Genomic DNA, 121,896 nt, shown 5'->3' with positions numbered 1-121,896 from the left:
GGTCGTCCGTAGACTGCGCCCAAAGTCTTTTACTGGCTGGCTAGAGCTGTGGCTGGTGTGGATGAGCCTTGGAGCACTCTGTGCTGGGGCTTCCCTAGGGTGATGGCTAGAGCTGAAGTGGGCATGGGATGAACTGCTCCTGACACTCTCTGCTTAGTGAATTCTCTGGCAGGACAGCTGAAGCTTAAATGTGTCTAAGTTAGGGAGTTCTAGGGCTCTCTGCACAAAAGTTCCCTGGGCAGGACAGGTAAAGCTGAAAAGTGGGTACTAGCCGAGGGGCCCAAGGCTCTATGTGCGGAAGGCACATTGGCAGGCTAGCTGTAACTGAAGTGGGTGTAAACCAGAGTGTTCTGGGGCTCTCTGTGCAGAGGGTGCCTTTGCAGTGTAGCTGGAAGGGGCTTTGGGGTCATCTGTAGAGGGGGCACCCTGGCATGATGTAGCTAAAATGGGCATGAGTAATGGTGATCATGGGACTCTGTGTAGAGGATGACTTGGAAAGACAGCTGAAGCTGAAGTGGGTGCATGCTGGCATGTCCTGGGACCCTCCTGGGATCCTCAGTGCAAGGAGTGCCATGGTGGGGCCGCTGAGCTGAGGCTGTTATGGGCCCAGGTTTCCTGGGATGTTCTGCACAGGGAGCACCCTGGCAGGGTGGCTGGAATCAAGGTGGGCATGGGCTGGGAGTTCCTGAGGTGCTCTGCACAGAGGGTAATCTGGTAAGGCAGCTGCAGTGACTGGGAGGTCCCAGAGTGCTCTTTGCTGGGGCTTCCCGAGAAGGGGCCTGAATCCAAAGTTGTGATCAGGAGTATCCTCATGTGTGCCACCTGGGTGTGTTGGTGAGATGGCTGGGGTTGGTATAGACTAGGGGGCTCCACTCACGGAGGTGGCTGAGCTGGCTAGGGCACCCAGACCCTACCTCCTAACCACCCTATCAAAGTGTAGGGCAAATGTAAACCATGGAACCATGGTACTTGCCAATTTAACTTCAGTTACAGCAGCTCCCCTGCTGTTCAGTGGAGTTTTAGAGCTGTTTTTTTTTGTTCTTTTTTTTTTTTTTTTAAAGATTTATTTATTTGAGAGAGTAAACAGAAGAAGCAGAGTCCCTGCTGAGCAGGGAGCCGGATGCAGGACTTGACCCCAGGACACCAGGATCATGACCTGAGCTAAAGGCAGAGAGAGGCTTAACCAAATGAGTGACCCAGATATTTATTATATCATAAGCATAAAGTCTTAGGGTCTTAAGGCTCATGGTTTGGAGAAGGATAAGGCTTAAAGGCCCAGGAAGGTACATTCTCAGTTGCTCAATGCCCCAGCTTGCAGTAGACTTTGCAGACCCAGAATTTCCAGTACATGCTCACTGGCTACACTGACAGGCACGTCATAATTTGTGGGTACTTGGCAGTTACAGGGATAGGTCTGTACCCCCAAGATTCCTCAGGACCAGCCATTTGTTACTTCCATTTTAATATTAGATATGTAACTTTGATGATGTGTTATTAGAACATTCTATCAAAGTTTCAGATCACGTGGCTTTTCTTTAAAAGACATACCAGTCTTTTTTTTAACCTAAGACTTCTTGAAAAATTCACTTACTATCTGTATGGACAATTACTCTAGATATGGCAAATAACAGATGACGCCTAACATTTTCCTGGGGGAACACCATCAACCAACTACTCAACAGTGCAAAATTTACAGCTTATACCACAACTTTTATTAGAAAAGTTATACATAACATAGCATCAACTATTTTCAAGAACAATATTAAACCCGATAAGCAACAAAACCAGACTAACAAAATGTGTTAACAAGAAACTAATGACCTTTCTATAATCAAACATTCAATTATCTACAAATAACTTTTTACAAAGGGAGAAAAATCCATGGTTTACAGGCACATATTGAAAATAAAGCTGCAATAGTAATTTTATACACTTACCATTCTCAAGAAACTGAATCACCAAAACAGTAATTACGAGTTCACTAATTTAAAACATTTCACATAATTTAAAATTACTGGGTATACACTGAAGTCTGAGTTTCAAAAGTGATTTTTTTTTTTTTCCCACAAAAGTGCCAACACTTAAGCTAGAACTTTCAGTGTGTGAGTAATTTTGCCCTAAAAAGTTAAGACATGTTCTGATAATCATAACAGTCACATAATTTCTGGTGCTACCTGGTCTGTTAATAATGAAGCCTTTATTTGGATGCTTTTCTTAAATTATAGGAAACTGGATATAGGATTGCTGTTGCAAAGCCATTAAAATAAAGTTTCAAACACAGGAGTGTGCAGCACTGGGAAAAGATCAGTACTAAAACTTATAATAAATATCAGAGAAGCCATTAGTTATTAACAGCATTGTCTGCTTAAGGGTTAAGTCAACCAGGTGTCTCATTTCCCATCAGTCTGTCCTTTTAGTTGGCATAGCAATTTCCATTTTCATGATCCGAGTACTCAAATATATCCAAACATCTTTTTAAAACTTTGATTTAGAGCTTCTGAAAAGTTATAAACATTTTTATATTCTACTCTAAAAAGTCTACTTCTGCTCATTTTAGAGCCTCCTAAAACAAAACAACAGATTTTAGGATAGTCAGGTTCATTAAAAAGTTTCAAATGGAATGACTTACCAAAGAATATTTTAAACCGAGGCCTATCATTCTGTAGCTGAAGGGGTTTAGTTGACAGCACAGCTTCACACACACCCTCTTGGTCATTACGGAATGACACTTTAAAATAGTACTCCAGAGGACAGTCTGTTTTGGGCACCGCCCCCCAAACAGCTGCTAACAAGACCGCCAGTATTACTATTGGGAAGAGACGACTTACTTCTCTCAAAGACTCACACTTAATTGTCAGACTTTCTTCCCTGACATGTTTTCCTTTCCAATGCGGTGATGGGGAACTATGATAAAAATCCTGATTTTCAACTGCTACTCGACATTTACCTGCGCCAATATTGCACACATCTGTTCTCAACTGTTAAAATGATCTTCCGGGTCCTTGGGTGTGCCTGTTTTCTCCATCAGAACACAAACACATCCATATAAGCAGTTTCCCTCAAAGATGAAATTGATAAAATACTGGAAAAAAATGAAGAAAAAGGCAGAGACTTTGTACAGACAAAAATCTAAATCTCCTCAAAGGGTTTTGTGTGCCCTACACATGGGGGCGATTCGTATACACTAGTGAAATGCACACTAGCTACAATGCTTCTAGCTGCTCAAATAATGTGGAACCTTGGTCCAGGGGTTGCGATGATGTCACTGTATGGTTCTTCCTGCGTCAGCTCAATAGCTTGCTGCTTTTTAAGAACCAAGAAGCTGTAGAACTTCGCTGCAGCTTGCTTTCTGTTTGTGTTTCGACATAACTCAAGCAAACTGATGGATTCAGCTCCAGTTTTAGCAAGAGCTCGCTGAAATAAAACCAAAGGAAGAATGAAATCAAAGTAATCTCACAGTAGTAAAGTGGTAATTTTAAAAAGGTGCCAATTTTGTATACCAGAAAAAGTACACTGTATATTCTGCTGGGAGTGGACTTTTTGAACAGTCTGAAGGTAATGGGGCAAAGTATATTATGGCTTATCTAAAATCAAAGATCCAAGGAACAACATTCCTACAAAAGTGATAATAATAGTAAAACTGAACACATACAGTTCCTAAAATTTCAACTTATTTTAAAAATCCAACTATCCTTTGACTCTATTTTGGGAAACCCTGAACAATTTGCCTGGTATATATCAGATGCTCAAAATATTTCATCTGTATCTGACTTGACAAATTTAATGATTCAACGTATTAATAGTATGTTCAATGAAAACCAAGATGTAGACACACAAAGGTGTCCTATAAACCACCACCACAACTTCCCTTTGCAGCATAACCACAGCAAAGCTTTCACCTGGATGCTCTCCAGGCTTACTCTGGGCCTACCAATTTATGTATACCCAGTGCTGGGAAAGTAGGCTTTCTGGTCTCAGCATGTTGCTGTTTTTTTTAAGGGAGCAATGCTAAGTCCTTGCCGAAGTCTCAGGCAGGACTGGTACACCTACCTGAAGCCCATGAAGCATCTGCTGAGTCCTTTTGTTCCATCTTCTTTCTTCTTGATCCTGATCACCTCCGGAAGCATCTTCATCCTGAAAATGGCCCCAACACATAAAAAAGCTGACAAAAGTGGTCTACTGCAACAGGAACTATTGCCATACGTCCTAAAACTTAAATTGTGTACTCTGAATAACAGAAAACTGTAAATCTCTTAGCACCCAGTACTAACTCTGAAGCTTGTCTTTTTTAAATTACAGAAGAAAGTCTTCTGTATCGGCAAGCAAACATTTGGATGAATATAGGATTCTATACTGTTCTATAAAGGATGTGTGTGGTCTATACCACGTGGGCCCTGGACTACTGCTGGGTGGTGAGCTATTGGTTACTGACTGGCCCCTGTTAAGGTAATTATGTTGGATATAAATCAACTTATGTCACTAAGCACACTACTTATTTCCACTGTATGTATTTTTATTTTTTCCAGGAGCATGATTTTCTAGATGATTTATATTCTGGCAGATCCCAATCACTGAAGAGCACAGATTAGCAGACAAGTATTAAGAGAAATGGGGTATAGGGGTGCTTGGGTAACTCAGCTGGTTAAGCACCTGCCTTTGGCCCTGGTCATGGTCCCAGAGTTCTGGGATCGAGTACCACTGGGGCTCCCTGCTCAGCAGACTGTTGTCTTCTCCCTCACTCTCTGTTGTCCCCTCTACCTCTTTCTCTGTCAAATAAATAAAATCTTTTAAAGGGGGGGGGGGGCTATAATCCATAACACTTGATTTTACTGAGCTGCCCAGCTCCCAGTGCCCTACAGGACTTGCCTTCTAAATGACTTTCTAAACTCTGAAGCTGGCATAGAGCAAGAGCTGAGATGTTTCCATACCGTGCTGGCAGTACATGCTGTATTTCAAAGAGCCAGGAGTTAAGGGATTCATACATAATAGAAAGCTTAACAACTTTAAATACTGATTCAACACTAAGTCTGAGATAATGGCATACCTTAGACTAGAGTAGCTCTGGGGCTAAATTTTGACTTTAAAAAAACCCACAGTATTCCAGTACTAAATGGCTGTAAAATCTATGGCTGCCATAATAAATTACAAATACAAATGGATACTAATGAAAATATGTACCCAGTCCGCAACCTTTAGTCTTAGAAGAATTTTAAATAGATTCAATGCTTCCTGGAAAATATTTTAATGTTTTATTTTACATTTAAATAAAGATCTTGAAAAAAGGAGGGTGGGGGAAGACCTTGAACAGCGAAATAAGGGCCCTGAAAAGGAAATCCACTGGAAAAATGCCTTTATTTAAAAAAAATAAAAGTCATTCAAACCTTTACTCAATCTATTTTAGCCAAGTCACATCTCACCCCAGTCTAATGAAAACAAACCTCCTACCAATGGAAAATGGTGATCAGATTTCCAGGCACACAGTGAGATGTCAGACCAGAGGCAGATGCTAAAAAAGCAGTAAAAATTGGCCACCAAATAATAAAGTAAGCTACAGTCAAGAAGTCAACTAAGAAATCAGTTAAAAGGGCAGTCAATCCTATGTCCTTCAAAAGCCCAGAAGGAAGCCAATGAGTTACAGCACAGCAGAAAATTTGATGTTAATTATGATCTAGATTATTAAGAATTTGGTTAAATTTTCTGTTTGAACATCTTTTATCATTGTGATGCTCAACATCAATTACCTTGGCTCCACTATGAACATAAAAGAGAACAGGCTGAAGATCAGCATTAAATCTGGGGTGGCATTTACTCCTCAAGTCTCCTTGATAGTGTCTCCTTACCTCCTCCTCTTCATCATCTTCTTTCTCCTTCTCTTTCTCCTTCTCTTTCTCTGGCAGAAGTTCTAACTCCGGAATTAACTGACAGATGTTTGGAGGCTCCTCAGGGGGCAGCTCTACAGGGGGCATTTCCACCTGCTCTACCTGCTGGGGCTTAAAGCAAGGGGAAGAAATGCTGGGGTCATGCGGCTGTACCTTCTCACAATCAAAACTTGATTATATCTTGTTCTTACAGAAGAATTTAATTAACAGAAGTGTTTTGTTCTTATACTTGAAGAAACCAAAGGGTTATAAAGTGTATGTGAGAAATTTGTAAATGACAAGACAAAGTACAAACAGAAAAAAAAACACCCAAACTTTCTGTAGCAGCATTTTAGGAAAAACCACAGAACAGAACCAACCACTAACACAATGCAAAAAGGCTTTAACATTAAATAGCTTGTACTGTCAACCATTACTGCATGAAACTGTCTTAAGGCTATCACAACTAAGCTTGGGCTCTAAATCAGAGCCTCGGAGTTCTTATGGCAGCAAATAATAGGAATGAGGAGACCATTTTTCTGAGTCCATTTCTTGAATTCTTCCTCTCAGGCTTAATATAAACAGCTGAGAATGTTAAAAAACAAGTTCTTCCAGGACTGTGATACTAGAGTAACCTACTCGTTACCTCTCACCACCCCCATTCCTGAGCGCATACAAAAAGATGCTCTTTTGGACAATTCTACCACCCGAGGGCACAGAAAAAATAGTTCTTAAAATTACAGAGGAATCTTCAGCCTATACTTCTTGATGGAGGCTGAACCGAGAACCCAAGGTTATTCTAGAAATTGAAGATTTGGGAAGCCTTACACTAGACCTTACTTCCTTTGTAGTTTAGTTTTCCGATCCTAAATGAACTTCATGGTAGAAAGTCTGCATGAAGTAGCCAGATGTTGCTTTACTTTTTTTTTTTTTTTTTTAAGCAATTTGACAAGTATATTCTGCTTAGTCAGTAAGGTAGCCTAAAACTGTCTCATGTTGCAGGAACCTGCAACAGAATAGAGAGCTGGGGAATCGACCCATGCAATGGGGAAATCTTATTTCAATAATAGTTCTGGGAAAACTGGACCACTATCTTACACCACACATGAGAATCAACCCAAAGTGGATTAAAAACTTAAATGTAAGACCTGAAACCATAAAACAACTAGGACAGGTAAGCTCCTCAAAATAAGTGTTGGTAATGATTTTTGGATTTGACAGCGAAGGCAAGAAGAGTAAAAAATAATAAGCAAGTGGGACAACACAGATAGACTTGGAAGGCAGTACAGGTGAAACAGGAGACAAATATATATGGTACCACTTACACAGAATCTAAAAAGAAAAAAGCAAAACTCACAAAAGCAGAGTGCAGAAGTGGTTACTAGGGGTTAGAAAGATACTTCCATTTCTAAATTCTGGGGATCTAATACATGGTACGGTGATTATAGTTAATACTATATCATATACTTGAAAGCTGCTAAGAATAGTTCTTGAAAGTTCTCAACACAAGAAAAAAAATGTTATACACATACACATGTTGTGAAATGATGCCACAATATCACATCACTATGTTGTACACCATAAACTAGTATGATGTTATATTTCAATTTTATCTCATTAAGACTGGAGAAAAAATGTTCAATCTTGCTGACAAGGAAAACCAGTATTTTTAAAAAAAGGAACTAGGTGGGGGTGCCTGGGTGGCTCTGTGGGTTAAAGCCTCTGCCTTCAGCTCAGGTCATGATCCCAGGTCCTGGGACGGAGCCCCGCATCAGGCTCTCTGCTCGGCAGGGAGCCTGCTTCCCTTCCTCTCTCCTCTCTCTCTGCCTACTTGTAGTCCCTTGTCTGTCAAATAAATAAATAAAATCTTTAAAAAAAAAAAAAAAAAAAAAAAAGAACTAGGTGTTAATTAGAAAGTTTGATAATCTATGTTCATATTTAACTCATGACATGCTTGAAGAAATTAACAGGTTCCTTATATTGTTTTTCATCTTTATCTAAAATTGTCAGATTCACCTTGCGCTAAAATGGAACCAAGTTTAGACTCAAAGATTCCAAATTAGACAAGGATGGTCACATTATGAGGCCACCCTGAAACAAGACTAAGAAGTCTCAAACTCCTGGAATATGTTTTCTCCCCCAGGGCACAACTGTGTTCACATCCTTGGCTGCCATTCTTTCTCTCCGGACCTATTCCTTGTCAATTTTTTTCCTCAACCAAAATATTTCAGAAGGGCTCCTTAAGATAATACTATTACAAGGGATGTAAAATTCTTGATGACTGATGTGCTTACTTACAGGGATCACAGGCTCTGGATCAATTTGTCCTGCTTTTCGCTTGACTCCCTGAGGAGGTGGTGGAGGCATGGCTGACTCATCCACGTTGGTCCTACTGGTCTCCATCACGGACTCCTGGAGGCGGCTTGGCTCTTCCAAAATGGGCTCATCTGCAATTAGTCATATGAAGAGATGTGAATTATATGGTCTTTAACAGTATTTCAGAATTTAATACTAATGCATTAAGACAAAAGTACTTTCTCTAATGAAGGAGGCCAAATAAAAATTTTACCTCTGCAAAGATTACTCAATTTGTAATAAAACACATAAAAGATGGAAAAGGGCAAAATTCTACCACCTGTAATCTAATGCAGGATAATCCTCTTAGCAGATTACTCAGCCAGTCCTAATCTTTAAACCTTTCCAAAAACAGAAAGCTTTCTATTTAACAAAGCAGTCAAATTACTTCCCTGTCTGAAAATTTGAATATACTCCTTTGTTCCTGATTTCTCTTACTCTGGCAATATACAGGTAAATCTTAGCCAAATGCTCATTTAAACTTCCTCGGGGAACTCTTCCAATAGAACACACCGATAACATCACGCTGCTGGTGCTGCTGCTGCTGGTCCTCTCTGGGAACCTCTGGATTTTCAAATTCTTTGAGAAATTCATCCAAATTATCAGCCTCTCCTCCTTTCCGTCTTTTTCTAAGATCTTCTGGTACTAGTGGTGTAAGACAGCGTGTAAAGAGCTATTAAAAAAAAAAAAAAAAAAAAACTCAATTATAAAAGTAAATCACACTGAAGTCAAAAGTAAAAGAAATTATCCACTGTCTTGTAACCTGAAGAGAACATGAAAATTTTAAATTTTCTTGCAGTTTATTTTCATCTTCACACACTTAAAACTCCATCTAATGGAATCGTATGAAATAGTTTTACATGTTTTTTCACTTAATAGTATGGAAATCTTGTTAACTATCACTTTTAATAATTAATGACTGCATAATATTCCAGAGTGGAGATCCACTTACCTATATGGGTGTATATTTCCATCTGAAACATTTTTCAATTTTTTTAATTGCAAGCAATGTAATGAAAGTCTTCACAGAAATGGTTTTTTCCACATTTTGATTTACTTCCAATGAGATCAGTGAGTCAAAGAAATAGTTTAAGGAATTTCTTCCAAATGATTACTATTTATTAGAAGAACAATCATATAAAGTCTACAGCAGAATCCTGTTTCTATGCATATTTCAACTTCAGAATAAAAGTTTCATAGACTGCTTCGCTCAGTTTTTCACTTCAGAACCTTGTTTTGAAATAGTCTGGAACTTAAAGTGAGCAGAAGAGGGCTTATGGGTGAAAAATGATTCTCATAAAGCCAGAGAATTCTTTATTGTGGAAAAAAGGAGAAGCACTTCACAGTTTAGCGTTCTAGAAAGCAAGATCTAAAGACTGCAGACCTGAAGCACAGTATACACTAAGGCAATGGTAGAGTAAATCATTATAGAGAAGCTGAAAAGGGAGAGTAAGTATTAAAAACTTCAATGGTTTTTTAGTATAGAAAAAAAAATCCTTCAACATCATTTAAAAATACAAGTATCAGCAGGATCTTATACTGTGATTTAATTTAAAAAACGTGCCACACATAGTTGAGAATACCTGATCAAAAATGTCAAATATATTTTAAAGGTTTAGTTTTAAAAAATGGCCAAACGTATATAGAAAAAAAAAATCTGCAAACTGTATTACCTTCAGTAGTCTGTTATTCCATAAAGGCTGAGCAGGTAAGGAGAAGAGTTTTTCCACTCCCCCCGTCTCTTTCCACATCATCAATTTCTTGGTGGGTGGTGCCAGATCCAAAGTAGTAACAATATCAGAATAATCACTAAGTTGAGCTCTAATTGTCTTACTATCCAACTCTTTGACACTGTCAACAATCAGCTTCCTCTTCCTCTTGGCTTTTGTTTCTTTGACTGGAATGACAGAAGAAAGTAAGGTCATTTTCCCATGGGCCATCATGAAATCTAGAGACCTGGTCTCATTGTATCCCTGCTTTTCTGTATACCTGGTAGAAAAGCTTTAAGAGGGGAGAGTCCGTTTTAACTAATGTTCCTGCAGTTCCATGTAGACTACAGGCTGGCATATAAAAATCTGCCGAATTAATGAATATATACAAACTTTGGGCAAAAATGAGTAAAATAATGTAAAAGCCAGTATGTTTTGCCCATGTAAGTTTATACTGTAAATACAAAACATGTCACACTTGATTCAGATTTGGGCGTAAAAGTCCTGGGTTTTATGACTTCTTACACCTGAGTGTAAGAAGTGAGAAAAATTAACTTCATCTTGCTTATTTCTTTATTTCTTCTTTACAAAGAAGTTGTAAAATACTAAGTTCTCCATAAACAGCTGCAGTTACCATGATTTTTAGTGGAAAAGTTACAATTCATATATGACAGTTGGACAAGCAGATTAAGTGATAAGAAAAAAAGTCCACAGCCCCTTAGACAGATGGGGAACTCCATCCGAGTTACTTCCTGTATACTCATTTCTAATCCTTACTAAAACTGCTAAGTAGGTAGCATTATCTCAATTTCTTCAGATACAAGAGAGTTCCTCAAGATTTCATCCTGTCAGAAATGTTACGCCCAAAGATTTTTCTGCATAAAATATTCAGGTAAAGACGTTATTCAGTGACAGCCTCTGCCCAACCTCTATCCTCCAGCTTCTGAGTTCCCATCCTTCTCTGAAAGTCAACGTTCTTAAAACGGCCACCAAAGTCTGATCATCCTATTTTAAACAGTGCAATGTATCCACCATCCTGCCTCATTTACCGTTCTCTGTAATATCTGTTACATAATATGGTACATATTTACTTATCCATGCTTCACTAATTAGTACTTAAGTTCCAGGAGGGTAAAGACTTGTTCATTGTTATTTAGTTTCTAAATAGGGTAGGTAGTCTTGTTCTACTTAAAAGTATTAACTATATCTTGAATTACACTCTAATTTCAAATATAACTGAAATAGAAGTATTCTGTACCCATAAACCATCTAGAAATTTGTTTCACATCTAAATTACATATCTTGCTTCTTTCAATGAGAAGCAGCACCCCAGTATGTTTTGCTATGTCTAAAAGAATTATAACACTGATTTTAAAATCTATCAAATTTCCAGTTAGAAAAATATTCTTAGGCTTTCCCAGATTGTAGCCCAACTATTAGACAAAATCTAGAACTTCGGAACAAATAGTCCATCTCGTACTTCACTGTAAAATGTTCTGTAATGTTTTCTAATTTTTACACATGGGACCTGTTATTTTGGGAATTCCAAAAGACTAAGATAAAGGTCAGCAAAAAACCTAGTTCTATACTTCTGTATTTCAGAGCAACTTCTACAGGTATTCTCTAAGATACTTAGATTGTAACTGAAGACTCTATAACATATGACTGACAAAGGAGAAAGAAGCTTGGCGATCTATCTAAAACAAGAGTAGAGAATAGAGAAGAGCCAGAATTAAGACCTTTTGTTCTGAATTTTACAAGTCAAAAAGTATGCTTGCTCACCAGTGATATCAATAGGTTCCAGAGCAAAGGCTTCTTCCTCATTTGGAACAAGTGTTGTCTGATCAGTCATAGTTGGCATCGGTTCAACAGGATCCACTGAATCAGGACTATCAGGCCCACCCACTATAAAAACAGAAATTTGGTTAAAAAAGGCATGTATACTTAATACATATCCTACAAATGGGGAAAAACCCTCTGAGAAATAAAGAAAACACAGTGGTACCAGTAACAAACATTTTCTAATTATGAAGGAGGCCCTTAAAAGGTGAACCTATTGGCTAAAAAAGGGGGAGCGGTGCAGGGTTAAACATCGAAAAGAATCAGAATGTTCCTAAGCGCTGTATTTAAGGAGATTTATAATTCACTAAGAGCTGAACTTTCAGTTTTGGTCTTCTACACTCAGTACCTTTCTAGTTGCACACAATCATGCTTACATCACCGAACAAGGAGGCGCTTACTTGATACATTATCATCCTCGTCCATATCATCATGCGCCGGCTGTTCTGGCAACATCACACCTGCCTCAGACAGGGCAGGGGGATCGTCAAAGATACCACCATCATTATTACTTATAAGCTTGTCATCTGAAATAGGAAATAAAATTTAGTTAGAACTTTGAAGAAGAAATGCTAAAAATTTGTATTCAGCTTGTGTTTTCCTTCAAGGTAGCATACAAAAGTATAATGGTATAGGAAAAAAAATTCTATTTTCTAGCTCACATCTCTATTTAAAATATTTAATATATGGTATCAAACACAAATGGAGCAGTTTAAGAACTAGTAAAACTTAAAACTCTGAGACAAGCACCTTTACCAAAATGCAATAATGTCGTAACATTTTTAGGCTCCAGCTGCATGAGAACTTGAATGAAATCAACCAGTCACAATCCACACATGTATACCTGAACAGCTGCTTACAACCCAGAATTCATGACTTCTCTTAAACACCACAAATGAACAAAGAAATGTTAGAATAATCACCTTGTTGTCACCTACCTAATATACCACCATCATTTCCTTCTCCAAAATTGTCATCTTTATATTGGTCTTCATATTCTAAATGATTAATTTTCTCGTTCAGATTGCTGGTGCTCTGCTCAGGCTCTAACAGAAGGTTAGAAGCGCTAGTGCTCACTAACATGTCATCATCCTCAAAAGCACTTCCTTCTCTCATGATCTCACGATCATCCATTCCAAAGTCACCTGAACAAATTTTAGTTGTTAGTGAAAAAACATGTCATGAAAGAAAACAGCTAATGATTATAATTGGAATGTCACATTTGCTAACTGAAACCTTATTTACCTTTGAGTATTAAAACATCCAGTTCAAAACTCTAAACTCATGGCATCTGTGTTTTATAAACTGATTCTGGGGCATGACTAGCCCATTCAAACATAGGACTAAAATTTAGGCTATCCTAAATATATTAAGTAAATTTAAATATGTCTATAAGTTACATTGCATAAACATTCAGACTTAAACCTCGTTATGTGTTTTCATCAAGAAAACAATTTGGCTACCTGTTTTAAACACTGTTCAAGAAGTAGATGGGGCACTTGGGTAGCTCAGTCAAGCATCTGCCTTCGGCTCAGGTCGTGATCCCAGAGTCCTGGGATCAGCCCTGTGTGAGGCACCCTCTGCACCCCAACCCACCCCACCTCATCCCAGCCCACTCTCACAAATAAAATCTTAAAAAAACAAAAAAAGAGGTAGGTACATACTAAAATTGTTGCCAAGTGATTAGTTTAAAAATGGGCATTACTGGGGCGCCTGAGTGGCTCAATGGGTTAAGCCACTGCCTTCGGCTCAGGTCATGATCTCAGGGTCCTGGGATCGAGCCCCATGTCGGGCTCTCTGCTCAGCGGGGAGCCTGCTTTCCCCTCTCTCTCTGCCTGCCTCTCTGCCTACTTGTGATCTCTCTCTTTGTGTCAAATAAATAAAATCTTTAAAAAAAAAGGGGGGGGGCATTACTTCAGACTTGGGACTTTTCACACAGATCCATATATAGGATCTATTTATAAACAGGAATAGGCAAAGAATAAACTCAAGTTTGGTGCATCAACGGAAATGACTGATGCTTAATATACTGGTAGGAAGGCAAATTCTTTTCTTGATGAAAAAGCATGAGATGAAATTTTGTCCTTCTGTCATCAATGAATGTAACATATGTCTGGGTTTTCTTTTTCAAATCACTAGTTGTGCTGCAACATAATTCTAACATTACTAGCTAGTGGCTAGTAATCTGTTTCTCTATTACCAAAATCATTTTCTTGTAGAATACTGATGTTCCCAACTTCTTCTCGCATGGTTATTTCTTCCACTCTACTCTGGTTCAGGCTGAACTGCTGGGCCACATCGATGTCACTTTAAAAGAATTTCAAATACATTTTCATCTCAAATTTCACTGCAATGTATATAGAAAAAAAAATCCTAATTCTCTCTACAAGGAAAAAACATACATACAAAAGTCATCATGGTTTATAAGCCTTAATATTTGAAATCACTACCTAGGTAATATGGTATACACAGGAAAAACTTAAAAATGCACTGTCTAGGTAGGTATGGGTTTTCATCAGGGTCGTGGTGTAAACGCTGGTTACCCAGCTTTTCTGAGACAGTTTCTTCCTCTAACAAATTAATCTCATACTGTTTAAAAATATTAAATACAAGTCATGTAATATTAAGCAACAATGTGGAATTATCATTGGCCAAATTGAGAACATAAATGGCAAGTGAAAGTATGAGAGACTTCTGAGACATATCAACCAAATACAGTTTGGAGAATTTATAGAGATTCTAATTTAAACAAACTGAAGAAAAAAAAGGCTTGTGTGTCAACTGGGGATATCTGAATGCTGACTGAATAGTACATTAAGGAATTATTGTAACTTATTTTAAAGATGGGCTGTTATTATGGATAGATTTAGAAAATTCTTTCAAAATAGATACCGAAGTATTTACAACGAAAGTAAGATATCTATTCTTTAAGATAATCCAGTGGGAGTTGGAAGGTGAGTTGTGGAAATACGTATGAAATAAAACTGGCAACATATTGGTAATTAAACAAATTGGGTGATCAGTACATGGGGTTCCTAACACTAATCTACTTTTTAGCTGTTAAATTTCCATGATGAAAACTTTTAAAAACTGTATTGGGGGCGGGGGGGGGGGGGAGGAAAGCAGCTAGATAGCACCTACAATAACACACACACGTATCAAAATAAATAATAAATAGGAGTCATAGATCATTTTAAGAAGCAGAGAAATTTCTCGAAAAAAAAAAGGGGGGGGGGAGCCTGGTATAGAGGGTTTCTTAGTTGTCAGATGTGCTACTAAATCACAGGAAATTACAGGCACATTCCCTGTCATACAAAGACAGCTGAGTTTTGAAGACTTAAGAAAAGGGAAACACACTATTCTGCTATAATGGCCTTCTCTGTACAACTTTCCCCTCTTAAATTTATGTGGTGACAATGACCTTTTCTTGCTCTTCAAAGAGTTATCTCTTATGTTTACTTAAAAAAAAAAAAACAAAAAACGAGAAATTATGGCTGAGTATAACCTGGGAAAATGATAACCAGTAGTTAGTTCATGTTCGCTGATTTCATTATATAAAGCACATACCTGGAAAACTGTTTAGTTTATACAAGCTTTGGCCTAAGAATATCAGAATTCTCCTATCTTAGCTTTGTTAAAGTTGCTATCGACACAACTTTCTTACAGAAAAAACAATTCTAAGTTATATGTTCCATATGAATACACTATCCTATTTGAAAGTTTATGCATTTTAACCTGTTAACTTGATGCTAAAATATTTCAAGGAAAACTATATGTTTGATGCAAGTAACGTTATTTGTAGACCAAGTCAACAATTAAAAGAGGGAGGAGGAACATACTCTAAGTCAGGCAGTGGCTGATCAAAGTCATGAAATTCTTCAGGTAAGGTAATAGCATTGTAAGCAGCTTCTCGATTTTCCTCAGGCAGGTCAACAACACCTGGAAAAGAAATGGTAAGCTTGAAGGTCTAGCAGTTAGAGCAGAGATTATCCAGAGATCAAAGGAAGGTAAAGTCAGTACATTTATAGTCTAGAAAGACTGATAATATATATACACAACGTACCACTGAAAGACAAGTACTTCTGTTTTTCTATAATCATAAGCCAAACTATCTGCTTTTCAACAACAAAGTCAAAGCACTACCTAGGCATTAAAGTGATGTCTTTAAAAGGATGTATCAACAAAAAAATATTAATGACCGTTTTCTCAATAACATGAAATCTGTAAGACGACGAATGACTGCAAAGGAGCACTCTCCATGTTAAAGAGGAGTTGTTTACTTTAGGATAAGCAGGACTGCACTGTTTTATTTCTCTATATTCTTCAAGTGGTCTATACTAAAAATGCTTTGCTTTAAAAGACAAAAAGCATGGTTATTTAAGCAAAATGGAGTTAGTAGCCACAGGTCAGAAATCATTGGAGTACCACAGCTGCCTAAACATCTTTGGTTTTTGTTTTCTTTCAAGTTTTTATTTAAATCCTGGTTAGTTAATATATAGTTTAGTATTAGTTTTAGGAGTAGAATTTAGTGATTCATCACTTATATTTAACACTTACATCTAAACGAGTGCCCACCTTAATAACCATCACCCATTTAGCCTACCCCCACCCCCACCTCCCATCCAGCAAGCCTCACTTCGTTCTCTATAATTAAGAGTCTCTTACGGTTTGCCTCCCTCTTTTTTTTCCTTTCCCCTCTGTTCATCTGTTTTATTTAAATTTCACATGAGTGACACATACGGTATTTGCCCTTCTCTGACTTACTTTGCTGAGCGTAAGCTAACACTCTAGCACCATCCACATCACTGCAAATGGCAAGATTTCATTCTTTTTGATGGCTGAGTAATACTTCATCGTGTACGTACACATATGTATATGTGTGTACGTATACACACACCTCACGTCATCCTCATCCATTCATCAGTCAATGGACTTGGGCTCTTTCCATAATTGGCTATTATAGATGATGCCGCTATAAATACTGGGGTGCATGTGCCCCTCTGAATTAGTGTTTTAGTATCCTTTTGGTAAATTCCTAGTAGTGCAATTGCTGGATCATAAGATAGTTCTAGTTTTAATTTTTTTGAGGAACCTCCACACTGTTCTTCAAAGTGGCTGCACCAGTTTGCATTCCCACCAACAGTGTACGAGGGTTCCCCTTTCTCCACATCCTCACTAACATCTGTTATTTCCCATGTTAATTCTAGCCATTCTGACATGTGTGAAGTGATATCTCATTGTAGTTTTGATCTGTATTTCCCTGATGAGTGATATTGACCATCTTTTCATGTGTCTGTTAGCCATCTGTACAACTATTATTTTAAATAAGATCTTAGATCTCAAAGGATTCACTGTTCACATATTATAGTACTAAAATACAACCGCAGCAGGAACTACCTTAAAAGGCATCTCTCCTATACACTGATTAACTACAATAAAATCTCATCAGTGCTTATTAAAAAATTATGAAGTGAAACATGAATTCAAATAAAAACCATAGTTACTATCTATGGAAATCTGGCTCTTAAAGAGTTCAGCTTTAGAATCAATCATGACCTACGATAAAACAGCAAAAAACTACAGAGAACATTTAATAAAACTCTCAGGTTGAAAGTGAATTTTAAGAATATGCTAAAATTATCCAGGAAAAAAATTTAAATCCCAAGATTTTTCTTTTTGGAGCTACATTTTTAAAAAATCATGTAACAATTAGTTTTCAATATTTCAACTCTGTTCTGCAAAAACTAACGAAAAGGGGTTAAAAAAGAGTAGAGTGTCATAATTCCAAATGCATGAAAAATGTGCACTTCTTCCCTTGACCCACTGCCTCTCCAAGCCTTGCCCTATTTTTGAAGGGTTCCTTGTTCTACAATTAAAATGAATGTATCTAGAACATACGCTTTGCAGGTTTTCACACTACATAAAACTCCAAAGTTAAAAAAAAAAAAAAAGTCAACAATACCTGGCCGAAAAGCCATTTTTATTTTGATGAATGCTTCATTACAGTCTGCGAGGAGGTATTTGGCTTTTCTGTGATAGATTCGAACTACTCCCAGTAAGAGATGTCCTGATGTTCGGAGTGCCATCTTCACCTATGAGTAAAACATTAATATTAATCTAATTTATAAAGTTTTTTCTTGGTTTTATAGATATCATACTTCAAAAGCTTGTACTCTGAGCATTTATAGGTAGCTTTTACTTTCTCTCTTTACACTTTTAATCATTTATTTGACATTTCCTTATAATCACTTGTATTTTATTTTATTTATGCCTTCACCAGTAAATCTTCAATATCCACAAAGAACAGACTGGTAGTAATTCACCAGTTAACACAGACATGAAGGCAGCTATGAAGCAGGTTGTAAGGTACTCCACAGACTGCTGTCATAAGCACATGAAGGAACATGGAACACTCTGGTTGCTACCCCATAACTGTTGCTCCTTGCTGGCTAACTGAACTCTGATTTTGTTGGGAAATGATTGTCCCCAGCATTGAAGAACTGACTCATTCTTCTTTGCTAATGCTTCTTGAGCGGGCACAAAGCCCAGTTCTCAACCAACGAGAAAGAAGAGCGAAGTAGGTCAGTTTCTGGGAAAGATTTTCCCAATAAAAGAATGCCTGCCTCTTTCTTCTCCCTTTTTGTGTTGTGAGCAGGTGGGGTTTGAAGCCGCTTGTAGTCGTGAGGCCTAAGTACAAGGACAAGAAACCAACATAAGATTAGTGAGTCTGAGGGTGCCTGGGTGGCTCAGTCAGCTGGGTACCCAACTTCTGGTTTCAGCTCAAGTCACGATCTCAGTCATGAGACTGAGCCCTGCATTGGGCTCTGTGCTCAGTGTGGAGTCTGCTTGGCACTCTCTCCCTCTTCCTCTGCCCCCACCTCCTGAGCAAAATAAATAAATGAATCTTTAAAAAGAAAAAAAACACAAAACTGGTTGAGTCCTTAGATGAATGACATCATTGAACTGCTCGAATAATCCTAAATCTCCCTATTTCTACACTTCTAGTTAAGTAAGACTGTTAATTTCCTTATTGCTTAAGCCATTTTTCACCGAGTTTTATTAGTTGACAGGAAGGCAAACTAATAAGGGGTAATGGTAGCCCATCTTTTTTCACAAGAAAATATACTCTTCAGCCTGTTTTTTCCTTTTTTTTTTTTTAAGGTAGATTTCATTCAGCACTTATGTGAGAGCCACTGTGTGGGATGAGATATAGTAGTTGGAAAAAGAAAGAAAAGTAAATACAGAATCTAAACAGAATGATTCAAAAATCAAAAAACAGAATGATTCACTCCTCAACACAATGAATTCAAAGTTCAGAATGATTCAAAATTATATATCCAAAATATAACTCAAAAAATTTTTTGAGAACAAGACAACATGAACTCAAACTTCCCTAGATCATTTACCACAGAGTCCTCAATTTCTGAAGTAGCAAATAAAGCTGTTAATCGTTTGCTTAAGTTATGATTAATACATTATGTGACTTAAAAAATGAAACAGTATATTTTTAAGTTATATGTCTGTCTACAGCAGCCTAGGATTCTATCTGTAATGACTCTCAGGTTCTACATTTATGGAAAAATTCACATGACTTAAAAAACAAATTATGAAATTTACTGCTATAAATTCTTAGGTATCTAAAATTACAAACTTGTGACCAAATCTAGGACTTATCATATGAAAAATCCTTGATATGAAAATACCCAATTAAAATACTGCACCTCATGGAAAAAGAGAATCTACGTTTATGATGTGGTCTTAGGAAATTTAAAATACTGACACCTTCACTTAAGAAAGAATGGGGGTGGTTCAAAACCCTTTGCATGCAATTATCTTGTAAAGGATTAACAACTATAAGAAAAGGTGGAGTATGGGTAAAAACTTACCCTGTATATTAGTTTGGTTCAGAATTGAGTAGGTAAAATGAAGTATGCCATATCTGTTGAGCTAGCTCATGTTAAGAGTGTAGATGTAATAAGGAACACGGGCTATATATATGCAGAGAAAGCTCTACAGAGGTAACCAGTGGCTGTTCCAGCAGAGGGGTGGGGGTAGAAGGGGCAGAACACAAGCAGCTGCAACTGAGCTATGTATCTGACACTTGCTGGAAACAACTAAACCGATATTCACCCACAACAAGAACTGCATATCAAGAACAAACAATAGAAATTTTCAAGTCCGTTCACTCTGTGGAGGTTATCTTTATAGTCTACTAAAATAAAACAAGATCAATCAAATAACCCACTTAGAAATTTTTTTTTTTAAAGATTTTATTTATTTATTTGACAGAGAGAAATCACAAGTAGATGGAGAGGCAGGCAGAGAGAGACAGAGAGGGAAGCAGGCTCCCTGCCGAGCAGAGAGCCCGATGCAGGACTCGATCCCAGGACCCTGAGATCATGACCTGAGCTGAAGGCAGCGGCTTAACCCACTGAGCCACCCAGGCGCCCCTAGAAATGGTTTTTAAAACGTAAGTTATTCTTTCTCTCTCACACAGTCCAGTCTTTTACGTTATTCCAGAACTGCATGCCGTGCTTTGTGGCTATTCATACATACCTTATTATCAGATTGTCTTGTACTCTTTTATAGCCTCCCTGACAGAGTACAAAATACTCTGCACATACTAAAAAAATCTGTTATCCTTTTAAGCCAAATCACCCTCAATATGTTTATAGATGTTAAAGATTAGTTGCACATATTAATTTCAAGAAAACAGCTCAACCTCTCCTTTTTCCATTTACTTACCTCAGTAAGCATACCTATAAAAAGTAGAAAACCTCATACTCTCATACAATTTGACGAGCAGTGCAAACTGGCACTATCTCCCTATGCAGCAAACTACGAATGATTATGTTCCTAAACATCAACATTAAGAGAAAACTTACAGATATGAACAAAAGATCACTGAACATGAAGCTTCTCTATACAATACTGGTTTTGATGTATTCTAATCTCACATAAAGATTAAGTCAAGAAAGACACAGATGTGAACAAAATATTTGCAAGCAGTATTTACTCAATGGTTATTTTTTAAGAAGACAAAAATAAACCTGTTGTTCTACTACCTAAAGAAATCTTTTGTATGTATTTTTTCTTTTGTATATTTTAATACACTGTAGAGGGTCAGAGGAATGAAAATTCAAGAAATTATGAAAAAAAAAAAAAAAAAAAAAAAAAAGATTATCCAAAGAAGAGACTGGTAAAATAAATCATGTACAATCAGAACAATGAATTACAGATCCATAATCCTTTATCTTAAATCTTAGGTGTTTTGGAATTCAGAGTCTCTTGGTCATAAAGATAACGCAGCACATATAATATATATTAAGACACTACAGGTAGCATCTATTTAAAGCAGTTTCTAATAATCATATCCACTAGTGGTTCTATACTGAATATATGAATATACAAGTGACCTCACTTCAATTTTTGTCAAGTTTGTTCCCGTTTTGTTTTCTGCATTTAAATTCTGTGGATAAGAGACGAGGACACTGTATAATGCAATATCAAAAATGATGATAAAGCTATGAGCAGAAGTTTTCCTGAACAGAGACTTGTTATAAAATGTATAATGGAGTTGTGTATACATAGAATAAGGAGAAAAATTACGTGTAAAAAACATGGACACGTTTTAGAAGCCATACCAAAACCCTAAAGGTTTCTCTAAGTTGTAGGAGTAGAGATTACCTATTTTCTGGTTTGTAAAGATTTTAATATTGTCTTAGAAATTTTAACATGATAGAAATGTCTTTAGTAACAAATTCCATCAACTCTAACTCTAAAACCAGCCAAAATTCCAGAGAGATGGAAATTTTATAATTCAGCTCTAATTAAAAATACAAACTTTCACTTTTTCACTTAAAACATCTCCTTTCCCACATGACTTTCTGAAAAAGTCTTGTCTAGATCCCAGCTTTATTCCTTTGAGATCCTCTTGCTCTTTCAGCAATCAAGAATTACTCTTATTTAACACACTATGGCAACCGGCAGCATCCAAACTGCCAAATCTAAGAGTAGCTCACAATGCTGGTCCAGACAGCTGTGATCTGGAACATTTTCTCAAAAGGACAATGGGTGTGATTGTGTGTTAATACAAAGTCCAAGAAAGGACCATTAAAACACAGATATTTCTATAAAATCATATTTAAGGACTTTTCCTTTGAGATTAGTCCTTACACATTTTTGAAGTCAATTTATCTGCTTTTCAATGAAGTGCTAATGATGTTAATAGATGTAATTGTGTGTTCTAAAGTCCCTTCTTGGCAATACAAAAACCCTGGTTTACTTAGTTACACTATTTGTGAAATTCAAGGGTGAAAAAACCACCGCTTCAGAAGAGTTTCAGAGGATGTCAGTAAAAGCTCCTCTAGGTACAAAGCAGTAAGAAAGGTAGATAAGGTAAGGTCGTTCATGAGGCCTCCATTCTAGTGGGAGACAGTAATTAAATATTTAGGAGAAGAGCACAGCAAGTATAAAAGTTCTGAGACAGGGAAACGTTGGATTATCTTCAAGAAACAGAAAAAATCTGGGTATTTTTGAGCAAGCAGGCCTATGGAGCTGAGGAAGAACAAGCATTATGGACACTATTTACCAGATGGATAAGATAATTAGATCTTGATCCCTACAACCTTTCCCAATTAATGGATCCTTTCTTTGAATATTTTTTAAATTCCCAAATTAGAAACACTTACATACATATTTTAGTACGAAAACATCTAGAAAGACAAATATAAAATATCTGGGTACTGCCTGACCTCATACTTAGCTACCATGAAAACTGGCAAATGAAAGTATCAGTGCACTTACAGAATTTTTAAAGGGAACAGAGTATCAAACTGGAACTATGGATAATCTACAAATTTTTCTTTGCCTCCAATATACACAGATGTTAACCTAATTTTACAGAATTCTATTTTACATATCAGTAAACAATCAACAAACTGAATAAAAAGTATCAATATCAAACATACCTTTGGTGAGATGATACTCTCCACACTGCTCTCTAAATTACACTCAAACACATGGGCTTTGGTTAGCTTCTTATCCCAATGGGCCGCTAGCCAAATTTTGGCCAGAGGCCCTCTCTTACTCAGGACAAAATGTGCGTAGAACATTGTTCCGGCTGATTATGAAACAGGAGGAAACCTGAAAGGGAAAAAGAGTTAATATAAATACCATGTGAAAACAAAGATTTATCAAGACATGTAAGAAATCTGAAAATAAAAGTTTCCAATTCTTTTAAATATAAGAACTTTGAAAGGTTTGAGTAAAGTACAATACACATTTAAAAGAACCGACTGCTTAGTTTTGAGAGGGGAAGGAAAAAAACCTCAAAATATAAAGAGCTGAAGGGAAAAGGGGCACAGGAGCCAAACCATTTCTATACTCCAAATAAAAGTGCCAGGATTTTGTTTAGTTTTTTAGTAAAAATTGTCACCAGACAATTCTTGCTCATTCTGAAGTTCCATCAAGTGTTCATTCCATTCCTATCTTGATTACTGACTGTGGAGTCTGACTGTGGCCAAAAGCTAGATAATACATTGTTCATGGCAAGAAAACTATGTCAAAGAAGAAAAACACTCAGGAACAGATATTAATGTGTAAATTTCCATTTTTTTAAGAACCCCATTAACAACTGATACTCACCTAGATGCTTTATACAGTAACTACTATCTCATGACAAGCACTGTGATAATACACATTCATATTGTACCAAATAAAGATAAGAAGGCGGGTTGCCTCCATTTTACAGGTGACTAGTTAGAAAAACTGAGGCTTAAAAGCTATTTTATGTATAGTTTTCCCAACTCAGAAACTTGAAAAGCACTTGTCCAGTTATAATTTAAATACTATATTCAGGACAATGACACACTGTAATATTTATCTTATGACTAAAATAGCCTTAGTAGAAATATAATTGTTATTCACATATTATTTTTCTTTCAGTAAGCTATGTTATAAATACATAAAGGAAAAAAAAAAGCAGCTTAAAAACTCCAGCTTTAACTGTGCATGTTTCCTATATTTCCCGTGTTGATAATTCCCTTATATCATTATTATTATTATTTTTTAAGATTTTATTTATTTACTTGACAGAGATCACAAGCAGGCAGAGAGACAAGCAGACAGAGAGAAGGAAGCAGGCTCCCCGCCGAGCAGAGCCCCCAATGCGGGGCTCGATTCCAGGACCCTGAGAATATGACCCCAGTAGAAGGCAGAGGCTTTAACCCACTGAGCCACCCAGGCGCCCCAACAGTTCCCTTATATTATTTATTTTCCCTCTTTCACAGAAGATTAAAAAAATCTATTCTGCCAGATGAATTTCTTTCTAAAATGCCCAGAACTAGAAGATGTATGTCATATTTTTACATAAATAAACTCAAGCACATCCATACCACATGAGAAGTACTTAAACATTTTTAAAACATTTTTGACCTTGATATAATTATAGATTTGCAGGAGTCCCAGAAATAGTACAGAGAGGTCCCACTTACCCTTTAACTACTTTCCCCCCGATGGTGACATCTTACATACAGTATCAAAACCAGGCCAGTGACGTTGGTACAATGTGTATACATAATTCTACGCCATTTTATCACATGTGCATATTTGTGTAACCAACATCGTAAGCAAATAAAATGCAAAACTAATTTATCAATACAAAGCTCTCCCTCTCCCATCCTTTTAAATTGTCACACCCATTCCTTCCTCTCTACCATTCCTAAGCCTCACCAACCAACACTCTGTTTTTATCTCTAATTTTGTCATTTTGAAAATGTTATATAAATGGAATCATAGAGTATGTGACCTTTTGGATCCAACCATCTAACACTCTTTGAGATCCACCCAAATGATTTCAAGCATCAGTAGTATGCTCCTTTTTATCACAGAGTAGCATTCCATGAGATGGGTATACCACCATTTGCTTTGTCAATCATTTACTAAAGGATATTTGGTTACTTCTAGTTTGAGGAGGTTTCAAATAAAGCTGCTATAAATATCTGTGTATACAGAATTTTAGTGAACAGAGTTTTCATTTCTCTGGGACGAATGTCCTGACCTTTGACTGCTGGGTAGTATGATAAGTGTATGTTTAGTTTTAAAAGAAACTTTAACACCTATCAAAATCCTAGTGAGTTTTCTTACAGCTATTCACAAGATGTTTCTAAAATTTATATGAAAAAGCAAAGGAATAAGAATAGCTTTTTTTTTTTTTTAAAGAATTGGGATGAATTTGTCTAACCAATTTCAAGATTTACATAGCTACAATAGCCAACACTGTATGGCAGACAGAAAAAGAAACAGATCAATACAATAGGATAGGGAACCCAGAAATCCACTTAAGTCCAACTGATTTTTCACGAAGATGAAGAAGCTTGACAAAGGGGAAAGGATAGTTTTTTCAACAAATAATGCTTGGGTGACTGGACATCAGTCACCCCAACTGGGGAAAAAAAAAGGAATCCTGATCCAAACCTCACACATTATATAAAAAGTAACTCAAAATAAATCACAGACTTAAATGTAAAAGTTTATAATTTTCAGAAAAAAACAGAGGGAAAAACCTTTGGTATACCTAAAGCTTGGTGTATATATATACACACACACTTTTTTTTGAGAGAGAGAGAATTAGAGAGTGAGAGCACTAGAGCGAGCGCATGTGCTCGAACAGGGAGGGGAGCAGACTCCTTGCTGGGTAGCCCCCTCCCCCCCCATCAAGACCTAGGCGGAGGCTTAACTGACTGAGCTAGCCAGCCATCCCAGTAAGTTTTTTCAGATGAGCACTAAAAACATGTCCCATAAAGGAAAAAAAACACCCAAATAAGGAAATTTTGTTATAGGAAAGCGCTGAAAATGTAAAGATAAGGTACAAAATGGGGGAAAAATTAAAAATGATGTATCTGACAGGGACTTGGATCCAGAACAAAGAATGCTAAAAACTCAAGTAAAAAAGTCTAATTAGGAAACAGGCAAAAGAAATTTCACAGAAAAGGATTTAACAATGGCAAATAAGAACAAGAAAAGATGCTCATCATCACCAGTCATTAAGAAAATGCAAATTTAGACCCATGAGAAATCACTGCACATCTATCATAAGACCTGAAATAAAAAGTAATGGCAACACCAAAGTCCAATGAGGATATACAGAAGTATCAACGTTTATACACTGCTAGTTAGAATAAAAATTCCTTTTTGAATTAGCTTAAAAAAAATCCAAAGTAAATAAATGGTAATTTTCATGTTTTTATAGAGACTTTAAATTTTAAAATGAGACTTTGCTTACTTTACTGTGAATTAAGAACTGTGTCCATTCTTTCCAGTGATGTATATAGAAAATATTTATTAGTTAAACATATCATAGGCAAGAGACTTCATGTCTGTCAAAAAAGTCTGAAAGGGTGGAGGGTGGTGGTGCAAAAGTAATTCAATCAGGTTTGCCTCCTCTCCCTTAATGGCAAAGGGTCCTGAAATTCTCATTTGCTGAACCAGATGCTCCCAGGAGATCTCTAATTTACACAAGAAAAATTGTCTCCAAAGGGGGGAAAAAAACCCAGACTTCATCAATTGTTCAATGTTGTGAACTCTTTCTCTCAAATGTGAAGTGAAGAAAAGAACTAAGGAATATGAAACTAGGAAGAATTCATATCAAATACTCTAAGGTAGAAGAATTAAATAACACTTCAAGTGTATCTTATATCCTGCTCAGCAGTATTTTATAGTTCAAAATATGCTTCCCATAACCAAAGAATCTATGTTGCAAAGCAGTGCTTTTACTTTAAGCCTAAACATTTATTAGTATGAAAATTAAGCTCCATCTACAGCCCTATAAAGTCTACAGGATTTTGTAGAAATTCAAAATGGCAGTCTGTTCTTAGAAACACAGCCACTGTCATACACAAGATGTCCTAAGTTTCACTGCAGAAGATAGCTGTATTAAAAAAAAAATCTCCTTAATATTTAGCTCTTAGAATATTGCCCACTGCATGTCAACTACTAAATACGTACTTAATGAATAAGGAAATGAGATACACCAAGTGATCTCATAATTGACACATGTAAAAAATTCTAGAGATTTTAGAAATTAATACTGGCTCTTTTCAACAGGTGTTAGTAGCTCATGGCCAGGACTTAAGCTCCTAGTCAAAGTACCATGCCTAAAATATCCCAGCTATGTGGAGGCAGAGATTCCTAAATAGATGCTTTCTTGGCATGGGATGGGGGTAACTAAAGTAGAGTGGTGCTAAAATTATTCTGGGAAACAATTAGCAAGAGGAAATCACCCTAATAACTAAAGGAAGCCTGAAGAACAGTGGTGGCTCAAGTACTGCCTTATATCTAAATATGGAGAAAGTGTAATCATTGCTTCAAAACAATCTTTTTCCTTAGTATCACTATCCTTTAACCAATCTTAGGAAAAGAAGTTGATTAATATCTGTAGATTTTGAATTTCTGTATATCTCTGTTAATCCTTTGCAAAAGATCTTAGCATAACGCCGGCATTTGGTACCAGAGCATAGTTGAGCAATTTCATGATTTCTCTTTTTTTTTCCCCTAAAGCAGCAAACTTTTCTCAATATCCCCAAAAGTAATTTCATGTTTTTACAGTATGAATTATGATATTTCACTGTTAGAAAACAAGGCAGGACAATGGTTGTATAAATTGGTATGACCTCTTTGAAGGACAATTTGCCAACATCTTATGAAAACCTCAAACACTGATACCTTTAAACCAGAAAATGTACTTCAAGTACAATGCCAAAGATATACTTGGGAGGTGTAAAATATTTATAAGAACAAAAAAATCTTAAAAATCTCACCCAGACCGGAAAAGGGAGAAAAGGAGAGGACAATGTGCCAAAGGTTGCTAGCATAGAATTCAAGTGGGAACTTAAATTTCAGAGCCCACATCTCTAACTGCAATACTGTGTTGCCCTGCCAGCATGAATTTTAACAGCAAAATATTAGAAATAACTTACCTAGCTGCTACTTAGCGACTTTTAACAAAATACAGCCATATAACAGAATTTTGTGTGGCCTTAAACAATGATATACATATATGTTTTTGTATTTTTTTTAAAGGAGGGCTCTAATATATGTTTAATGCTCTTGCATAAAGTATCTGTGGCATACAAATGAAAACTGATGACAGTGGTTACCTTTGGAAGGTGAGTCCACTGGGAACCTTTTTTACTGTTAACTGAGAACATACACAAATACCATGCACTCAAAGTTAATACCGATATACTGAATGTCAAGACACAATCCTGCTTTGCCATTAACTGGAAAGTTAAGCTGCTTAGTCTGTGTGGTTCATTTTTCACAAACCATAAACACCTTGAAGACTGAAATTCAGGGATTTACTAACTTCGGAGAACTATACCTAACACATGTAAGAATGTAATTACCTCTGAGGGATTGGGGAGTGTCTCAGGAACAGAAGTTATTTCCAACACTGCACACTAACACTGGTACTAACGTTCTTTGAACAAGAATTTTTATAATCAGAAGGTCCTAGATTCAAATTCGGCTCCCTCCTTAGTTCTTCAGTAAGGGTTAAAAGTTACTTAACATTTGAGTCTTAGCTTACACATCTATAAATTGAAGCTATTTACCAAGCAGGGTTATGAGAACGAAACGGAACAGCAAACACAATCCCACTAGATGTAAGTAAACAGTAACTTTGAAAAAAAAAATCACACAGCAGAGCATATACAGGTCAGCATGATCATGCCTAACAACCTGACATCACATTTAAACAAATAACACAAAACCTTTATTTCTCAAAAATCAGAAATTTCCCTTCTATACAAAACTATAAAAGATAAAACTTCTCAGAATATGTGTCTCAGTAAATAGAAATTCATCAGGAAAGAAATAATCAACTTTAAAAAGACTTTAAACATATGCGACTCTAAGTGGAAAACTTAATTCTTGAGTGTTCTAATGTACTATCTTTATAAACAACACAAAAATTAAATTAGGTTACACTTCACCAATGTAATTCTCACTTTGTATAAAACGCACGATGTTCATTAGTTATGCACTGCTGTCACTTCTGCTGTCGTCACCTCAACCATTTACGAACTGTTAATAATTTAATCACTGGATATGGTATATGTCATCAGTGTCTTTTTAAAAAATAATTATGAGTTGCCTCCAACATTAAAAAAGGAAATTTAATGACTACAACTTAGGAAAGCTTCTCCAGTCCCCGTCTCCAAGATTCTGCCGACTCACACAAGTCACTGGCATTTGCATTCATTTTATGAAAGTAAGAATTTTTTTTTTTCTGGAATTCAGCGATGATTCTAAACAGCATTAGGAGAGCAAATATGAATCTTCGCTTGCAAAGAGAGCCGATCAACGCAAAGCCTTTACCAGAAAACCTTAAAAAAAGCACCAGCGCGTTTTTGAACGCTTAAGACAGCCTAACGAATCACAGGGTGGGCAGACAAGCCCTCCAGCGTTTTCTTCTTTCAAATTTGAAGGAGGCTGCTAGGTCTGGCAGCACAACTAGACAGTGTCACCCCGCAGATCCATCTTTCCCGGCCAGCAAAAAGACGTCAAGTATTTGTCAGAAACACACACCTTCCCAAAGCGTCCCCTGTATCAGCATCAAAACACTCAATATCCTAATCATTAAAAAAGTCGGGGGGGGAACCAATTAGGTTAATTCCCTAGGAATCAAAAGCAACTTCCCCTGGTCGGGTTTTCTATAGGTCTGTCCAATATGCAATATTCCCAACAAAATCTTCCTTTAAAAAGGGGGAGGGGGAGCAGCAGCAGCAGTCCCTGGAGAGGGGCCCGCGGCGGTGTTGAGGCCCCACAGCGCCCGCGAAGGCTGCGCCCGCACATCTCCGACCGCCGAACCCAAGCTCGGCGCACGGTTGCTGCCTCCCCTGGAGCTGCCAACGCGGGCGCCGACCCGCCGCCGCCTCCCGCCCCGCGTCTTCCGAGACAGCCATTTTTACCGGAGTAGGCGGCCCAGTCCCCAGAGCGGGCTCGTTCAAACCTCCGCCTCTCCCTCCGCGCCCCGGGGTTTCCTCCACCTCCTCCAGGAGATGCGGCTCCCGGCGGGGAACTGGTGGAGTAACGGCTTTTTCCGCCTTGGAACGGACCAGAACCATTTGTTACCCAGCAAGCGAGAATGCGGGCCCAGGCTGCGCGGGTCCCGGTCGAGGGCGGGCCCAGGGGAAGAGGCCTGGGCGGGAGGCGCTGCCGTTCCGGAGCCCAGAGGGGGGGCAGCACGGCCACCGTCCTGGGGCGCGGCGAGTGCTCTTCTCCCTCCGTTTGCCCCCCGGCCTCCCCAGTCCAGCTCCTAGACAGCCAGGTGGCAGGGAAGGGGTAGGCGGAGGGAGCCCTAGGATTAGAGGGGCTGGCCCCGTATCTTACCTTGCTCTCCGCCGGGGAGCTGGGCGGGCTGGGTGGCCTGGGGAGGGGAAAAGGGTCGGGGGAGGGGGCGGGGAAAGGGGGGGAAGCCCCTGTGAGGTGTAGCCTCGGAGCAGCTCCCGCCGCGGCAACAGCCACCGCCTCCTTTCCGATTCACTCAAACAAACAAGATGGCTGCCGTTACGCCGCGGCTCTTCCTGCCGCCCAAATCCTCGGTTCAAATCGGCAGGATGTTTACGGTCAAAATGGTTTCTATGCGCCTGCGCAGCCAGCCTGAGCCCTAGAAGGAGCGACGCAGGCGCAGTGACCATTTCCTTTTCGTCGGATTTTCCCCCCCTCCCGCCCCCCGCCCTCTGGTTGTGCGGCCCCAAACTGAGCAAGCGCAAAAGTGATTCTCTCACCAGAGGGTCTTCAAGTGTTGCAGGCCTGGCAGATAGCGCACGCGCAGTGCTTGCCAGTGGAGTGAATATCCACTGGCAAGGTAGGAATAAACGCTTGTTTTAGAGGGAGTATCTGTTGTACAGATTTGCCAGGACACAAAAATTAATTTTAATGGTTCCATAGTGACGAAGATAACATAAAACCCTTAAAATCCACAAATCTGGGGGATTCATTGAGTCAATCTATATTTATAGATGGTCTTCTCCGAACCATGTATTGTGACAGATAGGGTCTAGGGCCTAATCATGAAATTGAAGGAGATAGTACGTGCCTTCATGAAGGTTCCGGTATAGCTAGGGAGGAATTTTTAGAAATACTTGTGCCACAAAAAACCAAATGTACAAGGAGACCCCAAAGTGGGGAATTTGGGAATGGAAGAGAAGGTCTTCCTTGAGCAATTGAGGAGCTGGGATATGGAGGTTGAGTTCCCAAGAAGAGAGAACAAACATCATGTCATCATGTGCAAAAGTCTCATGGCAGAATTTTAGCGTCTGGGCACTAATGGAGGCTTCTTCATTTTAGAAAGACCATTCAAGCATATTGGAGAGGGCTAGAGTAAATGTCTAGGTGTAATTTATGTTCGTTTGTGGAGTTTTTTTAAAGGCAATAAAACCAGCAGGAATTGGTCAACAGAGTCCTTATGGTGTTGTAGTAGAGGGAGTTCCAAAGATGATGCCTCTAGTTTGGGACTTACTTGCAAGGATGAAATGGACTGGACTGGGAAGCCATACACCGAGACAGAACAGATGGAGGAAGGTTATATGAAGATTAGTTTTGTTTTGTTCAGTTTGTTGTCTATCCACCCTCAAGTCTCCATTCTCTCCGTGGCCTCCTTAACTGGTCTCTCCACTTCCACTCTTGTCTTCCTTCAATTAATCACTTCCCTGCAAAGAACCTTTGCGGCCTAAAGAACCTTTCTCAACCTAAAGAGCCTTTGCAAAACACAAGTCTAATCACTCCCCTCCCCTTCTAAAAACTCTTTCATAGCTTTCAGGTTATTACCCAGAATACTTAATGTAGCCCCAGCCTCCTTCTCTAGCTTCCTCCCCCCCCCCCTTTCTCACTACTCCAGACACTCCACTTTCTAAATCATTAAATGCACTATGAGCACTTCTGCCTCAAGATTTTTGCACTGGCTGTTTGCTGTGCTTAAAACAGTCTTGCATTTCCATCCCTTCCCCTTGGTCTAATTCTTCATCTTCCACATCTTAATTCCACAGTCACTTCCTCAAGAGAGTCTTCCTCCGTATTATTTAGGGTAATGCTATTACTATAAAATAGATCCCCTCCTTGCCCCAAATTTCAGGGCTCTGCAAGATGGCCCTGCCATTTACTACCTGTATGAGAATAATAATTTTCATGATTTCTGAAAGAATTAAATGAGATAATATGTACAAAGTACATGGCATAATGCTGGAAACTGAGTAATTACTCAGTAAATTGTGGCTATTATTCTTGTTCCTTCTATTTTCTGAACAATGAAAGAGCCAGCAAGGTAGGGTAAATCTTTATCAGATACCCAACTTTTAAGAACATTGAAAATACTTGGATACTCTAAATGTCTCTCTTAACTATACTTGCTCTAGGCCCATTTTGTAATCCTTATTTGAAAATTTATCTCCCTCTCCACTTTACCCTCCTTTTCTCTCTCTCCCTCTTTCTCTCTTCCCCACTGTTTCTCCTCCCCCTTCCTCTCTCCCTCCAGTACTGACTTCTCAAGGTACTATCACTTCTTCTCTCTGGAACTATTTTTTATTCTTATCCATTAGATCTCCACCCAAGCCCACCTTCTTCCCCTTCGTGGATTTTATATAATTTCTTCATATACATCCCTAGGCCCCTAAATCTGCTTGATTTAATTCTTTTGAACCAGGTATATGTTCTGTTTTGGCGCAGAGTCCCATCCTATCAACATATTCATTCATTTCTGTGTATTAAAATGTCAAGTTAACTTTTCTTGTTACAGAAGTTCGCTGCAGTCAGCATCTCCTTTACCTGGAAAAGACTTACCTGGAAAGACTTATTTGATGAATCTGCATAAGTTCATTTTAATAATTGTGAATTTGTTTGACTGAAACCATGATGGGGCTGATTTAACTTACAGCTTTAATCTTCCTTTAGTTGAAAACAGTCAGCTTTTCTTTTCTGATTACTTAGTTGATGACTTGTCTGATTTGGGACAATCACTGAAAGATGATGCCATCAACCCGATCATCATATACATAAACATCATCATATGTTTATGAAAGCAACTGTGCTCTTTGTCTTACTTCACAATGACATACACACCCATACCTGAGACTTAATGGGAAATAAAAACTGTTACAGAAAAAGACATGTTACAGAAAAAGACAACCAACTGATAGCAGAGTTATTTAAGAATTAGACACCATTCTGTAGACTTATTCCTCTGAATTGCCAAATTTCAAAAACAGAATTAATTATATATTATTTGTATATATATTAAGTAGGAGGTATAGCATTAGAAGAGAAATAAGGAAAATGGAGAGATTTTTAGGAGTATTTCAATGATAGTAATGGGTGAGTAGTGAACATTGTGCCCCAGAATTTTAAGTCTTCTTTAAACAAAGAAAAATCAAAGTATAAAATATTTGTTGCATGAGACTCTTAAACCTCATTAAAGAAAATCCAGAAAGACTGAATAACTTCTTTCAGATTTGGGGCTAGGCAGAGAAATGGATAGAAAGTAACTGAAAAAAACAATAGTAGATTCTGGCTTTTCTTGTCAATATTCTTTTTATCTCTAAAAGAGAATGTACTATTTTTTATCAAAAAGGAAATGCATTTTAAGGACAACAGTCCTAGTCAAAAATGTTATAATCAGACAAAGAAGTTATATAAGAAGCAGACAGATTAAGGACAAAACATTGAAATATCAATTCTTACTATGCTTAGATATTAAGAAAATGATTGGTAATGGGGTGTGAGGGAAGGTTTTGTAAGAAATGGTAGACCCTATTCATAGCCACATGCTCAGCGTGGGGCACGGGGGTTTGAGTCAGTATTGTGCTCTCTAGGGTGGCTGCAAATATCTCTGTCTGGGTTTACTAAAGGTCTGCTTGGGCAAATAGGTTTCAGCAAAGAATCGCAAAGGGCCAGAGCAGGTCCTGGGATCTGCAGGTGCATGGGTCAGGTGCGACTGGGGGTTTGTCAAGGTTAAGGTTGAGACCAGGGAATGCTGCAGACACAGAAGCAGGGTCAGGGTCTATGCTAATTACTTAGACTTCTCTCAGAAAATATCTTCCTGCTAACTGCATTTCAACGCTGAGATCAGTTTTAACTCTTAAGCTGGGAGTTTTTATCTGTGACCGTTTGGATTCATTCCTTCTGTTTTTAAGCCCATCATCTCTCCTGTGCGTCCTACAGCACCTTTGAGACGGGGTGTTTATTCAAAAGCAGATGGATAGTGTTTCCTCCGAACCCGTCCAGCCATTGCAGAATGCAGACATTTTTATTGTTGTAACATGATTCACTCTGTTCCTTTCATTCTGCGAAACTGCTTACTAAAAATAGTAGGACAATTTGGAAGCAAATAAGGTTGGGTAGATCTCTTAAATCCTATATGACTAACAAGCTAACATCTTAATGAAAAGTCCTTGCCAACTTAAAAAAGACACGTTAAATTACCATTAATAAAGAAGTCATGCGGTAAATATAGTACTTTTCCTAAGTAGAAGGTGACGGTGGTTTGTTGGAAGAGGTGGAAAGGAAGGTAGAAGCTGCCGAGTTATGAGACAGGGGCAGAGATAGATGAAACTCTAGCAGTAAGCACTTCAGAGACACAGCTTGTGGCTAAACCGAGCCAAGAGCTGACTTGAAGTGAATAGGCATCATGTACAGTCCTCTGTCCTCCGTGGCCTCAGCTGTGTTAATGTGCTTTGCTTTAACTTGATGGGGTCAAAATGTTAATGGGCTGGGGAAAGGAATCATACCTGAACTATGTAATTTGGAAATTATTTCCCTATCTGCTAATCCTATGTGAGGAATTAACACTATTAAATAAACTCACAATGAAAAAGAATGGACCAAAATTATTTCCCTAAGACTAAAGGCAAACTTTATTATCAATGAGGTCTGATATATTCAAGGTAGAATGGCAGAGAATGATGCTTGGCCAACTTTAATAGGCTTATAACTTGGGAACTTGTGAAATTGCTAATTTGCATTTGGCAGTTTGGGGTGGGGCCCCAAATTCTCTTTTTTTGGTGGTGGGGGGGACAAGCTTCCCCATGCTAGTACATGGACCACATCAAGCAACAAAGATTTTTTACAGAACAGACTTTGGAACGAAGTAGACCTGAGTTTATATCATGGCTCTTTCATTTAGTAGCTGTTGCTACTAAACAACAAGTTGCTCAGCTTCTCTGAGACTCAGTTTTCTCATCTGTAAAATCAGGCTAATTATATCTATACCCTCTTGGTTGTGGTGTTCACTACTCAAGATGATCTAAAGTATCTAGCATAGTGCTTGGCACATTATTTAAACCCAATAAATAACAGTTACTATTCTAATATCATTGTAGTTGGATCTGATAATTTTCTCCTTCACTATTCCCATAGAATAAAGATCTATATTGACTTCCAAGACAAAATCTGAGATTTGCTTCCCAACATTTTCTTCTTTTCCTTTGGTTTGGCATATGGCTCCAGGTAAAACATTACATTTCCCAACCTCTCTTGCATATAGAGGTGGTGAAATAACTATGTTCTATTCAGTGATATGTGAGTGTTCATAAAAGATTTAAGAAGGAGCAGCCCAGACTTATTTTTCCTTCATCTTGCTGGATGAAGGAATGTGGAATGTGGATGTGATGGCTGGTGCTCCAGCAGCCAGTCAGAACCATGAGCCACAAGGGTTATGCTAAGGGTAGTAGAGCAGTGAGATGGACATGTTTGGATCCATGATAACTTTGTGGAGCTCTCATGTGACCTCTCGAGTGCCCACCTTCAGACTTCTTTCTTATAAAATAAGAGAAATAAAGTCATGCCTTGCTTGATATTCAGCTGTATTCAGTCCTCCACTGATACAAACACTTACCTGGTTCAAGTGCTTTATAAGATACAAGGGATATAAAAATGAATGTCTAGTCTCTACCTTCAAGTACCTCAGTCTTCTATGTTATATCATTTAGTGGTCTTTCATAGAGTATTTTATATTTTTAATATGTTTTATAATTTTATACATTTATATATTTTATAATATATTTTTATATTTTGTATTTTATAATTTCATTGCAAGAATTTTGTCACCTATAAACGTCACTTTCAAGCACCCTGTCTCATTATTATTTTATTATTTTTGATGATGCACACTAAATGTGTGTGTGTGTGTGTGTTTTAAGATATTATTTATTTGACAGACAGAGATCACAAGTAGGCAGACAGGCAGGCAGAGGTAGAGAGGAAGGGACGTAGACTCCCCGCTGAGCAGAGAGCCCTATTCAGGGCTCAATCCCAGGACCCTGGGATCATGACCTGAGCCAAAGGCAGAGGCTTTAACCCACTGAGCCACCCAGGTGCCCCCGACTAAATGTGTTCTTTCAAATCTTTGTCATACATTCCATTTCTTCTTTTAAAACCACTTTTAAATCATAGAGGAGAAAACCAGGACCTGTGAATCAATAGTCATGGTCAGTTTCTCCAGCATTTTTCTTTAGCTTTCACAGTCCCTAGCTTCATGGTAAAGAAATAAATTTACGTGTTTAATCCCAAGACTTGGCAGTTCCTATTCTAGATTTTAGGTTCACTGGCAATACTTCACAAGTTTCCTTTGAAGGCAGCATTTCATGTTATCTGAAATTGTTACGAGATGATGAATATGTTGAGCCCAGAAAGCTTTTTATTACATTTCTCTCCAAGATGCTGTCTCCTAAACCAAACAGCATTTCTCTTTGCCCATGTCAAGTCCATATAGGAGAGTCTCTGTAAATGTTGTAAAATTATCAAGGTGCAACAGTCATGGATTATTCCTGGGACAGAGTTTTCTCATTAGCATCTTTTCTTTCTTAGGATTATATTGAATGTAGGTAACTATAGCTGTTTCTCAGGATGGTCCAGAATCAATCATCCTTTATTAGCAAAGGTGCATCTGGTATAAAACTTTTCTTGTACACTACTTTTTCTCTATGGAATCTGTTGGATTTAATTTATGTTAATGTTTTGCTTCAACTGTTGACAGGATCTTAAGTTACAGAATAAAATTTTTAAAACAGGGCAGATTCTTTGTCTACTAGCTCAGGAAGGTCAGGTTCAAAAAGAGGATAGTAGGCGCACCTGGGTGGCTCAGTCGGTTAAGCGTCTGGCTTTTGATTTTGTCTCAGGTCATGATCTCAGGGTCATGAGTCTGAGGGCCACCTTGGGTTCCAAGCTCAGCACGGCGGAGTCTGCTTGTCTTGTTCCGCCCCCTCTGCCCCTCCCTCCGCTCTTACAGGCATGCTCACTCTCTTTCTAAAATGAAATCCTTTTAAAAAAGGATGATAGTAAAAAATTACTTAGTTTATGTGTGAAATAGTATATGGTTTTATTTATTTTTTAATGTTCTGATACTTTACATCTTTATTGTTTTTATCTAGTTCTAGTAGTTTCTAAGGAAGACATTAAAATCTCAAATTATAATTATGGAATTGACTATCGCTCCCTTTATTTCTATCAATTCTTAATGTATTTTAAAACTCTGTTATTAGGCTTACATACATTTATGACTGTTATCACTTCCTAATAAAGATTCCTTTTATTATTATAAAAATGTCTCTATCATTAATAATGATCTTTGTCTTGAATTCTGTTTTATCTGCTATTAATTTCACCACACTCTTCTTATTGTTACTATTCACATGGTATGTATTTTTCTGTCCATTTACTTTTTTTTTTAAAAGATTTTATTTATTTGACAGAGACAGAGACAGCAAGAAAGGGAACACAAGCAGGGGGAGTGGGAGAGGGAGAAGCAGGCTTCCCGCTGAGCAGGGAGTCTGATGCTGGGCTCATCCCAGGACCCTGGGATCATGACATGAGCCAAAGGCAGATGCTTAATGACTGAGCCACCTAGATGCCCCCTGTCATTTACATTTTAAAAAACTAAAAAAAGTTTTGGGGCGCCTGGGTGGCTCAGTGGATTAGATTAAAGCCTCTGCCTTCAGACCATGTCATGATCCCCACATCCGGGGATCAAGCCCCACATCAGGCTCTCTGCTCTTTTAATTCTAATATAGTTAACATGCATTGTTATATTAGTTTCAGATGTACAATATGATGATTCCACAATTCTATACATCTTTATTCATGCTTATCATGGTGAGTGTACTCTCAATCCCCTTCACTTATTTCAGCCATCCGTCCACCCACTTTCCCTCTGATATGCTTTATTTATTTTAAGTGAGTACCCTCAGTTAAAGTTTCTTTTTCAACATTTTTTACTTGAAGCATACTTCAGAATACATGTTTCTCAAAGATACATATAAAACATCCTATCCAAGAAAAATAGAATGCACATTTTCTTCAAATATACACAGAAGAATCCCCTGCTTAAATCAAGTAAAAAGAGACACAGCTAATACTACAAATTTAAGAAGACTGAAATATAACAAGTATGTTTTCCAACCACAATGGTACAAAACTAAAGATCAACAATAAAACACAGCTGGAAAATCTACAGTGTAAATATTAAATATTTAATTTATAAATATTAAATAACACACTACTGCAAAAACAATGGACCAAATCAGAAGTCAAATGGCAAATCAAAATATGTCTCAAAAAAAAAACCACAAATATTCCCAAACCTAGGGGATGCAGCAAAAGCAAATATTACCATGAAATTTATGCTGTAAATGCTCATACTAAAAAAAAGGTTTAAATAAACAACATTACAAGGAATTAGAAAAAGAAGAAAATTAGTTGAAATTTAGTAGAGGAAGGAAATAACAATGGAGAATCAGAAATAAATAAAATAGAGACCAGAATAAACAATAACATAACATTGAAAGTAATGACAGTTTTTTCCAAAAAGATAAAATTGGCAATGATTTAACTACATTAACTAAGGAAAAAAGAGGGAAGACTCGAAAACCAAAATGAGAAATGGAAGAGAAAACAATACAACAGATAACCACAGGAATACATAGTGTGATAACATATTACTATAAACAATTATATATGGACATGTCAGATAACTCAGAGGAAAAACCCAGATAATTCCTAAAAATGCACAATTACCAAGACTGAATCATGCATCTTGAATCCAAGAAGTAGGAAATCTTCTTAGACCAATAATAAGAATTAAAATTGAATTGGGAATCAAAAATCTCTCAGCACTGGGCACTGGACACAGGGTGTTATACAAAACTGATAAAGTACTACATCTGAAACTACATCTGAAACTAATGATTACTGAAAGTTGGTGAATTGGATTTAAATTAAAAAAGAATTCCCAGCACAGAAAGCCCAAATCACATGGTTTCACTGGTGAATTCTACCAAACATTTAAAAAAATGACAAGCTTTATAAAAATCTTACAAATAAGGGAATAGAAGGAACACATTCAAAAACACACCATCAGGACAGTAATAATACTGATACCAAAGCAGGATAAAAACAATACAAGAACAAAAAAGTCTAGTTTGTCCAATATAAGTATTGCTACCTTGAGTTTCCTTTGACACCCATTTGTGTGATAAATGTTTCTCCATCCTGTCACTTTCAACCTGCAGGTGTCTTGTGGTCTAAAACGAGTCTCTTTTAGACAGCGTATAGATGCATCTTTTTTTTTTTTTTAAATTCATTTTGACAATGTCTTTTGATTGGAGGATTTAGTCCATTTACATTTAAAGTAATTATTGATAGAAATTATTTATTGCCGTTTTATTACTTGTTTTGTTGCTGTTTCTGGAGATTTTCTCTGATCATTTCTTGTCTTTGTTGCTTTTGGTCTCCTTTGCATTCAAAGGTCCCTTTTAATATTTCTTGCAGGGCTGGTTTAGTGGTCACAAGCTTCTTTAGTTTTTGTTTGCCAGGGAAACTCTTTACTGTTCTGAATGAGAGCCTTGCTGGATAGAGTATACTTCGCTGTAGATTTTCACTACTATTCACTACTTAGCTATAGATTTTCACACTCACCACTCTCAACATATCACGCCACTCCCTTCTAGCTCACCAAGTATCTGTTGAGAAATCTCTAGCTAGCTGTATGGATTTCCTTTTGTAAGATAAGGATTTCTTTTGTGTTGCTGCTTTTAAGATTTTTTATCCCTATATTTTATAAATTTAATTACAGTATGTCTTGGGGTTGGTCGCTTTTGTTGATTTTGGTGTGAGTTCTCTGTGCCTCCTGGGTCTGAATGTCTGTGTCCTTCCCCAGATTAGGGAAGTTTTCTGCTATTATTTCTTGAAATAAATTTTCTGCCTTCTCTTCTCTCTCTTCTTCTGTGACTCCAATAATATGAATATTATTTGATGGAGTCACTGAGTTCCCTAAATCTATTCTTGTGTTGCATAATTCTTCTCTCTTTTGTTCAGCTTCATTATTTTATCTTCTAGGTCAGTAATTTATCCCTCTGCTTTTTCCAGCCTGCTGTTCATTGCATGAAGCCTGTTTCCAATCTCACTTATTCCTCATCTATGATTGATTCTTTTTTAACTCTTTTATCTCTTGTAAGGGTCTCACTGATATCTTTTCTCAAGCCAATGAATAGCCTTATGATTGTTGGTTTAAATTCTCCATTAGTCATGTTAACTTTTACCTATTTTGCTTAGATCTCTGGCTATGGCCTTATGTTGTTCTCTCATTTGGGATAAATTCCTCCATCTTGGAATTTTGTCTAAATCTCTTCTCTGTGTTAGAAGACCTAGCTATGTCTCCTGCTCCTGAAAGTAATGGCCTTATGAAAAAGACAAGGTCATGTAGTGCTCAGGCTCTGATACTTCAGGGAGTCTCCAGTGTGTGCTGTATGTGCTCCCCGTTTTGGCTGCTCTATCCTTTAGGACAATTATTTTCAGAGGTTCTCCTTGCCTGCTGTGGGCAGTGTTTGGTCCCTGGCCTAAATGTGGTGATTTTTAACCAGGTGTGCTCTGGTGGGCTTGTGAAATGACACCTGACACCAACTCTACCAGTACTGAGACCCTCTAGAACTCTGGTCAGGAGATACGATGTGAGCAGGGCTTTGTACTGGTCTTCTGGGTAGGGGACCACCACACTGGGACTGAAGCAAGCTTGACTGAAAAGGGCAGTCCCTCCACAGTGCAGAGAGGTGGGCTTGGTGTAAGCAAGTTAGGCAGCCAGTGTCAGAGCTGCACTGCTTCTTGCAGGTGGCTCTGTGTTTATGCTGAGAGAGGGGTGAGGGAAATGGCACCAGTCAGGTCCTTTGTTTCCAGAGAGGCATCTCCATGAATTATGCCTCTCAGGAAAGTGCTCCTTGACTAGTGAATAATCTCCCCACTGTGTGCCCCAGGCATTCTTCAGATTGTGGTTTTCATGCTGTCTGCCCCTGGACTGATTGCCTGCCTTCTCTTTAGGAACAAGACAGTGCCCTCCAGGCTCTATACCAGCCAAGCTCACTGACCTTTAAAGCTCCCAGCTTTAAGCCCTGTTGGTTTTAAGAACTCAAGAAATTCAGCCCCTCTCACTTTCCAAGCCAATGACTGAGAAAATGTCCTCCTTTTGCATTCTCCTGTGTACTCCTCTCCTTGCCCTCTTCTGTAACCATGGCTCTCTCTCCTCCACAGCACTCACCATCTGTTTCTCCCATAAACCGCATCTCTGTACTTCCTTCTTTGATGTGGCCTCTTTTCTCCCTTTATTTGTTGTTCTGTCTGTCTTCAGGCCAATTTATGGGGTATTTAGGATGATCTGATAGTTATTTAGTTGTGTTCATGGGACAAGATGAGCCTAGGGTCTTTCTATTCTGCTGCCATCTTGTTATTCCATTTGTGGCTATATTTTTAAAGAGCACCATTATCCTTTAGAGATCCATAATAAAATATTTACATGTTAAATGACAGGATGTTTGGCAGGTATTTCAGAATAATCCCCAAAAAGTAGGTAGAGGAGTGGGTAGGATTATAAATAAAACAGGATTGGCTGTGAGTTGATAGTTGTTGAATATGTGAAGTGTATATAAAGGATCACTTTATCCCTTTACCTTTGCATATGCTTAAAATACTGAAAAATTTAAAAAAGTAAAAATAGGAGACATGAATAATTTTAACCTTAAATAAACAAATTTCCAAAGATTTACAGAATGTTTTTCAAACAGCATTTACTGTCAGCCATTTGGAATTTATTAAAGTACATTCATATATACATATATATCTACCCAATTTGAAAAGTTATACATCTCTTTCATTCATCAACAATCAATTAGAAATGGGATTTCTCATTCACACACCTTGCTGTTAGCACAGACCCTTTATCTATTCTCTCACTATGGGAAGGAGAACTGAGGTGAAATCTACCTGATATTTTAAGCAATAAATTTTGAAATAAATTAGTTAGTCTGATGGTCTTTCATGCCTTATGTTGCTTCCCTACTGTCATCATTTTTTTTTTTTTTAATCATAGTGAGACCATGACTACCAGAGGCAATGGTGGTTCATGATTTCATCTGTTAAGGATCTAGCCCATCAATGGTGATCTTAATTTTTTCATCCTGAGGTGAGCTCCGCCAGCCTTTGTGTCTGTCTGGTAACCATACATCCAATCATCCATTCAACAAGTATCTTTTTGATAAAATGTTATGTGAAGGCAAGATTTCCCATATTTTAAAAACTTATTCTTCCCTTCATATCCCCTTACAGTTACTCTACTCAGTTTCCCTTTAGAACAAAACATCTTGAAAGAATTGGTTTTGTTTTCCACCTTCAATTCCTTCCCTTCCACAATTTATCTTTTTATTGTGGTAAAATACATATAAAATTCACCATTCTGGCCATTTTGTGGTGTATAATTCAGTGGCATTAGTGCATTCACAGTGTTGTACAACCATCACTACTATCTAGAATATTTTCATCACCCCAAAAGAGAACCCCATACCCATCCAGCAGTCATTTCCTATTTTCTCTTCCCTCCAGCCCCCAGAAAACACTAATCCAAGGATTTTCTTATTCTGGATATTTCATATAAAAGGAATTACACAATATATGACATTTTTCTTGACTTATTCTCTCTTTTTAAAAAAGATTTTATTTATTTATTTGACAGAGAGAGAGATCACATGTTGGCAGAGAGGCAGGAAGCGAGAGGGGGGGAAGCAGGCTCCCCACTAAGTGGAGAGCCCAGTGTCGGGCTTGATCCCAGGACCCTGAGATCATGACCTGAGCCAAAGGCAGAGGCTTAATCCACTGAGCCACCAGGTGCCCTTCTTGTCTTATTCTCTAACTTAGCAGAATGTTTTCTAGATTTATCCACATTGTCGTTGTGTACTTACTTCACTCCTTTCTATGACTGAACAATGTTCCAGATATACCATATTTTGTTTATCCATTCATAAGTTGATGAACATTTGGATTGATACCACCTTCTGTCGATTGTGAATAATGTTGCTATGAACATTTGTGTACAAATATTTGTTTGAATACTTGTTTTCAATTCTTTTGCATATATGCTGAGGAGTAGAACTGCTAAGTCACATGATAATTACTGAGGCCCAGTGAGTCTCTGTCCCAGTGTCTGCGCTATTTTAGATTCTTACCAGCGATGTACCAGAGTTCCAGTATCTTTATATCTTTACCAACACTAGTTATTTTATGTTACATTTAAAAAAAAATTATCTGAGTGGATATGAAGTGATATCTCATTATGATTTTAATTTGTAGTTTCCTAATGACATTAGTCATTTTTTTCATGTGCTTGTTGGCCATTTATATATCTTCTTTGAAGGATGTCTATTCTAATACTTTGTCCATCTTTAATTGGGTTGTCTTTTTGTTGAGCTGTATGAATTCTTAAAATATTCTGAATAATAGATCCTTATCAGATACATGATTTGCAAATAGTTTCTCTATGATTGGTCATTCTAAGACAGTGCAGAGCCTAAGGATCTCTAAAGTTCTGATATTCAATAGCATGGGCTTAAAGTATAGATTAAAAACTGTAGTTTGCCTATAGTCTCATTATTAACAGAAATAAAAAATATTTCAAATTCTTCAGTTGTAAGCCATAGTAGGATCTATTTCTAATACCCAACACTTCCCCGAATATTGAAGTATTTAGATAAGCAATTTGATTCTCAGACTGATACTGGAAATATTGTCTTGGACTACAATTAAAATGAATGTTAATGGGTTTAAGGAAGAACACCACAACTGAAATTCAATGTTTTTGAGTTTTTCCTGTTGCTGGACCTTGGTGAAATAATATATATTGATTAAATTTAATGTACTGGATTACCAGGCTTGGAAATTTGGCCTGACATTACAACTGATATTTGCAAGTCAATAGACTCTTGACATTTTGTGAAATAAAGATACCACATGCAGAAGTCTTATAAATGTCCTAGAGATGACCTGTCGATCAGGGTCTAACCAGGAGATAGAAATCACTTAGTAATTTGAGTAGTACATTTTAATATAAAGAATTAGTTTCATAATGAACTAATAATGAATTTATAGCATGGAATTAACTACTAAGGGATTTAATAGTTAATAGTTAACTAATAACAAAAGATTAACGACTAAGCAATAAAGAGAACTCAGAATACAAGAACAGTAGACACAGGGAACAGCTGTTACATCTACAGCTGAGGGCCAGTAGCCATGGAATGAAAAGAAAGGAGGCCAACACTGATACCCAGACCATGGTGGAGAGGGTGCGGCTGTGGCCTACTTAATGGCAGAGAAGTCTACTGCAGTGTTACCAGTCATGGCTGACTAGAAACCGCCAGTTGGGGCACCAATGAAACTAGCTGGTAATCAGTATTCTGAGACATTGAGGAAACTCATTGGGAAGCTCCCCTCTGAGGTGCTAGTGAGACTTGGCAGTGGTCCTGGCAAAACTTGCTGGAGCATGAACACTTCTAGGTGTCCCACAGGTTGCTTGCTTTTAAGGGTTGTGGGAGCAGAGTGCCTGGGTGGCCGGTTGGTTGAATTTCAGCTTTCAGCTCAGGTCATGATCCCAGGGTCCTGGGATCCAGTCCTGCACCTGGCTCCCGGCTCAGCAGAGAGTCTGCTTCTCGCTCTCCCTCTGCTCTTCCACCCTCTTATGCTCTCTCTCTCTCTCAAATAAATGAATCATTAAAAAAAAAAAGGGTTGTGAAAGCAAACCAGCAACCCCCCTCTTCCCTGCCACCTGGACATTCTCCAAGAATGTCCCTTCTACGCTCCCCGCTGACAAAGCAGGACATTGCACCAGCTGCTGAAGGGGAGATGTTCACATAGTTCAGCTCCTGTGTCACAGAGCAAGACCAGGAAAGGTGGATTTGGACTGATAACTGGCACACATGGTGTTTTGAGAGAAGAATCCAGGAAAAAATATGGTTGATGCGGAAAAAACACAAAGGTAGTTATTTGTGCAATACATGATGGCACGGTGATTAATTTGAGTACTAAAGTTTAGCCGTAGCTGAACCAGGAAACGTGTAATAATTAAAAAATAGATATGTTGAGGATTATCTGAATTTGTGAGCCAAAAGTTCCCCAAACAGGAAATTCTCTTTTGCAGCAGACCCAAAAGCAATGCCAAAAGCAGGTTGGTACAATGAAGAATGAATCAATAGCACATGTTCAAGATAAAGTGTTGTATTAAATGAAGAACTGCAGATATCAGCAAGCAGAAGACTTTTTTGTTTTTTTGTTTTGTCTGGGAGTGCTGTGGCAAAGAGGACTTGAAATTAGACCAGGCCTGTTTATGAGGATAAAAGATAATTTTTTCCTTTTAGATGTGTATCAATTAAGAATACATTTTTATCCCCTGAAATTAATAAATGACCTTTTTTTTTCCTGTGAGTAATAAATAACAGTGGCTGCAGGAATAAAGAATAAGACATCTAATTATTTCATATAATGAAACATCTGGAAGAGGAAGCTCCTTGATGACCTCAAAGACCCATATCTTTTAATCTTTCTGCTCTTTCATCCTTAAAATATTGGCTTGTGGCTTCATGGTTGGAACATAGCATCTGTTGCCCCTGGTATCACTTCAGCATTTAAGACAAGATGAAGGAAGAAAGGAGTTGCTATGTCCACTTGTGCTCAGTAGACATTATTGCCATCAAACTGTTGGGACAAAAAGTTTATTGAACCACTGTGTGTGTGGCAATGTGTCAGGCTGTGGAATTTAATGATTTAATAAAATGTACATTGTGGGCCCTTCCTACAGATCCAGATATGAGACTTATCCTTCCTAGGGTTTCAGTTTCTACCCTATACACGCTTGACTTTGCATAGCAGAGTCTTTCTCCAACCCCGACACACTTTCAGGCAATTCCTCTGCCTTGAGTCTAACTGGTACATCCTAGCAGTTATCTTATTTATTTATTCTTATTATATAATGTTTTAAGGATAACTTTTTGTTTTGTTTTAGATTTTATATATTTGAAAGAGCCACCAGGGTGGCTCAGTCGTTAAGCATCTGCCTTCGGCCCAGGTCCTGATCCCAGGGTCCTGAGATTGAGCCCTGCCTGGGGCTCCCTGCTCTGCAGGGGGCTTGCTTCTCCCTCTTCCACTCCCCCTGCTTGTGTTCCCTCTCTGTCTCTCTCTGTCTCTCTCTGTCAAATAAATAAATAAATAAAAGGGAGAGAGAGAGAGAGAGAACAGGGGGAGGGAAAGGGAGGGGCAGAGGGAGAGGGAGACATGCAGACTCACCGTTGAGCAAGGAGCCTAACTCAGGGCTCAATCCCAGGACCCTGAGATCATGACCTGAGCCAAAGGCAGAGAAGTTTAACCAACTTAGCCACCCAGGCACCCCAAGGATGACTTTTTTGTAATGGGTTTTCATGATACAGTTTACTACTACAAAATCTTTTTTTTAAATATAATTTCTATTGGGAAGCCTGGGTTGCTCAGTTGGTTAAGTGTCTGACTCTTGGTTTTGGCTCAAGTCATGATCTCCTGGGTTATAAGATTGAGCCCCGGGTCTGACCATGCTCAGTGGGGAGTCTGCTTTAAGTTTCTCTCCCTCTGCCTCTCCCCCACTCACACACTCTGTCTCTCTATCAAATAAATCTTTATATATATCTATTTATATGTATAATTTATATATATTTAAAGATTCATTTACAAATAAACATTAATTTATATATTTATTTATATAATTTATATAATATAAATATGGCTTTATATATTTATTTATATGATATATTTATATAAATTATATTTATAATTATATGTATATATGTATAATTTCTATTGATGGTAGGAAAGATTTTATTCTCACCCTCCTCTGTATTCCTCCTTTTTTTTTTTTTTTTAAAGATTTTATTTATTTATCAGAGAGAGAGTGGGAGAGAGTGAGCACAGGCAGACAGAATGGCAGGCAGAGGCAGAGGGAGAAGCAGGCTCCCCGCTGAGCAAGGAGCCCGATGTGGGACTCGATCCCAGGACGCTGGGATCATGACCTGAGCCGAAGGCAGCTGCTTAACCAACTGAGCCACTCAGGCGTCCCTGTATTCCTCCTTTTAAACCTAATAAGTTATTATGCTAAATAATATGAAAGTGCCATTTTTCAGAGGTATTTTCTTTGTTGTTAGAGTCTAATTTCAATGTAAGCAATGGGATATTTATGGTTGGTTTTTATGGCAAAACCAGAATATCTCTTAATAACCTTTACTAATGACTATTTCTTATTATCTATTTTATGATTTTAGAAGGGCTGTTCTTCTGTAATTTCTTGGACCAATTCTTAAAAACTCATGGAATACTCTTCAAGGAAACAGAAAAAACAGTATGTTAAAAGTGCAATATAGTTAACACATGGTATTTGACAACCTTGTGTTACTGAGCTTCAAGTATCCCTGAAAAAATGTTGCTCTTATTCATCCTCTGATACCTTCCACTTCATTTGTTTTCTTTATTATGTAATCCCCTCTTAATAAGTTTGTTTCTTCAGAGGAGTAGCCCCTCCTTGGCTTTCTGAATAACACTATATAAATTATGGAGAGGATTTCCCCCCATGATGTTTTTTCTGAGATGGTTTTCTCTCTAAAAATGTTTTCAGTTTCAAAAGCAAACTTTACAGATCCATGAAAAATAACTAGACACCAAAACAGTTTAACTGGTTCAACAGAATGTGCAAAATACAGGAAGCAACAGCTAGATTCTGTCTTTCATTGTCCCAAATCACACAAGTCATCAACTGAGTAATCAGAAAAGAAAAACAAGCCATTTTAGTTGTAAGAAGATCTGAATCTATAATATGCACTGTGAACCCACACAGATGTTTCATAACCAAACCAAGCTGATTTTTGTGACTCAATTTGAGTTTCCCAGTACAACATATATTGAAAATTCCACAATAATATCATACAGGATACATTATGTAAAACACTCAGATACTGAGATGCAAAATTTTTTGCCTCTTGGGAGCGGTCTTAACAGGCATCAGTAGCAGGAATAAGCTATTCCAGGCAGAGGGCTGGGCTGGAAAGAATTTACGTATTCATCGGTTCCAGAAATTGATGTTTCTGAGGGATTAGTAGGAGGAATTGCTGGGACTGAGTAAGTTTTAACTATTCTGAGTCATTGAAAGAAGAATCTAGAAATGTTCATTTTGTTTGTTGGATCACATAACTTGAGCTTGACTTATTGCTATCCTCTAGTGTTCCTGATGTTCAGCTTTCTTGTCATAAAATGGGGACATACTACTAGTCAGTGTATAATCGGAAACATCCAGATAATCTAAGGCAAATGAGACAGATTGTGGAGAAGGGCTGTGGCTCTCAGAATATCAGCTGAGAACCACTCTCTAAGAAAAAATCATCTCTGCCACTATGAGGAAGCTGACAATTCAGAAAAGCATTGTTGGGACACTTGGTTCTATAATCACACCGCCTTGGCTTTGGACTGGAGTTGGAAGCTGCCACAAGCATTAGTACTCCAGAGCCAGACCACACCTACTAAATCCATTCCAGCACAACGGATGTTGCTGGTGGCATCCTCATCTTCTTTCTTTTTTATTTACTAAATGAATGTAACACACATTGAATACTGACTACAATAAATGAGTAAAATATTTGTCATGTTAGAGAGGGATAAGCACAGGGGACAAAAATAGCGCAAGAATTGTAGAGAGTATTGAGTGGGTGAGGGAAGGTCGCTCTCCCCCGCCCCAAGAAAGTGATAGTGAAGATTTGAAGGAAGTAAGAGGATGAGCCTTGTGGGTGTTCAGGGAAAGGGGACAAGGTGGGAAGGCTCTGAGTTAGAAGCTTCCCTAAAGTTCCAAGGAGCAGTAAGGAGACCAGAATGGCTGGATAAAGTGGAGAGATGAGCCCTTTGTCAGAGATTCACACTTATTCCAGAGTAGAAATTTCTTCAGATATTTCCTGTGTAATTAATCACTTGGCTTGCTATATTAATTGTATGTATTTTAAGTCAGGATGTTCAAAGATTTGAATAGTATTCAAATTAATATATGTTTCTTGAGATGAAAGAACAGATCTACTCATACCAATATATTTCAAGCCACTGCGCTTTCAAATAACACAGTGTGCTATTAAAGACGTCATAAGTAGTTTGGTACTTTTTTCCTTATTTGTTTTAGATGTGATCAATGAAAAATTTTAAAATACATGTCTTTGATGTAACATTTTTGTGCGAAGAATTAATGAGTTACATTATTAAATCTATCATTTAGGGGCTTCTCACAACAGACTTCATCTTTTTATTTATAAGCATACAATGTATTATTTGCCCCAGGGGACAGTTCTGTGAATCATCAGGCTTACACACTTCACAGCACTCACCATAGCACATACCCTTCCCAAGGTCCATAACCCCACCACCCTCTCCCTACCCCTCTTCCCCCAGCAGCCTTCAGTTTGTTTTGGGAGATTAAGAGTCTCTTACATTTTTTCTCCCTCCTGATCCCATCTTGTTTCATTTTCTCCTTCCCTACCCCTGAAACCTCCCACTTTGCCTCTCAAATTCCTCATATCAGGGAGATCATATGATAATTATCTTTCTCTGATTGACTTATTTCACTCAACATAATACCCTCTAGTTCCATTCACATCGTTGCAAATGGCAAGATTTCATTTCTTTTGATGGCTGCATAGTATTCCACTGAGTATTTATACCACATCTTCTTTATCCATTCATCTGTTGATGGACATCTAGATTCTTTCCATAGTTTGGCTATTGTGGGCATTGCTGCTATAAACATTCGGGTGCACGTGCCCCTTTGGATCACTACATCTGTATCTTTGGAGTAAATTCCCAGTAGTGTGATTGCTGAGTTGTAGGGTAGCTCTATTTTCAACTTTTTGAGGACCCTCCATGCTGTTTTCCAGAGTGGTTGCACCAGCTTGCATTCCCACCAACAGTGTAGGAGGGTTCCTCTTTCTCTGCATCCTCGCCAGCATCTGTCATTTCCTGACTTGTTAATTTTAGCCATTCTGACTGGTGTGAGGTGGTATCTCATTGTGGTTTTGATTTGTATTTCCCTGATGCCAAGTGATGTGGAGCAGTTTTTCATGTGAACAGACTTCATCTTTATTACAGTACAGCTATTACATCTAAAGAAAATCTGCATATAAGTTGTCAGATGCATCACAGAAACATGTCTTAATGGTGGAGAATAGTAGGTAGGTTTGACACACTACCTCTTTTCAATGGAAAGCTAAAAGGGAGAAAATAAATTCATTTCTGTAGGAGACATCAGCTTACATTTATCTTTTTATGACAAATACTCTGCCCTCACAAATAGTATACATATTCTATGAATATTAGTTTCTGTCTGAGACAAAAGAGATCTTACTGTAAAAACCACTGTCATTTTAATTGTGTACAGGTCTAGGGATTAAAAGAGACATGTGGAAGGTGGGCTGGGAAGAAGACTACTCAGAAGACACATGAGGGAGTAAGCATTTGAGCAGGAGTTCTCAGCCTTGGCATTATTGTCATTTTTGGCTGGATAATTCTTTGTTGTGGCAGCCTTCCAGTGCCTAGGACCTTTATAGCAGTATCTCTGGGCTCTACCTACTAGATGCCAGTAACCTCTCCCTTCCCCTCCCTAAATGTCAACCCAAAATGTCTCTAGGCATAGCCAAATATCTCCTGGGGGCAAAAATACCCCAGGTTGAGGACCACAGAGTTAGTCAGAGGAGTGATACAATTTTTTAAAGTTGATCTGAGCTTGAAATCTGGAAGAGACAACTTATGGTTATTGGGAGCAGGAGAACTCACAGAAGAGAGACATAGTGATTAAAAACTGGATCTCAGAGATAGTTTTAGTATTAACTACAACTCTAGTTAAATAATTATTGGTCATAATTTCTATTTTAGTATGTGTTTCTCAGACTAGACTGTAAGATACCGGAAGGCAGAGACTGTGTCTCTCACTGTCAGACTCACATCACAATCCTAAAGTCAGTCAGTCGCCAGGTATTTATTGCATTGCTATTATAGGTTTAGCAATAGGCTACTGCACTTTTGAAATAAAAGTGAGGATTTAGGCTTGAGTTCTTAGAATAGATTATTACATAATTGCACAGAAAAGAACTATTGTGTATGAAGCAATAAGAAGCCATGAACTTGGGGCATCTGGGTGGCTCAGTTGTTAAGCATCTGCCTCTGGCTCGGGTCATGATCCCAGGGTCCTGGGATCAAGCCCTGCTGTGGGCTCCCTGTTCAGCGGGAAGCCTGCTTCTCCCTCTCCCACTCCTACTGCTTGTGTTTCCTCTTTTGCTGTGTCTCTCTCTGTCAAATAAATATATAAAATCATTAAAAAAAAAAAGCCATGAACTCGATTGTATTAGGGACCCTTGTTAAAAGAGAGAGAAGAATATACTAGACTTTCAGTGAGGGAGAAGGACTGAGCTGCCACTTGATGAATGCATAGGTGGGTGGAAGAAAAACAAAAAAACAAAAAAACAAAAACAGGAATGAGAGAGCCAGATATGGTGAACAGCATAAGCAAAGTTCCACCAATGGTGGCCAATGTTTATGGGTAACAGGAGTTTGTATTATCACAATATGACTTTGTTTTGGGCACTGTAAAGCTAAAAAGGGGTCTTTGCTGCCACATATAAGTCTAACAGACAGACAACTAAAAGGAGGTATCCTCTATGTATATGACACCAGAATCCTCATGAGAAGATACAGGTAAAGACATACTTTTGGAGACTGAAAGACACTAGGCATAAGACAATGGAAAAAAAAAAAAGGCAGCAAAAGAAAGGCAGGTATAGTATTTGACACTTTTCCATTTCTTCTTCTCTGGGTCAGAGAAGAAGAAATCAAAAAGGAAGGAGGAGAACCAAGAAAATCCAGGGTCAAAGCATGTTTAGAAAGTGAATGATGTGTAATCCTTAGGATTTCCTATTACTCTGTGAAATACAAAGGAGTCCAAGCCAGTTTGGGGAACCCCTGAAGTCATCAGGCCCGAGTAATGTTATCAGGAAGAGGAGGAACTCAAACTTGGCTCAAACTTGGCCAAGCAGTTCTCAAGGCTCCAAAATGTCATGAGGGCGATTCAGTTATTCTGTAGCTCATATTTCTCTTCGTGGCTACAGCATGGGCGGGTTACACTTGGTAACAATCTTTATAGGAAAACAATGCAATTAATAAAAGGAATGGCTGTAAAAGGGTGAGTGTAGAAGGACAAAGACTCACATGCTCAATGGACAATGGGATCCAACATGGATCATAATAATGTTCTTGAAACATGTCCAGTGGGACAATGAGCTAGAGGAGCACAAATGTCTCTTCTCTTGTACCCACCATTACAGCATCGCACACAGTATTTTCACTGCCCCCCAAATCTTGTGCTGTATCTATCCATCCCTCCTCTCCCTTCAACCCCTGGTAATGCCTGATGTTTTTACCGTGTCCATAGTTTTGCCTTTTCCAGAATGCCAGATAGCTGGAATCATCCAGTATAGAACGTTTACAGAGTGGCCTCTTTCACTTAGTAATATATTTAAGGTTCCTCTGTGTCTTTTCATTGTGGCTTGACAGCTCTTTTTTCTAAAGTGCTGAAAAATATTCTACTATCTGGATGTACCGGCGTATTTATCCCTTCACCTACTGAAGCAAATTTTGGCTGCTTCCAAATTTTGGCAATTAAATATAAAGCTGCTATAAACACATCTGTGTACAGGTTTTTGTGTGGGCATAAGTTTTTAAATTCGCTGGGTAAGTACCAAGGAGCATGACAGCTGGATTGATGGTAAGACTATGTTTAGTTTTGTAAGAAGCCACCACACTGTCTTCCAAAATGTCTGTGCCACTTTGCATTCCTACCAGCAGTGAAAGTTGTTCCACATCCTCACCACCATTTGGCTTGTCAATGGATTTTGACCATTTTAATATGTGCACGGTGGTATCTCATTTTAATTTGCATTTCCCTGATAACATATGATGTGGAGCATCTTTTTATATGTTTATTTGTCGTTGTGAATTTTCTTTGGTGAGGTGTGTATTAAAATCCTTGGCTCATTTTTTAATCAGGTACTTTTCTTATTGTTGAGTTAAAGAGTTCTTTGTATATTTTGGGTAACACTCCTTTATCAGATATGTATTTTGCAAATATTCCCTGTCATGTTTATCTTTTTATTGTCTTGATAATGTCTTGCAGAACATTAAAGGTTAACTTTAATAAAGTGCAGCTTTATTTATTTTCATAGATTGTGCCTTTGTTGGTTTATCTAAAAAGCCATCAACAAACTGAAGATCATTTTCTTATAGTTTTGTGGTTTACATTTAGGTCTTTAATCCATGTTAAGTTAATTGTTGTGAAGAGTTTAAGTTCCACCTCTTCTTCCCCCTTCTCCTCCTTCCCTCTCTCTTTCCTTTCTCTCTCTCTCCCTTTTATTTATTTATTTATTATTTATTTATTTATTTATTTATTTATTTATTTATGGCTATCTACTCATTTCAGACCCTTTTGTTGAAAACCCAAGCACATTTTAGGTGTTAATTTATTTAATACTTTTGAAAACCTTATGAATTAAGTCCCCTCATCATCCCCCTTTTACTGATAGCAGAGAGGTTTAGTAACTTATCCAAGGTTACTAGAATAGGGTGGAGGTTGTATTTAATTCTTGAAAATCTAGGTTCGTAGACTGCAATTTTAACTACTGGGCTAATGTTGTTAATTCTTGTCAGTAGTTGTAATCATGAGATTGATAATCACTGCTATTCTTGAGTATTTTCTATTTTATTAGAGGAGCTTTGATCGGTGGTGAGTGAAAGACATGACACCATTTAGTTTCTCGAAAGAAATAAACTATTTTATGCATGTATTATGTTAACTCCACACATTTTATCTATATTTATATATTTATATTTATCTATATACATATATTTATTTTGCTATAGTTAATATTTTTATCCCATATAACAGATAAGAGAAACTGAGAGTTAAGGAGGTTTAAGTATTTGCTATAAGTAGCAGGCACACTCTTTGAACTGAGGTCTGTCTGACGCCATAACCATGTGCTCAACTGTCAGGTAATACTTGGCTTTTGGAAATTTAATTTTACCAGTGGTCTCTGCTCCATCCTGCAGGTCTTTCCCAATAAAAGGAAATAAAAATTCTGCCTGAAGTCTAAGATTGGATCAAGAATCCAGTGTCTCCTTTAAATTGTGCAGTTCCAGCACATCTAATAGGGTTTTACAACTCATCCCCGATGACATTTATTATTCTTGTTCCAAATACAGACCATAGAGACCAAGTAGTCCACTTTAGGAAATACAGGACAGCGGGAGTCTTTGGGTTTTCTAATGGGAAAGTGGAGGAGCCAGCGATGACTTCCCATGTTCCCATACATATTACTGGTGCTTGCATTCATGTGGTTGAATCCATAAATTTATAGAAAATTATACTCATTTTTTTTCATCTCAGAAGTTGAAAGTTTCCAAGTAGGAGAGCGAATTGACTTTCATGTAATTTTCTTAGTTCATTTATGTTGAGAAGCCTTTTACTGTCTGAAGTTTTCTGAGTGTAGCTCAGAGGCAAATGAATCTTTCACTTTAAGTAGCATGAAACATCTTGGAGTTAGTTCTTATCTGTTAAATTAATAGTTCATGGAACTCTAGTTCTGTAGAGTTTGTCCTAAATTCAGGGTTGAAGGAAAGTCCTTTTCCCTGATGGAAAAAACCTTTGCTGCTATGCTGAGATTGGTTTTGCCGAAGACCACAGTTTGTTCATTGATTTAATTAGGTGATTCTCATTCTATTTTACTTTAAGATGTCTGTATGGGATTAAGTGAATTTTTTTTTTTTTTAACACATGCGATACAGACAAAAATCAGTTCCCAGCCAATATCAGAAATTGTTGATTCAGTCATTAGACTGCCAGGCTGAAGTGACCTGAGATTGAGGTATTTTCAGGAGTGCTGTTCAGATGATAAAAATTAAACAACGTTCCATGCAAGTTCATCCTTTTATATTAATCATTTTGCCTTTTAGAATTCAAAACAAATGGTAAACATGAAATTCTGTATTAAACACTTTCTATAATAAATACTCCGGTAGACATTTTCTATGCAGACTTTCTTTTTTAAGATTTTATTTATTTGACAGAGATCACAAATAGGCAGAGAGACAGGCAAAGTGGGCGGGGAAGCAGGCTCCCCGCTGAGCAGAGAATCCTATGCGGGGCTTGATCCCAGAACCCTGGGATCATGACCTGAGCCGAAGGCAGAGGCTTTAACCCACTGAGCCACCTAGGTGCCTCTGTCTGTAGTTAACTTCTTATTGGTGAATTTTTGGTTCATCTTAGTTCATGTAGGTCTTTTAAAAAAAAATTTCATTAAAACTATCATCTGGAAATTTTTCGGCTATCACTTTATCCAAGTCATTAACAATAAACAGTGAAGCAAATAAGAAATGTTAACTAGACAGCACCAAGGACAGAGTCAATATTTAGTTCAAGCAGTTGGATTGATTCTGTTACCATGTGTATATATACATGGACTCGACTTTAGCATTAACACAGCCTTTTCTGACTTACAAAAGTCTAATCCATTAAAGAAGATATGGTATATATACAATGGAACACTATGTAGCCATCCAAAGAAATGAAATCTTGCTATTTGTGATGACATGGATGGAACTAGAGGGTATTATGCTTAGCAAATTAAGTCAATCAGAGAAAGACAATTATCATATGATCTCCCTGATATGAGGAAGTAGAGATGCAACGTGGGGGGTTTTGGGAGGTAGGAAAAGAATAAATGAAACAAGATGGGATCGGGAGGGAGACAAACCATAGGTGACCCTTAGTCTCACAAAAGAAACTGAGGGTGACCGGGGGGAGCGGGGGTAGGAAGAGGGTGGTGGGGTTATGGACATTGGGGAGGGTATGTGATATGGTGAGTGCTGTGAAGTGTGTAAACCTGGCGATTCACAGACCTGTACCCCTGGGGCTAAAAATACAATATATGTTTATTAAAAAAAATAAAAAAAATTAAAAAATTAAAAAAAGTCTAATCCATCATATACCAGAATGTCAATGGGTTGTTATAAGAAAAGATTTATATGCTGTGACTAATGTTATCATCGTGTCCACCAGCTGAAATTACCCTTTGTATTATCAAATAACTGGGACTTTAACTCAGTCAGTCACAAAGTTGCTTTTTTGAGAATGACCTTGCAGAGCAAAATCCAGTTGAATTCATCTAAGTATTGCTTCCATCATTTTATATTGTCCTATACAAATAGCAAGAAGTTTTGATTTACTAACTGGCTGTGTTTCAAACATCGACTTGGGATTTTCTTGGTTAGAATTTGGAACATTTTCCCCTAAGTAATGATATTACCATGGTGGTTAAATTGCAAGTTATTCCTAAAGGGCTTTTTTGAGCTGTAACCTAGGTAAAACAATGTACTTCTAGCAAAAATTGGTAGAAGTGGTAGCTGTATTACAACTAATACTTAAACAAAACAAACGCATTGAATGAAAAGTGGTCCACAAAATATTCACAAAAATTCTCCAACCTTCAATTTTTATGTTAACCTGGCCCCAGTCTATTTTCAACAATTTTCCTCTATTTTCATGGCACACTGGAGAGATTTATAAAGAGGTATTTAGGGTACTTGGGTGGCTCAGTTGGTGAAGCATCTGCCTTTGGCTTAGGTCATGATCTCAGGTCCTGGGATCGAACCCTGCATTGGGCTCTCCGCTCAGTAGGGGTCCTGTTTCTGCCTCTTCCTCTGCCTGCTGCTCCTTCCGCTTGTGTTCTCTCTCTCAGTCAAATAAATAAATAAATAAATAAATAAATAAATCTTTAAAAAAAGGTAAGTTAAAAAAAATAAAGTGGTGTTTATTACACAGCACTGTAATTATAAGCTTACTTTGCTGTCTTCTTTATTATAAGAATCTCTTGTAAACCATGATGCTAATGTTAAAAAAGTTTTTGGAGGAACTAATTATGAGCATGACAGAAGCAAAAAGGCATCACAAGTTTAGTTCAAAGATTCACTCTGGGTAAAAACACCTATAGGTATAGGAAATGATTATCTAATCTTTGTTTAAATGTAAGAAATAATATTTGGGGGGCACCTGGGTGCCTCAGTTGTTAAGGGTCTGCCTTTGGCTCAGGTCATGATCCTCAGGTCCTGAGATCAAGCCCCACATTAAGCTCCCTGCTCGCAGGAAGCCTGCGCCACCCTCTCCCACTCCCCCTGCCTGTGTTCCTGCTCTTTCTGTGTCTCTCTCTCTCTCTGTCAAATAAATAAATAAATAAATAAAATCTTAAAAAAAGAGAAAATAATATTTTGTAATTGTCATTGAGTGAGTCAGCTGGAAGGGTGGATGACTGCTTTCTCAGAACAAGTCTTAAACCTATTAAACCTCATGAGGAAATGCTTATCCATTTTTTTCTCAGGAGGGCTAATTTCTTCCCAGAAGGAAGTCTGGAATAACATTATAAAATAGGGTTCTGTCTCATACTAGGTTTTGGACAGGTTTTTTTTTTTTTTTTAAACAAAGATAATGAGGTCTTGTATATATAAACAACACTGATGAAAAAAAATATATGTCGTTTAGTTCAGTCTTGTTAATGAACCCAAATTTAGCTCTTCACTCTTGGAGATCACAGGTGTATAATTAATGAGGATATTACAGAGAGAAAATACGTGTGTGTAAGCTCCATCCTCCCTACAGATCAGGAAAACCTTGCCCTCAAGCCCTGTGATCATTTAGGATAAGGCAGGTGTTACAGAGCATGTTGAAACAAAACAGCAAGAATGCAAGTGTTAACAAAATTACATTTCAAGCCAGTAAGGGCTAGTTCAAACATAGGAAGACCCAAAAGACTTGCAAGATATTGAAATTGTGGGGAAATCAATTTTGCCTCAGCAAAATGATGCCACAGCAATGTATCCTGAATGACAGAAGGTGATTCATGAAAAATGTTATCTAATATGACTGGGTTTTAATACGATGGATCTGACTTGTTTTGGAAGCTGCTTTTTGAAATATTTGTCTATTCTTCTAAAAATATATTTAATGCCATGTCAGTCATTTTTAATTCCCTATTTTATATGAGACCTTCATTTGTGCCAACCTGGAGTTTGACAAAAGTAAGATTCCCCAGGAAGAGAGAGCCCAGAGGTTGATAAGAGATTACTATATAGATTGGCCTAGGGCAGGGATTATCTTGAATTTGTTTCTTCTCAGTGGGTGGTTGGAAATTTTTTGAGTGAACTTACTGGATAAGAGAGAGAATGTTTTTTGCAGTTCTGCTTAATCTATTAGGGGTTAACCATTATATGATACTGTGCCAAGTCACACTAATTTAATGAATGAATGAATGGAAGTATCTCTTGATAATCACCTGGGAACTGAGGGTTCTGAGGTCACAAAGGTGGTTTCATTATTGTCACCATATTTGTCTTGTCTTTAGTAGCCACTCATTCGCTTTACTCTTTTTAACACATCGTTTTAACTAAAATATTTCCCTTAAAAAATATTTTATTTATTTATTTGACCAGAGATCACAAGTAGGCAGAGAGGCAGGAGAGGGGGAAGCAGGCTCCCTGCCAAGCAGAGAGCCCAATGCGGGGCTCGATCCCAGGACCCTGAGATCATGATCTGAGCCGAAGACAGAGGCTTAACCCACTGAACCACCCAGGCGCCCCTAAAATATTTTACTTTTTCAAGAGGCTTTTTTTTACACCTCCTTTCTATTTTTTCAAAAGATTTTATTTATTTATTTGAGAGAGGGAGAACGAGTTGGGGAGGAGCAGAGGGATAGGAACAAGCAAACTCTGGGATGAGCGTTCTCGATTTCACGGCTCAGCCACTCAGGTGCCCCTCCATTTCCTATTAACAACAGCTATTAGAAAGCTTAGATGGAATACATAGGTGTTAAAGTAAGGTGAAGTCATTAGAGTTGTGTTTTATCATTTTTATATTTTTCTACACCTAATATACATAGCTTTTATATAAAAATGTGTAAAAATACCTCAAACCTAAAGTTTACTTGATTTCTTCTCAATTCCTGAGTTTCCTCACACCCAGAGCTAAATACTCACATAACAACCAGATCCTTTGCTCACACCCCCGTACCCCTCAGTAGATGTACTAGAAGAACTGTAGAGTTGTACAAAGAATTCAAACAGCAAGGGTAAGATTGTATTAAATTTTATGTTTCCACAACACTCGTTAAACAGCCTACATTTTTTAAAAACACGTAGTCCGTGTGTTAGGATGCAGGAAGACCAAGATAAATAAGATGCCACTCCTATCTCCATGAAGCTTGTACGCAGGCAAGTACACGTATTGTCTACAATTCGTGTAGTGAGTGATAGATGAGCAGGAGTCCAGGGGGCTCTGGAGTCAAGAGGATGGCATGACTCACTGCACATCCTAGAAGGATCAGAGCACACTTTCGAAAGTAGGCAACTGACTCCTTTTAACCTGAGTGTTGAAGGGTTGAGACTTGTGAGGTAAACTAGGGAGTTTAGTCCATGTACAAACATGTAGCCAGTGTCAGAGATGGCCAGGGTAGAGATGTGGTTAACTTAGAGTTGGTGGCCCTCACAATTTCTGGCTTCACTTGAGTTGTTGCCACCAAATGGAAGTGACCCAGAGAGATCCACAGTTGTCAAAATGACTGAAACTCATAGTGTAATAGAAGAGCTTATACCTTTGTTCTCAAGGTATTAGAATCCCCTTGACATCAAAAAAAGATGGTGAAGTGAGGCAGACAGAGTTTTTATGGGTAGGTTCTCCAGATTGCCTGGCTGCACATTTCCAGCCCCACCACCATGTTTTTCTTCCAGCATCAGTAGAAGATGACTTCTGTTTCACTATCCTTCTCTGTAAAATGGGTACCTATTTCACAAGTTGCTTGTGAACACTGAAAAATGCAGTGCAAGAAAGATCACTGTGAGGGACACCTGGGTGGCTTATTCGGTTAAGCCTCTGCCTTTGGCTCAGGTCATAATCCCAGGGCCCTAGGATCAAGTCCCGCATTGGGCTCCCTGCTCAGTGGGGAGCTGCTTCTCCCTCAGCTGCTGCTCCCCCTGCTTGTGCACTCTCTCTCTCTCTCTCTCTGACAAATAAATAAATAAAATCTTTTAAAAGATGATCACTGAGGGTTTACTTCTGGGCTCTATTCTCTTCCATTGATCTGTGTCTATTTCTGTGCCTGTACTCTACTACCATACTATTTGAATTACTACAGCTTTGTCACATATCTTGAAATCTGGGGTTGTGAAACCTCTAGCTTTGTTCTTCCTTTTCAAACTTACTTTGGCTATTTGGGGTCTTTTGTGGTTCCATACATATTTTAGGATTATTTGTTCTTATTTTATAAAAAATGCTGTTGGTATTTTGATAGGGACTGCATTGAATCTGTTGTCTGCTTAGGGTGGTATGGACATTGTATTAATATTGGTTCCTCCAGTCCATGAGCATGGAAATATCTTTCCATTTGTTTGTGTTGTTGTCAACTTCTTTTATTAATGTTTTATTGTTCTCAGAGTACAGGTTTTTTACCTCCTTGATTAAGTCTATTCCTAGGTATTTCATTCTTTTTGGTGCAATTTTAAGTGGGTGGTTTCCCTAACTTCTTTTTCTGCTACTTTATTATTAGTGGATAGAAATGCAACAGATTTCCACACATTAATTTCGTATACTGTGATTTTACCAAATTCAGTTTTCACTTCTAAAAGTTTTTCTTTGTGAAGTCTTTAGGGTATCACATCACCTGAAAATGGTGAAAGTTTTACTTTCTCTTCACCAACTTGGATGCCTTTTATTTCTTTTTTCTTGTATGACTGATGTGGCTAGGACTTCCAGTATTATGTTGAATAAAAATGGTGAGAGTGGACATCCTTGTCTTTTTCCTGATTTTAGGGGGAAAGCTCCCAGTTTTTTGCCATTGAGTATGATATAAGCTGTGGGTTTTTCCATATATGACCTTTGTTGAGATATGATAAAAGAGGCAAAAATATACAATGGGGAAAAGACCATCTTTTCAACAAATGGTGTTGGGAAAACCAGACGGCTACATGTAAAAGAATACAACTGGATCACTTTCTTACACTATCCACAAAAATTAACTCAAAAGGACTAGAGATCTTAAACCATAAAACTTCTAGAAGAAAACATAGGCAGTAACACAAGGCATAGAAACATTCTTCTAGAAATGTCTTCTCAGGCAAGGAAAACAAAAGCAAAAATAAACAAATGAGACAATGTCAGAATAAGAAGGTTCTGCAGAGTGAAGGAAACTGTCAACAAAACATGAAGGCAACCTATTGAATGGGAGGAGATACTGCAAATGATATAATCAACAAGGGATTAATATCCAAAATGATCTAAAGAACTTATACAACTCAACACTAAAAACATGAAATAAAAAATGGGCAGAGGACTGGAATAGGCATTTTGCCATAGGAAACATACAAATAAATGGATGACCAACAGACACATGAAAAGATGTTCCACATCACTAATCATCAGGTAAATGCAAATCAAAACCATAATGGGATATCACCTCACACCTGTCAGAGTGGCTAAAATAAAAAACAAAGAAATAGCAAGTGTTGATGAGGATGTGGAAAAAAAGGAACCCTTGTGCATTTTTGGTAGGGATGCACACTGGTGCAACAACTATGGAAAACAGTATGGAGGTGCCTCAAAAAATTAAATAAGAATTACCGTATAATCCAGGAATTCCACTACTGGGTATTTACCCAAAGAAAATAAAAACACTAATTTGAAAAGATATATGCACACCTACATTTATTGCAGCATTATTTATAATAGCCAATATATGGAAGAAACCCAAGTGTCCATCGATAGAGGAATGGATAGAGAAGATGCGGTGTACACACATACTGGAATACTACTCGGCCATACAAAAGAATGAGATCTCACCATTTGCAACACCATGGATGGAACTAGAGAACATGATGCTAAATGAAGTAAGCCAGTCAGAGGAAGGTAAATCCCATATGATTTCACTCACACATGGAATTTAAGAAACAAAGCAAAAGAACAAACAGAAAAAACAGACTCTTAGATATAACGAACAAATTGTTGGTTGCCAGAGGGGTGAAACAGATAAAGGGGGTCATGAGTCCACCTACCATAACGAGCGCTGAGTAATGTATAGTGTTGCTGACTCCTTATATTGTAGGCTGCATATTAAATATATTTGAATAAAAAGGAAAGAAAGAAAGATCACGATGGCTGCATTTCCAGGCTCATCCTCCAAAAAGTCTTTGGTTGTAATCCTGTCTATTAGAGGGTACAATGTTTAACAAGTGGAAGAAAGTAGTGTTATATGTTAGACACTTAAGACCTCACTCAAAGGATTGCCAAGTTGGAAGGAGAAAAAAATCTAATAATTTTGTTTCCTAATTAGACATTTTTCTTCTTGGAAGATGACACCGAAAATAAGAACATTCTGATTGGTTTGATAATTCTGTTTCTTATGGTAATATAAGAGGTGGCTCTTTTGGTTTAGCAAATCAGAAAGCAAAAAATGGCTCATATTTCATGTAAACAGTTTGAGGATCAAACAAACTTCCTTCAGCACTATTTCTTCCTCTAAATATAATACAGAAAGATTACTAATTAAGTGTGAGCTTTTCTTCCAATGCCAGCATTATAAATTGGTAGGTCTTATACCTTAAACATTTTCATCAGAATGGGAACATTTCTACTTAAATAGAAAAACTATAAGCCAAAGATATTACTTCAGGAGTTGTTTAAAATTTCAAACACTTCTCAATAGATATTTATGATTCTTAGACTGTGGCATCAAATTTCGTCTTGCTTAAGGTTATGAAATTCAGTAGAAATATTTTATTATATTAATTAAGAGACATTGTAGGAACATGTTTAATGGTAATAGGAATTAGTATTATTAATGATGGGGTGAATATATACAAAATGCTATTCCTGAGTAAAACTTATCTTGATTCACTTTCTAAAAATAATTCAACATACTTCATTTCTCTGATATGTTTATTACGATTCTCTATGAATATCGTTTAGCCTAGGTAGGATATTTCTTAATTAAGTATAAATTTTATTTCATCAAGGCAGGAACTAACAAAGTTATGTGTAAGTATTAACATACTGAGAGTAAATGATGAAAATTAGTCTTACCAAGATGCCAATCATAAAAATAAATTACACAGGTTGAAGAAAAAACGTGAACATCAAATAAAAAAGAGGAAAAGCTTTCTCAACCTAAGGCAAGGTGGATGGGTAGAGCTGACTTCCAGAAAAAGATTTAAGTTCATAACTATAACCAGACCTGACTTCAAACTAACACATTTCAACTTAGTTTCTTTCTTACCTGAACTGCGGCGGTAGGTCTCCATTTCTTGATGAAGACTGTCGAGAATGACAGTGGAGGAAGGAGTCAAACCATCATGAAGATCTCCTAGAATAAAATGCCGACCCTGTGAGGGTCAATCAGACAAATTAAAAAGTCAAATTAATACATATCACCAGCATCCTCACAACACTGACTCATAATCAGGCCAAAGCATTTACTATATGTTTTTCAATTTTCAGTGTGTTTCCTGGATAAGTCAGTAAATATGGGATTTTTCCAACGCAAACAAATGTCTCTCCAAGAAGTTATGGCTATAATGGTAAGTTGTCATAAGAAATATTCAACATAAGTAAAAAAAAAAAAAAAAAAAAAAAAGAAAACACATACACACTAGGTTGTCTCTATTTAGTTTTTTTCTATTCATTTTTTAAACTGAAGGACCATTAACATAAGTGTTACATTAGTTTCAGGTGTATAACATAATGATTCAACAGTTCTATACATTACTCAGTGCTCATGATAAGTCCCACGACAAAGCTGTAGCAATTAAAATAGTATGATAGTAGGATACTGGCACGAAATAGACACATACATCAATGGAAGAGGATAGGGAGCCCAGAAATAAATGTATGCTTATACGGTCAATTTTCCATTCAATTTTAAATTATAATGTCTAATTTTTTGCAGAATTTCCCCTTAATTGACACATATTCATTATAAAAAAATTTTGATTTTTTTTGAATAAGTTAAATGTATTTTATTTATCTTACTTTATTTTCTATGATGTTATTAGTCACCATATGTTAGTCATCATTAGTTTTTGATATAGTATTCATGATTCATTATTTGCATATAACAAAAATTTTAAAGTTAAGAGAAATCAAAAGCAGGAAAAGATCCTGTGAAATGTTTATTACTTAAAGAAAAACACTCAATATTATTGTACACTTTGCTAAACCGTCTTAACAATCATATTCATATATACATTCAAAATGTATGTTGCATTCTGTATTCAATATGTACATACATATTATATTCTGTATTTTATTCATTTATCATTCATAGTTATTCATTTGTTCATTTATCAAGGTATCGTAAGCATGTTTCCACGTTTTGTTTTTATTTCACACACGGAGAGAGAGAGAGATCACAAGTAAGCAGAGAGGCAGGCAGAGAGAGGGGGAAGCAGGGTTCCTGCAGAGCAGAGAGCCTGATGTGGGGCTCCATCTCAGGATCCTGAAATCATGACTCGAGCCGAAGGCAGAGGCTTAATCCAAGGAACCACCCAGGGGCCCCAACATGTTTCATGTTATAACATACTCCTCATAAAGATAATCATAACAATTTTACAATATTCTGACAACTATACAGTCCCAGAAGATGAGTATATTACTAACTTTATACATATAGACCAACAGCTCCCAAGCATTGTACCAATTTACACAAATAACATCATATTGTGTGCGAGTCCTTATTTCACTATTCTTTTTTTTTTTTTTTTTTAACATTAATCTGTTTCTGGATGGTTTCTTCCATTCCTTAGATTTCTTTATCAATTCCTATGTCAGTATCACAGTTTAAATAGCAAAGCTTTAGAGTCTGTTTTGATTTGGGACAGGCGAATGTCCCTGAAGTTTCCTCCTTTTTCACCAGTTCTTTAAATAAAAAGTTTATTAGGCTTTCCCCCATGATAACATTGCAATTGTTTCTAAACCCAGTAAAAACAATCTTGTACTTTTACTGTGTTTTATTGCTTTAAACTCTTCAATTCCTCAATGATTTACCTTTTGTTTAGAGCAATGGTGCTTCACTAAGGGTAATTTTATCCCCCAGGAAAACGTGACGCTATTTGGAGGCATTTGGGCTGTTGCCTTTGGGAGGACAGTGCTGCTACTGGCATCTAGTGGCTGAAGGCCAGGGATGCCGCTGCACACTCGCCAATGCACTACAGGGGACAACCTCCCCTGCAACAAGTTTCCCCCAGTTTTTCCAAAGTGTCCATAGTGTGGAAGTTGAGCAACCCTGGCTATGAAATAAATTGAAAACCTCTTTGCTTGGCACATCAGTCCCTCATTCAAACGACTTCGTAGTCTTCAAATGGAGTACGTTTATCTTTGGTGGTCAGTTTCCAGAGCCTCAAACTGATCTGCTGGATAACACGCCCAAGTTCAAAATAATAGTTCTACATTAGAAGGAGAAGAAGGCAGAGGAGGAAGCGAAGGAGAGAGAGCAGCAGGGGGAAAGGAGGAAGAGGAGGAAGAAGACGGGGAGGAGGAGGAGCTCGAAGAGGAGGAGAGAGGCACATTTTTCATCTGGAAATCATACTATGCATGAATCCCTGTGGCTGTCCAGCTGGCTTCAGTCTTTAAAAAAAAAAAAAAAAGAAATACAGCATACAGTTAATGATTTGATAAGCCTAGTCTTATCTTTATGTTCATTTTAATTTTTTCTAGATATTTTCACAGATTTATGATTACATTTGAACTTGAAAACTGGTTCAGTTAAACTCAATCTACTTGCGTATTTTAATTGGATTATGTTGACTTTATGGATCAATTTCCAAAAGTGGCATTATTTGTCTTCTTCTACATGCTTTTATATACTTTAGTAAAGTTTCAGAGCTTGTCCTATTCCTAAATCTCTGGCATCCAAGAACAGTGTGTCTTGTAACTTATTCCTTCTCAGTCCATAGGAAACATCATTCATTACATCAGAGAAAATTATGTTTAATACCTCCTATGCTAATTAACATACCCTCTTGTGTAGATATCAATAAGCATATTTCAAGGACACATTAACCAATTTTTAATCACCTGTTTCAAATATCACCCATTACACAAACAAAAAATTATTTTTAATATTGCTTATGTGAATTAACACTCCCTCTGGTATAGCTATCAATAAGAGTACTTCAAGTACCAAATAATCTATTAAAATGTTGATCCTTTTTATGTATAGTTGAAGTGGTAATTAACTGCCTCCATAATGTGGATTATGGATAATTTGCATTATACTCCCAAGTGCAAGGTTGCAACCACCACCCTCCCCTGACCAACAAATGCTATCCTGATACAATTTAAAGTAAATTTTCATGCATACCACAAAACAGCCTCAGCAAGTAATAATTACTAGGATATCCAACCTAATGTATATATAATAATACATATATTTAAGTGTCTAATAAGAAAGGCTTGGTCTAAAAAAAAAAATCATGCTATGTTCTCAGGTTTCTCCATTGCAGCACATGTAAAATTTCTGGCTGGAGATTGGTGGGAAACCGTACTGTGCATTGTAGAATGTTCAGCAGCACCGAGAGGACGGTACTACCTCACTTTCCCCAGATGTGCCAATCAAAAATGGCTCTAGACATTGCAAAATGTCCACTGAGGGCAAAATCACACCACGTTAACCGCAGGTCTGCAGAATAAAATACTATACTATACTATGAAGCTGTTAGAAATATATTGTAAAAAATTTTCATGACCTAGGAAAAGGTTCAAAAAAAATTTTGTTTTGGGGGCGCCTGGGTGGCTCAGTGGGTTAAGCCGCTGCCTTCGGCTCAGGTCATGATCCCAGGGTCCTGGGATCGAGTCCCGCATCGGGCTCTCTGCTGAGCAGGGAGCCTGCTTCCCTCTCTCTCTCTGCCTGCTTCTCCGACTACTTGTGATTTCTCTCTGTCAAACAAATAAATAAAAATCTTTAATAAAAAAAAATTTTGTTTTAAGATTTTATTTGTGTATTTGACAGAGAGAGCATGAACATAATCTGGGAGTAGCAGAGGGAGAGAGAGAAGCAGGCTCCCCACTGAGCAGGGAGCCCTATCTGGGGTTCTACACAGGGCTCCATCCCAGGACCCTGGAATCATGAACTGAGCCGAAGACAGTTGCTTAACGGACTGAGCCACCCAGGAGCCCCTTAAAATGTTTTTAATTAAAAAATCATATGAGACAAAAGGTAAGTACGATCCTGATTTGTAAAATTAAAAAAAGTGGAGATAGACATTGAAATATAATGAAGGTTATCTTTTATGTGTGTGCTCAGTCTGACCAAATGTTAAGATTTCACATGTTTTATCTACTTCATTCTGAGAATAACCTTATGAGGTTGGTACTATTGTTAACCTCACTTAACAAATAAGGAAACTAAAGCTCATGGATATTAAGAAACTTGGGAATACCATAATATTAATGGCAGTCATGTCCAAGTAGTGAAATTGAGTGGTATTTATCTCTTTATACTTTTCAAGCTTTCCTCAATAAACATTACCTTTTATCTGAAAACTTTAAAAAGACCTATAAAATCATAAATTTTTCTCTTAAAGACCATAATTTACTGAGTGCTTTTTGATTGTTTCCATCTAATATTATATTCTTAGCCTTTTATTATGCCTTAACTTTTAAAAAAATTTTCTTTATGGAGATTTAATTGACATATAACATTATATTAGTTTCATATATACATGATTCAATATTTGTAAATATTACATGATCACCATAAGTCTAGTTAACATTTATTACCATACATAGTTACAATTTTTTTCTTTGATGAGAACTTTTAAGATCTACTCTCCTGACAACTTTCAAATATGCAGAACAGTTTCATTAACTATAGGCACCATGCTGTGCCTTGACTTTTTTCTGAGTAACATTTCTTCCTAATTATTTGGTTACTAAAAGCTGTAATGAAGGATCTTCCTTCATTACAGCTTTTCTTCCCCATTTTTCCTACTCAGATGCATATTCAGTGTTTCAACTTAACACCTTGAATCACTAAAATAAAACCTTGATGAACTTTCTTGAGAGACAATGTACCCAGAAACCTTGAAACATTTTTTTAAAACTTAGAATTAACTAGAAAACTCAAAAATCCCCGCTGAAGATCTTTTTTTTTTTAAAGATGTACTTGTTTTTATTTGAGAGAGAGAGTGAGAAAGTCTGTGAGCAAGGGGAAAGGTAGGGGGAGAGGGAGAGGAAGAGAAGCAGGCTCCTCCCTGAGCAAAGCCCACCACAGGCCTTGATTTCAGGACCCTGAGAGCATGACCTGAGCCATAACCAAGAGTTGGATGCTTAGCTGACTGAGCCACACAGGTGCCCCTGTTGAAGATCTTTTGAAAACACATTGCCCATTTCCCCCCTCCTTGGTGAAGTATGCTAACAGGCTGGGTGTCACAGATCTATTATACTGTCATCAGTGGAAATGCGTCCAACTTCATCAGCTGCCTCTTTCTGGAAGCAGATGGGGTATCAGGAATGAATAGGTGTCAGTGTTGAGCATAAACATCACCGGAAGCTCACGTTATTTTTATGCATTTGTTTGATAAAAAATTACCAAATGATATTTGACTTTAAGCTTCCAAGTCAAGTTTCAATTACGGAATGTTCAATTCTACTTTCTAGTCCCCATTCCTACAACATATGCACCAAGAAGATATTTCTCAAAATAATCACCAATAAACATACAGAGTTTTCACATGCATATTGGATCTTTGCCCAATATTCTCTTCATTCAATACATCTTTCTTTCTTTCTTTTTTTTTTTTTTTAAGATTTTATTTATTTATTTGACAGAGATAACAGGTAGGCAGAGAGGCAGGCAGAGAGAGAGAGAGAGAGAGAGGAGGAAGCAGGCTCCCTGCTGAGCAGAGAGCCCGATGCGGGGCTCCATCCCAGGACCCTGGGATCATGATCCGAGGCGAAGACAGAGGCTTTAACCCACTGAGCCACCCAGGCACCCCTCTTTCTTTCTTTCATACTGATTGATTTCCTTCTTTCCTTCCTTCCTTCTTAAGGTTTTATTTAATTGACAGAGAGAGAGGGTGTGTGAGCACAAGCAGGGGGAGTAGCAGGCAAAAGGAGAGGGAGAAGCACGCTCCCGGCAGAGCAAGAAACCCAATGTGGAGCTCTATCCTAGGAGCCGGAGATCATGACCTCAGCCCAAGGCAGATGTTCAACTGACTGAGCCACCCAGGTGCCCCTCAATACCTTTTTCTTTGGAGTAAGTCTATAAGAAAACAAAAGTTAGGTACTAATTTTAACCAAAGGTACTTTAAAAATAAACATCCAGAGAAGGAAGAGCTAGATTCGTTATTAGCCATTTCGTTATAATACGTTTGAGTAACCTTAGAGCCAATGAGGTCTTCTCAGGTTGGTGTTTGCTTCTAAAGCAAACCTTCATCGGCAGCCAGGGAAGGCTCTGCAGTCTGGAAGGCTCAGACCATTTTTGTCCATTGCCTGTTCTCTGCTTTGCTATGCCCCATGTCCGCGTCTGGCTAGATGTGAGAAATTTGAAGCCATCTTAGTGAATATGATGATGGGAAGGAGAACACAGCTGGGGGAGGAGGGAGAACAGGCTCTTCAGGGTCAAGCACATTGAAATGTAGCTGCTATAGAAACAATTACACAAAATAACAAAAATCAAATCAAAATGCTCAAGTGTGTGTGCTATTTACTTGTCTGAAATTATCTGCTAAATGATGTTAGGTTAAAAATGAGCAAAGTGAACAACTATTCAATTTATACTCAACCAGCATACTTTACTGATCCATTGTACCAGTAAAATATTTTAATAATTCAGAACCATAAATTATTATTAATGTTATTTGTATTTGCTCTTACAGCATTCATTTATCTAATGATTGTCTTGGACACTCATATCTTACCCTTCACAAAACACGCAGAGAATGCTATTGCTGTAAATTAGGTAGTCAATTAATTACAGGTATTACTATTTCAAAATTTTGGGGGGGGGGGAAAGAGTGTTAAAAGTATAAAGAGATAGAATCCTTAAAATTCATTTTTACTATTTGTACAATGACTTGGGGGAAAACATTTCAAACATTCAGTTCTATTGTCACATTAGGCTAGAAAGTAAGTCTTGTTTAACATCATGCAATTACCAGGCAGCTAGCTAAGCAGGGGCTCAACTCCATGTGTCTCCAAAATCAACTCTCCTAGTTATTATTGCCAGGGGTACCCTGGTCTTGGTGGAAGAAGAATAAAGGGGTTAGAGTGGTGTTGTCACATCAGAAGGAGGCAAGAATTCTGTCAAGCAGGCTCATACCAGTGAAGGGAAAAAGATATCAGGGAGCTCTCTTAGACTTGAAACACAGCCTTAGGACTTTAAAGGTATTAAGTCTAGCATTCTAGAAAGAGTGGATACCCCTCTAACGTTAGGAAACTAGTTAACCAAATTAATAACACCAATGGTGAAATATCAGATGTCCGCACAATGAGGCGGGAAGTGAAGAACACAGACAAGACTGTAATCATGGTTCAGAGACGATGGAACAAGGAATTGTAGTAGCAGAAAGCTTTGACAGGAGGGCTCAGGCTGGACGCAGAAGCAGTGGGTTGGAAGGAGCTCTGCAGCCAGGATTCCTGGTTCCAATCCCAGCTTTGAGCCCTGCCATATGTATAACCTAGCCATCCTCAGCCTCAATTTTCCTCTCACTAAAACATAATAGGCTGGTTATAAGGCTGCTGAGAGATTAAGTGATGTGCAATGCACGTGAAGAGCTTAGTACAACGCCTGGCACGTAGTGAAAGTTCAATATATGACCGAATGCAGGAGAAAGGAGGGTTTGATGCAGGATGATGTGGACGGCGGTGGTACCATTAAGAAAAACTGAAAACTCATAAAGACGACTTGGGTGATTCTGATGGAAGATGTCTAATAAAAGCAGCTGATAATTATGCTTGGCATATAAAATGGTGAAAGTAAGGTTTTTTTTTTTCTTTTTTAGATAGAGAATATGAAAGAGCACGAGAGTGGGATGAGGGGCAGACGGAGATGCAGACTCTCCGCTGAGCAGGCAGCCCAATGAGGGACTTGATTCCAGAACTTCATGATCATGACCTAAGCGAAGGCAGTTGCTTTACTCACTGAACCACCCAGGTGCCCTGAAAGTAAGTTTTTAGGATTGTACATTAAGTGTCTTAACATTGCCCTAGTAACCTGGGGGAGGTTGTAGTATCTTTTATTTTTCCGGACAGCAGGGGGCTCCCAGGTACTGGGAGGCAGTAAGCAAGTCTATTTTCTGTACTTGGCTCAGTTAACTTTCTTACTGCTGGCAAAAGTAAGCTGGCCTCATCTGATGGCATGGTTAAAAAGAAGTTGTATAACTCTAGAATCATAAATGCACAAATTTCTCTACTAGGTATCTGACACCCACTGAACCTTATAGAGTTGGAGTGTATCTCAGCCAGGAGTTTAACATCCGTCCGTCCTTCCTTCCTTCCTTCTATCCGTCCATCCATCCATCCATCCATCCACCCATCCACCCATCTTTCCTACAGCATTTATGGAATAGCGGGCTAAACCCCATGAATAAGGCAAGATGCCGTATCAGAAACTCACAGGTTAAAAGGGAAAACAAAGGAACAGAGTCTAGCATAAAACGGAATTAAGAGCTGGAGTTACACATAGAGCAGTGGGAACACACAAGGGGGAGGTTGTATTCCTGCCTATAGGCAATTTGAGGATAGCTCATCATAAGAGCTGGGCAAGGCCAGTGAGAAGGGCATTCCACACAGAGGAACAGCACATGTGCAAAGGTGTGGAGGAATGAAAATGTGTGAGAGGGGCACCTGAGTGGCTCAGTGGGTTAAGCCTCTGCCTTCAGCTCAGGTCGTGATCTCAGGGTCCTGGGATCGAGGCCCTCATTGGGCTCTCTGCTCAGCAGGGAGCCTGCTTCCCCCACCCCCACCCTCTGCTTGCCTCTCTGCTTACTTGTGATCTCTGTCTGTCAAATAAATAAATAAAATCTTTAAAAAATAAATGGGTGAGAAATGTTGCAGGAACAGCAAATGTAGTTTGTAGAAAAGGAACCAACAGGAGAGAAGTCAAGCTTCAAGTGAATAAAGAGCTCATGTCTGAATATTTCAAGTTCCCTATGACCTTCACATCACTATTTAGTAGAAAACTAGGGTTACAGAGCTTTGGTTCACGAAATCACTGATTCTGTAATTCTAGACATGGTATTTCTCAGCGTGTTTTTCAGTTACTAATTCTTTTCTTCCTCATTCGAAGAGTCATGTCTGAGAAGTCACTTTTTTCTCACCGTCTAACTTTGATGTCACATTTTTTTATTTAAGATTTTTTTCTGTAATTAAACAAAGGTTTTGTTTTGTTTTGTTTTGTTTTAAAAGATTTTATTTATTTGAGAGAGAGCAAGAGAGAGTGGCAGAAATAGTTACAGAAAGCATGACGGGGGGGAGAGGGAGAAGCAGGCTCCCCGCTAAGCACAGAACCTGACATGGGGCTCGATCACAGGACCCTGGGATCATGACCTGAGCTGAAGGCAGATGCTTTACTGACTCAGCCACCCAGGTGCCCCCCAAAAAGGAAATTTTTTAAAAGTGAGTATCTATATATTCTTACTCTAACCTAAAATAGCAAACAGGTAGTATCCACTCCAGGCACACAAGTTTTATGTTCTTTGTTCACATCTAGCACTTACCTGTCCTAAGCAATGTGAGTGTACCTGTAGCCAAAGAAATTAATAAGTCATCTAAGAAGCCAGGTCTTTGTGAAAGCTTTAGTCTAATCATAAGATGAGTTTAAAGCAAAAGAGATGCTGTTGTTTTTATGAGTGGAGTCGTTTTAGGCATGTATGTTAATTTTGAGGATTGATGGTTTTTAAGACTGGGAAATTCATTTGTTCTACACTGAGTGTGGATTTGAAGGGATGGAAAGAAATAAAGCATTAGTAAGGACAACCTAATTAATAATGGTAATAATAAAAAAGCAACAGTGACAAGAAAAAAAATGTCCCCACTAGCATCTAGAGCACTGTGCAGATAATAAGTGCTCCAAAAATACTTGAATAAATGAATGTTAAATGAATATTGATTCTCAGCCCCTTACCTGCACAAACATTAAAGTCAGTGTGACTGGGGCCACATGACTTCAGATGCGAGGCTGTTTCAGTGTTGCATAAAAACCAAGCCTCTGCTTTGGTAGCCCTGGTGGTTTTTGATTTTTCTTTTTTTTTTCAAAGCAACAAATTGCAAGTTGAAGTACTATTTGTTTCTTCTTACCTTCATGACCATTTAAAATATCAGGCTCTTTTTCTCTGTTACATGCATCACCATTTCTTGGGCCTTTTTTTATTCTGTGTTTGCCAGAAGTAGTCAGTGTGGTTAAGACTCTGTTAAGTCTTCCTTCAACAGAAGGATTCCATAAGAAGTAATATGGATGTGTAAATCAAGTGTAAGAAGAAATGCCCTTCATTTCCTCATTCAAGAGGGGGGAAAGAGTGACTATTAGAGTTCTTTTAGAAATTCTGATTCTCTTTCATATCAACTCAATATGGTCAGATGGAAGTGGTCTTCTGGGGAAAAAAATGGTCTTTTTCTGCCTGATGGAGAAATGGAGAACGCTTATGTGTTCCCAATAAAACCCACTTAGTTCTGTTGATATATGAGGATTGCTAGGTAAGTTGTAGCTAAATGTTACCTTGTTTTTTCCTACTAGAAACTTAATGTTAACATGAAGTTTAACATTTAATATTAATGCTATTTAATTTTAATTTAATGTATAAGGAATTTTTTTTGGTTAAACTCTTATGTGTTTAGGGTTGTAGAATTTGCTTATTACTTATCAGGATAGATTCTATAAAGAATATAATAAAGAAAATGAAGAAATTATGTTTCCCTCTCTAGTCAGAGGTTTATGAAGAGGATCTCAGGTCTTCGGGTTCACCAACTCCTTCTGATAAATGGAGAAGGAGCATTATGAAAATGTTCTTGTGCAGACAGACTTATACAGTATATGTGGTATTCTTTAAAAAAAATAAACTCATATAAATACTATAGGTGTCTGTTTTTGAATTAAACAATGGAGCTTGGCATTATGCATCTGAAGGTTTCCGCTGGCTTCCTAAATTTACCAATAGTACAGAGGGGATCATTTGCATACATCCTACCAAGCCCACAGCACTTTGGGTGAGTTTTCCAAGTCAGGTAAACCTTTCCTATTGTTTATATTGTTGTCTATGCCAAAGATGAGCGAGTGATTCAATGGAAAGGAGGTCTTGCGGCATATTGCTGCCAAGATTCTGGAACATATCTATTTAGGAGATGTAAATTTGGGACCCATTCAAGAAGCAAGGAAAAAAAATACAGGATAATGAAAAGCTTAAAGATTTATATTTTATGTCTATGTATAGTATTTAAACTCCAAAGAGAAATGATGATCAGTTAAATGTCAGAACAATGAATCTGAACTTTCAGACTATTTGATGCGGTGCACTGATATGTCTAAACTATTCCACAAACATTTGTTACAAGCTACCTCCTATATCGCTGAAGTAGAACTGTCTAAAGAAATCCCAGGGAGTTAAAATAGAAAGGATTCTAACTGACTTCTCTCTCTTTTTCTTCATCCATATTATTTTTATAATACATGTAGCACATATTTGTTGTTAAAACTGAAATAAAGAGATATGAAAATTAAAGAACAAGACTCCTGTCTTTGTGACTCCAGCTCCTAGCCCCCTAGGAACCACTGCTGATGGTTTTGTGTTTATTTATTCAAACTTCCTTTTAAATGCATATAAAAACACATCTACTTATAATTTATTAAAAAAATCATCTGACACATATTCCACAGATTACTTCTCTTTTGATAATATTGTATACTTTTTACCATGATAGCACAGAGACCTATCTTTTAAAAATTTAAGTCTATGGAATTCTGAGCATACTGTATCTGAATACTATAATTCATTAAATATTTCTCTCCATTGTGTTATTTAGGAACTACTCCTGCTGTTAGTATCAGACACACACACACACACAAAAACCTGTTACAGAAACACTAGAAATTTTATCTCTCTCATAGCAAGAGCTAAGCAGTCCTGGGCAGAGGTGATGACCCATGTCTTTAGGAATAGAATGCTTTCAGTGTTCTGATACTGAGTGTGGCTCCCATCCCCAAAGGAACATCATGGTCCCAAAATATCTGTTGGAGCTCTAGCAATCAGACCTTTATTATAGGCAGGAAGAAGAAGTGGACGGCAAGTAACAGAAGTTATATGTCAGGAAGTCAGTCCATTAAAAAAAAAAAAAAACAAAACTCTTATACAAGTTTCTATAACAATTTCTGCTGGTATATCATTGTTCAAATATTATCACACAGCCATCCCTTTCTACAAGGACTTAAGAGAAATGTAGTATTTAGGGGGTCACGTGGACACCTCCACCAATCAGGGTTCTTTCACTAAGGAAGAAGGGGAGAATGAAGGTTGAGGGTATTTAATTAAGCAATTTCTACCACATTCATTATGAGTTTATAATTTTTGCTATGGCAAATGGAGCTGCAAAGAATATCCATAAGCATATTTCTTTTTATGGTATTTGCTTCATTTTTCTCTTGCAACTCCTGTTTTTGACTTTGAGTCTATTACTTATCTTCCATTATGTTATAGCCTTTCATTAGTTAGAATGTCACCCATTTTTCTGTTTTTTTTTTGTTCAAAAACACAAGTATTCTAATCTCTTTTAAGTTTTACCCCCTTTCTTCCCCCTATTTAAGTTTTCCCCTTTTTGGTAAAAGCAGAATAATGGGTTAAGGTATTGATGTTTGTACACGAAAGAATGACAAACTGAAAGTGTCCCACCTGCCCTTTATTAGTTAATTGACAAGACAGTCCAATGGCTGATAGCACAGACTGGGTATAACTTTCTACTCTCTGATTTTCCTTGTGCCTTATTCTATATCTGTAAAACATTGTTAACCTTGGTACTTAAGTCACAGGGCTGGTGTGAAGATTGAAAGTAAAGTGCTTGGAATAGTAGCTAGCATGAAGTAAGTGCTATGTGTCTTGAAGGTCGTCAACTACTGTCTCAGTGAAGTTAAAAAAAAATAGTTTATATGTAGAATGATGGAATGCAGGCACAAAGAGAAGGTGACTGGTGTTCAGAGCCCAGAAGAGTTTTTGTAAGGGATTTGAGATGGCCAAAATTGAGTGAGTTGAGCAATATTGAAAAGACAGCTGAGGTCGGGAATCATGTACTTGTGATGAACATGGGCATATGGTAGTACTTGACTGCTTGGGAACAGAAGTGAAGACAGTGGACAAATAGATAAAATTAGGGTTGAGGTTGACTAGATAGGTTGGCAGAAGGCCAGAAGTATAGAACAATAGAATAGATGGTGCTGATATGAATTAGAGGAAGTTCTGGCTGGGAAAGGAGAAATATGAAGGTGGGACTTCCTATGATTTCAAACATTGATTTCTCTTGAATTGAGAGGTAGGGTATATGATGGATAGAAAGAAGGATATGGAATGAGTAAATTCCGTAAATTCAATAAATTCAGAATTCAGGCTTTTAAAGGTATCATTCTGAGTGATAATAAATTCCTAGCAGGTTATGTGAGTAGATTCTTGAAGTAAAACAAATGCCAGGGATGTGCATCAGGGAAATAGGGAAAATCAACGATTCCACTCAGTTTAATTAAATTGGCAACTGATGGCCACCTTGTATATGCCAATGAAAGTGTTCTGTGTTCTTGTGAATAAAATAAACACACTTCTTAACCTCAATTTACTTAACATTTTTCAGAGTGGAGGACTGACTGGTGAATGAAATATGAAGTGGGATTTACAATTACTCAAGGGCACTACAAACAGACAAGAAAATATCAGTGGGCCAAGAGCCAAAGTCTGCAATGAATGTGGAGGAATAGCCTAAAAGCCAGTGCGTGACAGTGACAAAGAAGATGGTATAATGATATCTTCAGAAAGAGGTTGATGAACTCAGACTGTAGAACACTGGATGTAAACTGTGAGTTGTTAACATGTCTACCTTCATCACTAGACTCTGAAATCCTTTAGAGCAGGGACTAGAGCCATACTTGTTTATATACCCTTTGAACTCTTGGCACACTGTAGCACCTAAATCAGCATTTGAATTGTCACCAAAAAAGAGAAAAAAAATTATTGATACTTAAATATACTATAGTTGACCCTTGAACAACATGAGTGTTAGGGGTACAAATGCCCTGCACAGTTGAAAATCTGCATATAACTTTGACCCCCTCCCCCAAAACTTAACTACTCTTAGTCTATTATTGACCAGATAACATAGTCAACTAACTGTTAACTAGTCAACTAACACATACATTGTATGTTTTATGTATAATAGAGTGTATCCTTACAATAAAGTAAGCTAGAGAAAAAATGTTATTGAGAAAATCATGGGACACCTGAATGGTATATATTATAGACATAAAATTCACAAACACATAGAAATTAGCACACTCTTGAATAGCCAAGGTGTCATCTTTCTATTTGCAATGACATGGATGGAGCTAGAGTTTATTATGTTGGGTGAAACAAGTCAGAGAAAGACAAATACCATATGATTTTACTCATATGTGGAATTTAAGAAATAAATGAACAAAGGAAGAAAAAAGAGGGAGGCAAATCAAGACTCTTAACTGCAGAGAACAAACTGATGAATTTAAGAAACAACAACAACCAAAAAGAGAGAGAGAGAGAGAGAAAGACAAACCAAAAAACAGACTCTTGACTATAGAGAACAAACTGATGGTCACCAGAATGGAAGGGGATGGGGGGATAGGTTAAACAGGTGATGGGGACTAAGGAGTGCACTTGCTATGATGAGCACAGGGTGTTGTACGGAAATGTTGAATTACTATATTGTACACCTGAAACTATTATTACACTATGTTAGCTAATTGAAATTTAAGTAAAAAGTTAAAAAAACACACAAACCCCCCAAAATCCCAATAGCATTTTTTAGAAGAAAAAAATTCCTAACATTCATATGAAATCACAGAAAACCCAAAATAGTCAAAGCAATTTTGAGCAAGAACAACAAAACTGGAGGCATCATATTTCCTGATATTGAAACATATTATAAAGTTACAGTAATCAAAGCAGTATAGCACTGGCATTATATATATATATATATATATATATATATATATATATGGAATAGATAGAAAGTCTTGATAGAAATAAACATGTATATAATTATCAACTTGTCTTCAACAAGGGTGTGAAGAATACATAATGGAGAAAGGATAATTTCTTCAATAAATGGTTTTGGGAAAACTGGGTGATCACATGTGAAAGAACATAATTGGACCCTGATACTATACACAAGAATTAATTCAAAATAGATTAAAGACTTCAGTGTTAGACGTGAAACCACAAAACTTATAGAAGAAAACATAGGGAAAAGCTTCTTGACATTGGTCTTGGTAATGATTTCTTGGATATTACACCAGAAACACTAGCAAGAAAACCAAAAACAGACAAGTGAGATTACATCAAAGTGAAAAACTTCTACACAGCAAAGAAAACAATCAACAGTGCGTAAAGATGGTATGTAAAAACCTATGGAATCAGAGAAAATATTTGCAAACTATACATCTCATAAAGGATTAATATTGAAAAAATATAAGGAACTTACAAATCAGTAGCAAAAACCCAAATAGCCTAATTAAGAATAAACAAAGAAACTGAAGAGACATTTCTTTTAAGACAACATTCAAATGACCAAATAAATGAAAAGGTGCTCAACATCACCAATCATCAGGAAAATACAAACTAAAACCACAATGAGATATCACCTCACACCTGTTAGAATGGCTATTATCTAAACAAAACTAAACAAAAATAACAAGTGTTGGCAAGAACATTGAGAAAGGGGAACCATTGAACTATTGGTGGCCATGTAAATTGTTAAAGCCATTATGGAAAAATTGGAGGTTCTTCAAAAATAGAACTACCATGGGATCCAGCAATCCCACTTCTGGGTATATATGCAAAGGCATTTAAAATAGGATCTCAAAGTGGTATATGCACTCCATGTTCACAGCAGCATTTTCCATAATAGCTAAAACATGGGAGCAAACTTTATGTTCATTAATAAAGAAAATGTAGTACACACACACATGCACACCGTCACTGTAATATTATTCAGCCATGAGAGGAAAATTCTGCCATTTGTGACAAGACAGATGAACCTAGAGGACATCATGCTAAGTGAAGTAAACCAGAAACAGAAGGACATATTCTACCTAAATCTAAAATAGTCAAATTCATAAAAATTGAGATTAGAATGGTGGTTTTCTGGGGCTGGAGGAGGAGGTAATGAGGAGGTATATAAAGTATATAAAGTTTCAGTTATATAAGATGAGTAAGTCTTTAAGATCTATAGCATAGAGTTTATAGTTAACAATCTTGCATGATTCACTTAAAATTTTGCTAAAAGAGTAGATCTTATGTTAAGTGTTCTTATCATAAATGATAATGATGATGATAATGATAATAATAAAAGAGGAAAGGAGTAAATTTTGAGAGGTCATGTATATGTTTATGGCATAGATTGTGGTGAATGTCTCATGGGTGTATCCTTAAGTCCAAACTCATCGAGGTGTATACATTAAATATGTTCAGCTTTTTGCATGTCAATCACATCTCAATAAAGTTTTTTTTAATAAAAAAAGTTTAAATATCTTAAGGAATCTCCACACTGTTTTCCAAAGTGGCTGCACCAACTTGCATTCCCACCAACAGTGTAAGAGGGTTCCCCTTTCTCCACATCCTCTTCAACATTTGTTTTTTGTCTTGTTAATTTTGGCCATTCTAATTGGTGTAAGGTGGTATCTCAATGTGGTTTTGATTTGAATTTCCCTGATGGCTAATGATGATGAACATTTTAAAAATAGAGCTACTCTACAGCCCTGCAATTGCACTAGATGTAGTGAAAAGAAGGGCCATATGCACCCCAGTTTTCATAGCAGCAATGTGCACAATAGCCAAACTGTGGAAAGGAGCTGAGATGTCCTTCAACAGACGAATGGATAAAGAAGATATGGTCCATATAGACAATGGAATATTACGCCTCTATCAGAAAGGATGAATACCCACCTTTTATATCAACATGGATGGGACTGGAGGAGATTATGCTGAGTGAATTAAGTCAAGCAGAGAAAGTCCATTATCATATGGCTTCACTTACTTGTGGAGCATAAGGAATAACATGGAGAAGATTAGGAGAAGGAAAGGAAAAGTGAGTTAGGGGAAATTGGAGGGGGAGATGAACGATGAGAGAATATGGACTCTGATAAATTAAGAGTTTTGGAGGGGAGGCAGGTGGGGGTTGGGTGGGCCTGATAGTGGGTATTAAGGAGGGCACAGATTGCATGGAGCACTCTGTGTGGTGCATAAACAATGAATCTTGGATCACTGAAAAAATAAAATTAAATTAAAAAAATATATAAATAAAAGAGTTCATATGCTGTTTAAAAAAGTTAAAATAAAACTTATGAACTTAAAATAAATATTTATTATCTGAAAATGTCTGTGTTCAGTGATCTAGTAGTCTCTCTTAAGGATGCAATCAAGGTGTTGGGTGGGCTGCAATGTCATTTGAAGGCTTGACTGACGGATGATTCACATTCAAGCTCTTTTACATGGTTGTGCCAAAATTTGGTTCCATATGGCTGTTCACTTGAGGGCTTTCGTTCCTCAGCGGCTGCTAGCAGGGGCCTTCCACTATTCTTTGCCACATGGGCCTCCTCACTGGTCAGTTCACAGCACAACAGCTGGCTTTCTCCAGAAGAAGCAAGAAAGGAGTCAGCAAGATGAAATTCAGTCTTTCCGTAACATTATCTTAGAAATGACATCCCATTCCAAGGGACCACTTTATTTTTTTTTTTTTTTACGGTTTTATTTATTTATTTGACAGAGAGAGAGAGAGATCACAAGTAGACAGAGAGGCAGGAAGGGAGAAAAGGGGAAGCAGGCTTCCCGCTGAGCAGAGAGCCTGATGCAGGGCTTGATCCCAGGACCCTGAGGCAGAGGCTTAACCCACTGAGCCACCCAGGTGCCCCACAAGGGACCAATTTAAAGGCTGCCTATTTCAGGTGCTAAAACTGTTTCTGGCAATTACCGCCATTTCAATTTAAATTGTGTCATCAAACAAAAGGAATGCATTTGTTAACTTACTTCCTTGCTTGGGTGGTCTCCAGCAGTGCATTCCACTAAGTACAGTTCAACAAATGTATGCTGATTGGATATTTTGATTTTTACTGAAAAGAAAGTTTAAGAAGGTAGTAATGTCTTCCAGCAGATACTGCTTCTTAAGTACTTATAATGGTTCTTAGAATTGACATTGCCAAAGAAAACAGTGAACTTGTGTATCTTATGCTAAAATATAACTATATTTATTAAAGTTGTTTGGACAAATTTGACATTTATTCTATGTCTCAAAAGTCTTGAATGTCACAGTACATAAAAGGTCCTACAGAAAATTCCCTTAAGTTTTCTAGTTTCTACGCTTTTCTGGTGTCATGTTTAGTTGAATCTTAAGACTGTAATTGAAATGTCTTCAAGATTCAGAGCACAAAGACAAGATAAACAGTCAAAGCTATATTAAAAGAAACATACCCTTTTTACTCATGGTAGAAATGAAGTTGTGATATTCTTCTCAGACTACAAACTGACAGTCTATACAGTATCCTGTATATGAGCTTTTATATATTCTGTCAATAAAACCCAGTTACTCTTATGTATATTTCATAGATGACTTTCATAAGTCATTTAAAAACATCTAACAAAGGAGCAAAAGTATTTAGAGAGATACTAGATATTATTTGTACCTTTTAGCAAGTAGATTTTTTTCATTTGGGGCAAATAGGCTTCTGTACACCTCTTCAGCAATTATCTAGTAAAACTTCTATTTACCAGAACTCAGTCCCCTGGATGCTTACTTTTGTACACTTCGGAAAAGGAAATAAATCAAAAGGAGAATCTGATTATCAGGGCTTTCCAGAAAACAAACACACTAGCCTCGTTGAATCACTACATATATTTACTACTCAAACTATATACTCAGGACAGGCCAGCTTCCTCTCTCCATGATGGTATCTGTTTCAGGACCCACGGTGAAGGAACTGCCTGCCTTGGGACAGTGATGGAAAAGAAAAGGCAGACTGTGTAATGGCATCTGAAGAGGTCAGTGGGAAACCACATATGTCCTTTCTCTTCACAGTTTACTGGCTTAAGCAGGTTCTGGCCAAGCTGGAGAGGTCAGTAGAGTGGAGAAATACAATCTTCTTACCACAAAAGAAAGAGAATCTTTTAACAATAACACAACTCACCAAATACGCTTAGAAGATGTGATGGGACTGAGATGATTAAATGGGTCCCAGATGACCACTGACAATTTAAAATCATCAGCCAACCCACTGGATGGGCCTTGTGAAGCTTGATTTCACTGCCGTAGCGCAGAGCTGATTCCGTTGCCCTTGCAATCTTAGCACCTGTTCTCCTGGATTTTTAGATTATGTAGTATTGCGATACTCACTGATGCAATGTACAGAAATATATCCCTATGTCAAGAACCTCAATCACCTTCCTTATGTGAGATGTTAGAATCAGATTTATGAAGGTCCTACTTGGTTCAGTGCACTCGGGTGCTTTAGCTAATCTACTCAGCAACCAAGTGAGGAAGACTACTCCCATTTTACTTGTGAACAAATCAACCCGGATAGCTGACACAAAGTCACATGGCCCCCAACATATGAAACTGGGATTTGAAACTAGAATTTTGACTACAGAGTTCTGGGAAATTGAGCTAGAGAGAGAATGACTAGAGAGTTTGGACATTCCGCAACCAATAAGGAATTTTTCCCCGCCATTTGTTAGCCAGAAGACAAAATGACCACATTCCTCCACAAGCTTTTTAATGACTCAAGACAGTACACTGTTCACTGAAAAATTACGAGTATTTGTTTTAAGGTTTATAAGGAGAATCTCCTCTCTCTGAACCCCATAGAAGTATTTCTTTCATTTTGCACAGAGCACTCAGGGACATTCTGTTGCAGTGGGAACAGTCAGTGCCCATTGCTCAAAAGAGTAATTGTCAGTGGATGGTTGAAGAGAAAGCAAAGAAGTGGAGGCAGATCTAAGGTTCCCAGGGCACAGCTAAAGAACACATAAAAGAACTAAGAGTCAGGTTTCCTAAGGAAAGATGAACAGGCAGGAAAAAAGGTAGAATGAATTGCGACAAAAGTAAATATTAACTGATGAATGTATATAAGGGGATTTAGAGAGACTATGCTTTTGCATAAGGAATTTCAGGCTTTTATTTGACTGATATTCTACATGAAACAGGAGTAGCATCTGTGTATTCAGTCTCCTTCTGGTGTTGAAAAGGCTATGAGAACATAGACTTGTTAAAGGAAAGGGTGGAAACAGAATGGCACTTGGGCTAGGAAAGATCTGGTCTAGGTAACTGGAATAAACAAAATTTTAAGTTTTAACCTCCTTTAGCTGAGTTTTAAGAATTCTGCAACTGTATATTGCTTGATGTGCTATAAGGGAAAGACTGTAACCCTTGGAGCCACATAGATCTGGTGTCAAATCCTATCTCAGCTGTTTCCCTGCCTACTATATGACCTTAGCAAATCTCTTACCTTCGTTGAAATTCAGGTTCCCATCTGAAAACAAAACAAATCGAATGGAGAGTTTTTGTGATGATTAAATAAATTGTATACCAATGTCTATCTATACCATATCTGTGCCTATGCTATATCTATGTCCAAATATACATCTGACTCTGTACTTGGATCTATGTCAACATCTATCTAATGTTGAAGAGATGCTCTACAAATGTTAACTGCCTTCTCCCCCACTGTATCAATTAACTAGTTTTATCAGTATTTGCTAAGTATTTGTTTTAGGCCAGCATTGTGCTAGTTTCTAGAGACGATGGAAAGGTGATGAAGATCCAGACATTGTCCATAAGAAAAGAAAGGGAGAAAGGGACATAGAGACCACATGATTCCAGATCTGACATGGTTTCAGAAAGTTGGCGAGACTGCTGGTCTCAGGGACTGATAGATAGCTTGTTGTATTTGGGGCTGATGTCATGTCCTGTCAATGAACTATGTGATCTGCTTTGTATAAATGCATTGATAAAATATGCTACAAAGGACAGTTCTTTTTCTTTTTCTTTTTTCTTCTTCTTCTTCTTCTTTTTTTTTTTTTTTCATTAGAGGATTCCGTACTCTTTTCAAGCAAGCCTGACTTACCACTTTGGAGTCACTGTGGAGAACTGCCTCAACCTATATGACATTTCATGTTTGTTTTAGGTGCTTGCCTGGTCAGCTCTTTCCTCCTTCTCTGTTATCCCTTCTTCCTTTCCCATTGCTCCTCTGCCTTCTTTCTCTTTCCTGCTCTTCTTTTCATTAACTTAACAAAATTCTATGTGGTACCTACTAAGTGCCAGACATCACTTTAGGCATTGGGGATATAGTAATTAACAAGAAAGTGTCTTCTCATGGAGATTATGTTCTATTAGGAGAAAATAAACAATAGGATAGGAAACAAATAAATATGCGACAATTGGTATGTTAAGAAATAAAAAGCAAGATAAAGATAAAGAGAATGACAGAAACGGAGCTGGGTGTACACTAGATGAGGGAGGCCTCTCTGATGAGGCAACATTTGAGCAGAGACATGAACATGGGGAACTAGCCATCCACACATCTGGATAAAGAGAATTCTAGGCAAAAGGAACAAATCCGAAAGCCCTGAGATGAGAACAGCATAGAGACAAGGTGGCTGGGGTGGAGGAAGGGGAGGAAAGGAAAGAAGGAGTTGAGATCAGAGAAATGGAAGAAATGCCATATGCAGTGAATTAGGAAGAAACTTGTAGGCTATGGCAGAACATTGGACTTTATTCTAAGATGGGAACACATTGGAGATTTTGAATGAAGAAGTGACATGATCTGCTTCAAGGAGAGCATGGTAGGGAAGGAAAATAGGGGGATTATGCAAAAGGGATATCTGGTAGGACCCTATGCCAATAGTCAAGATAAAAGGGAGTGCGAAGATTAGTCTAGAATGGTAGGAATTGGATGTTCTTTGAATCTGGATATATCAAGTTAGAGGCATACTGATGAATTGCATTTAGAGTGAAAGACGGAGAAGCAAAGAGTGGGTGATTCCAAATTCTGTAGTCTGGGTAGCTGCCAGAATGGAATTTCCATTCCGTTGGGGTTGGTGGGACAGAAACAAGAATATAATAAGGGATGTGGGGAATCAAGATTTAAGAATGAGATCTAATAAGCTGAAAATCCGAGTTAGAAGAGAGATTGGACCAGAAGAAATTTTGAAATGTCAGTATACCATATAGATATTAATAAAAGCCATAGAACAAGACAGGTATTCTGAGTATTAAAAATTCGAGGATGAGAGGAATCAGTAAGCAAGGCTGAGAAGGATGTTGGGAAAAACATTCCTTCAGAAACCACTGCCCTTCATGGCTTTCTATCCAGTGTCTTAAAGTCTATTCTATCATATACTTTGTTTCTTGGTTGTTTCAGAGTAGAAGATAAATCTAGTTCACATTGCTCTGTATTTACAAGGCACAGAAGCTGTGTCTTTGTATCTAATGTGGATCTTTTTTAGGAAGAATATATTTGGTTCCTGGTTTTGTTTAATCTACTTGAAGATCTCTATTTTTTGTTGGAAAACTTAGTACATTAATGTTTAATATTTTTTTTAAAAGAGTTTATTTATTTGACACACACACACAGAGAGATCACATGTAGGCAGAGCAGCAGGAAGAGGGAAATGGGGAAGCAGGCTCCCTGCTGAGCAGAGAGCCCAATGTGGGACTCAATCCCAAGACGCCGAGATCATGACCTGAGCCAAAGGCTTAACCCACTGAGCCACCCAAGCGACCCCATTTAATGTTATTTTGATATGATCTAATTTAGATCTACCATTCTACTAGTTATTTTATGTTTGTCCCCTTGGTGTTTTGATCCTCTGTACCCCCTTTCTTGTCTCATTTTGGATTAATGTTTTTAGAAGAACATTTTAGTTTCCTAATGGCTTTTTAAAAATATACTTCATTTTTAGAGCAGTTTTAGGCTCACTGAAAAATTAAGCTGTAAGTACAGGGAGTTTCCAGGACCCCTGTCTCTCCCCACCTACATAAACACCCCACGTTTAACATCTTACACCAGAGTGATACATTTGTTACAACTGATGAACCTATATTGATATCATTACCATCCAAAGTCCATGGTTTACATTAGGGTTCACCCTCGGTGTTATATATTCTTTGAGTTTTGACAAACGTATAATGACATGCATCTACCACTGAAGTATCATACAGAATAGTTTCACTGCCCTAAACATCCTGTGCTCTGCCTATTCATCCCTCCCCGCTAACTCCTGGCAACTGCTGATCTTTTCATTTTCTACACAATTTTTCCTTTTCTAGGAAGTCATATAATTGGAATTATAACAGTATGCACCCATTTTAGACTGGCTTCTTTCAGGTAGCAGTATGCATTTAAGGTTCCTTTATGTCTTTTCATGGCTTCATAACCCATATCTTTTCAGCTGAATAATATTCCATTGCTTGGATGTGCCACAGTGTATCCACCCACCTACTGAAGGATGTCATGGTTGTTTCCAAATTTTGGCAATTACAAAGAATTCTGCTATAGACATTTGTATTCAGTTTTCTGTGTGGATGTGGTTTTATCTACTTTATATAAATACCAAGGAGCATGATTGCTGGATCATTGGCTAAGAGTGCACTTAGTTTTGTAAGAAACTACCAAAGTATCTTTCAAGATGGCTGCATCATTTTGCATTCCTAGCATCAATATAGGAGAATCCCATTGTTCCACATCCTTGCCAGTATTTGGTTTTGTCAGTGTTTTAGATTTTGGCCATTTTCATTGGTGTGTGGTGACATTTCATTATTGTTCTAGTTTGCAATTCCAAAATGACTTATGATGAATATCTTTTCATATGCTTGTTTTCTGTGTCTCTTTGGTGAGGTGTCCAGATCTTTCACCCACTTCTTAACAGGTTGTTAATTTTATTGTTGTGTTTTAAGAGTAATTTGTATATTTTGGATAAGTGTTTTATCAGGTATATTTTTTTCTAAGTATTTATTCCCAGCTTGTGGTTTGTCTTTCCACTTTCTTCACAGTATGTTTTATAAAGCGAAAGTTTTTTAACTTTAACATAAAGTTTGGGTTATTATTTCTTTTATGGATTGCATCTTTGGTATTTTTTTTTTTTTAAAGTCATCACCATATCCAAAATCATCTAAAATTTCTTTTGTCTTATCTTCTAGAACTGTTATAACTTTGCACTTTACATTTAGGCTTATGATCTATTTGAGTTGATTTTTGTGAAAAAAGGGTGTAAATCTGTCTAGATTCATTCTTTTGGCCTATGGATGTTCAGTTCCCGCACTATTTATTGAAAACGCTGTTTTTTTCTCCATTATGTTGCCTTTGCTCTTCTGTCAAAGACCAGTTGCCTATATTTACGTGGGTATATTTTTGGGCTATTTCGTCATGCTGACCTATATAACCATTCTTTTGCCAATACCGCACCCTCTTGATTACTGTAGCTTTATATTTAAGTTTTATAGACGGAGTGTCAGTCTTCAAATTATGCTCTTCTCCTTAATATTATGTTGGCTTTTCTGGGTATTTTGAATTTCTGTATAAACTTTAGAATCAGTTTGTTTATATCCACAAAATAACTTGCTCTTTGGGATTGCACTGACTCTACAGACCAAATTGGGAAGAACTGTTATCTTGATAATACTGAGTATTCCTATCTACGAACATGGAATATCTCTCCATTTATTTAGCTAAGTTTTGATTTTTTCAGCAGTTTTCTAGTTTTCCCCATATAGATCTTGCACCTATAGCTTTATACCTTAATATACTCTCTCTCTCTCTCTCTCTCTCTCTCTTTTGTACTAAGGTAACTGGCAATGTATGCTTTACATTTCAAATTACAGTTCATGACTGGTATATAGGAAAGGGATTAACTTTTGCATATATTCACCTTGCATTCTGCAGCCTTGATGTAACTGCTTCTTAGTTCTAGGAGGTTTTTTTGATTTTTTTTTTCCAGATTTTTCTACATAAACACTAATTCTATAGTTTTTTTAAGCTTTATTTCTTTGCACTATTTTTCAGTAACTGTGCTAGGCCTTAAAATATATGCCTTTAATGTTTTACAGTGCATTTAGGGTGAAGACCATATCGCTTTACATAAAACATATAACTCCATTTATCCCCAAGACTCCTCATAACCATGAGTTGGTTCTCTACAGTTAAGTCTGTTTCTTGGTTTGCCCCTCTCTCATTTTCCCTTTGCTCATTTGTTTTGTTTTCTTAACTTCCACATATGAGTGAAATCATATGGTATTTGACTTTCTGTGACTGATTTATTTCATTTAGTATAATACTCTCTAGCTCCATGTAATTGCAAATGGCAAGATTTCATTTTTTTTTTAATATTTTATTTATTAGACAGAGAGCGAGACAGAGAGCGAGCACAATCAGGGTGAGTGGAGGAGAAGCAGGCTCCTCACCAAGCAGGGAGCCCACTGAGAGACCCAAGCCTAGGACTATGAGATCATGACCAGAGCCAAAGGCAGATGCTTAACTGACCAAGCCACCCAGGTGTCCAAGATTTCATTCCTTTTTATGGCTGTGTAATACTCCATTGTGTATATAGACCGCATCTTCTTTATCCATTCATCAATCGACACTTTGACTTTTTCCATAACTGCCCGGCTCAATTGGTGGAACATGTGACTCTTGATCTCAGGGTTAGGAGTTTGAGCCCCACATTGGTATAGAGATTACTTAAAAGTCATTTTTTAAAAAAAGAGGAATGAGAATCATATATATATATGCATATATATAATATATAATCTATACATATCTGACATTTACAATTTCTTATAACCCTCATTCCTTTCTAAACATCTAAGTTTTCCTCTCGTTGTTTTACCTCAGCCTATGGTGTTTCCCTCAATATTTCTAGTTATGCTGGTAGGCTGATAACAAACTTTCTTAATTTCTGCTATATCAATGCATGTTTATTTTGCCTTTGAAAGATATTTTTACCGGATATACAAATATCTGTTAAATTTTTCCTTTCTGAATCTAAAAAATATTGTCCTAGTATCTCCTGGCTTTCAGTTTTTCTAATAGGAAATTAGCAGTTGTTTGAATCATTGTTTGCACATAAGTAACATATCATAGTATTCCCATGGAAGTAAAATATATCTGCAAAGTTTTTGAGATTCTATACTTCAAAAGGTGGACCCTAATTCCCCTCCATTTGAATGTAGTCCAGACTAAGACTTGATCTAATAAACAGAATATGGTAGAAGTGAAGCTGTGGGACTTCTAAGAGTAGGTCATAAAAATGTGGTTCAGAATACATATAAAGAGCCTTCATCTGGATTTCTCTTGATCTGCCGCTCTGTCTGTTCTAAGGGAGGGTGGGCATTATACCATGTGGACACTCAAGCCGTTCTGGTAAAGAGTTCCCAAGGAGAGGAACTGAGGCCTTCTGCCCACCACCAACACCAGTGCCCACAATGTGAGTGATACACCTTCTAGGTAGATCCTCCAGCTCCAATCACATCCAGCTTCAGAGGACCGTAGTTTTGGTGACATTTGACTACCATGTTATGAAAGTTCTAGGTCATAACCTTAGCTGTTCTCAAACTCTTGCTCACAGAAAATGTGAGAGATAATAAACATTTATTGTTGTTTTAAGCCAAGAAATTTTGGGATACTTTGTTATAAACCAATGGATAAGTACATTTCCTAACTCAAATGTCTCTACATGTTATAGTCACTCTAAGTTACCAATGCTTCAATTTATTTCTATAAAAAAAAATGTAAAATTCAAGATGCACCATAGCTGAAAAAAATCAATCTATGGAAGAAAATTACTAATTTTTGGTAACACCAGCCTATTTTAAAACACCATTTTGTCTTTCTGGTTTACCTTTGTAGCCTGAGCACACTTGGTATATAAGAAGACATTAGATAAATATTGCTGAATGAATGAATGAATAAATTTACTTCTTCAGGCTCTAAGCTTCCGGAGGGCAAAAACTGTGTCTTATTCACCCTTTTTATTGTCCTCACATATAATGCTTGACACTGAATAGGTCCCATTCACTGTTGAATTAAATCAAACTTAACTGAATTTCTTGTTGAAATAAATAATCTAGAAGTGAAAAATCATGGCAGAAGACTCATTTTAAACATTTATACTGCACATTGACTCGTGCTTATTTTGAAATCCCTATCACCAAAAAAACCCAAACAAACAAAAAAAAAGCTCCCAGGTTTATATACTCTATTGGTTCCTTGTAGATTTTGTGGATTTTTATAATTTTCACCAGTAGAACCAATCTTCAAGTGTTTCTAGAGAATCTTTATGAAACAATGTATATAATGATACACATTTGATTGTGCTCAGGTTGTAAACTATTATATAAAGTGTTGAATTAGGCAAGTTAGCTACAGAGGCCTGGTAATCTGAATTCCTTCTTATCTAGTCAAGTCTTATGTCATTTTAGTAGAGCTGAATTTTATGAGCATAGGGAGTTTGAACACTCACACAACATGTAAATTGAGCAACTACTTTCAATTCTTGAAGAGGTAGTGTATACCTAGGTGTGTTCCTGTGGTTTATTGCACAAACCAGACTTCCTAGGTGCAACTCTTTACTAGATCACTTAACCAGTGTTGTGATCTTTGCCATATGGCTTAACCTCTGCCTAAGTTGGCCTCATCTGTAAAATGCAGAAATGAATAGTACTTACCTCACAGAATGTTGTGAATATCAAATGAATATCACAAGAAAAGTGCCAGGGTGCCTGGGTGGCTCAAGGAGTTAAGTGACTGACTCTTGACTTCAGCTCAGGTCATCTCAGGGTTGTAGAATGAGCCCCACAACAGGCTCTGTGCTCAGTAGGGAGTCTACTTCTCTCTTTGCCCCACCCCCCTGCTCTCTCTTCTAATAAATCAATCTTTAAAAAAAGTAAAGAAAGAGAAGTACCTGGCACATAGTAGGCACTGATAAAAATTAGTCCTTATTGCCTTCAATGTCTATCATGGACCTAGAATGTTGCAGGGGACTCATAGTTCTTTACTAAACAAAGGAGTAACTAAACAAAGGAGTAACTAAGATAGGAGTATTGTGGATACATCTATGCCACCTTTTGGAGGGGTAGGGAACTGTATTCATGAAAACACAAAAGTTTTATTTGTTTATTCCTTTTAGAAATTCTCCGTTAGATCAAGAAGCTGCAGCTGATTATACTTACAGAAAGAGGATATATAAGAAATAGTGGCAGATGATTACACCGAATTGGGAATTATAAGACAACACACTTTTACAAGACAAAAAAGGGAATTTTTAACCCCTTCGTAAACGCGAAAGTGGCAGAAAGGAGTCAAATATAAAAAGCAGCACAGAGTTTCTGACTATCAGAATGCTTTCTGCACTGCTGGGCACAGGGAAAGACGATTCTCTCTAGCTTAGAGAGACAAGCTTCTCCTACTTGACTGTGAGCAACACCTGTAGAGAGGTAAGGAGCCTAATTAGACTTTAAATCCCCAACGCCTGGCACAGTGCCTAACCCAGAAGAAAGCCAGAAAAAAAAGATCTTAAAGGAAGGGAGTATTAAATAATCAAGACAACCGGGGCAGCCTTTGCGACAAAATATTCTACCTTTGGTCTCAAACTTTCCAAGTGTACCTCAACTTCCACCTACCTGGATAGACACAAGTCTTCCTTTTAGGGAGACACTCCAAGGAGCAAGAAAAGTGATCCGGGGCAAATCTCTCCTCGGAGTCATGGGGGCCCGCTCCTTCGGTTGTTGCTAAGGACGGGAAGAAGGCCCCCACATGAGGCTGGGCGGAGTGGAGCGCCTTGCGAGAGGCTGGCCCCCGCGGCGTCCCACTTGGCAGGGGTCCCACCGGTCCTGTCGGCTCCCCCCGTCCCCGCCCTCCCTCCCCCGCTCTAACTCTCGCTCTTGGAAGGCAACGGTCAGCGTACGTGCCTGGAATGGGAGCCCGCGTCTCCGAGGACTCCCACCGCCGCGGACGGGCAACGGCCCCCGGACCCCCGGGTGTCCCAGGCAGTGACGGGCCGTGGCCCCCCGCCCCCCGTCCCGCGCGCGGCTCCCCCGGGGGCAGCAAGAGCGTGAACCGCCAGGAGGAGGCCCACGCCGCCCGCCCGCGGCTGGAAGACCTCAGGCGGCGGCAGGCGCGCGCCTGGCCGCGGACCGTGCCGCGCGGGAGCTCCGGGCGCCCTCGAGCGGAGGCGGGGCCGGAGGCGGAGGCCGAGGCGCCGCGGGACCCTCCGGGCACCGCGCACGTCGGGACCGTCCTGGCCGGGCTGCGCGCCGAGCTGGTGAGCGCGCGCGCCGGCCGCGGACCCCGGGCACAGCGTCGCCTCCCTCCCGCCCTGGGGCTCCAGTGCCGCGTGGGCCATTCGAGGGCTTTCGAGGCCTCGGGGAGCTTTTCCCGGGAAGGAACAGATGCGAGTGAGCAGAGCCCCGGCCGTCGGTCTCCGGGGCCGCTCGCCGGCTCGTGTCCCCCCACGGTGCTGACGCGCCTACATCCCCAGCGCCATCTGGGAGGAGTAGGGTGGGGAGGGGAGGGGAGGGGGCTCGCGGGACCCGGGGTGCTGACACCTGCCCGGGGCGGAGTCTGCTCGTGACACGCCCAAGACCCCCGTAACCAACCCCTCCCCAACGTGTTCTGTATTTTTCTACCATATAGAAAGTTGCCTGTGGGGGTGGGGAGCAGGTGGAGAATAAAATTCCCAACAGATAAAGGTTCAAATTCCCTTGTTAAGACGCACACGCTCTTCTAATTCCTACTGGCCCTATGACTTTAGGAATGGTAATGAGTAACTCCGGGATTCAGTTTACTCATCTGTAGAATACAGATAATAACCTCATAGGATTGCTGTAAGGATTGCATGAGATAATACTACATAAAGGACCTACAGCATAGATACTATTCAATGGCTTTTATTATGAGGATAATTAAAACTACCTAAAGACTGTACAAAAAAAAAAAAAAATCAAAATTTTTTTTCCAGAAAGGAGTCAGGGAATTTCACACATACACTGATGCTCTGTTCCTGGGCTATAGGCCCTGGTCAACATCTTGGTCAACATTTTCACCATGGTGTATGACTGGTCATGAGGAAGAGGCAGAAGAGTGTGGAGGCTTTCTTTACCTTAACACCATGACTGCTAGAAGAAGCAGTGTCTGATAAAAGGCTGTAACCAGACTTCGGTAGGAATCCGCCCACAACCATACATGTATGTCCGTGTATTGTGCGTTAGGGTCGTCGTCGTGTAAGGAACAATGATGAACAGGTTCAGTTAATTTAGAGACGTTGCTATTTATGTCATTTATGCTGTTATTTGTTGTGAGGATTGGTCTTAATAGGTTGCAGTCATTTCTAGGGTCGGTGAGTGAATTTCAGGAGTTCCATATACTTAAAATTGTATGTAAAATGTGAATAAAAAATTGTATGTAAGACGTGCATAAAGAACAATTGGGCAGCTGGCGGTAAGGGTGGTGTGGAGCCAGTGCCAGGAAAGGAAGCTGGAAGAGCAGGGCAGGACATAGAGAACCTTTGCCACACTGGAGGACTGAAGCTCCCTGGAGGCCTGGGCCAGGGGCTCTTTCTGTGCTGGTGGTTGTGTTGTTACTCTTCATTTGCTCTATGTGCATTTGCTTTATTCTTTGCAAATTCTTACTCTCAGAAAGGTGGTTCCAGGTGCTGAAGAATGAAGACAAATGTGGCAGAGGAAAACGGAAAGAAAATCCTATCCAATGACTTTACTTTGTCAAGTGGGGGAGGGGAGGACCAGTATTTGCTTTTTCACTCACAGAACACCCTGGTTCATCCTGGCGAGGTTTCTGTTGATGAGGTGATGAAGGGTTTTAGGCAGAGAACAGGGTCCTCATGTATTAAATAAGACCTAATTACAGAAATTTGCAAATACTTAATTATTCTCAACTGCATAACAAAGATTATGTTGCATTAAGCTTTGTTGGGCAATCTTTTAGGTAAACTGCCCTAGAGATTTATTTTTTAATACATGAAGACCTTCATAAAGCCCCACTGAAGGAGGGTATAAATCAGCCTTGCTGTATAACAGATTTCACTCTAGAGTGAAATTGTTAGATTATATAAGTACATATAACTGTACATGTGCCTCTAAGGTGTCATTAAGTGTTTTTGCTCGACAGGGAGACCATTTAAAATCCTAAAAACTTGAAATGACAAGTAATCAAGTAAATGGGCCCAGATCTTGAAAGCTCAGGTGGCCCTGGGCAGTTAGTTCTCCTGTAGCTCAGAAAGCTCATAAAGATAAATGATTTCATTGCAGATCACATGCCATTGCTTGAAAACAGCCTTCCATGCACAGGAATTTCTCATGTGGACAGCTTTGTGCGTCAGCTATTTTTGTTTTCATTTCAAGGCCATTTCAAAAACAATTTGTATATCTGGATTTTACCTTGTCTCATAGAAAGTCAGTTTTATGGCCAGGCCAAACAGTCAGAAATGGAGAATCAGATGACAAATACATCTTTTTTGATATCTTATTTTCCTTTCCCACAAAGTCCTTATTTTTCCTGTGCAGAGAGCTGTTTCATCTGATCTGTTATCTCAGGCTAATAAAAATCCTTATTCTTTTTCTAACTTTTAGCTGGAAATGCGTTTCCAAAACCACCAGCTGGCCAAAACGTTACTGGATTTAAACAAGAAAATGCAACGACTGAAAAAGGAGTATGAACTGGAAATTGCATCCAAATCTCAAAGCTCTGAACATAACGTTGGGAATCTGGAATAAGGAAGTGCACACTTCAAGATCTGAACCCTAAAAACAACACAGACAACTCCAAAAACAATTCTGATAGTAACATTATGGATGCTCTAAGATTTTAGGGGCAGTTTGTAGGCCAACAACTTAGATGCTGCTGGGAAGTGACAGAAAGCATTTAAGAGAAGGGAGAGAGAAAATGGTATATTATCAAGTTTTAAAGTTATATAGTCATAGTTTTGGCTGGGAAATTCAAGTGGAAAAAATGCAATGAAGAAGGCCTAAGTCTGGTTTTTAGCCTTCTATCTTGTGCTACTTCAATTTGCTGGCATTACCTGAACTTTTAGAATCTGTGCCTGTTTTTATTGATTATTCTTGGTTTGTCTGTCCAGTTAGCTTTCAGTGTCTCCGCCTCTCCACCCCCTTCCCCCCCGCCGGCCCAGTTTTTATTTGGGAATTACTTCTACCTAGACTCTAACCATACCCTTAGGGAAGAGTCTTCCAATAGGTATGCCCTGCCTCCCTTAGATAGAGTCTCGCAGATCAAGACAGACTGATCAGCTTGTTCTACAAATTTTTGAAGTAGAACTAAGGGAATGGATGAGTATTCCCTGTTGGTAGAAGGCTTGAGATTGGTAGAAGCCTTGCGATGAGGGGCTTGGAAGCTGCTGGTGGCCAACATGTGAGAAAGTACCAGCTGCAGTGGAGTAGGTGGAAACTGCCCCAGAGTGCACAGAAGTCATGGAAAGAGATCATCTGCCTTGTCTTGAGGTTGAGATGCATAAAATCCCAGTGCTTGCTGTCATCTGGATACGTGAAAATATTCTAATATCCTCCTGAAGAAATCTCTTTCTGCCTAAGGCAGTTCAGTTGAATTTTTATGACTTGTACCCCAAAGATTCCTAACACAATTCCTTTGTTCAGTTTTTAGGAGTTAAGGTGATTCATGTTGAATTAGAATATCTATCTTTACCCTAAAAGTACTGCCTCTGTAATGCACAAAATAAAATTAATAAGAAAATAATTGCATACCTAAGTGATATTCATAAAAAATTAATGTATCCTTTCTTTTTTTTCCACTAGAAGTGAATTATACAAGGCTTTTGGTACTTTCTTTCCTCTGTAAAACTAAGGTATTACTATGTTCAGCCTACAGGACACTGTCAATTAAGCCGTGGTTGGCATTCTATCTGGCCTCTGGATTTCTTGAGAAATTCTGCATATGAGCTCTTGGCTTATAAATATCAGACTGATTTCTTGAATTATATTTGTAAAATAGATTTTCTATATGTCTCTCCCTCACAGTTATAGAAATTCTGAAGAGTTGGTGGAATTCTTTGTGACCTGTTCTTTGAAAATTTGAAAAATATTCTCGCTAAAAAAAAAAAAAAAATGTTGGGGCAGTCATTCTCAAGTACATTTTTAAAGTTAATATTGATAAATTGTGGTTCTGTGTTTATAAAATACTCAAGATAAATCATTTTATAAGCTCTGTTCCTTGACTACAGAGAAGCCAACACTGATTAGTTTTCATATGAATAATTCGATTGTAGTGATGATGTGCTCTATCAGAACTCAAAAGAAACTTAAAGGAGTACTTCTGTAAATGGATCCCTGTTTTTCCCTTTTTCAGATATAAAAGTGCTGATCGGCTTATTGTAAAGTTTTCGGTCGATACTTTCCTTCCCTATCTTCTAGTGATAAGCTGTGGATCCCTGTATCTTTGGGGAGTGACAGATGCAGAAACTGAACAAGAAACTCTTTGTTTCAAAAGCCTCTACTCTGGGGAAGCCCTAACCAGTGGGACTGGCCTTGATCTTGATCTTCGCTGTTAATACTGAGATTCGATGAGAGCCTGATACACAGGACACTACTGTTATTCAATGTTTTTGCCCTGTTTCCCCACATAAAGTGAATTCTGTTCTCATAAGACATGCCTTCCTTTTTTTTTTTTTTTTTTCTTTTTTTAAAAGTAGCAGAAGCCAGATTGTTTTACTATTTGCTTGTAACAGTGGCACTCGGTTATATGTTGTTCGCCTACTAAATTCTGGTCCTGCTGTAGCACATGGAAGAACAGCAGGGACACTTTTCTGGGGGATGTGGGGATGTGTCTAAAATGGCTACATTTCCTGGCTTTCCAGAGTGTTTAAATAAGCTAGAACAACAGTGTGGCATCCTAAGGAAATACAACGTAGAAGGGACCAAACTGTTGCCAGTGGAGGGGAAAATGAGAAAATAATAACCTCAATTATGCAACAGGGAAGCAGTAACAGGATAAGCCAAAGAAAGTAAGACGTTCCTATCAACAGTGGGTAGAGAGGGCCCCAAAGAAGAGCAACTTAAACAGCTTAGCGAGGAAAATACCTTATTAAGGTTTTGTTTTGCTTTCCAATGATACAATTTCTCACAGCCTTCATTATGGAGGGAAAAGCCATGTTAGCAGGAACTGGGCTTTCTCTAGATAGAGGATGATACTTGGTTAGGGCCTAACGGCAAAGAGGTGCCAAATTAATTATGACAATTACAAGCCTCGCATAGGTTGTTAGGCATTAAATGCCTTTACAGGTGGCCTGGACGAGTCCACGTTTTGTTTGGCTTGCCAGAGGATGTCTGCCGGAACAGGTGTTTCTGGAGCGCTCAGTCTGGGGACAGATCGGAGAGAACCCATGATGGCTGAGTCTACACTACTGTCATCACAAGAACCCCATCTCCCCTGGTCCCTTTCCAGGCAGGGTCCGGGGCCCCGGGGCAGCCATCAGCTATCTTTATTTACCGCTATATAATCACTGCCGGAATCCCTCCTGGCCTCCGGCTGGCACAAGGCCCTCAGTGCCAGCTGCTTTCTCTCTTGATGCGTTCAACGATGCCGCTACTGCTGCCGCCACCACCACCACCACCACCACCACCGCCGCCGCCACTGCACCTGCCCCTCGGCAACGTGATTACCGAGGAGGATTATGGGGGAGTAGAGGTCAGTGCCCAGCCTTTGCCTCCCTGCCCGTGTAAGGACCTATTTAGCCAGAGCGACTCCATCTTGGTTAAAAGCCATTTTGTTGTTTGTGCAGTAAAACTTAAACTGACCCTGCCCCCTTCCCACCAGAGAAACTTACTTAGAAGCAAGTCTGGGAAACCAGTAAAATACGGTCAGCTAGTTCCTAATAACAGAGCCCAGAATACAAGGCCAGGTCGGCGGATCTTGATAACAGAACCCAGAATACAAGGACGAGCGAGGCCAGGTGGAAACATCCAATCAGTAAGAAACACACATACTTTTTCCCTAACCACCAAAGAATGTAAACCCTGCCGTCTGGGCACCAAACTTGAGCACCAGTTCTGATCAGACTAATAGGTTAGGTCAAACAGCTACTATAGGGTAAATTGTAATTCAATTGGCCACCTGCGTGTGACCTAACATGACTACAATCTCATTGGCCACCTATGTGTGGCCGGACTTTTGCTTTATAAAAGGTAGTCTGTAAGACGGGGAGGGGTCGCTCTCTTCGGAGGTGGCCCTGACCGGTCAGTCTGACTTCTAATGCTTGGCATAGTATAGAGCTTTGCATAACTTTAACTTTGTTTCAGTCTCGTTCAATCTGATCAATCTGATTTCTAATACTTATCATAAAATAAAGCTTTAAATAACTTTCACTTTGTCTCAGTCTCGTTTGGTTTAGTAAGGGACCTAATAGCCCGCCTCTGCGTCCGGCCTCCTGTTCTTGTCTCCCGGGTACCCGGCCCGGCCACTTTAACTCAGAGGGCTGCACACCCTCGCAGCAGCCTGGATCCGGACGGCCTCCCAGAGGGCTGTGTCCTTCTTGCTGCTTCCCGATGGCCGGCTCTGGTGAAGGCTGAGGGTCAGGGCACGGCCCGGCTTCCTTAGGAGGATCAGGGCCACCGTCCTCCCCGCGCGGCCGGGGCAGGCGGAGCCCTGCGGTGTAAGGATGCTAATGAAACCAGCATGTTGGGATCCCCCACTCCTGTGCCCGGCGTCAGGCCAGGAGCTGCGTGTTATCCTCGGTGTGATTTGTAGGCAGGCAGAACACATCTTCGGAGTCATTTGGCTTGGGGAGTGAGTCTTGGCTTCGGCACCAGCTCTGTGAGCTAAACCGAATTCTTGAGCTCTATCTGGAAAAAGACGGTGCAAAGAGAACCTGTCTGCTTTAAACCACGAGGAGCCCAAACGGAAGAGTGCTGGGACCGGTTGGGGAGACTGAGTGAGCGAAGGCTCTTCTGTTTCCTGTGAGTTTCTTTCATCGACCCTGTTGTACGTGACCTTCCCACCCTCGGGGACTCAGACCTTGCCTGTGCCTGCCCCTCTCTTCACCGCACCTTTGTGTCTCTCGTATGCTGCGCTGCCTGCCCTCTGTGAGGACACCGACTCTTCGTCTCCCCTCCTGATTGATACACTGATTTGCCAAACTTGGGCGTGAGCACCACGGAGATACAAAATTAATAATAACCACGCCTTTCCAAACCCCAGATCAGCCCGGCATACAGTGCTACGTGCAGCTTAAAACTTAATTGTCTCAACAGCGCTGTGAGTCGGAATTACTGTTTCTGCCATTTTGGAGAGGAAGGAGAATGAGTATTGAGAAGTTATACGACTTTAGGTCACTCAGCTGGCAGGCGGCTCAGGCAAGATTAGGGCCCAGGGTTGGCTGTGGGCTCACTACCCAGACCCTTCCAGAGTGATGCGGGAGACCCAGGCACACATGGATAAATGCAGCAGTGTAACAGAAATGATAACAGAAGCACATATAAAGTGGGAGGGATGCTTTTTGCAAGAGACAGCCAGAGAATATGTCCTTGAGGACTTCGCCACCAGCATAAACTAGCTAGGGGACCTTGGACAAATTACACTGCCCTCTTCGGGACTCACTCACTCTTCTCATTGAAAAGCGAGAGTGGAAGTGGCCTGTGTAACATCCCTGTAACTTAGAAACCATTCTATTCTAACCCTGCCTGTTGGAACTGGACTCTTCAATCACTCACCCTGACTCACCCAGACTCTCTGCTACCTGTGGAAGCCCAGTGGGTCACGGACTCCATCAGTGGCCCCAGCCATGAAGTGGACTCTCCTGGCCCCAGCCCTTGCCCTGATCACAGCCCCAGCTGTTGCAGCCTTGATGATGACAGGAAGCAATTCTTGTCGCTCTGGGAAGCCTCTCTGCTCTTCTCACCCATACGTGACAGCAGCCAGGGGAAATGTCACATTTGCACTTCAGAGGGAGACAAGCACTGTTCAGTCCTTTCATGTGTTAGATTCTAGAAGCAGCCTGGCAGATTACCTGCTGTGGCAGACACTACAGGCCCAGAGCAGTGTAACGTGGAGTTAGGAGTGCAGCCTCTAGAGTCAGGCGATGGAGTTCGAATCTGGGCTTCTGCACTCCTTTGCTCTGTTCCTGTCTCCAAGTGGATTTTGCTTCTCTGTAAAATGGTAATGATCACACCTACCCATGTGAAGATCTGATGGACTAATAGACATGAAGGGCTTAGAATGCTCTCACGTAGTATCTGTTCCAACAGCCTACCCAACAAACATTTTGCTTGTCCTTTCCTATTGGAAAAGCCCAATTCCAAAACAGAGACTGAGAATGACAGTTTCACTTTTCATAGGCCCTCTGGCTACAGAATCCAGTTTTGTCCAAAAAGACATAAGGGGAGGCTTGCTGGGGGGTTTCTGAGAAACATGTGCTTTCCTTACAAAAGGAGAACTGGGAGGGAAGCTCTCTTCCTCCTTACTTCTTCCTTTCTTGCTTAGGAACCTTGTCAACTTGAGGTGGTGAAGCGGCACCTGCTGCAGCCACCTTGTGAACAACGAGGGAGAGGATACGGACACTTTGAAGATTGGAAGATAGGAAGATGAAAAGCAGCAGTGTCTCTGATGGCATCGTTGAATAGCTGAGCCAACCCTCAGACTGCCTCCCTAGGGCTTTTTACCTGTGACATAGTGACAATAACAAGATACAATTGTTTAGGGGCCCCTGGGTGGCTCTGTCGGTAAGGCATCTGCTTTCGGCTCAGGTCATGATCTCAGGGTCCTGGGATAGAGCCCAGTGTTGGGCTCCCTGCTCAGTAGGGAGTCTGCTTCTCCCTCTGCCCCTCCCCCCACTCATGCACACCCATGCTCTCTCTCTCAGATAAATCTTTTTGAAAAAGATCCATTTTTTAAGCCACTTTTTAAAAATTTTTCTTTTAATTTTATTTATTTATTTGATAGAGAAAACACGAGTAGGCAGAGAAGCAGGCAGAGAGAGAGGAGGAGGGCTCCATCCCAGGACCCCAAGATCATGACCTGAGCTGAAGGCAGTCGCTTAACCCACTGAGCCACCCAGGTGCCCCTTAAGCCTCTTTTATTTGGGCATTCAGTTTCTTGCTTCTGGAGCATTCTAGCGGACACACTTAACAATCTCTTGGGATAAAGGTTCAGCATGATGCACTGTTTGATTGCAAGTCTGATATCACCGGAAACTATGAGCAAAGGACTCCAAAGACACCAACTAGCTGCTTAAGTGTCTCACACATGCCTTTAGTGAAGGCCCATCTTGGGCAATAGGAGACCAATTAAGGCATATTGGGGAAGACTTATCTGAGAGGAACCCCCTTGTGGAACCCCATGGAAGAGATTCTGGAATTCCACAATAAAGGTTCTGACTGTTGAAAAAAATCTCATTCTCACACTTGTTAAAAACAAGACAACAAGCCCCAAACTATGCTAAGCACCACATCACGGAGATTTACAGTTTCGGTGTTCCCAGAAATGCAATCTTAAACCAGTCAGTCAGAAATCGCCTGATCAGCACTATCAGGTAATCAGCCTGATAGACCCTTACCAACCCTGAAAGAAAAGTAAGTTTGCAATAACCAACCCACTTTTTCTGCCCAGTGTAATTTCCTTGTTCACACTCCCTTCTGCCTATAAAAGTCTTTCATTTTCTATAGCTCCTCGAAGCTCCTTTCTGTCTGCTAGATTGGATTCTGCCCGATTCAAATCGATTTTTGCTCATATAAACTTAAAATTTTTTTTTAAACTCTATTAAGGATATCCCAATGCCTAAGGAACCTACTACCTATCTAATTCTGTCAGAGAAGTCATTTTAGTTTTCAGCAATTGAAAGAAGTAGGGACGAAATAATTTCTTAAAGTGTCTCGGGAGTGAACTGGCAGCAAAACATAGCCAACTGTTCATCAGCACTTAAAATTTTATATCTGGGAAGTTTAGCAAACAAGCAAAAAACAGCCTGGAACCGAGTTGCTTCTCAGTTGGTACTGAGGATGCTAGTGTCTCTAAACTTCTACAGGATTCCTAGGAATTGTCATGCAATGGAACTTCTCTGGGTTTTGAGATGAGATTGTCAAGTTGTTGGGACCATGACCAATGTCCTTTGGAATCTACCAGCTTTTGCGCTGACTTTATGGTTTCCGATTTACCCCAAGCCCTTCCAGCTAACCAAGTGCTTTGCAGTTTATAATCTGGGTGTTGCCATGGCCAAGAGCTCATTAAACCCACAACAACCTTCTGAGGTTGGTGTTGTTTGAAGCTGTTGAAATTCAAGAGGGCAGCAAGAAAGCTTGCCTGGCTGATTTTGGAAGTATCACCCTCCCACTGCTTCCCATGATGTCACCCTCCCTAAGTGGGTGGTGTTACCTCCTGGAAAAAGTGCTATTTGAAAAACCAGGAGATTCTGCTGTGGGTCATCTCAGAGCTGAACTTGCTCCTGACTTACTGATGTCTCTGGGCTTCAGTTTACTCATTTGTAAAGTGAGGAGTTGAGATCAAAATGATCTTTAAGATTCTTTGGTTTAATTATCGTCTAAAGCTAATGTGTGGTTTTTTTTTTTTTTTTTTTTTTTTGTATGAAAGTCCATGTACACATCTTCTATTTTATTTTATTTTTTTAAATTTTTTTTTATAAACATATATTTTTATCCCCAGGGGTACAGGTCTGTGAATCACCAGGTTTACACACTTCACAGCACTCACCAAAGCACATACCCTCCCCAATGTCCATAATCCCACCCCCTTCTCCCAAACCCCCTCCCCCCAGCAACCCTCAGTTTGTTTTTTGAGATTAAGAGTCACTTATGGTTTGTCTCCCTCCCAATCCCATCTTGTTTCATTGATTCTTCTCCTACCCACTTAAGCCCCCATGTTGCATCACCACTTCCTCATATCAGGGAGATCATATGATAGTTGTTAAAGCTAATGTTTTTAAAATCACTTTTCAATATACAATGTTGTCCGTGATTCCTAAATGTGACTTAGCTTAGGTGGTGATATGAAAATAATACTGAGTTTTAGAGTGTCTATTGTGAACAGTTGATGAAGGGAAGGGAATAGAAAAAAAAAAGATACTAAACTTAAATTCTCTGTGCCTTAATTGCACTACTGGATGTTTACCCCAAAGATACAGTTGTAGTGAAATGAAGGGCCATCTGTACCCCAATGTTTATAGCAGCAATGGCCACGGTCGCCAAACTGTGGAAAGAACCAAGATGCCCTTCAACCGACAAATGGATAAGGAAGATGTGGTCCATATACACTATGGAGTATTTTGCCTCCATCAGAAAGGACGAATACCCAACTTTTGTAGCAACATGGATGGAACTGGAGGAGATTATGCTGAGTGAAATAAGTCAAGCAGAGAGAGTCAATTATCATATTGTTTCACTTATTTGTGGAGCATAACAAATAGCACAGAAGACATAGGGAGATGGAGAGCAGAAGGGAGTTGAGGGAAATTGGAAGGGGAGGTGAACCATGAGAGACTATGGACTCTGAAAAACAATCTGAGGGTTTTGAAAAAGCGGGGGGTGGGAGGTTGGGGGAACCAGGTGGTGGGTTATATTAAGGAGGGCACGGATTGCCTGGAGCACTGGGTGTGGTGCAAAAACAATGAATTCTGTTATGCTGAAAAGAAATTAAAAAAAAATTCTCTGTGCCTTATAATTTTGCCTTAAGTTCAATGAACAGCACGAATCTAATGGTCCAAATGCCCTTGTTTCTCTCTCTCTTTCTCTCCCTCTCCCTCCCTCTCTTCCTTTCTTCCTGTCTCTAACTTTATTGGGCCTACCGGCTGTTAAGCACTCTTTTAGGTATGTCTTGTGTATCCACTTTGAAATGAACATCTCGCTTGGTGCTGAACATAGGACGAACACGAAAGACGGGCTTCTCCTTCTCAGGGTACTTACACTCTAGATGAAGGGGCAGATAAGTCAGTAGAATATTATAATACAAGATGATACATGCTGTGGTAGGGGAAAATTCAGAGTGCTAAGGGAGTAAACAGCTAGGAGGCACATTTAATCCAGATTAAATGATGAGAGGGGGAAAGTTTCCAGTAGCATAGCCAAAAGAAGGCTGGGAAAGGGCGAGAAGGAGCAGTTTTAGGTAGAAACAACTGCCCATGGAAAGTCTCAGCAGTGAGCAAAGTCATCATCTACTAAGATGAGGTGAAAAAAGCTCAGTGTAATTGGAACTTGGAAAGAAGGAGGAAGCTGTTAATCCGCATGGCAGAAGCAGTAAGAAGAGGGCACTATGTGATGACAGGCCTTTCACACTCTTCTTTGGGTTTCAGACTTTATCTTTAGGAACAAGGGTAGCCATTAAAGATACCCTAAAATTTAACTTTTATGATAGTAGTAGCTGCTGGAAATGATGACACAAGTAATACAAAAAAAATAATAATAAAGTCTTACGCAAAAGATCACTGTCAGTGCCCTAATGGTACCCCTATCCGGACCCCATACTGCCTCCAAGGAAACCACTTCAGTTCTTTCACATTCTAAATAATGTAAGTGTGCTTCTTTCTTTCTTTTATTGATTTTAGATAGAGTGAATGACCTCAAAAGATAATCTCTTATACCATTCCTTCGAACCCCTTCACTCTCCCCAATTTTAGTATGGGGGAAAATGACTTCTTTTTGTAGAAGTAAACAGACATAGCAGCAAAGGGCAGTGAGTGGTTGCATTTAGTCACACATCAGTTGTTGTTGTTGTTTTAAATAACTCTATAAGTTCATGAAGATAATTGGCCTACTTTGAGATACCATGCGTGCTCATAATTTCTGCCCACTTGTTTAGGAAACTCAGTGGGTAGAATCTGGAACAGTTCTACAGAAACTGAAGCAATCGTATTTGAGGAACGGAAGGAAATGCAGGTTTCCACATCTTTAATGAATTTTTATTTTTTATTTTTTAAAGATTTTATTTATTTATTTATTTGACAGACGGAGACCACAAATAGGCAGAGAGCAGGCAGAGAAAGAGGAGGAAGCAGGTTCCCTGCTGAGCAGAGAGCCCGATGCGGGGCTCGATCCCAGGACCCTGAGATCATGACCTGAGCTGAAGGCAGAGGCTTTAACCCAATGAGTTACCCAGGCACCCCTCTTTAATGAAATTTTAAAGTTAAGAAAATCTGCTTTTTGATTTTTGTCTTAAAGAATGTGGAAGATAAGGATGTTTGCATTTTGTTGTTTTATGTTTTTGCTCTTTATGGCTTTCCTATTTTAAATAATGAATATCCCTAAGATTTCATCAATGTCCTTAGTAAAGAGTAAAGGAAAGGAGAAAGGAAAGAATGAAGGAAGGAATGGACGAAGGGAGGAAGAGATTGAGGGAGGGAGTGGTAGAGGAAGGAAGGAAAGAAGAAGGAAAAGATGACAAAGTATAGTTGTTTATTCAATCCCTTATTCATTTAAGACATAGTTGAGTCTCATCTATTTATGCATAAGAAATAACTTGTTTTAAAAAGACTTAATGTCAACCTACAGAAATAGGCATGATGTAAAGGTGGAGAATGAGATTCAAATGAAAAAGTGAGATGAAGAAAAATAAAACAGGGCCAACAGTTGACACCAGGATAAGGTCAGTACTTGAAATATTAAGTCTTCATTATTTGTAAGTAATGGGCTGAATATTGAGCTGCAAGCTTTCTACCAACTAACAACAATAAAAACAAAAAGATAATCTAGTCTATTCCTGATGTACCACTGAAAACAAATTGTTTGCAATATAGCTGTCTAGGTACTGAATAAGTTAACTCGTTTTATTGGCTTGTTAACCATAAGGCAATTAGGTCCAATGAAAGCTGCTGGAAATGATGACTTTTGGCTTCAGAATAGTTGAACAGTAGGCCTTACAGAGCAGTAACTAAAATAAGGACCAATGTTTTGCTGAGGCCCATTTTTGGTGACACCAGTAAAAGCCATGCCTTCTCCGTATTTAAAAAAATTGTTATCTTAACTCTTTTAAGTAATCTCCCTTTTCCCCCTGTAAACCTCTTATTCTACATTAATGTCAAGACATGAACATAGGTCTTACCCATCACAGCTCTTATTTTCTCCAAACCATCACAAAACTGTTCCTAGGGATGCCTGCTCTAGCCAGGGCATGAAATTCATGGCATTTTATGAGGATCAATAGCCTGGGAGCGGTTTGAGTTTATGAAGTTTAGTCAGTCATTGGTTCATTTTCAAAGAATTAAAAGTTAAGGAATCATCAACAAAAGTCACAACAATCTCATGTTGCTCCTGATACATTTAATTACCAGGTAGTAAATAGTATAACCACAGCTATGTCTTAAGACACCACTTCTCTTATATAACGCTGTCCTGCAAAGATGTGGTTTCAGTTCATGGAAGGGAAACAGGCTGTTTTGTGAAGGATGATTAGGTGCGTTACCAAGTTAATAACTTGGCAGCACTGTGTGGTTGTCATTTTAATGCACGAGGTAGAGTAATTTCTGATATCCCTCCCATGTATCAAGACCGAGTGCAAGGACCACAGAAAAAGATGCAAGGCTCAATCATGGAACTTAGAATCTGGTGGGGAAGGGAGATGAATCAGCAAAGGGTTATGATGATAATATGATGATACATCATCAGTAGGATACCTCTATTTAGGTATTACATCAGCCCCTAAATTGGACCAGGAATGGGAGATGTCAGGATAGTTTATTTAAAACCTTAGGAGATCTTTTTTTTTTTTTTTTTAAATATTTTATTTGTTTATTTGACAGAGAGAGATCACAAGTAGGCAGAGAGAGAGAGAGAGAGAGAGAGAGAGAAGCAGGCTCCCTGCTGAGCAGAGAGCCTGATGGGGAACTCAATCCCAGGACCCTGAGATTATGACCTGAGCCAAAAACAGAGGCTTAACCCACTGAGCCACCCAGGAGCCCAAAACCTTAGGAGATCTTTAGGCCTAGAAGGAGAAAGCTCACTTCATGGAACAGGACTTACTTAAATTGAGCTTCATTTATTTCTCTGGAACACCACATTGGAAGGGAACCATGAGACTGTCTAATATACCCCTTAGATTTCAGGCAGGTTTGTCGTGATACCCTTCCAGAAACATGAGAACCAAACTTACTTAAAAAATATCTTTTTAAAAAAATTGTGGTAGAATACACATAAAATTGACCATTAATGATGTTTCGTACATTCACAATGTTGTGCAGTTATCCTATCCAGTTACAGGATATTTTCATCTCCTCAAAATGAAACCTGTACCTACTAAAAGACCATACCTCATTTCTCCCACCCCACAGGCCCTGACAACCATTAGTCTGTTTTCTGTATCTGTGGATTTGCCAGTTCTGGGTATTTCACATCAGTGGAATGACACAATAGGTGGCTTCTTTCACTTAGCATAATGACTTCAAAGTTTCATAATGACTTCCTGCATATTATAGCATATATGAACATGTGCTATATTTGTTCCTTTTATGGCTGAGTAATATTCCATTGTATGGATATACCACATTTTGTGTATCCATTCATCGGTTGATGGACACTTGGGTCTCCTTTTTGGCTATTGAGAAAGGTTCTGCTATGAACATCTGTGCGTGAGTTCTTGTGTCAACACCCGTGTTCAGGTCCTTGGGGTATGCATATGGGAATGGATTTGCTGAGTCTCATGGTAATTTTATATTTAGCTTATTATGGAACTGCAGACTGCTGGCCATAGCAGTGGCACCATTTTCCTAACTCACTTTTAATGAGAAAAATATTTCTTTCAAGGCTACCCTCTGTCTTGGTAATTTATTATCTCTCCCAACTTCAAAAGATTGTGTTGAGGACTAATAATCTTGGTGAAACTGTTCAAGGCCTTCTGAAAGCAGCATTTGTATAAATTAAACATATTATGTACTCAGGCATTCATTACAGTGTAGTTTGTGAGGAATTTGATAGTTCAATAAATTTACATGAAATTCGATCAGTATAGGTGTAAGCTTTTACAATCTTAGAAGACCTGCAGCTGAAAGGCGACAAATTGAGTTGAATTAGTTTGTCTCCATTTGACCTGTTTTTCCTAATGAGAATTGGGAGGCATAAAGAAAGTGCAATCCTTTTGAAGTATGGGCACGCTGATTCCGGTTGTTAAATCCATTAATTAATTTATCCCTATTCAGAACATTCTAATGAACTGAAACCCAAGATTGCTGTTAATTCAAAGCAGAAGCAAAAGCATGCCTGAGAAGATGATGTTTGCTGCTGTTCTCGCAGACTTTCATAACGGCTTCCGAGACACAACCAAGCGAAAAACAAAGTGGAACGATTTCTGTGGCTCTAGACAGTGTTTTAAAAACTCCTGTGAAGGGGGACACAGACCTCCTATTACATATTTGGCTCACACAGTGCTTTCAGGAAGCCCATCCACTCAGCAAAATATATAGCACCTCTCCCCAGAGCTTCTGGGTTCCTGGATGCCAGACTCTGAGGAAAATCTCCTTTCCTAGACTTGAATCGACCCAGGATGTGTGTAATGGGCCACGTGTCAGCGGAAGCTCACAGCAGGCGCAGAAGCCGAAATAAGATAACAATAGCTCTATGTTCTACTTCATCAATTTCAAAATTGCCTGATGCTACACAACATCTTTCCCTAACCTACACAGGCACCTTGTTGGGTAAGGTGCTTCACCTACTTTACAAACTTTTTAAAAAAGATTTTATTTATTTGAAAGGGAGAGAGAGAGACAGCAAGAGAGGGAACACAAGCAGGGGGAGTGGGAGAGGGAGAAGCAGGCACGACCCAAGCCGAAGCGCCCCGACTTAACGTATTTTAACCCAGCAAACACGGAACGAGTTTCCCAAATGTGACGTTTTTTAGTACCTACGATGTGTTATGCATTTTATATTTCTTATTGTAGATCCTTACAACAGCCGTGTGAAGTAGGTAGTTCTTTCATGTTCATATTAGAAATGAAGAAACAGGGTCTCTGAAGGATCCGTGATTGGTAAAATTAAAATGCAAACCAAAGAATAGCTTATTCCAAACTCTGAGATCTCACTAACATGCCAGTAATCTTCTAATCAAATAAGAAAAAAAAAATAAACCTAATACTGAATATTAAAAAAATTTTAAATACGCTCCTCCAAGCCAAGATATACATCAGATTATTTAAAAGATGTATTACACCTGGCTGCCTGCTACCTAGAGGTCAACTGAAGTCATTCTGTTCTTTGGGATTTGAATGAGTTTGTATTCCCCGTCACTGTGAGTTCCACAGCTTCCTGGATTTTGAGGGGCTTACCTTTCGTTAACTCTTTTTTTTTTTTTTTTTAAGATTTTACTTATTTATTTGACAGACAGATCACAAGTAGGCAGAGAAGCAAGCAGAGGGAGCAGGAGGGAAGCAGGCTCCCCGCTGAGCAGAGAACCCGATGCAGGGCTCGGTCCCAGGACCCTGAGATCATGACTTGAGCCTAAGGCAGAGGCTTTAACCCACTGAGCCACCCATGCGCCCCATTCACGAACTCTTTTTAACTCTAAGCAGCAGCGTCTTCTGAAATAGCTGTTTATGGAGCTTTTCCTTCCCTTCCTTCACAGGCTCTTTCTCTACCCCCCCCCCCGCCCCACCCCGAGCAGTGTCTGCTACCTCAATAAAGAAAAAACATCCACTGGCTTAAGTCAATTTTGGCTTAAATAACATTTTATTCTTTTAATGTGAACTTTGAGCAGAAAAATCCCTGAATAGTTCTTGTCACTAAGCAGCTCTTTTTACTATTATGAAGTCTCCTTATGAGAGGTTCTTCCTGAAGAATGTTTTTAATTCTTATTAAGGTGAAGTGAACTAAGGGTGCTGTTGAGGGCTTGATTTAAATCCCCGAGAGCCCATGGGGAGAGTGCATGCCAGAGAAGAAAGGTCTGAGGTCTGGACTTAAACACCTTTATTTTACAGATAAGGCCACTGTGGATCGGTCTGGCCTCTGGCTTGCTCCAGTTTAAGAGCTACTTAAATATATATGAATTTTTTCCTGGACTCCACCTTGCTATCGGTTGACATCTCTCCACTCCCCCTTGATTATGTTTGCCTCCTTAGGCCTCCTTGAGGTGGCAGTTGGAGCTTCCAGCCCTCCCGCCCCCAAGTTCATCCAGCGCTGGGGGCACAGCAGTGGGTAAGGCCATCACCCTGGAATAGGCTTCACCTTAAAGGCAATGCCATGAGTCTGTCCTGTGAGTCCTTTTAATGATGCTCTCTTCCTCCATCTCCAGCCTTTGTAGTCACAGGCAGCCTCTCAATATGTCACATTTTAGGTTCTCCAGGATCAATGAATTATCAGGAGATACAGATTCTGACAAATTTGCCCTTGGGTAGCCTATTTGATAAAATATCAATACTCCCGGGTGACATCAGATTCTTGTAAAGTACTTGCCCAATTATGGAAGAAAATTGCTGCTCGGGTATGAAACACTGGCAGCAAAGTCCGGTCAGTGCTATGCAGGCAATGAAGCTGAGTTCCAGAAGACACTGTTGCTGGCTCCCCATCTCTAACAAATGCGCGGAAATACAAGGACCAAAGACTTGAATGAAATGAGTGTCTGACCCATTCACCAAAGGGAGATGCAGGATAATCTGCAACAATCTATTTTCATTCCTTGAATGTTTCTAACAGTTTAGTTCCTACTTTTAAAACTTCACAAGTAAAACTAGTTGTACCTTGCCGTTGTCATAAGAGAAAAGTAAAGATGTGCGTTATATACACAACCGACATTATCGTGACTCAAATAAAAATCCCCAGAGCCAAGGAATGGACTTTTAAAAATGCAGAGTGAATACATTTTCAAGATTCCTCAGTCTTAAATGGGAGTCTGATTTAAAAACACAACCCAAACCCACTAAAACCTTGGTGGCTCCATTTAGCTTATATTGAAAAAGGAGATGGGAGAGAAGAGAGAGGTAATGAAAAGTTAGCATTAAAAATGGAAGAAAAACCAAGTATCTTTTCCATTTTATTTTTAAATTGCCTGGGAAATTAATTTAATTTGCACTACTCTATACTCCATGAAGCAAGTTGGCCAATCATACATTTTTTTCTCCATGTTGCCATGGAGACTGTCCACTTGGGACATTGATAGTTAACAAGAGTGTGATACTTTCCGATTTCTATGTTGGTCAAGCAACCTTTCACTTGTATAACTTTGAACCATTGAGTTCAATTGGGTTTTATAATCTTCAAAGGGTAATACTTTGTCTTTCAGTATTCAGAGGGAGAAGGAGCATAGACCCAAATAAATGAGATCTCGTAAAAGAAAATGATTAATACTGATAAAACAGACAGTGGTTTTCTCATGGTGACATATAGGTTTATAAAGCATAACCAGGTGAAGTTGGAAGCGATAGTTCTTTCTAAACAGCATAACTTATATTTGTAGTCGTCTAGGTTGGTAAGGAGAACATAGTCTGTGACGCATTCACAATTTAGGGGTCCTTCCAGCTCAGGCTGGGGATTCTGAATTTTCAAACTCCAGTGTCACAAACTCTCCCTAGGTAATACAGGTTTTCTGTGGTCTTCTGTCTCCTGGAAGAGGATGTGATGTGCTATCAAGAAAGACTTGTGCTTTGAAATCACACAGATAGATGGGGGTTGGAGATGGCTTTGTAATACCAATGCTTTGATTTTTGGTCAAGCCACTTAAGCTGAGATCTGTTTTTCCCTTTACAGAATGAGAGTCATGATATTTTCCTTAAAAAAATGTGAAGATTCTTGGTTTACCCAGTTACACACTAGCGACCTTTGTGAATTCTGTAGAAGGATGTGTTATACTTTAAGATCAGAGAATTTGTTTCAGCTCCTATCAGCACTAAGGAGATGCTTACTGTAGTAACCAGCTGTGGCGCAGTCACAAGTAAACCCCAGATCTCAGTGAATTAAGATAACAAACATTTATTCTAGTCCCTGTTACATGTCAACAGCTGAACTTTAGATGGAGTGACATCTATGTAGGACCTGTTTTATTTATAGCAGAGAGAGAGAGAAAGAGGGAGAGAGGGAAGAAAGCTTGAGAGAGAGAGAGAGAGAGAGAGAGAGGTTGAGGACTGAGGTTTGTAGGAAATACCTGATGGTTCTTTAAGCTTCTGTGGGAACTTGACAAACTGATATTCCATTGACCAAAGTCATGTGACCAACACTGCCATTAATGGGGAATGGGAAAGCAGGTATACTTCTCCCCCAAAGGCATGAAATCTCATGGCAATGAATGAGTACATTTAATTCTCTTGTAGAGTGAGGGAATGAATAGTTGGGAACAATAATATAATCTACCGTAATAACTATTGCTATAGTCAGAGAGGCTGCACTGGATGGTCAGTAAAAGCATAGACTCTAAGTCCGGGTTCCTATCTTACCTCCAGTGTTATTTGCTATAAGAACTTACACAAGTTAGTTAACCTTTCTGTGATTGTTTGCTCAGTTGGAAAATTGGGATAATGTTATCTACCATTTCTCACAGGATTAGTAAGAAATGAAATGAGGTCGTGTGTGTATATATATTTACTTAGAACAAAAGTTGACACACATAATAAGTGCTCTGTTAGCTGTTATTACGGTCCCTGGTTACACTGAGGGGATGGTAAATTTGTAGAGGTGTTCCCTGTAGAAAACACAAATCAAATTAAAGGAGCTGTGGTGGGGGAATGGAATCTACACGTCCCACTCTCTCCGTCAACTGACCTTCTCTCCATGGTTCCATATCACCTCCTTCTCTTGTCCTACAATCATCAGTCTTTGGAGAGGGGCTGGCAGGTAAGGCAGGAGGAGCATAGGATGGCTCACATTATAGCACAAGCCACTGACTTCATTTCCTTGTTTTGAGACCTTCGATGATATTTCCATTTTCAGCAGCTTTCAGGAAAAGCAATTTGTCTTTTTGGAATATTTTTCTATGTTTTCAAAGCATGAAATTCAGAAAGATATTGGTTTCTGGTAATGAACATTAGTCTTTCTTTCCCCCATGGGCTTGATTCCTTAGACAATGAGCATTGCATCCTTGCACTATTTTTGTACTCCATTCTGAGGAATCATCAAATAGGCAATTTCCCAAATAGTATGATGCATTTGTATATGCAATAGTAATATGCACATGGCCTCACTACCATAACGATGGCAGTTCTATAGTGCAAACTGTGTGTGGTTTACTTCGTCTATCTGTGTCCCAGATTCTGCTGGAAATTTTAGCCTTGATTTCCTTTGAATAAATAGCACCTCTGAAATTTACTAGGTAAGGAAATGTATCTGTAAGCTGAGATATTCATGTAAACAAATGTTTAAACTAAAACAATCTTTCCTACCTTAAGGCTTGCAGCCTAGTGAAAAACTAGCTCAAATCGCCTAACTGCTCATTTCAGATACAGCAAAAGCTCTGTTGAGTGAGAAAAGAACCACCTACACAATTCCTTTTCTAAAATTTTTTTACTTTCTCCTCCTTCCCATGAAACATGCCTAATGATGCATTTATACCTCATCTTCTACTCATCAGAAATATTATGCAACATTCTTCCTACTCCTGGTGGCATGTGATTCACGTGTCTGGGGGAACAATTTATGAATTTGCTGCAAAGGCTCTCCAGGCACGAGGCTTGAATTAGAGGTCCAGGACCTGATTTCTGCAGGCCTGCCACAGAATAAGTGAAGGGGAGTCTGTGAACTCTCGTTGACCTGAGCCAAGGAAGTGAATCAACAGGTATAACCCCAGCCATGGAAGGTTAAGGGGCTCCTGTTTTGGAGTTGGTTAAGATGGTCAGGACTACCAGGAAAACAAAGTCAACCATGCACTCTTCTCTCAATGTAGACTTCCCACTTTCAGCAGTCCTGAGCTCCCTGGAGAAGACACTTCAACTTTTAATGGATATTTGAGTTTTCATTATTATGCTTCATTAGACATAGGAATTAGTGAACTGAGACTATTTGGAGGACCCAAGTGACCAGCAGACTTTTCAATATTTGCTAGTGACCACAAAAATCATAGGACGGCCCCTGGATGTCACCCATGTGGTCTGAGAAGAGCTGCTCCCCACAGCTGGTATTCGGGTGCTGGCATAAGGTAAACAATACCTTGTTTTCTATTTTGGCCTGTACAGGGACCACTCATTGTTCACAGGTTTTTCCATCCCAACTGTTTTTCTTACTAGTAATAAGCCCCCTGATTTTGAGCTGGTCACACAGATGCCCACTAGTGGCATTCTCCTGCTGTAATTATAATTCAGCATGGCTATATAACTAAGTTTGGACAAATGAGTGTGGGTGTGAGGGCTTTCTGGAGCCTCTCAGCCACTGTCTTAAAAGCAATCTGTTTTATTTAAACCTACTTAATGGATAGGAAATGGCAAGGAATGAAACAATTTGGATAGAAGAAGTAGGTTACCAACATTTGACTGCTTAGCTCTGGGATAGTATATTGTAAGAAAAACGAACCATATTTATTTAAGACATTGTATATTTTGGTATCTTTGCTGTAAGGCTTTAGCTGTACCCTGTTTACTAGGGAAATGAGTATCTGAAACTATGCTGCTGCCCTAACAAAAACCTAAAATATGTGACCCATCTTGGTGGTCGGGTAGAAAGTGACCGAGAAACAAACTAAGGCTGGAAGATTCTTGACCCTTTTCTAATGCCTTGGGAATATGTTTGGTAAAACTGCCCCCTGCAATTTAGGGATGTGATTTGAAAACGGTTGACTCTGTGTATGGACTGCTTCTTGCTACTTTTAGCAAGATTCTGAAAGAAAGAAAATAACCCAGGTAAGAACTGGCCAATTTGTTAGTGCGGAAGAGAAGAAAAGGAGCTGGGCTACTGCAAACTTTCTCTGCCTTCCCTCTGTCATTCGGACGGAAGGCCTCAAAATATGGGGCCTGCAAGGTTAGAAAAGTCACCTTTATCTGTGCCCAAAAGAGCAGGAGATAAGACTCACTTACAGCCTTTCTCCAGGGTATCCCCTTGAGAACGTTCAGCTAGTGGGAGATAGTTATGGTCTCCGGAATCCAGCCTTCAGGTAGTTGTTGAAATAAAGGGGAGGAAGATGGGCTGAGCTAGTTATAGAGAATAGGCAGGGGCAGGCTTAGGAAGGTTCTTCAGAAGAAATTTGGGTGTGATGACTTCTACATGGAACCAACTGGTAAATATTTAATAACCGGTTCTATGTTTAGAAAAGCCTTGGTTTTTAGTGTCTCCTGATTTTCATGGGGTGAATACTCCTGCCATGATCTTTTTTTTTTTTTTTTAAGATTTTATTTATTTATTTGACAGAGTGAGAGAGATCACAAGTAGGCAGAGAGGCAGGCAGAGAGAGGGGAGGGGAAGCAGGCTTCCTGCTGAGCAGAGAGCCTGATTCGGGGCTCGATCCCAGGACTCTGAGATCATGACCTGAGCTGAAGGTAGAAACTTAACCCACTGAGCCACCCAGGGGCCCCTCCATGGTCTATTTTAAGTTATCCCTACAATGTCACTGATGATGTGGACTTAAGAAGAGATATGCACAGTATGTCCTTGCAAGCTGGTGTGAGCCAGACCCAGCACAGCCCTGCATGGAACTTACTGGGGGTGGGGAGGAGAGGCAGGTAGCTTTCTGAGTTTTGGGAGCAGTTGTGTTACCCAAAAAATCACAAGAGTGGCTTACGAAGGCCTGTGCATTTTCTGATCTCTAAATTGTCATTTGGGCTCTCAAACTGCAAAAGCAGGAGATGAATCACCGTGTTGAGCCTCCTCTCCAGCATCTTCAGATGGGACCACAGAAGGTAATGGATAAGGAAGACCCTTTCCGAGAGTAAAGCTAGGGTCACTGACAGCAGTGGACTGGGGACCCATTTCCAAAGAGCACAGTCCAGCTGACCCCCTCCCCTGCCAGAGCAGGAGGTCTTCACAGTTCCTGCTTAGCTGTGTGGTACCGGTGCTAGGGACTGAACAACAGTGACAACAGCAACAACTCCTCAGTGCTGTCCATTCTTTCCTTTTCTAAATGGGAGTTTCCACTGGGAACATACCGTTCCTGCTCTGACACTGTCCACTGGATCTGGCAAGTGGAGAGGTGCGAACTCCCCTGTCTACTAGCGTTCAAGTCACTGGACCATCAGAAGTCAACCTCAGACCCAAGGCATATGACTATACATCACCTAGAGATTCTGGGGATTGGGCTGACTACAGTAACTGGAGAGAATCTAGATTTGTTTCCTTAGGAGAAAGAAAGGGTATTCTGTGACTTGGAAGAAGGATGATCATAGCTACTTTGGTGGCCAGCAAAGCAGAATGTGGAAGGCATCCATAACTGTTTCTCAGCACCCAGTCTCCCTGCCTTCCTCTTAGTGATAAACCCCCCTGGGGTTCAGTCGGACCTGTGGACTGATGTGCATGCCAATGGGCCCGCAGTGCCATTTGGGACTTCGGAGAATTCTCCCTATGTTTTTGCGACGTAAATCAAAAATGACCCCTCCTGAAGGAGACTAATGATCCTTTTCTTCTCTCTCTCTTTTTTTTTTTTTTTAAGATTTTATTCATTTATCTGACAAAGACCACAAGTAGGCAGAGAGGCAGGCAGAGAGAGGGGGAAGCAAGCTCCCTGCTGAGCAGAGAGCCCAGTGCGGGGCTCGATCCCAGGACCCTGGGATTACAGCCTGAGCTGAAGGCAGAGGCTTTAACCCACTGAGCCACCCAGGTGCCCACTAATGATCCTTTTCTTAAACAATCAAATAATTCCTTCCAAATCTTGCCTCATAGAGGCAAAGGTCCTCCTTTTATATTTGATCTACCCTTGCTGTTGAGTCCTGGGCTCTCTTTGGCCTGGCAAGAAATAAACTCAGCTTAGTTTTTTTCAGCTCTGCTGGTTGTATTATTTTTAATCTGCCAATCCTGAAAGATAAGCTGCTTGCTATGAATCTTCTCTGTCTTCCTTTCTGCTTGATAGGAAATGACTTCTCTTCGAAGAACCTTGGAGTCTGTAAGTTGAGAATGGCAGAGCTACCCAGCTTTGGGCTGTCTCCTTCTCCACTGTCCTGAGTGAGAAACATAACCTTCTCATTTAAGTCACTGTATTTTGGTCATTTTTTAATGCCAGTGGAACCTATACTCTAGCTCTCAACATGGAAGTCCAAGTCTTTTGGTACACTGGTGACATATGTAAAGGTGGCACAGTGGCTTCATTCTCTATGTTGTCAGTGTTCGCTGCTATTAACAATAAACGTGCCTGTTGTCTGACAAATGGGGAATAGGTACTTAAAATCTGTATTATCATTAAGGATTTATTTGGGAGGATGGGAGAGAGTTCTGAACATTTGCATAATTTAACAAAAAAGTAAAAGAAATGAATAGAAGGGCGTCAGCCACGAAGTACTAACACTTGTTTTGAGCACACACTGTGCCTGATGCTTTACAAAGCATCTTCTTAGCGGGCTCCTGATCTAAATGAGATGATCAGTAGTGCTGCAAACCAAAGATAAAAATGTGGGGAAGCCTGGCAGGTGGCAAATGTTGTTTGTTTTTTTGTTTTTAGATCTCTTCATACAAATTTACACCTAATCTTGATTGGGTCTTTCACAAAGGATGTTTTTAGTCTTGATATAATTTATCATTTTTAAATCATTTATCAGTCTCTTCAATTTATCCTTTTTTTTGTTTGCTTTATGAAATATATTCTTGGTATTAAGTCTATAAAAACCCTTCACCCAGCCCTAAACAGTACCTTTTAATGTTTTTTTTTTCTCTTGGTTTTAAAATTTTATAATAGATTTACATGGTCAAATCTGTTTTCTTTTCATTATGGTTTCTGGGCTTATGGGTTGCTTAGAAAAGCCTTCTCCACCCCAAAATTATACAATTAACCCATGTTTTAGAAGTTTTTCTTAACTCATTTGTTCTTAATTTATAAAAGTAATGCACGCCCATTAAAAAATTTCAAATGTAGGGGCGCCTAGGTGGCTCAGTCTGTTAGGCATCTGCCTTTGGGTCTGGTCATGATCCCAGAGTGCTGAGACCCAGCCATCCAGCCACCAGCCACGCAGGGCTCCTTGCTCAGCAGGGCCTCTCTTCTCCCTCTCTCTCTGCTCCTCCCCGCACCTGTGCTTTTCTCTCTCTCTCAAATAAATAAATAAATAAAATCTTTAAAAAAATTTCAGATATAAAAAGGTAAAATTTGAAGACAAAAATGGCCCGTCTTACTTCCCAAGATCGCCATTGTCATTTTTTTCTTGTACATCTTTCTAGAATTTCCCTAAACACATAAAAGCACACACACACAAATAAAAGACACACACTATCTTTTTTTTTTTAAACTCAAAGGGGATTATAGTGTATGTACTATTTCATAACACTATTTTCCACTTGATGTATCTCTCTGCACCAGTACATAAAGATCATTCTCATTATTTTTAGCAGCTGCAGGGATAAACCATAATTTATATAATCTTTCTCCTAATAACAGACAATTACGTTGTTTATGGGAGTTTTATTTGCCATGCTAAATAATGCTGCAATAAATTTTCTCGTACATATAATTGTATAAGTATTTATGGAGAATAAACTCGTGTATGTAAAATTCTTAAATTACAGGGTATGTGCCTTGAAAATTTTGATAGTATTGGCAAATTGTCCTTTAAATCTGGGTGGGCACCTGGGTGGCTCAGTCGGTTAAGTGTTCGGCTCTTGGTTTTGCCTCAGGTCATGATCTCTTGGGTTGTGAGTTTGGGCTCTAGGCTCATCCAGGAGTCTGCCTGAAGGTTCTCTCCCTCTGTTCCTCCCCCCACCTACACTCTCCCCCTCTCTTTCCAAAATAGAAATAAAAATGGAATTTAATCTTTCCAAAATAGAAATAAAAATGGATCATCAAAATGTAGGGATGCCTGGGTGGTTCAATCAGTTGAGCGGCTGCCTTCGGCTTGGGTCATGATCCCAGCGTCCTGGGATCGAGTCCCACATTGAGCTCCTTGCTCGGCGGGGAGCCTGCTTCTCCCTCTTCCTCTGCCTGCCTCTCTGCCTACCAGTGCTCTCTCTGTCTCTCTGACAAATAAGTAAATAGAATCTTTTTTAAAAACATATTCCTTCCAACAATGTATGGAAGTGCTAATTTCCCAATAGCCCCACCTACTCTGGAAATTACCCAATTTTTTTTCTCTGCCTATCTGAAATGTAAGAAATGCTCTCTGGTTTTTCTTTTTCTTTTCTTTTCTTTTTTTAAAGATTTTATTTATTTGACAGAGAGAGAGATCACAAGTAGGCAGAGAGGTAGGCAGAGAGAGAGAGGAGGAAGCAGGCTCCCTGCTGAGCAGAAGCCCGATGTGGGGCTGGATCCCAGGACCCTGAGATCATGACCTGAGCCGAAGACAGAGGCTTAACCCACTGAGTCCACCCAGGTGCCCCAAGCTCTCTGGTTTTTCTGACTTTTAAATAGAATTTTTTTTTAAAGATTTTATTTATTTTATTTGACAGAGAGAGATCACAAGTAGATGGAGAGGCAGGCAGAGAGAGAAAGAGAGAGAGAGGGAAGCAGGCTCCCTGCTGAGCAGAGAGCCTGATGTGGGACTTGATCCCAGAACCTTGAGATCATGACCTGAGCCGAAGGCAGTAGCTTAACCCACTGAGCCACCCAGGCACCCCCCTGACTTCTAGATTTAAGAGATGGTGTGTGTGTGCGTGTGTGTGTGTGTGTGTGTGTGTGTGTGTACAGGATTGTTAAAGAACACAGTGTTTATATGTAACTCTGTAAAATTCAAATTCTTTGGAATATGTAATGACCAAGATCTTAAAAAATAAAGGAAAGGATTCACTTCTAAAGCCAACTGAGATGCATTTTACACTCTGGAGAGCCGGGAACTTTCTACTTTGCTGTGCTAAGAGGGAGGTGATGAGATTTGTCAGTCATCATCAAGAGGAAATATCCCATCCCCCGCATAGTTCCAGAAGTCTGAATGTATCATCTAGTAGTTGCAGAGTGAGGGAAGATTGCAAACAGAGGAATATGCAATAAATAGTTTCTTCTTACTTTTTCTCATGGTTTAGTCACCTACTTATCCATCCACTCATTTGTTTATTTAAGGACTATTTATTCACCATCTAGTTGGCATAGGGTTAGGGCACTGGGCATATGAGGACTGTGTCCATGACCCACAGTTTGATGTGGGGGTGAAGAGGCGCTAGAGGAAATGAGTCTCCACATCATCCTGTAAGAGCCTCCAAAGATTCCTGCACAGGGAGTCAGGCCAAGACAGAGGAGGACAAGCTTAAATCCCATCCTGATGGTCAGATGATTAGATATAAAGGGCAATTCTACTTATTGAGCATTTAAGAAGCTGGATCGAAAACTTAATTAAAATTCAAATTAAGAGCTGAATCAAAACACTCAATTTCCATTGATGACCTGCAGGGGGAATCAATCACCAAGTCAGCAGACAGGCCTAAAAACAAACAAAATTAGCAGACTGTTCTGTGTGGGGTTCAAAAAGAATTAACCAGTCATACCCCAGTCAGGACAGTTGCATAACAAACAGCAACTGCCTTCTCAGCCATCAGCAAACAACAGTGCAAGCCCTGGGGGAGGGCAGGGCAGGTACCAGGGTTTTATAAACAGACAGAGAGTGTAAGGGGGATTTTCACTACAACTTGTAAGGAAGGTCCTTATGAATGAACATTTTCTTTTTTCTTTTTAGAGAGAGCACGCATGTGCAAATGGCGGGGGGCAGCGGGACGAGGGGCAGAGGGAGAGAGAGAATCTTAAGCAGGCTCCACACCCAGTGTGGAACTTGACAGGGGGCTGGATCTCCCAACCTGAGATCATGTCCTGAGTCGAAATCGAGTCAGAAGCTTAATGAACTGAGCCACCTCAGGCACCCCTGAGCATTTTCTACTTTTAAAGAGACTGGTTATGGGGCCCCTGGGTGGCTCAGTGGGTTAAGCCTCTGCCTTCAGCTCAGATCATGATCCCAGGGTCCTGGGATCAAGCCCCACATCGGGCTCTCTGCTCAGCGGGGAGCCTGCTCCCCCCCCCTCTCTGCCTGCCTCTCTGCCTACTTGTGATCTGTCTGTCAAATAAATAAAATAAAAATCTTAAAAAAATAAAAAGACTGGTTATGATGGACAGAAAGTGTAGACCTGAGAAAAGCCAAACGGCTCCACTCCATATATCTTTATACTTCTTACTTTACCACCTTTCACTGTCTAAGGAGGGATGATAAGGTGACAGTCACACAGTCTTTTACACATCTCTATCATCACTATGTAGTCTTTGTATGTGAAAACACATCTCTGATTAAGGACACAATACGACATCCCACCAATAGTAGCACATTGGTGAAGGAGCAGAATCAGTTCTTAGAGTTAGAAACAGGATAAGTATTGCCCATGTTGGAGGACCCAGCTTCATTCATGTCATGGTATATAGAACGTCTTCTGTAGGATATCTTTCTGAAAGGCTCTGTGAAGAACA

The 121,896-nt window shown here is 38.9% G+C and overlaps 2 protein-coding genes and 1 long non-coding RNA gene across 4 annotated transcripts; 1 reads left to right on the top strand and 2 right to left on the bottom strand.

The window, feature by feature from the left end:
• Nucleotides 1-1,689: 1,689 nt before the first annotated feature.
• RAD21 (RAD21 cohesin complex component) lies at nt 1,690-30,367 on the bottom strand. 2 transcript variants are annotated; one of them, XM_059165736.1, is made up of 14 exons: nt 30,155-30,367; nt 22,732-22,906; nt 17,724-17,853; nt 15,601-15,700; nt 13,962-14,068; nt 12,700-12,906; nt 12,163-12,288; nt 11,705-11,827; nt 9,887-10,110; nt 8,727-8,886; nt 8,157-8,305; nt 5,841-5,990; nt 4,051-4,134; nt 1,690-3,414 (listed from the first exon to the last, which is right to left on the bottom strand). In XM_059165736.1, the coding sequence occupies exons 2-14, from the start codon at nt 22,873-22,875 to the stop codon at nt 3,223-3,225; spliced, it is 1,896 nt and encodes a 631-aa protein (XP_059021719.1). In that variant the 5' UTR covers nt 22,876-22,906; nt 30,155-30,367; the 3' UTR covers nt 1,690-3,222. The 2 variants fall into 2 exon arrangements, with proteins under 2 accessions (XP_059021719.1, XP_059021720.1); XM_059165737.1 differs by lacking the exon at nt 30,155-30,367 and adding an exon at nt 29,734-29,885.
• A 19,537-nt stretch (nt 30,368-49,904) lies between these two features.
• On the bottom strand, nt 49,905-92,406 carry LOC131826473 (uncharacterized). The gene is made up of 3 exons (XR_009351617.1): nt 92,133-92,406; nt 63,526-63,631; nt 49,905-50,375 (listed from the first exon to the last, which is right to left on the bottom strand). It is a non-coding gene; the product is annotated as an uncharacterized LOC131826473 (long non-coding RNA).
• A 19-nt stretch (nt 92,407-92,425) lies between these two features.
• On the top strand, nt 92,426-95,250 carry AARD (alanine and arginine rich domain containing protein). The gene is made up of 2 exons (XM_059168833.1): nt 92,426-92,773; nt 95,097-95,250. The coding sequence occupies exons 1-2, from the start codon at nt 92,426-92,428 to the stop codon at nt 95,238-95,240; spliced, it is 492 nt and encodes a 163-aa protein (XP_059024816.1). The 3' UTR covers nt 95,241-95,250.
• Nucleotides 95,251-121,896: the final 26,646 nt, after the last annotated feature.

This window comes from Mustela lutreola, chromosome 3, assembly GCF_030435805.1.
Source record: "Mustela lutreola isolate mMusLut2 chromosome 3, mMusLut2.pri, whole genome shotgun sequence".
Classification (NCBI taxonomy): domain Eukaryota; kingdom Metazoa; phylum Chordata; class Mammalia; order Carnivora; family Mustelidae; genus Mustela; species Mustela lutreola.
Note: the sequence above shows the minus strand (reverse complement) of the source record. Positions and strands in the feature narration are given on the sequence as shown.

Bases quoted from the DNA above. Each gene is read 5' to 3' on its own strand.
- RAD21 (XM_059165736.1), bottom strand. From the start codon at position 22,875: ATGTTCTACGCACATTTTGTCCTGAGTAAGAGAGGGCCTCTGGCCAAA. The intron at 12,289-12,699 runs GTAGGTGACAAC...TTCCTATTTCAG, and splicing joins AAATGATGGTGGTATATTAG to ATGACAAGCTTATAAGTAAT. The intron at 8,887-9,886 runs GTAATACAGTTT...TTTTTTTAATAG, and splicing joins GGAATAACAGACTACTGAAG to CTCTTTACACGCTGTCTTAC.
- AARD (XM_059168833.1), top strand. From the start codon at position 92,426: ATGGGAGCCCGCGTCTCCGAGGACTCCCACCGCCGCGGACGGGCAACG. The intron at 92,774-95,096 runs GTGAGCGCGCGC...TCTAACTTTTAG, and splicing joins CCGGGCTGCGCGCCGAGCTG to CTGGAAATGCGTTTCCAAAA.